The 113,857-nt window shown below is 35.4% G+C and overlaps 4 protein-coding genes across 4 annotated transcripts in view; 2 read left to right on the top strand and 2 right to left on the bottom strand.

Moving 5' to 3' along the window:
- Window positions 1-18,210: 18,210 nt before the first annotated feature.
- On the top strand, window positions 18,211-42,209 carry CAB39 (Calcium-binding protein 39). The gene is made up of 7 exons (XM_051218250.1): window positions 18,211-18,474; window positions 26,737-26,820; window positions 26,856-27,110; window positions 27,149-27,304; window positions 33,196-33,453; window positions 35,375-35,518; window positions 38,546-42,209. Exons 2-7 carry the CDS (start codon window positions 26,755-26,757, stop codon window positions 38,744-38,746), a joined length of 1,080 nt encoding a protein of 359 aa, XP_051074094.1. The 5' UTR covers window positions 18,211-18,474; window positions 26,737-26,754; the 3' UTR covers window positions 38,747-42,209.
- A 10,767-nt stretch (window positions 42,210-52,976) lies between these two features.
- On the bottom strand, window positions 52,977-56,342 carry MS3_00009847 (uncharacterized protein). The gene has a single exon (XM_051218249.1). The coding sequence runs from the start codon at window positions 55,680-55,682 to the stop codon at window positions 55,380-55,382; it is 303 nt and encodes a 100-aa protein (XP_051074093.1). The 5' UTR covers window positions 55,683-56,342; the 3' UTR covers window positions 52,977-55,379.
- Window positions 56,343-70,601: 14,259 nt separating this feature from the next.
- Window positions 70,602-99,881, top strand: ARRB1_4 (Beta-arrestin-1). Its single transcript, XM_051218248.1, has 13 exons — window positions 70,602-70,799; window positions 70,839-70,869; window positions 70,902-70,962; window positions 73,355-73,683; window positions 77,317-77,376; window positions 79,005-79,072; window positions 82,801-82,936; window positions 87,645-87,729; window positions 89,859-89,931; window positions 92,375-92,521; window positions 93,920-94,009; window positions 95,723-96,055; window positions 97,750-99,881. The coding sequence occupies exons 1-13, from the start codon at window positions 70,747-70,749 to the stop codon at window positions 97,946-97,948; spliced, it is 1,665 nt and encodes a 554-aa protein (XP_051074092.1). The 5' UTR covers window positions 70,602-70,746; the 3' UTR covers window positions 97,949-99,881.
- A 12,577-nt stretch (window positions 99,882-112,458) lies between these two features.
- The window catches only part of MS3_00009845 (uncharacterized protein), a gene marked incomplete at its 5' end in the record, with an annotated part of 16,757 nt that continues 15,358 nt past the window's right edge, over window positions 112,459-113,857 (bottom strand). Inside the window, one exon of the mRNA XM_012945281.2 lies at window positions 112,459-113,072. Coding sequence (XP_012800735.2) covers window positions 112,773-113,072 — 300 coding nt within the window. The 3' untranslated portion in view covers window positions 112,459-112,772. The remainder of the gene's footprint in view (window positions 113,073-113,857) is intronic.

The following is a 113,857-nucleotide window of genomic DNA, read 5'->3' as shown; positions in this document are numbered from 1 at the left end:
GTTGTAGGTTATCAGAAGGTCAGCTCTAAAACGCTTGTACTCTAATGGGTAAGGTTTCAGGGGTTGAAGGCGCTCCTCATAGGGCTTGACTTCGAGTCCCCAACTAACATCGCGGCTCGCCGTTGGGTGCGTTCCAGTGTGTCCTTATCATTTTGGAGTGAGGACGGAAATATTGTGCTTCTGTACTCTAAATGGTGATAAATAAAACTGCTGACGATTTTGTGGAACGTTCTTCCGTCGGACTGACCGAAAATGCTCTTCAAGGTCACCGGTGCAAGTTATCCTCGGAAGGCATTTTTGTCGCAGTTATCGTAAGACTTCAGATCTAAGAGCACCAACACTCCGAGATCTTTTTCAACTTGAGGTACCTCCATTTGGGAGTCACCTAAGTTTATTCGTAGTCTGTAAGATATCTCAGATGGATTACTTTACACTTCGAAGTGTCGAAGGTAAGTCCGTTATCGTCTGCCCAACTTTGAAGTCGAGTCAGTTCTTCTTTAAATGCAAGTTTATCCTCTTCGTTGCAATATTCTCTCCAAACGTCCGCATCAACAGTGAAAAGTTATAAATCCGACGACACCTATATTCTGTAACCTAAGAAAAGAAGAGGTCCAAGTACTGAACCCTGGGAGACTCCAATAGAACATTACATAGCCTGAGGGAAAGTGAAATTAATACTGACCTTTAAATTTCGACTTCTTAGGTGTGAAGTGAACCAATGAATTAAAGGTGTTTTGATACCTGATCATTTGGGCTTATTGATATGACATATATGGTTGACCCCATCAAAAGCTTGCGACCAAGGATGGTTGTCGATCTGTCCACCATGGTCAGAAAGTTGGTTATACAAGAACGACTTTTTGTGAGACCGTACTGTTGTGGTGAAAAGAAGTTTGTGGATAGTAATTAGTCGTGTAGACCGCCGCATATCAGGAACTCCATCATTTCTGAGGATTTGGAGAGTAATGCTACCGATAGGTAGCTTGAAAGTTCGCCACATCGACCTCTTTTGAAAACTGGTGTGACGTGAGCCGGCTTCCAGTTTTTCGGTAATGTGGCTAGGATTAGAGAATGTGAGATCACCACGCTAAGCAGTGTAGCCAATAATAAAGAAATAGTGGCATGAGGATAACCAGCTTGTGTATAATGACGTGATCGCTTTTGCATTGTTAAAATGGTTTTCGGATGTGATTTAAATAAGTCTAATAATAGAATAAATATTCAGTCTTCAAATTGACGGTAATATTCACAACGGCTAAACTACAGTTTATGAATTTTTGGAATTAAGGATACCGAGTCATGAATTTTGGTGCAAACTCCATTCATTCATGTAGCTAAATGGTATTTCGGCATCATTTCCGATATCAGTTAGTGCTGAAAACCTTTACTTTTATTCCTAACACCAAGTTCTAACATTAAATCGTAATCTAGATTAATCATACCAATTTATAAAACTTATTTGACCATAGCAAATGGATATGTCGTCTTAAAGTCACTTCAGTATTTCTCAAATGTCGTCCACAGATTGTTGCCTCGTCACAAACTTTATGTGATTCTCCATAATAAGTTACTCATTTGGGCTGATATCTTACAAGGTCCGTTTATAATAGGAACATTGAAACAAGATATACTGTTTGAGAATATGATTTATAATGACATGTATATTTGGTCATATTTACCATCACAAAACAAGGAACATATCTTTCATTTCCCTGTGACGCTCTAGATGTAATCAGACTCATGTGAAATATCTATTGTTTATATGTATTAATTGTTAAGGGTTATGAATAATTAACAAACCGAAACACACGCTACTTTCGGTTTTAAAATAAATTTTATGATTATGTATAGGAGATACGTCTCTTAAAATAAAACTAACACTTAACAACAACACACTTCCCAGACTGGCACCAGTACATTACTCACACAGTCTTAATTTCTCTGAACACATCTCAGCCAAAGCATATAAAATGCGGAAATTGCTTGACTTCATTCTCCGTAATTTCTGTCAAAATGAATCTAAAATCGTTCTTTATAAAGTTCATGTAAGACCTATCATTGAATAATGCAAGTTCTTATTTTCCAACCTACGCCTTTCTGATATAGTAAAGGTGGAAGGAATACAACGAGACTTCACCCGCAAAATGCTTAGACCTGAATCGGTCGTTGACAACAGTGCCCGATGCCAAATCTTAGGAATAGAACCCCTTTGGAAAAGAAGGGTTAGGTCTAATTTGATTCTCTACCTCAAACTACTCAAAAACCTAACTTATTCAACATGTAATATAGTTCTTGCCCGAGATTCACATGAATACGAACTTCGAAACAAAGTATCTACGGTCTAAGTTGAGAAATACATATCAAAAACCTGGGCAAACTTCATCCTCATCAAGCATGCAATAATATTTAACAGTTTTCCCTCCGAAATACGCATGGAAAATGAATTGCATACGTTTGTAAAACTGCTTGATCAAGCCTTCACTTGCACTGATCTAGCACGTACGAACACATCTGCGCCCCACTCGGACATCATAGGCTCTCTAGATGTCTAGACCAAAATGGACATCAAGTTCAGTTTGCCTTATTTTTCCTACTTTGCAGTTATATTAGTTACTTTTTCCACCCTACTGTTGGGATATTCAGAAAAATATCCCAAAAATTATTCTGTCAAGTCTAATGCTATCCTTAGACTTGGGATGGTATCATTTTCCTATTGGTCAATACTTATTTCACGTGTCGTTTCCCTACTGGTTAATATTTATTTCACGTGTCATTTTCCTGTTGGCCAAATATTGTACAAGTGTTATTTTCTATTTTATGGTACGTTGTGGTCTGCTTGATTGGTATATAAACAGAGTATGTTTGAAATATAATGATTCATATTGCAGAGGCTGAGATTTGTGTTCTGGACTCAACTGGCTGGGCTAGACAGGGAAGCGAGACCAATCATGAATTAGGTTGTTCTCATGTGTTTTACGCGTCTTTAGTCCGATCGATAATTCGCTACCATCCAATCTGCAGTCACAAGTTATAACACCTAATTCTTCACTTGAAGTAGACAGGTAACTCACTGGACCTATCGATACTGTTCAACTGAACTCGGTCGCCAAGACACCCTCACTACCACCCTAAAATGTCAAGAGGACCGCACAATCGACTACCTACTACCACTGGTCTTGCATCTATGGAGCCTGTTACCCATCAACTGGTTATGACAACACAAAATAACATCAGCACCAAGTCAATGTGAGTTTTTTTCCCATTTATTCTTCATTAGCTTTTTAGTCTTCTGTACACTATGTTGACTAGCAATTAATATTATTTCTCCACTCGTCACCTCATCTACAACTCATATAATTCTATACTTTTCCGCCTGCTTTAATAAACAACTATCCCACATTACACCCTTCTTAATGCTTATACTCTGACTGACAAACTATACTTTATACTATAGTCAATTAAAGCACTACATCAATGCCTTACCCACAGTTCATAACTTGTAAATTCCTGATAAGCTTGTGAAAAGGTACTTATAGAAATAGTGTTTTCCAACAGGATGTGAAACACAGAAGATTGTGTGAGATATGACATATATCCAAAAAAAGCTTAAATGAACCTAACATCACAAGCAAGCATTGATGGTTAGGGCGATGACTTCAATCCATCCGTGCTTGTGGGGCAGAACATCTTGTATGTATCAGGCTCTTTATGATTGAGAATAAGTCAATCAATCTGTGATATAGATTGTCTTCCTACGCTCACCACTCAGACTCACGTTTCCAATATTATGCTGGATTAGCTATTCCACTAAGACAACCTATAACTTGCTAACTCGAACTTTTACGCTGGGATTGTGTGGCTGGCATCGGATGGACGAAAGAAAGAAAGAAAAACTTAGACAATAAAAGATATAGTTATAAGTATTCTTAACACTTCACATTCTATATACACACTCCCTTCTAATAAGCCGCTTTCCTTGTACCAACCTTGACTTCACTTCCTTCATGTGAGCTTACTCCAACTTGTTAAACATCACAACTCAATATTCTTTATTACTACACTCTCTTATATGGAGCCTCTGACTTCATTTCAGTTTAACAAGAGATAATATGAATTTAATCTAATTTATTATACCTCTGTCTGTTCTACTACAAAATGTTAAGCAATGTTTGGCGTTCATATCCAAGTGCCTCGCTGCTCTTCTGTTTCTCTTTTTCTTTCTTCAGAATCTTGCTCTGAGGGCACAGCTATGGAACTTCTGACGTCTGGAACAAACATGACGTACGCGTTTCCTCAAGGTCATAGTTTACAGCAAGCGCTCTACGAGTCCATTTTATAACAACTATAAACTTAATAAGTTGGGAAGCATTTTGTGAGCCAACAAATGTTGTAATTTGTAGATCATGCCTGTAAAAATCGTGTGTACCTGGTTATGAAGAAATATATTGTCATTATTATTCACTTTTCTGTTTTATTTCCCACGGTCGGTGATTAAGGAATAAAATAGTGTTATAACATCCTCATATGCCGCTCTACACCACATGGGACTCTTGACCTGGATTATAGTCTACTAATGCTCTCGGGTTTGTATGTTGCTTCGCGTTGTGGATGACAACTATATAGTGGAAAACTCGTTAATCGAATAAACTTCATTTGTGGTGGTTATCCTAGAAAGAGTTCTCGAATAACATTTCTTACATAAACGTTGTCAGTATTTTTTCATTGAGCATACTACATTGTTTGGTGCGTCACTTTATCATCGTTATCTAATCCGTATACAGCCATTTTAGTTTACAGTGATAATATCCGTTTACGATTGGTATTGTCCGCTTCGCCCACAGTTTTCTTGACTAAGTCCTTTTATGAGTCCATTGCAGATTTTTGATAATAAGACTAACGTGTGAAAAGAGTAGGCACCTCTTATAGTACCCAGTTTTCATCGGAAAACTGAAGAACTAGAAATCATACAAATCATTTCCAAGGCTGTTTGCATTAAAAAATATTTTAGCAGATGCTCCAGAGCTTACTCAGAAACCCCACGTTTGGTATATTACTTATCGCCCAGTATAAAATGTCACTGGGCCCTAGCCAAATCATACAACGGTCGGGTCACTGAGTGTCGAACAGTTCACCGATCCTCTTCCAGGTTAAGGGCAACCAACTAGTGGCAATTAATCGCACACTATTGGCTAGTTCATGCAGCGGTTATCTCATCCTGTTCCTTGTACCTACTCTTAGTAATATATTTATGTGATGGCGTCGTTTGTGTTGTACGATCATCGGAGCAGCCACAGTGCCTGCCAACGATGAAAAAGTAATCCACGTTAGGGACTAACATTGAGGTGTGACTCCGACATTAGATGGTTGTTCACACCATCCCCGTGTAACTACAGTAGGCCTCCAATTAGTCGACACAGAGGATCTACATTAGTCATCTACACTGGTGAGCAAGACTTCGAATGACGCCACCTACCACTATAATCATTTTTATCGCATTATATGTTTATTCTTCATTTTTATCGTCGTCTATGTTAATCGATTACTGTGAACATTCGTTGCTTCATATCAATGTTGATCGATATTTAAACTTAATTAATTGATTCAATCGATAAAACTAACCAATCAACTACAACTACAATCGGTTATCGTGGTTCTTCAACAAGCATTAGCAGAAGGCAAATGCTCCTATGTATTGTCTGTTAAAATATCAACCATTCGTAAGCGCAACCACAAGGCAACCCGAATGCACATATGTCCATGATTTATACTCTTGTATAAGCAAAATAAGATTAACTGTCGATTGTACAGTCATCTTTCTGCTTGATCACTATCAATTATCTTCCGTCAGAAACTACCCACCGAAATGCTCTACTTACCTGACCACTGCCTGCTTAATTTGCTATTGCTGGGTTCCATGGTCAAACAGAATATACTAATATCAGAAACTTACGGTGAGTCTGAACTACAAATTCCGTGCGATCGTAGATTTCACAATTCATTGATCACTGGGTGGTGACCAATGTCATGCTTGTCTAGTCCTTATTAGTGCAGATCGAATGCTATCGATCATGTTGCAATGTGGCCACCAGTCTAGGTGACCCGACACTGCGGGCACTATGTATTGAGATTTAGATGGTGGTTGGAGGTAGACAACAGGAAACCCTGGACCCGGGTTTCGTGCTACTTGGCACTCGTCAGCAAGGTGTACCTGTAATCTTGAGGGAACTGGTGCTCCCTGGCGGATTCGATCTCGTGTCACCCAGCTTCACAGTCAGAGACGTTACCACTGAGCTATCCGAGCCGTGACTAACCTCCTAGACTGGTGGCCACATTGCAACATGATCGATAGCATTCGATCTGCACTAATAAGGACTAGACAAGCATGACATTGGTCACCACCCAGTGATCAATGAATTGTGATTACATCTCAGTCCTACAGGAGGTTAGTCACGGCTCGGATAGCTCAGTGGTAACGTCTCTGACTGTGAAGCTGGGTGACACGAGATCGAATCCGCCAGGGAGCACCAGTTCCCTCAAGATTACAGGTACACCTTGCTGACGAGTGCCAAGTAGCACGAAACCCGGGTCCAGGGTTTCCTGTTGACTACCTCCAACCACCATCTAGATCGTAGATTTCGTTTAAATTATTCGTCAAGCAATGCTACGCATTATTTTGGACATATACAAATTTAGTTAACAGCGCTGTAATAAACCGAGAATTAAATCAAAAATACCCTGTATATAATCAAACCTCGAACTACTGTCTACTTCGAATGTCCATTACTTGGAAGCGATCGCAACCCAAACGAGTTTATGATTGTATAAGGTTATTTTGTTCTATGTTTATGATGCCTAATAACATTTCCTAGTTAACTTAACACAGAAAAGTCATATATCTTATTATTCCAGACAAGCTTCAGTCGAAATCATGCGTATTTATGCCTCGTAAGTCAACCAATCGAGGTTAAACGTTTTGAATGTATACAAGTGATCTCAGTCTAAGTATTAGCTAGATACGTCGTCGTGCTACTGTATGTAATGTGTTTTTAATACTATGTAAGCTTTCTGCATAAGTTTTTTACAAAACGACTGAGTTTCTGCAGCTTCCAAACTTTGGTTACACAGATGGTTACGCTTTATTAATGTTTACCATATGCTTTGCATTTAATGTCAGCTCACATAGTAAACCATGACTTGAATTCCTCATTGCATATAAATTATCTTCTTTCTGTTTTCGAGTTTTGAAAAGATCTGACCGATCTCTGGAATTATCCACGAACCCTACCGAAATATCCGTATATTTTTGTAATTACTCATTCTACTGTTATAAAAATAATGCCCAAATCGATGTTCAGCACAACTGTCAGTACACATAAGAAAAATGTTATTTCGATGTGACGTTATGACGGATCCAAACTATTGCAACTTTTTAACTTTGACGTCCTGCTTTCTTTATTTTACGACATATTGCTTCCTTGTGGCTGTTACCTAATAGATGATTTTGATACATCAATCAGCTTTACAAATACTTGACGATTTAAAACCTTTCCAGTTCACTTGGTAGTCTGACACTATCATTTATGTGAATCATCAGTTCACGCAGTCGAGTGAATCTCCTGCAAATTGAAAACGTCACCATCACCTCAATCCCAACACTGACAGCGTTGTTCACCGGTATCATTTATATGAGTACAAGATGAAACTTGGTTTCGTATGTTCTCTTCGATATTTTTCGGTTCACTTACTGAACTTATAAACAGCAGCCGTCCTTTATCATCCTTTAGGAACAAGTTTATCATGTCACTTTCATCCTCCATCGAAAGTCTACAGCACTTACTGATTGTAACAGTAATCGTCAGATTCTCAAACCCTGACCGCAAAGTTATCAATAACTTAGTACGACAAAATCACTTATTTTCACAGATGTACTTTTGTACTTTCAGTTAATCTGACAAACATAGATATAACTACAGTTTGACACCCACGAACAGAAGCTTTCAACAAAATTGTCTGACTTTATAGTTTAAGTCAGTGGCAGTAAAAACATTATCATCGATTGATAATATAATTATCGTGCTACAACAGTAGTATCGTTACACTTGTAGCAAAATTAACATTGTCTATCCGAGGAACTCAATCACTCGTCAGAACTATTTATCTCAGTATGATCTGACAGAACTTTGGAACCTTAAATCGTTCTTTCTTATTTTTTGGTAGCCGTTTTACATTCAGTCAACGTTCCAGTAATTTTTATTACTCACTATGTGCCGACCAGTTGCTACCGAGTGATTTGTCCTACGGCCCAGCAATACCCGGTGCATTTTTTATGATCATTTTGCACCCTCTGCCGCGCGATTGCAGTATCCTTCATATAAAGATATTGCAGGCTTTTGATCGTAAGAACTAAAAGTCGTTTTGATAAATCAGAGGTGTCGGGTAAGACATAGAAAACAGTTGCATGTCCTATTTGAGTGTCTGCGACTATGTACCGTGGTGTAGCTGAAAAATAAACGGAAAGAGAAAAAGACATGTAGCAGAGTAGAACGTACTTATGACTGCTTGAAGTGAGCCATTTATGATGTAAAATTTAAGGTATGATCGCTTAAATTTAGTTCCTTTTGTCAAATCGACTGTTACACAAGTGCATCCAGTTAATTCAAAGAAAAAACCAAGTAGTAGGGAGACTAATACCTACAAGGTTATGTGAATGGGGGAAACTGAAAAGAGAAGGAACAGCCCACATTTGTTCTTCGGAAGTCTTAAAAAGCATACTGCTGAATGTCACGTAGGACAAGTCACTATAGACAATGATGTGACTTCCATATTAGACTTTCTAGATTAGGTAATCATATTATGGCAAGTCTAAAATTTAAGATTAGGTCTATTACGCTAGCGGAGTAGGTAGGCGCTTGATTGTTGACCTAGACATTAATCTGACATTGATCAGCCCAACTAGAGAAATGCAGCTTTTTGTTAATTCTCATACTATCCTCAGCTTTAGTGAGTGGTTTCTACTCATGTTAACTCATTATTCTGTTAATATGTTGATTAGTGCTCACATATATGGTTCTACTGTAATATTGATTACTATTGAGAGAAAGCTTAACAACTGGATCGATACCAAAAACTGATCAACTTGATTTAGGATAAGCTATACAGTTTCACTGATACTCTTTAGCAGTATTCGGTGGAATAGGTTTGCTGTGACATCAACCAACGTAAATACACATAGGTTAGCAATCAATGTGAGCAACAACAGAATAAATGTCTGGATCCAATTCTTTGTCATATTTCTTCATTAAACATTTTACCCTAATTTGAACTATAGACTATCCCTTAGTGTCTTTTATTTCAGACACTACCTGTCTAATTTCCAATTTCCGGTTGCAGTGTGTTTTAGTAGTGCTTTTATATGAGTCCTATGTTTCACACCTTATTTAAATACACCATCACATCTAGTACCATTTCGCAAGCCAGTAAGATAGTTATAGATTCTGTGTTAATGGTTTACTATCTACTGTATCACACAGCTATGAAGTTAATTATTAGTGAATATTGCAGGATAATTTTGTATTTTAGAGATGACAGCGATAGATGAGTAACCAAACATCATGAAGCAGAACAGTTAAGGATTGTCAGTTAGGTGGATAAGAAAATACGTAAGAAAAAACAGTTGAACGATGATAAATTGGAAACATCAAAATTGTTAAATTGACTGATGACGACCTAGAAGGGACTCATAGTAGTAAGGAGTAGTGAGGTTTTTACGATTAACTGTAGTTAAGCGCCATCCATACTTTTAGTGAGCCATATGTCTACTTAAAATATATGGCTTCGTAGTAGAAAATAAATACTTCTTGTCAGAATATCTATGACCAGTTGATTAGCACTGACAGATGTTCGCTGAAGATTCTAATTTCGCAATGTTTGAAGTTTGTTTGACATAGTTATGTTGGTCTTTGGTCTGATACTAACTAGAACGTTAAGAGAGCCCGTACCCGTTAAGTGTTTGGTTGGGAATAATGGTAAGAAAAATGTCGACACAAGAAGATTATCAAGACGTCATGGAGAGGAATTTGTATGAATCTCATTCCTCTCAGTATTGTTATTCTGTCGGATAGACTTGACTTGTTATTCAAAGATACGTCCTGGCAAGTCCTCATAGCCAACAGTATGATATCTAAATAAGATCATGCAGATTAAGTGGTCACATCGTGACGAGTCAGCCGTACTGGATCTAGTCCATCATGTGAATCAAAAGCTTCCGGGATAAAAGGGAAATAGGGTGACCGGATTATTGCGATTCGTAGCTAAATTAGGTAGCTGGAATAACTTTGACAGTAAAGTCCTCGTTGAGTCGCGGAATGATACGTGATTGCATTTAGCCCAAAGGTATGTATGGGGCACAGAGGAGCTCATGTGGACAGGCTTGGAAGATAGATTCGAATGAAACCGTATGAATTATCAGATTCACATAATTTTCAATGCAAGATTTGTTGGTAAATATAAACTGAAACTCGATGCTTTGTACACACAAATCCCCTACAGGAAACTTAAGTACTTGTGTAGTAGTGTTGTTTCTTGACCGCACGATCGTTTAAGCCAAACATTTGATAAGTGAGAAGATTTACATTCAACACATAACACTTGGAGAATATAAAGATTAGTGAGCGCGTGGCCACTTTATTTGTATGGCACGGCTTCGCTATTCAGGCGCCGCCATTTAAGTAATTTCGTTTTTCCCATAATAAATATATATTGCTCTATACGCAGCCCAAAAAATGTTCTTCAGAAGCCTTGAAGAGCATATTACTGAATGTCACGGTTGGACGATTCGGTATAAACAATGATATGACTTTCACGTTAGGCCTCTTAGATTGAATAATCACATTATGGCAAGTCTAAAATTTTAGATTAGGTCTGCTATACTAGTAACATAGGTATATGCATTTATACCGACTAAGACCATTATCCTGCACTCATATTTTATGCTGCTAATTTACTAACGTTCATCCGTTCTTATACTTGTATTAGGGTGATCATTCAGGGTATTGGACTGCTCTATTACTCTTGTGAGAAACTACATATTCAAGTTCAGCACGTTACATTATGTCTTCGACTTGTAGAAAGCTTCTACCAGCGTATTTGTATTTATAGACTGAAATCGAAATAATAAGCTAGTTTTTTGGCTGTTATTTGTCTCAATCCATTCTGTGGTGAGTTATAATGGTGTGGTTGCTTAAATTATTCATGGCTTTTCTGAAGTCATATGGTCTTAAAACTTTCGTGCATAGCACACCCAGAATGATGACTAGACCCGTTTATTTCTTCAGTGGAGTCTAAACTAAAGTTAAACCACCCATCTATATTTAAAAGAGGGTAGAACAACCAGAACTCCGCCCGTAGCTCTTCTAGAGTTACTGCCGGTCCCAAGCCCGGGTAAAGGAGTGAGGTTGGGCATTGGGTTAGCGACCCCATTCCGTAGAAAAATAACTCGCCAAAAAAAATGCTAACCAGGAAAAAAGAATGTTCTTGTGTTATAACTCATAACAAAATTTCAACTTGTTTTAATACACATTGTAAAAAGTGTATTATTATAACTTACATCATCTAATTTATATTATAAATATTATAAAACGCTAACCAGAAAAAATTATTCAAACAATTTAAACTCTGCCCTGAAAGTTAGAAGGTCTTCATTTAGAAGAATTATGACGCCTCATGGTGAAAGCCGAGTTCCTTCGGAAGCCACGAGGCCGATGTCCTTTCTAACAACGAGAGCAACAATTTTTGTAGGTAAATGGAACGTCCGAACAATGTGGGAGACCGGGAAGACCAGTCAAATAGCAACGGAAATGAGGAGATACAACTTGGCAGTACTGGGAATCAGCGAAACCCATTGGACCCAAGCTGGACAACAAAGGCTAAATACGAGAGAGATGCTAATATACACCAGTCATGAATAGGAAAATGCTCCACACACTCAGGGAGTTGCTCTTATGCTGTCCAAAGTAGCATGAAATGCACTTGTGGGATGGGAATCTCACGGATCCACAATCATCAAAACATCATTAAAAGCAAAGAAGGAGGGGATCACAATGACTATTGTTCAATGTTATGCACCCACCAATGGTAGCAACGACGACATTAAAGATCAATTCTACGAGCGGCTGCAGTCAATCCTAGAGAAGTGCCCAAGAAACGACCTCACCATTCTAAAGGGAGATCTAAATGTCAAAGTCGGTATAGACAACACCGGATATGAAGATATCATGGGACGACATGGACGAACTGGGAGAGAGAAACGAAAATGGGGAAAGATTTGCAAATCTGTGTGCATTCAACAAATTGGTCATAGGGGGCACAATATTTCCACACAAGTGTATACACAAGGCTACATGGATCCCACCAGATCACACTACAGAGAACCAGATAGATCATATTTGCATCAACAAAAAATTCCGAAGGACAATCGAAGATGTGAGAACCAGGAGAGGAGCTGATATAGATTCAGATCACCATCTAGTTGTAGCCAATTTTAAACTGAGTCTAAAGAAAACTTGACAACTGGACAAACAACACTACAAAGGTTCAATACAGCCTTCCTTCGAGATACTGACAAACTCAATGAATTCAAGATAGCTCTCAACAACAGGTTCCAAACCTTACAAGATCTACTGAAAGAAGAAGATACTACTATGGAGGACAACTGGAAAGGTATCAAAAAAGCATTAACTTCGACGTGTCAAGAGGTTCTGGGTCTAAAGAAACACCATCATAAGGAATGGATCTCTATAGAAACATTGGACAAGATCAAAGAAAGGAAGAACGAGAATACAGCAATTAATAACAACCGAACACGAGCAGAGAAAGTCCAAGCACAAGCTGAATACATAGGAGCAAACATGCAAGTGAAGAGGAGCATTAGAGCCGACAGGAAGAAATACGTGAAAGAACTAGCAACGACGGTGGGAAAAGCTGCAAGGGAAGGAAATACGAACCAACTTTACGATGCAAAGAAGAAACTAGCAGGGAAATACAGTAAACCAGAGAGACTGGTCAAGGACAAAGAAGGCAAGCCAATCACTGAAATTCAACAACAGCGGAACAGATGGGTAGAGTATTTGGAGAAACTCCTGAATAGGCCGGCTCAAACGAATCCACCGGACATCGAAGCAGCGCACACAGATCTTCACATGGATGTCAATCCACCAACGACGGAAGAAATCAGAATGGTCATCAGACAAATCAAGAACGGGAATGCAGCAGGACCCGACAATATACCAGCTGAAGCACTGAAGTCAGACATCGAAGTAACTGCAAGCATGCATCACCTTCTATTCAAAAAGATTTGGGAAGAGGAACAAGTGCCGATGGACTGGAAAGAAGGACATCCCATCAACATTTCAAAGAAAGGAGATCTGAGCAAATGTGAAAACTAAAGAGGCTTCATACTACTGCCAGTACCAGGGAAGGTCTTTAACAGAGTTTTGCTGAACTGGATGAAAAATGCGGTAGATGCTCAACTTCGAGATCAACAAGCTGGATTCGTAAGGACCGGTTATTCACAGACCGAATTGCAACACTACGGATCATCGCCAAACAATCAGTTGAATGAAACTCGTCACTATACACCAACTTCATTGACTATGAGAAGGCGTTTGACAGTGTAGATAGGAGAATGTTACGGAAACTTCTTCGACACCATGGAGTTTCTGAGAAGATTGTCAACGTTATCTGGAACTCATACGACGGACTACAGTGCAAGGTCATGCATGGAGGACAGATGACAGACGCATTCCAAGTAAGGAACGGAGTCAGACAAGGATGTTTACTCTCTCCCTTCCTCTTTCTTCTGGTGGTCGACTGGATCATGAGGACCTCGACATCTGAAAGAAAACACGGAATACATTGGACAGCTCAGAATCAATTAGACGATTCGGACTTCGCAAATGACCTAGCCCTTTTATCGCATACACACGAACCGATGCAGATACAGACAGCCAGTGTAGCAGCAGTCTCTGCATCAGTAGGCCTCAGCATACACAAGGAGAAAACCAAGTCCCTCAAATACAACACGGAGAACAGCAATCTAACCACTCTTGATGGCGAAACTCTGGAAGATGTAGAATCCTTCACATAACTGGGAAGCATCATCGATGAACAAGGAGGTTCAGATGCAGACGTAAATGCAACGATTGGCAAAGCAAGGGTCGCATTCCTTCAGTTGAAGAACATATGGAACTCAAAACGACTGTCAACCAATATCAAAGTCAGAATCTCCGACGCGAATGTCAAGGCAGTTCTACTGGACGGAGCTGAAAGTTGGAGAACTACAACAACCATCATCAAGAAGGTACAAGTATTTATGAATGGTTGTCTACGCAAGATAATCAACATCCATTGGCCGGATACCATCAGCAACAGCCCTTTATGGGAGAGAACAAACCAGCTTCCAGCTGAAGAGGAGATCAGGAAAAGACGATGGGAGTGGATAGGACATACATCACGCAAATTGTCAAACCGCATCACGAGACAAGCCCTAACTTGGAATCCTGAAGGGAAGCGGAAAAGAGGAAGGCCAAAGAACACATTACATCAGGAAATAAAAGCAGATGTGAAAAAGATGACTAACAACTGGAAGGAGCTGGAAAGGATGCTCGTTCAGAAGGAGCAACAGGCGTAAGTAAGTAAGTAAGTAAGTAAGAACAACCAGTTTATTTGTTGAGGAGTGACATGATATTCACCGTTTGAGCAGAATAACGGTTTCCTCATCTGAATGCTGAAATTATTTCTCACGTTGAAGCTGGTTAAAATTAGCCAAGTTCCCAAACATTTATTTGTCATTCGTTAAAAGGGTTTATAGGTAATGGTATATCTACATGATATAAAAAAGTACACAACTCTGAACTCTTATCCCTGCACCTTCTAATTACATTTCATCGAATGAATCTTTCTACAATCAACCTACTATTGATGGATACGAAATTACGCTAAACGAAGAGACCGTTGCCAATATAAATCCCACACAACTAGTCAATTGGTTAGTGTTCGACTTTGACGTAGATAAGACAGCAAGGGTCTTCCAAACTTCATTGCCCATCTCTGGTCTCAGAACAGTATTCTGCGTCACAATAAGTGAAATGTACTATTATTTTGTCGCCTACAGTTAAATTTGCATGTTAAAATATTTCTACATAACCTCAATTGTTAACCAAGAAGGTATCGTTCATATAAAATACTCATTTATCTCCCGATTCATGTGTCGAACTCAAAATTCCGAGAATCGTGGTCAGAGTGTAGTCGATATGTAATAACAGTCTGAATCTAATAATTTATCATACTTCTGTATGTCCCACTACAATATGTTAAGCATTGTTTAGCGTTCATATCCAAGTGCCTTGTTGTTTCTCCGTTTCTCTCTTTTTTTTCAGAACCTTGCTCTTAGGGCACAGCTATAGAGCTTCTGACGTCTTGAAAAAACTCGACGTACGCGTATTCTCAAGGTCATAGTTCACATCAAACACTCGACAAGTCTACTTTGTAATAACTACAAACCTAAAAAGTTGCATTGCATAAATACTTAGCACGACCAGAATTCTAACACAATTATGCCGAGTTCGAATTTGTTTTGTAAGGTGAACGCGATGCCACTTTAGAAAAATATTTTTAAAGACTGTACTCAGTGTCATACGAAAGCGCAGACCTAATCACTAACGCTCCAAGACATTTGAACGAATGTACTGTTATTCACTTTTGTTGGTTTCATATATTTAACGACCCCACTTGAGAAGCATACTATGAGACAACAAATATTGCAATTTGCAGATCATACCTGTACCAGTGGCGTGTATTTGTCCTGGCAGAAATATACTATTGTTATTATTACTTGTCTGAAGGCGATCTAAGAGAGAAGATGAGAGGTTTATTGTCATTCAAGTGAATTTTCGGCCTTCCATGGTGTTAAAGGTAGGGTACAGTACAATACATGACTAGAAGTTCTCTGCTGAATGTGCTGTCTAAATTCATTGACTTGCAACTGTCTTAAGAATAATCCCAGAGGTTGCTAGTCGTTACTGACCCATTTTTGTAAAATTCCTGTGATTTTCGAGTCGGATGCGTCTGCTGCAATACTAATGGGTGCTTTGGTGTCATGGTGTGCTAGCATAGTTGCTTTTGTGATAGCTCACTTAGCTGTGGAGAATGCTTTTTTCGCAATGCCATCCGAACTGATGATTTTTGAATTTTCACGAAGTTGGTTTGTAAGACGTCTTTTGAGAGACGCCAAATTTGATATGAATCACCTATGAAAACTTATCAGGCCGTCGAACGTGAGTGACTCACTGGCTATGGTCGGTTCTGAGTGATATAGAATGGTCGCCACTTTGTTTTTCAGAGAGCGAATGCCTCGAGTGTCAATAGTGTTTCCCAGAAAGTTCAGAGGGTCAGTTCTGATCTTATATTTCTGAATGTTTACAGTAATGCAGTGCCTTCGCAGTCGTTCGACAACAAGGTTAGTATGCTGGAGATAAGACTTTCTGTCTGGACTTTCAATAATTCAGTCATTTACATACGCTTGCACGAATTTCAGACTTCCAAATACATCATCGATGAATCTATGAAAAGTTCGTGCGGCATTTCCTAAACTGTCAGGTCTGGACGGAAATTCGCGGATTGCGAAAGGAGTGATGACAGCCCTTTTACGAACGTCGTTTACGGCCATGGGAATTTAATTGGATGGTCATAACCTACAACCAGAAAGTGGAGCTCCACAAATAGATAATTTGGTATTTTCGTCTACTAACTTCAGTTTACTTGTGATGATGAGCAGGCTATAATGGTGTGCCGGGCCTACACGAATGGTTGACGCTAAAATGTCTGAGACCACGGCGATCTAGTGAATAGATTCAAGTAAACCTACGTTAAGTTAAACATACACGTTAATTTAAGTGTCAACCGGATTCTCGTTTACCGCCTGTAAGTCGAAGACCGGACTTTCGTCATCACATAATTGATGCATGGTAGATAGCTGTTAATGCTTACCTAGGGGAAGTTTCTTGAAAGGTTTTTCGTGATGGAAGGTTTGAGGTTGGGGAAACCGCAGAATTTCTAGCAGTTTCGAGAAGACTTACAATACTTATTTTAGCACAAACATCAGTCAGGATTATCTGCCTCTGGTAATCCAGAGAGAGATTATTTTAGTGATGGGCTTCTTCGAGTAGTTTGTGAGCCTCTGCGATTATGATGAATATTAAAATAACGAATTAGAGTTTGACAGAGGTGTGTAACATCATTTACTGTCGTTCGAGGCTATTATTTGACAGAAAAAACTTCGGTGCTCTGGGTTCTTGTAATCTCTGGAATCCAGTCGACAGATGCAGCCAGTCCCTTTACGGAGTTAATTTGAAGTGAGACAAGAACAGTCTGCACTTGTTGAGGGAGCTTAGACAAGAAGAGTTGTCTGGGCAGGTCCTCGTCAAGGGTCCGCTGGTCAATGACCTCTCGCATTCGTAATAACACTTCTGTTACTGGGCCGTGTAGCAACTCGATGTTGTGGAAAAGCTGATCTGACTTTTGTTGGTTGGTTAGGTCAAAACGATTAAGGATAGTCTTCTTTAGAGTATTGCAAGATTCGGAAACATCACACTAGGTGTGACTTACATGGTAAAATCGCTCTGTGGTGTCTTCAGTACTGCGAAAAATTGTGCAGGCGCGTATGTCAAACCGTGTTTTTGGAAGTCAGCTTCTGCATAACAGAACTAGGCTTCGATATTATTGGGCTAGAATAGCAAGAGTTGGAAGCTGGTAGGCGAAAGAGTTCTAATCTTATATAGTTTGGGTATCTGTTCCTTTATAATGAATATAAAATATACAAATGTGCGAGAAAATCCGAAAATGAAAAAAGCGATATCACTGTATGTAAAAGTAAAAGTTAAAGGAATCAAATACGACGTCACAAGCTATGTAGCAGGCCACGCCGGGCTTACCATTAAAGATGACATAAGTTCGACAGTGCCTTTACACGTAAAGATGCCACAAGTATCCACTACACACGTAATAATTTATAATTGAAGGATTCTAACCCAGTCCAATAAGAATCTAGAAACTAAGGAGTGTGCTCAGCAAAACAAATTTGGTCGGAACCAAGATCGAGGGCATATGAAAATATCTATATTGGGGATCTATTTACTACTACACTATCCTTATCACTGAAGTCTAAAAATAAAGCAGACTAGCCCAAGGAGATAGAACAAAGAGTACATAATAAGTTTCAGTTGCTAGGAGAGTGTATGGGTTCTTAGAATATCTCACACAGACATCACCTTCATACCTTATCAAAAATTTTGTTTGGAACGTTTAAGATGTGAGCTTATAATGAGCAGGTCATAAGGGCGGGATTATCTGGCTGAGGGAGGCTGGGCACATCCTCGTGTTTCCTATCTCCAACTTCCAGAGTTTTGAGTTTCTTTGCAAGTAAGACTCACCTTTAAATAAATTTACAAATTAGGCACAGAAAGTTGATTCTTTCAGTTCATGCTTAGTTATACTTGGTTTTGAAATATAATAACGCTAGTATTTCGTTCTGCATTATTTCAGAAGTTTAACGTCCAAATCTTTTGCTAAAAATTCTGAGATAGTAATTTATTACGGAAAAATCAGAATCCTGGAACAGACTCGGTTTTTTTTGTTTGCTCATTATTCCTGACTAAAGTCTCTGGTCTGTAACATGTGTAATATAATTACAACATTCGAATCGTTGACACGTATTTTCGGATTGAATTTTCCCGTTGCAGTGCGTAAAGACATCCAATATATAGTCCCATGTACCAAAAGGAATCCACTCCGTCTTATATTTGAGTAACGATGGGTTTAACAACTCGTCTCCCCCCACCGGGTTCTAGTATAATGTCTGGATATGATGAGTACCTAACGAGTCTGGGAATTACTCCGACCACTTATTTACAAGTTTGCTAGTGTTGCTGATACTTAAATGTACCCACGGATTATTTTATAGTGTCGCAGAGGTTGGTTCACTTAGTTCATTTATATAAATGGACATCCTGTAGCTAGTAAGGTTACGGTGATCTGGCGAAGTTGTCTTTGCAGATGTGCTTCATATATTTGTCTTAAAATGTTTCCCCAGCCACGTGAATAACTCAGTCCCTGTTAAATGAACTATTCGTTTCAGGTTACAGTGAACTTAACGCTTTGCTCCACGTATTTAGTTGCTTTGGATCTTTCTGTATTGCCCAGCTAGTCGATTAATCTGTGCATCAGGCTGTTAACTAAGTTATTTAGCCTGCCATAAATTCTGTATGTTCTTTGTTTATAGTTTTGCTCAGCCCCGTCTTCGTTTTCATAACAAAAATTTTACGTTCTCACTTGTCCCTTTTGCATAAGTAATAATAACATTTATTGCCGTCCTTCTACACAATTTTGGTGTCAACCAGCCTGTTTTCATGTCATATGTTCAGTTCGCAATGTTTCTCTTTCGGACTACACTCGACTTCGTGGTGAAATCCACTGTATCAATCATGTTTACAGAATGAAGTTATGAAAACAGACTAACCACTTCCAAATATTGCTGTTTTACTATTTTCATTTATCACGCAGAGGTGGCTTACTGGCCAAGGCGTTTGAATGTTACGTCCCGGGTTCCAACCCTACTTCGCGTGCTTCGATTTAGGCGGTTGAGTAGTATCTTTAGCACTTACTATGGCTCATACTTAGATACTTAGTGAATGAGCTAATTTACTCTATACTCCATTTCAAATAATACATTTTGTACAACTCTTGTTGAATTTGAAGCGTTTTTATCACTACTTTTTGTGGTTCGCTGTTCTTTTAGTCTTATGCTAAAACGTCCATCCTTATTGTTTTTTTTTTCACGTAATTTTCACACCACTTTAGTGTAAAACGTAGCGATAAAATACTTCTTTAAAACCAGATCATGTATTTATTTATTTATTTATTATTATTATTTGAACACATGAATATTGGTACAAGAGAGCGCCAATATATATGCGCCACACAAAACAATGAGAATTCGAAGAGAAAAAAAGGTATGGAGCGTAAAAAAAGAACAATAACGAAGAGATTGGTGTAAGGTAGTGTGGTAGTAATGAGGGAACGGAAAGGTACAATCAGAAGAAATCTTTCAGATAAGGGAGACACAACCACTTTTTATGAAGAAAGTAAAAGAAGGTTACAACAGGATCGCCACTGGCTTCTATTCTGAGCCATATCTGATAACGTCTCTAGCCACTGTGTAGCACCATCTCTCGGACCCCAACCAGGGAGTCGTGAAGGACCAACAGAAGCCAGTCCTTTGCAGCTTTCTTTCATGCCACGACACCATGTCATGCACTGACCACCTCTCCGCTTCTTCCAACCAGTCTCACAGTCGGCAAATAATGCACGACGTGGAATTCTCTGGGACGACATTCAGAGAACATGTCCAAGCCACCGAAGTCGGTGTTTCAGGATGGTGACACCAATTGAATTATCATCTCTGTGCCCTAACACACGATGCCAAACCTCTGCATTACTGACATGGTGTTGCCACTCAATGTCAGCAATCCTTCGGAGACAGCGATGATCGAACACCGAGAGTCGTCCAACACCCTCAACTCGGAGAGGCCAGGTTTCACAAACATAGAGCGAAACTGCTCTCACTGACGCGTTGTAGATCCAACCTTTTACAGCCAGACTAGCATCACGAAGGCGCCAAAGGTGGCCCAGATTGGCATAAGCCGCTCTGGTTTTCACTATACGTGCATTGATCTCATCACTCACACCCCCACCAGCACTTATGCAGCTACCCAGATACACGAACTTCTCGACTACGTCTATCTGCTCACCATCCAGGGTGAGTACAGGATTGGAATCCTGCCAGTCTTGTAGAAGTACTTTGCACTTCGAAGGTGCAAAGCACATACCATACCTACGGACACTGATTGCCAACTGATTAAGTGCGGATTGCATGGCTTGGGCATTATCGCACAGTAAGACAATATCGTCCGCATACTCAAGGTCGAGAAGTCTTTCTCCAGGCAACAGATCCACACCACCATTACTTACATTCATCAGAGCTGTTTCCAGGATGTCATCGATGGAAAAGTTGAAGAGGAATGGTGAGATTGGGCAACCCTGCCAAACCCCACTGCTCGAATGGAACAATGGAGAGAGGTGGTTGTATGCCCTCACTCTGCCTGAGGTGCTTGTGTATAGGGCTTTTAGGATGTTAATAAACTTCTCAGGCACACTCTTCTTCAATAGACAATCCCAGAGAACAGTCCTGTCCAACGAATCGAAGGCATCCCTGATGTCAAGAAACACTACGATTGTTGGCCTTTGATAAGTATGGCGGTGCTCTAACATTTGGCGGAGGGTGAATATATGATCAATACATCCTCGACCAGAACGAAACCCAGCCTGCTCCTCGCGAGTCAATCTTTCTCAGGTTTTGAACAACCTACGAAGTATGACGGAAGCCAATAGCTTGGACGCAATCGGAAGTAGACTTATCCCCTGATAGTTGTTACAGGAACGACGTGAACTCTTTTTAAAGATAGGGACAACTATCGACTCATTCCATGACGTTGGTACACTCTCTAGTTCCCAAACCTTTGTAAACAACGTCGTCAATTCCTTAGTCAAAAAGTCACCACCATCTCTAAAAAGAGCCGGAGGTAAGTAATCTGGGCCAGTTGATTTGTAACGCTTCAAGAGTTGGAGTTCCTTGCGGACTTCCTCCTCGTTTGTTGGATCAGTCGTCACCGGCCATGGAGGGCAGGACAGTCTGACCGATGTTGCCGGGGCAGCAGGCCAGTTGAACTGCCCTTCGAAAAATTCTGCCCACCGTCCAAGACGTCGATGGATGTTAGTGATTGGCATCCCATCATCCTCGCAGATTGTTTCACTCACATCAGACTTCTTGCTTCCAGTGGCTCGGATGAGCTGGAAGAGCTTCCGGTAGTTACCAGATGCAGCTGCTGCTTCCAGCTCATTAGCACGCTTCGACCACCAGGCTTCTCGGTCCTTACGCAAGCTTTGCCCAATTTCATTACGTAACAACCTTCGTTTATGGTCAAACTCGCGGTCACACGGAGTAGACCGACGGGCTTCAATGAGTTGTAAGGAACCTGAAGAAACCCAGTGTTTATAAGCGGGACGTTTCGCGAACCCACAACTGACTGTACCCGCCATTTTCATGGCGTCATGCAATTGCAACCAATGCTCATTAATACTTTTCGGTGGAGTGGTAGCTAGCCTAAAGGCTAGCTTGGTTCGATACTTACTAGCAACAGAAGTTGCAACCAGCTTGCTAATATCAATCCGTTGATGGTGGTCACTTCGTTGTCCACTGAAAAGTAAGGCAAGATTGGCGCAGATCAAGGCATGGTCAGAGTCCAGATAGGTACTCCAAAAGGAGCGGCAGTCTTGTACACAACCACGCCAGCGGTAGCTGATTGCGATGTGAACAATCTGAGTCCAGGCTTGGGATGCAGAGGGAGGACGCCAGGTGGCACATCGGCGATGACCGTGCCGAAAGTTAGTGCTAGCCAGAAACACGTTGTGGTCTGTGCAAAGTTGCAGTAGACGGTCCTCGTTATCTATTCTGCGACCAACGAGTCCCCTTCGGCCACCTAAACGACTCTCTTCTGTGCCTAGACGCCCGACCTGAGCATTCAAGTCTCCGGCTAGTACTACAATATCTGTCGAACGCACTTTCTGGAGAAGAACAGATAACTGGTGGTAAAACTCATCCTTGATTGCATCCGGGCTGCAATCTGTCAGGGCATAGGCTGAGATGACGAAAAGACATCGTTTCTCACGCCGATTTCTTCTCACTTTGATGGAACTTTCTAATCTAACAGCACATAACCGACTGTTAATGGGGATTCAGTCGATTAGTGCTGCCTCAGATCTAGCGCTTAGTGCGACACCAATGCCAGCAAGACCAGACGAAGATGCCACAGGGTCCCCGAATAAGCGCACGTAAAACAAACTTTTCGAAGCGACAGATGGAGATCGAATTTGTAGTACTTCGCCAGAGTCTTGAATACGGGTCTCGGATAGACAACAGACATCGATATGAAGACTTTCCAAAGACATAGCCAGCCCTATCTGTTGTCCAACCTGCATAAGTGTGCGAACGTTGAAGGCAGCCAGTTTGAATGGCGCACGTGGTTTCAGAAAAACTGCTTCAGTACTCATATTCGGTGGTAACATACAATTTCCAACCGGACAGTGACTCGAGAACGTTTAGATACAGTCGAATTTCCACCAAAGACGAGCCGCTGTATAAGTATAAAAGAGGGTGAGTAATGTGGAAAATAATAATAATGACAATAATAGTAATAATAATAATAGTATTAATAATGACAATAATTGTAATGATAATTTGAATCAATTGATTGTTTTTCGAAGCGAGAAAAGTAGTTTCCATAGACACAGAGAGTTCATCATTTGTCCATCCTTATTGTTTTTTTCACGTAATTTTCACACCACTTTAGTGTAAAACGTAGCGATAAAATACTTCTTTAAAACCAGATCATGTATTTTTTTATTTATTGAGATCATGAACCGATTGATGTTAGACCACCACCTTTGGAAACCTGGAAGCACTGGACGGCCGCTTCGTTCTATTGTGGGACTCCTTATCAGTGCGCATCCACGATCCCGCTCGCGGGATTCGAACCCAGGGCCTTTGGTCTCGCGCGCGAACGCTTAACCAACTGGACCACTGGCCGGCATCCAATGGTGATAGTGTTGGATTAACCCCAATTGACCTGGTACGGTCGAGGAAGAGGAGAGTCAGCTTCTCCCGTCAAAATGCTTTCACATGGCCACGCATACGCATCCACTCCCGCGGAAGCCCTACCCATTTCCTCTCACCGGGGTGTTGTTAACGAAACTAATGAGGGGCAAAGAGTGAACGTCCAGCTGTTCAATCGGGTCGATAAACATGGAGGATCCGCCCGGGGGAGTTGAAGGACCCTAATTCTAAACCAGTGGTGCACATGGACTCCAGGATCCTAAGGGAACTAATGGTGTATAAAGTTATTTTTGGTCACCTGCTACCATGAGACTGAATCTCCAAACATTTATTATTTATCTAGACACGAGCATTGGTACAAGAAGGCACCAAATACATATGCAACACACAAATCAATCGATTTGTTTAAGGACTGGAATACTACCCGGGCGCCCAAACCGGAGCATGATCTAACGTTGCTTCACCGCCTTGTGGATTAGACTTCTAAGTCAAAGGCTCAGGGAGTGGTTCTCTAAGAAAGCTACCTGCTTCGGTCTGGGCGCCCGGGTAGTATTCCAGTCCTTACACAAATCGATTAATTTGTGTGGCGCATATATATTTGGTGCCTCGTACCAACGTTTATGTGTTTAAATAAATAAATAAATTTTCTGATAAGTTAGAACTTATGTTTTAAGTGTTGAGGGTCAGTTTCTTAAAATTTCTGTACGTCCTCTTGTCTAATTAAAGTTTTTCTTGAAACACTGGTGACAACTGATGACGCATACATGCTAAAGTTTACCACCCTCTTGGCAGTAGTGACCAAGTGTGCAGGTTGATGTGCTCGGTCCAAACTCGTGTTTTCTTTCTGGGGGGGTGTTGAGTTACTCTGCTCCTCATACCAAAATAGATGGATCAAATTCAAAACATCCTTTTTTGGTTAGACACGCACGTTATAGTCTACTCACTATCGCAGCAAAATAGTAGTTATAAGCACTCATCTAGAGTTCAATAGGTATATGGGTTTTGACTATAAATGCTCAAACTCACCCCCAGTGTTTTAGGAACATGGTGATAAGCGAAAGTTTATTTTAGATAGACATGTATACATACTAATCATGAGTACCTTAGGGACAGAAGCGAAGTACCCTAATAAAGCAGCGACAGTGGATAACAATGTACTTGTGGTGTTATCAAGGATACTAGGAGTTAAAGTTCAATAGTTTGTTCGACGGTCTGATTTAAAGATGAGTTATTTGTCCGCTCTCAAACTAGGATAGTAAAAAGAGAAGTGGAACGCTTTCCAATCGAACTCATATGAATCCAAGCACTAAAAATTTTCGTGGATACTAGTCCAAAATTATTGGTTATTTCGACTGAGATATTGGTTCGGGTTTATCAGCCATTATAATTTTAACTGACTAGTTTCAACCAAAGTGTTACACTACAGTGTATGTAAGATCGTCAACATCATAGAATTCTTACGACGGAATACACTGCGAAGTCGTTCATGAAAGGCAGCTCACGTGCTTGGCATTCTAGATAAACAGGTAGGATCTGATGCAAATGTGAAGGCACGGATTGGCAAAGTAAGGTTATCATTCCTACTACTGAAGAACATCTGAAACTTAAAACAACTGTCTGCAAGCCAATATCAGAATTTTCAGTGGGAACGTCAAGACAGTTCTGTTGTACAGGGCTGGTTTTCGTTCTGGTTGAAGATATATTGATCATATATTCACCTCCAGCCTAATGTCAAAACACCTTACTCATCGCAGATCTATGGGCGTTGTGTTTTTTGATATCAAGACACTTCAGTTTTTGGGACAGGACTTCTCTGAAATTTTCTGTTGAAGGGTGGTGTTATTGAGAAGTTTATTAACATCTTGAAGGCCCTGTGTACAAGCACCTTGAGCAGGGTGAGGGCATGGAACCACCTCTCTACATTGTTCTCTTTCGAGCAGGAAAGCTAGACAGAGTTGCCTCCTAAACTTTACCATCGTTGAAATTCTTGAAAAAACGGAAGTAGATAATGGTGGTATGGGTCTATCACCTGGAGAAACTTTCAAATCTTGAGCATACGAGTGATATCGTCTTACTATTCGATGATACTCAAGCTGTACAATCTCCACCTTTTGAGTTTTTAATCAGCATCCGTAGGTTTTGGTGTGTACTTTACATTAAAGTGCAAAGCACTTTTACAAAACTGGGAGGAGCCTGTGTTTGCTCCTACTCTTAGTGCGCAGCCACCAAAGATAGTCGGAAAGTTCGTATATCCAGGTAGTTGTGTGGAAGTTCTGGTGGTTACGTGCCTAGTAGGATCAGCCTTTATACAGTTAAGGCCAGAGCAACTTATACCAATCTGAACAATCTTTGTCGTCGTTATGCTGTTTATAGGTCGGGTCGACGGCGAGTCAGCGAGAGCAGTTCTCTATCTGATTATGAAATATTCTGAGTAAACCTGATTTTGAAACACAAGCATGCCTAATGACTTTTAATCCAAGACGTATTCCTTGATCTTTGGTTTAGTAAATTATGTGCGAGCGTTTTTGATCGCACGTCAACTAAACACCTCACCATGGTAAAGGGTGCATATTTGCATACCTATTCTAAATTTCCAGTCATGTGTAATTCTTCACTTTTCAATTTATTCGATCCTCTTGAACTAAATTTTGTATGTTTGGTTTTCCAGTGCGAATGACGTTCTTACTCAAACCCACTTACTTTTTATATTGTGATTGTCAAAGTTTCAATAACTTTAAGAGATAACTTAATACTAGGTTTTTTGTTGTCTATAAGCGCAAATGTTATTATTAAAAGCTCATGTTCATAACTCGTTTCTGTTTCGGATACTGTCTGAGAACTTTGATATATTTATCCTCATGTGTGTACCTCAACACATCATCGTGATTTCAATATTGTCAGTTGGGATTAGGAATAAAATTAATGATTACTTGTTATCCGTGTTTGATTTTTAGTCACCAACATTTCAAAGTATGCCTCTATTTGGTAAGCCAAAAAGCCCTCGTGAATTAATCCAAACTGTTAATGAGAACATAATCGTAAGTCTAAGCGTATTGTTTACTATTTTTTTAAGATTTTAAGTAACTGTGCCAAAACCGACAAAGAGCGGAAAAAAGCTGTTGAAGATATAGCAAGGGCTTTGACTGCTCTTCGGGAGCTGCTGACGGATAAGTCAGATACTCGATTGACTGGCAAAGAACGAGATTCAGAATTATCGAACTCTGAACGAGCACGAATTAATGAAATCATAACAGATGTAACTCATGAAATCATCAACCTCAATCTTTTGCCACTTCTCGTAAACAATTTGGATGCCATCGAGTTTGAGGTATATGCTTTTTTGTTAGGCATGTTTCATTTATTTAGAGTTCTAAACATATCGTTGATCTTTTCGGCCATATTATGAGGCGACAGGTCGGATCTTATAATCCTGCAGCTCAATATCTTCTGGCTAACTCTCAAATTCTAATATCTATTCTCCAAGGATACTCCAAACCTGACACTGCTATACACTATGGTGCAGTAAGTCTCATAGCTAGATTCTTAAAATGCTGATTTACAAATTATATCTATTCCCAACAAAGTTTTTATGAAATCATATTTCACTTCTGAAGCTTTCAGGTTTAATTGAGTAGTCTAGTGTTGTACTGGTATCAATACGCTTGTTAGAACGATTTACACAGTACTACAGATGTAGGAAAAATCTGAGAAATATCAGTTCTGCATTATTCTATGATTGTTGATTTCCTATCACGTAATGGTTCAACCATGGTATCTACAGTTTAAGAGTTTTGGGAATTTATTAGAAATCATCAGTCAGTCAGTAACAACGTAGGACTTCGTACGTACGAACATCAGTTCGAGTTGCCATACCACATTAGCACAGAGATGCAGTTGTCGATTCAAATACCGCAGTGGTAGAGGTAGTAAGAGTATAAGCAGTAATCGGGAAGATTAGGGTTTGGAGATGTTATTTAAAGAGTATAATCCAGTGAAATAAATTTGGGAAGAGAAAAAAGAGACAAGGAGGAATCAGGAGATTAGAATTTGAGAGAACACAAAGAGTGTATGCACCTGGGCCATTACAAACGATTTTGAGCCATGTCATTCAGGGTCTCTAACCATCGGTTGCTATCATCTCGCAGTCCTCAACCAGTAGTCTACACCTACCAACATGACTCAGTCCACTTGTTAGTGACTTCATGGACTTGTGCCATGTTTTGGTCTGGCCGCCCCTAGCTTTCTTCCAACCTACTCCTATACCACTGAACATCGCACGTCGAGGCAGTCGGTGGTTGGGGATACGTAGCACGTGTCCCAGCCATCTCAACTGATGAACTTTCACCACTTCATCAATCGATTTGCCATCCTTGCCTAGTACCCGTTTCCTAACAACTGCGTTACTTACTCGATGGTCCCATGATATACGAGCAATGTTTCGAAGACACCTATGATCAAATACTAGTAGCCTACGGATATCCTCTACTCTTACCGGCCATGTTTCACTGCCATAAAGTAGGACGGAACGAACTGCTGCGCAGTAAACACGTCCTTTGGTTGATAGACGGATATTTCGCCTACGCCATAAATGACGCAAGTTGGCAAAAGCTAGTTGAGCTTTCTGTATCCGTGCTGAGATTTCGTCACACACCAGACCACAAGGGCTGATGAGACTTCCAAGATAAGTGAAGCGGTCGACACACTCAACTACTTCACTCCCTATCACTAGTTCGGGTGTCGATGTAACCCAATCCTGAAGCAACATTTTGCATTTCGAGGGAGAGAATCGCATCCCGAACATGCTTGCACTGTTGCTTAGAGTGGTCAGAAGACTCTGCATTTTGCCAGCGTCTTCACCAAATAAAACTATGTCATCTGCATATTCCAAGTCAACAAGTGAATCTCCTGGTAGAAGTTCAACCCCTGGAAATTTAGATGAGGAGAGTGTTATCTCTAAAAGTACGTCGACCACAAAGTTGAACAAGAATGGGGAGAGTGGACAGCCCTGACGAACACCACTTGAGGTAATCAATTCTGATGATAGTTCGCCATAAGCTCTCACTCTACCAGTTGTGTTCGAGTAGAGAGCCTTTATAAGGTTAATGTACTTCTTTGGTACTCCTTTCAGTGACAAACACTGCCATAGAACCTCACGATCAACAGAGTCGAATGCCGCCTTAAGGTCGAGAAATACTACCATTGTGGGGCGTCTGAATGTGTGTCTGTGTTCTAGAACCTGACGTAGTGTAAATATCTGGTCTATACAACCACGTCCAGGTCGAAAACCAGCCTGATTTTCTCTAGTCTGCTCTTCACGAGCTTTAGTTAGGCGTCGAAGTATTATTGAAGCTAATATTTTAGACACTATATTTGTCAAACTGATTCCTCTGTGATTGTCACAAGAGGACTTTTGTCCTTTCTTATAGACTGGCACAATCAGTGATTAAGACCAGTCAGATGGGATTACGTCCAGTTCCCAAATTCTACCTAAGACCTCGGTTAATCTCATTGCTAATACTGGACCACCATCCTTAAAAATCTCAGGAGTGAACCTGTCAGGGCCTGTTGCTCTCCCTCGTTTCAGATTTCCTATGGCTTTTTCAACTTCGTAAAGGGACGGAGGACCTACATTAACTTGCCATTCAGGTTGACTAGAGATCGTGGGAAGCCGAAGTGTGGCTGAAGGCCAGTTGAACTGATCCCTAAAGTGCTCTGCCCATCGATCCAATCTCCTGGATTGAGAATGAATAATATGTCCATCATTCTCTGAGATTGTTTCGCTAACAATCGGTTTCCTAATACCGGTTTCCTTAACAAGTCTGAACAATTGTCTGCTATTACCTATTGCCGCTGCCTTTTCCATCTCTCTTGCTTTCGCTACCCACCGCTGTTCGCGATCAGTGCGTAGGCTTCTTGTCAGTTTGCGCTTAAGCTAACTCCGCTCTTCGTTATGTTCAGATCCAGATGGAATGAGTTTTCGAGCATCTATCAGTGCGATAGATGCTACTGAGATCCAGTGTTGCTCCCTAACCTTGTGGTTTACCGTACTGGCAGATATCACTGCTGTTTCTGGGTGCTGTTAAAGGTCTTGGGTGCTACTGCTGTTTCTACAGCTTTTCGGATATCATTCCATGCTGCCTCGGGGTGGGCATCACCTTCATGGCTGCCTAACTGTTTTCCTAGTTGTTCCTGAAATATACTCTTAGTTTGACTATCATTAAACAGGACCCTAAGAGGTTTCCTTGCAGCGTCTTTCTTACGTCCAGTAAGACGTAGGCAAATACGCGCTCGTACTAGAGCATGATCTGAATCTAAGCATGTGTTCCAGAATGAGCGACAGTCTTCTATCGAGCCTCTCCATCGGTGGCCGATAGCGATGTGATCTATTTGGGTCCAACGTTGGGACGAATTAGGGGTCGCCATGTTAAAAGATGTTTTTCCTTATGCTTAAAGTTAGTATTTGCAAGGAACAGGCGGTTATCTGAGCATAGCTGCAACAGACGGTCGTCATTATCTGTTCTTTGAGCCACAACACCATAAGATCCACCGAGGTGTCTTTCCCTTTCGCTTAGTTTACCTACTTGAGCATTAAAGTCACCAGCCACTATTACTACATCCGAGCGCCTAGCTTTTCGGAGAAGGTCGGAAAGCTTTCTGTAAAACTCATCTTTTACATCATCTGAGCTGCAGTCAGTAGGAGAATAGGCAGAGACGACGAAGAGGCAACGACGAGTGTCCCTATCTTTCCGGATCCTTACTGTTCCGTTCAGTCGGACAGCGCACAAACGACTGTCTACTGGGATCCAGTCTAAGAGAGCTATTTCTGCCCTAAGACTCAATGCTATACCTACGCCGGAGAGTCCACGAGAAGCAGCATCTGGGCTACCAGATACACGAAGTGTGAATCGAGTTGGTTCTTTATTTTGACATGGTGAGGTCAAATGAATGACGCTACTCGGATCCTGTATGCGCGTTTCAGAGACGCAGCACACATCGATGGCACGAGATTCTAAAGTCCTAGCTAAGGAAGCCTGTTGTCTTATTTGGCACAGTGTTCGTACGTTTAAAGCTCCTACATGTAGTTTAGAGCGTGGTTTCAGGAGACCAGGAATAACGTTCCGCCTACTCGAATCGTTTGCCCTAGCGGTGCGATGTGAAAAAAGGACGTGAGTATTAGTCGGGGAGATAAGAGTTGTATTAAGAGGTGTAGGAAGGATTTGTATGTGACCAACTTGGTCTCGTGTGCTGTTACGGGTAGAAATCATAATGTGGATTAATATCATTAACCCTTAAAAACTAAAAATATACTGGATTATCCGTGCTTGTTTGAAATGTTTGAATTCTACTAAAGCAAAATAGTTTAACTTCTCATCACTCTCTAAGCAGATGGTGAGTTAATAGACAGATATAATTCAGCAACCGGAATTCCATTTTACATTGCTGGTACTAGTGATACTACATAGCTTTCTGACTTTCGGTAAATGATACAAAGTCCTTTTCTTAGATCTCGTTTAGAGCTGATCCATTGCCTCTTGAGTAGTGTAATGCATTAGTGTAATACACTCCGATTTAAACTTGTCATAAGTCCATACTCCGACGCATCTACAAAGACTGACAGTCAGGTACTATCAAAAGTACCAATTCGTATATTAAATGGTACTCAGCTCAATACACAGATCTGCATATGTTCACGGAGCTGCATATCTTGGTAGATGCATCTAACTTCCTCATTGATCTGCATTAGCAGGTAACGACTCTGTTACGCGAAAGTAAACACTGCCATCCAACAGACGGAAAAACGTTAACCGCTGATTCACTGAAGTAAACGAAAATATAAATGGGTTTAAGTTTATATCGAAACACGAGCGAAAATTACCACGTGAAAGGAAAAAGTAAAATTGATGATAATAACACCATCGGAGAGTTAAAAGTTCGAAAATAATGTCCAAAAACAAGCGGAGTTGAGCGATGGGACGTAAAGATTTAAAATCCGTAGAATTTAGTGCAAGATACCGAATGTATATTCCAGTCCAATAGTAATCAATTTGGAGCTATGTTACCTAAATTGACAATTTATACTACAAAACAGGCTCACTACCGTATATATTGAAGCTGTCGTAGTAATCAGATGATGTCTGACAATATATTTCTAATTAATGAAATTCGAGGTATGACTTGTGATAAATACATGTTGGTCCAAGTTGCTACATCTTATGACACAGGTAGAGGTAATTAACAAAATGAGAAGCAAGGGGAGAGAAACAATACCGATTTCACTGGAGTTCTAAACACGAAAAATGTAGTTTTGAGGAAATTAGTATCATCAAATGGAGAAAAATTGGCGTGTTACTTAAGTTAATACTAAGTAAAGATAAAAAACAAATACAACTTCTGTAATCGGACCGTATAAAAAAGAACATATTTTGTGTATATTTGAGGATTTTTGTAGCTAACTAGACTCCTAAAGACAAAGCGAATTCTATTTTCTAAAAATCGTAGATTTTGTAAGTATCATTACCAAGGTTTGATTTGATAATTTCGAATAAATTGAGCATTGGGTAGATTGTTACAAATATATTATTTATTTATAAATCGTAGATTGTTCACTTTAGTAAAATTTATCTTTTCTCAGGTGTACCTAGAAAATATTGTGTGAAATTCTTTGGAGAAGAACTGCGAAATTTGTTGTTGACAGTAGTCTATCATATGCACCTTTGTTGTAGTATGCTAAGAATGAGCAGAAACATGAATAATATGTATTCAACACTTTTAGTTATGCTAAGGATAGAGGCGTCGTAGATTCCTGCAACATGGCGTAATAAAGAAGCTTCTCTATTTTTCCACCCATTTCCTGCGTCTGATGAATGATACGTGATATAGAATCATCTGGGAAGACATGTTTGAAACGCTAATAAGCCTTAGGCACAAGTTAGCCATGCGCATCAGTGTTATGATAAAATCTGTGAAAAAGTATTGAGGCATTATATTAGTGTTGACGCTTACCTGATTTAATAAGTACAAGTTGATGTACTTTGAGGTTAAAACACATTGTTTGTAGGTTAGTGATACTTATAAGTCGCTCAAAATGGGTAGGTGATGCTGGCTAGAGCCTACGACAGGGAAGTTGAAGGCGATTAAATGAAATATTCGTCATTTCTCTTAATTTTATCTCTACATCGACATTATATATATATATATATATATATATATATATATATATATATATATATATATATATATATATATATATATATATATATATATATATATATATAGACAGTATTGAAAATACTCATGTATATACAAAATAGAGTTTTAGAAATATTTAGTATCCGTTTGATGTTTTAGTTTCATGATAAGTTATGTGTTTATACTTCATGTATAATTCCTCTATTTTTTTGCTTTGTAACTAGATGCTTCGGGATGCATGTCGACATGAATCTTTAGCCAAAGTTGTTCTTCGTTCACCAGAATTTTATCAGTTATTTGAACATGTACAAGGCACAGCATTTGATGTGAGCTCAGATGCTTTTGCTACATTGAAAGATTTGCTTACTCGTCATAAGGCTGTTGTAGCAGATTTTCTATCAGCTAACTATGATGTATTTTTTGACCATTATATGCATATGATTTTATCAGATAATTACGTCACAAAAAGGCAAGCATTAAAGGTTAGTTCTCTCTATTCAGTATAAATTATTGCTGTATTTTCCCTTTATCCTCCTTGTTTGCTTTGTTGATCTTCCCCTTTGTTTTATTAATAAATGTGGCCATTCGAGACTGAAGTCTTTTGTGCCAAATTAAATGTTGTCTACCCAATGCTCAATTTATTCGAAATTATCAAATCAAACCTATAAACGTTGTCTTGTTCAGTTAATTATATTTAGGAAAAATTCATGTCCTTAGGGTACTTTTGCGATATATAGAATAGATGAAATATGGTTAGCAGTGGAATCCAGGACTCACGTTCCGTCCCATTTAGGACTCGTCAGCTGGATATACATGCACTCAAAGTTGATGTTCACCCGGGACTGGAACCCTGCACCTTCTGCATTAAACGCCAATATGTTATCCACTTAGCTATTGAGTTCAACTATTCACTCACTTGTGCAATGGGTATGAGTTTTAATTCAATTTGAAATGGTTTGTATTATTCCGTTGATATTTTGAATGAAATTTGATCAGTCATGTTTGGCATATGTGCATTCTCTGCAAACTGTCTTAATATATCCATTATGAATTGAAGCTAGTTATTCTTTCATCACTTCACTTCATTAGAATTGACCCGAGACGAAAAAAAATGTGTGGAAATATGATATATTTCAAAAATACTGGAACGAAAAGAGCTTCATAATAAACTTACGACAGCTTCTCAATCTGGTCTTTATTACTAATTGGTTGGAAATAAGCTAATGAGTTAACACACCTAAATTTAATCAACAAGTTATCCCATTTCTATTCTGCTGATAATAATTAAATGTCCTAAACATTGTTTTCTATATTTAAGTTCTTATAATTCCATTTTATTAATTTGTCCAAGTCATTGGTATAGAAGAGTTCCATTCTACTGTATACTTTTTTAAATGTTGTCTTTGAAACTCTGAGGTTCAATTCAGTGTGAATAAATTTTCTGAGAAGTCAACATGTTTGAATGAAGACTTGGGGTGTTTTAACATTAGTGATGTATAACTTGAAAGTTTAAATCGACATGCCGAAACTATCCTGTCAGCTTGTTTTATTTAAAGTAATTTTAGTAATTGTATAGTAGATGCTACTCACAAGTAGTATGTAGCGGAACATGGAGTCAAAGTTGCAACAGTCATCAGACGACGATATCAGTGCAGCGAATGCACGGCATAGTCAGAACACCTCGGGACCAGACGAGAAGACAGTTTTGAATACAGATTGCACCGAACGATGCAAATGGATGATAGAAGGTTATGTAAATTTATTACGTAAATACTAACTTCTCACAATAAATATAGATTCATTCTGCTTATTGCCTTCTTTTACAATTTTAGCTTAATTTTTATTGCAAAATATTGGCCATATTTTATACGTAGCTTCTCTCTCGTCACTTTTAATTGTAAATGTGTAATGCTTGGCTGAATCAAATACACTCGTTAAGTCATGAAATCATAATTTTAATATGGTGAAAAGATCTCATTTGGATTATCTCATTCACAGAACTTTTCTTTCTCATCCTGATATATATTTACAAAGATCATTATCTATGCTAACGACAGTCAGTCGAAAAGAGAAATGAAAATAAATCAGTAAACTTATAAAATATGAAATTCCTGTTTAGAAGTCCAATCAAAAACTGACTAATAATGTTTTCGAAACCAGATAAAGAATACGATATGAGAAAATTTGATTAATTTCCTCAAAATATGCTCCCATTTACATTTTTGATTCACACCCTTTTAACAACATTAATATCGTCTTTCAATTTCCTGAAACTAATTATTTCGAAAGTCCATATACAAGCCATAACTCACAGAAAAATAACTATTCCTTTTCTATTTGAAATTTTATGTTCATATTTAATTGTGAAACTCTATTTCCGTTTTTTAATGATCTTATTCCCAGTTGTTAGGAGAGCTTTTACTTGATCGGCATAACATCTCAATAATGACCAAATATATTGCAGATCCGGAAAACCTCAAAGTCATTATGAATATGTTGAAAAGTAAAGAAAAGCAAATTGCTTTTGAGGCGTTTCATTGTTTTAAGGTTAGTTTGACTTGCAAAAATATATAAAGTATTTGTTTTTCATAAATTTATTGTAGGTCGACAGGTATTTTTTCGTTAATTAATTCACTTACAACTCTATGGACTTATTAATAGATATCATATAAGTAAATGAATATTTATGCAAAATAGCTTGAGTGATTGCTCTTTCAGCCTAACATAACTTACGAATTGTTCGTAACTCACTTTCTTGCTAAAATGGTAAGTTTGTGATAAACAAGTAATATAGCATAAGTTTGAAGATCTCAAGGTATCATTGGTGGAAACAGCATATTATAAAAGCTGTTTAACTGTATGAAGTGTGACAAATATGCATTGATGAACGAAGTCAGCGTTTTATATATTTTAGTTCGTGTGCGGCTTGAAAATCATATCAGCTTATTGATTACAGCTTTGTAGGTATCCTGTAGGTATTCTGTTTCGAGCAAATGTTTCGATTTATCTTAATATTCTAATTTCTGCTTGCATAACTCGTGTTGAAACCCGAGACAAAAGAGTCTTTCGATTTTTTGACAGTGTTTTCATGGGTAACTCATGAGCTCCCATGTCTTAACAAAGTTCATTGATACTGTCATCAGATGTACTAATCTCAAATATTAATTATTCTATTGCGTTGTTACATTCTTTTTAACCTCTGGCAATCAACAAAACTCACAGTAGATAAGGTTTATATTCAATATGATCAGTTAGGTGGATTTTCCAATTGGCTTAATAGTCTACTGTGGGAAGTAAATGAAATATTTTAGATAGTATTTTATGACTTCTGACAATCCTTTGGTGTTGTAAATATGTCACCGATGAGTTTACATTTGCACTAAATTTTGGTCCTGAATTTCCTACGGCTGGAGTCCGACGATTAAGCACTGACTACCGTAAGTCGTTTTATTGAGTAGTTTTGCCTAGTAGCCATGTCGGTCAATAAACATCGATTACTACCTATAATGAGAGAAAACTAGACGATATACTGGTATCTATTTAGTAAGATGCTAGTTTATTTGAACAAGCGAATAATTTTACATCGGATCATAATTAAGTTGATGTGTCTACTTTAAGAGCAATAGTTTATCGATGATATCAGTAGATTAATCTGTTATTGATTCATTATTTAAACCAACAGTAATTATCACGGTGAATAATTTTATGTGGATGCAGAATTTATTTCTCTGTGTTATCGCTTTTCTTGTCTAAATGTAGACTTTTTCCAAGTTGACTTCCACCTTTCAGTCTACGATGGAATAATGATGTGTATTGTTAAATTGGTTTATTATGGTGTGATATTATTTTAAAAATCATCCTTCTTGAATCTTCAATGTTTATCAAGATTTCACATATTCCTCTTTTTTTTGGTTCTCCTGAAAAGTACATCTACACATGAGTGGATAGTTGAATTGCATGTCACTTGTGTTTGTAATATAAAATCTTTTATTATTCGATTGTATGTCTTCATGTGAATTAACAAAACGTATGTACGTGCATGTTCAAGTTTACATATTCAATAGCTTAAAGTGTAATAATTGGTTTTGTTTTTCTAAAACCCTGCTTATTACACCTAATGAAGATCAATAATAAAATAATGATATATTTTTAAGTAGAGATCAGAATTTCTTACGTTTTCCAGCTTAGTTTAAATTTCCTCTTCAAGAGAGGAAATAAATAAATAAACGATGATGATGATAATAATAATATTTATTATTAGCTTTATTCAATATTATGTTTTTTGGTACAGTATAGAATTCTCAACATAAAATATTTGAACATGTTTCCGTTTCTTACTTCTTGGTCGATCTTGACGATAAATATTTGGTGATCGCCAGTTAGAAGTTAGCAGTCCAATGAGTAGATATCTAAGTAATGTACATTCTTTAAGCTGCATATCGCCAGCAACCACGATATCTCCGGTTGGGCCTTTTGTAACTTGTACATCGAGAGGTTGTACAATTTTCATAAACGCTCTTGAATAGGTTATGCGATTAATAGCCATAATGATGTATTAAAACAATAACTTGTTTAAATATCTAAATGTCAGGAACAAGTAGCCCAGATGTTCAAGCAGGCCGCTATTGATAATATCCGAATTACATTGAGATGAGTTTATTTAGTAAAGAAGAACAAGATAGAACATTAAGCTCAAGGAAAATCAAAATAAGTTTGATTATGTCATTCACGTCGTTTTTGGTTAAGGTAGTTTTTTATGTGACATCACCGTATGTATGATGATGGGTGGGAAAAATATAAACAATCCAAGTTGGATGGGTGGTACAGCTTTCCTTTCCATTGAGAGCAAAGGGATTTAGGATTTTATGGAACGCCTCAACTACTGGTCTGTCATGATAATTGAAGAAACCTTTCTCAATTATTTTTTATTTTTAATATTGATTTGGTGATTATTGAATATAGTATGTACTGGTATTCTTATTGGACTTGTAGATTTCCATGTTTTACGGGATTATCAGAGGGTCTTTTTATATAACTTGGGTGTTCCTTGACATTAGTCGAAATTTCACGAAACGATTCCTTAATGTAGAACTCATCACGCTCGACACAAACTAATCTGTAGACATAATTGTGTATACATCTAGAACAGAGAAATTTTTCTAAAGATTATTTAACAGAAAACTAATTCAACAGAAATTCACAGATTCATGTTCCAAGTAATGAGAAACATTTCTTTGGTTTATAATTTACCACATTGTAGAATCTTTTCCCTTAAAACACTACAAATTATTTTTTAATTACACATTTTTCCGTGCCTTCCCTGTTGATCGCAACGTTTTTTCCTTTTGCCTAATACCATTTTCATTCATTCATTGTAACAAGTTGATAAAAAAGTGCTTTAAAAACAGTCTAAGCACCAATATTGACAGCTATTGTCAAAAAGCTTACTGATTAATAATGTATGGTATAATTGACTTCATCAATTAGGTGAAAATAATGATATTGTCGGATTATCATAACTGAGCTTTTATTTCTATACTTCCATTGGCTAATTTCTAGTTTTTATCTTTATAGGTGTTTGTTGCAAATCCAAACAAGCCACCAGCTGTTCATATGATTCTATTTCGTAATCAGGAAAAATTGCTATCCTTTCTGACAGATTTTCAAACTGAACGTACAGATGATGGTCAATTCAATGATGAGAAACAGTACTTGATCAAACAGATTAGAGAATTAAAACCAGTGCCTATTTCGTCTAATCCAAATCCCACATAATTGAGCTCAATTGCACGTTCTACCTAATAGAAATTTTTGGTCTTGTTCTTGTCATTATTTAATGTGTCAGATTTGTATAAAATATGGTCTATGCCGTACATTCTTCAATTATAATATGTAGTCAGTACTCGATTTTAGATCCTCTAACACGTTTTGTGTAATAATTGATAAATATTCTGTCAGTAATTGTCTTTATGTTGCAAAGACTTAAATATTTTTGAGAAAACTGTATTATTTACCATAAGCAATTTTCATGTATTATCTCATACTAAAAGAAGAGTAATTTTTAATGCCTCTGTTTGTTGATAATCTTCTTGTTGTATACTACACTTATTATACTTGTTACCATCATACATTGTTAATCCGAGTTATGTAACCTTATTGGCTATAAATAATTTTACAACTCTTTCCTCATACAATTCTCTCTTTTTTGCATACAAACTTTTTCGTTATTTCACTCAATCGAATAATTTGTTTTAGTTCAGTTAGATTTATGCGAAATATTTTTTATCCGTTTATCTTGATGGAACAAATTAGCTGTATTTTACAACCTTTTTGTACAACACTCAAATTTTGTAGAATATAGCATTGAATGTGTATATATACTTCTTTAGACGTCCACCTGTCTTTCCATGATAATTCTGTGTAGTTAAGTCCTGCATATTGATTCAGCCTGTTGATTTCTCCCGTTTTGTTTTCCTTCTTTCCTGCTAGATTTTTTGCATATTAAGGACTGTTAGTCGCGGAAGTGTCAGAGAAATTGGATTTCTTTTTTCGTAGTCTATGTAGAGTATTTTTGTTGAACTAATAAATTTTTTTGATGTAAACATCATTATTTACTTACTATTTAACTTTTTTTTGATAGTATGTAGTAATAATGGAGTAATTGGATTCTGTTCTCTTTCTCCCAAACTGTTTCTTCCTCCAATACATATTTCTTTACATTAAAGTACATTCAATAATTCTGAATTTCTATTTTCCTACCTATGATTTTCTTTTTACTGTTAATATTATGATTGTAGCAATTGTAGATGCGTATAATTCTTGTTGAGAATCCTCGCCTGGTCTTTTGTTATTATTATTCATAATTCTACTTTACTCTTGTGCACATATTTAGTAATGGGAACGTATAGATTGAATAATTGGTGTTCTACTATGTTAGCTTATTTCTTATTATTATACCCTACATCCTCTTACAATTTAAACCAAGCAGATTAGTTAATCAATGTTAATTTATCGAACAGTGTGATTAACAGTGAATTTAATCTTGGAATGTCTCCATATTTTAATTGTTCAGTTTTATATAGTTTAGGTTGTGCATTGCTTTCTAAAGGCCTTAACTTTATAAGAGTTTTGGTCATTTTTAGCACAACTGATTACTTTGCATCCTAAATAACGTATTAAATTAAATTTTGGAGATTAGGATAAAATTATGGTATTGAGAACCTATGTGAATTGCAACTGCGTATTGGCGCAGCTGCTATATTCATTCACAACTTTTGTGAAAGCGATATAAATAATTCGAAATAGTTAAGAGTATAAGCAAACAAACGTTTTTAAAGTTCAATATTGACTAATTAGCTGTATGTAGTTGAGCTGTAAACTGAAAAAGGTAATATGACGCTAGGTCACTTGTTATCTACCTTAACTGACTATTTACAATGTATTATATTATAGAAATTCATGCAACCAATGCTACCTTAACTACTGGTCTCACTTTTGATTAAAGCAAAACAGTAATACCATGAATTTCTTTTTGTCATGGTCTAATTGCAACACAATCTACCAAGCTATTAAGGTGTAAATAACTGACTGAAAATCTCTATTCATAATTTTAACGGTGAAAAAATACATCTTCAAGGATTCAAACTATTCGGATACATACTGTGTCATTTCAGTCATTACTTTCTCACTTTAATGACTAAAAAATGAAGTTAATAGACATCTATTTCTGAGAGGAAATTTTAGAAAACACTTATTTGGCTGAGCGATACAGCATCAAAGGATTTAGTAATAAATTTCACCATGTGTGATATTGCTCAACCATGTAGCACAATATAGAAACATGACCACCGGATTCACATCCTTTAAAAAGTTTCGTCACCTCATGAATCAGCTTTTACCGCATTCCGTTTGGTTTTACAGATTGTCTATGACCGGATCCACACACTAGCCCTAGTGACTACATTTGCCTTTTTCATTGTGAACTGATATTTATGATTAGAGTAGACTGGTGATTTCGACTGTTTGACCAATATTTAAAGTGCTTTTTATGAATTAGTACGTTTATTTGTTCTTTTGTGTATTTGTCTGGTAAGTTATTTCACTGCTTTTCATGTGTTTGTATTTCTTCTGAGAGCACAAGAAATTAGGTATTCAAATTACACTAATATTTTTGCTCCATAAACTTGTAAACCCTTACAAATAACTTAGATCTTAAAAACCATACTTGACATTTTATCGTGTAAAACTTCAGTTTCGTTTATGGTTAAGGAGTTATTTAATTATTAAGACATGTTAGTAGTTAGCCTTTTTTATTTATATATTTTTATGTTTTGGAGATGCGGATCATTTTCATTGTTCATTCAGTAATTAATTTGCATTTAGGGGTTAATATAATCAGTAAATAGATACATAAACGAGATTTAATTCCTAAGATCACATGAAAGCAATTCGTCATACTTCATTGAACTCATACTTCATAGGCCGTATGTTTATTCATGATATAAATAAACTCTTTTGGCTTCATAGTTCTATCTTCATTACATATTCCTCCTACAGATCTTATTCACTAGTTTTTGATTTGTTAACACCGTCGTTTATTAGTGGGCGATATATTTTATGCTAATAATCATTTCAACCTTATTGCCAGTGTATTTTGAAAAACAAACAAATGAGCTGTATTTAATAGTTTGTGAACAAGTTACGTGAAATTAATTTCTATCCGTCAGGTGTTCAGAATATATCACAATACTGTACTTGTGTACTTAAAAGTATTTCAAACCATTGATAATAGGTGATCTGATTTAATTATTCAATTATACTTGGGTTTGACCGTTGCATATATTTATAATTGGGTTGATAATTGTCGTAAGCTCACCGAGATTGCTTCTTGATGGTTAATTAACTATTGCAGCTCACTTCCTGTGTGTACATTTATATATCTAGCTTCTAGATGCACCTAGTGTGTGTCAGCAGGGCTAGTTGTGCTGCCCCATTGTCCAAAGGAAAATAGACGGGATTGAGATTCTCAACAACAAACCAATGGTTGAAGGTCGGATGCCGGACTAGGTCAGGAGTCCGCTTTATGATTTATTTCACACCTTGAAATCGCTGACTGTAAGGTGAACATTGTTGACAGAATTTTAGAGGTGACAAATGTTAACAGTGCAAATGCTTGTTGAAAAATTAAAGGAATATAAAATGGGTCAATCATTGATATGTTTTGTAATCTATAAAGAGAATCATTAATTCCTGTTTTATTCAGTATTAATGATATACCGAAGAATATCACTTTTCTAACGTGTATCTCGAAACATTCATCATGGGTTAAATTATTACTCATTAAAGATTGACAAGTTTTTGAGTTTTCCGACCACGACCACACGATCCTGTTTAAATTACTGAGTTTAATCAGCTGGTCGCAGCCATCTTATTTTAATGTTTCTGTCAACGTTTACGGGCGCCTTTTTTTAAGTCACGGGGCGTTTAAATTACCAAAAGCTTGTAATTGTACGGAAGTTTTATCAGTTGCCAATCATCCAACGTTTTCATATTCGACGAAGCTTCTATGAGGCTGAGTGTAGCCTTCACGAAAAGGGACGTACTGACAACAGCACATAGTAAAGGATAACAGTGTTCCGAATTCAAACTAAATAAATATCTGGTCCGCACGTCTACGGTCAGTTCTAAAGGCTACCTGTTTTCTTATGGGTTTACTGTTCTTGAGGTTAAGCAAAGGGTTGTGAGATTATAGAAATCAAGATTTTATAAGTTGTTAGTCCATCTAGTTCATTACTATCATAAGAGAATGTATCTTGCTTTCATAAGGATCCGACTAGCTACTTAAATTAGCCGAATAGATTTGTATTCAGCCCCTAAACGGCAACTAGTTTTTGTTAGCGTGACTATTAATTCGAGATCATCGAAATTTATTCAGTAGTGTTCAAAGCTCATTGGCATGAGTTTTCAAGCATCTGTTGGTTTGATAAAAGTTGCTAGAATCCACTAGCATTTCTTAGATTACTTTATTATAAAAGTTATGTGACTTAATGATAGAAATCCAGATAAGTATGCCAATGAACCAGACATTCATTTGATTATGTTCTAATTTCAGTGTAATTTATCTGTTAGAACCTAAAACGAACAGATCTACAACTGATTTATTTTAGCAATTCCCCTCTTCACTATTGTTCCAAACAATTTTTTTGACAAATCAACAGTGTTATTTGACCATGAATAAAGTAGTTTAAAGTGTAGCATGAATCAGGAAACATATATTAGTTTATGATGCCGTTGCTTTGTAAAGGGATCAGGATTGTATGAATGTATTTTATTTGCGCACGAAAGATAACAAAACTGTGTGGTCCTTTCCACTTTAAACAATTAAGTTTATGAAATATCTCATCAAATAACGGATCATTTACTAAATCTATCTAGGGTTTATATTTTGAAATCCACTTACTATTCGAAATAACTAGAGAACAAATGCAGTTTTATTGAGATGATGAACCGGTCAGTGTTAGATCAACAAGTAAAACCTGAAAACATTGGACTGCATCCTAGTATGGGACTCCTCAGCGATGCGTAGCTAGACATCAACACCACTGAATGCCGGCTCAGTGGTCTGGCGGTTAAACGTTCTCGCGAGACCAATGGTCCTGGGTTCGAGCCCGACGTGCGAAATTGAGGGTATACATTACTGGAGAGTCCTACATTAGGACGAAATGGCCGTACGGTTTTGTGTAGTGATGGTTATTTTCTTAAAGATTGGCTTCATAACTCTACGCTTACTGGCTAGTGAAATATATGATTTGGACATACAATTTAGTCTTTTGTCAGTCAATCATTGCCCATAAAGTTTCCTGATTGATAGTCTCGTCTACTGATTTTTCTCATAATAGATGTTCTTAATGCACTGATATAAGGACACGACGTCTTGTTTCTGTCCACCTGTTCAGGTTGTTATCTTGAAATGCTTAACCGTGTTCATATTATTCTTGTTTTAGTTTCTATCAAGCTGAAATGAAGTGATACCGTTATACAGTCAGCAGTTGAGTAGAGCTTAACATGATGATATTTCTTTGTGATTATCGTTGACATTTAATCTACATTGACTAGGCTTCGGATTTTTATAGTATTCTAGCTCCTAAATATTTTAACTTGGAATTGATTCAACCATAGCCACTGGTTTTAAGGCGAAGAGATCCTTCACCTAAAATTCTATATTTACAGGAGATATTATTTCTAATCTTTGAACCAAGTAAATTGTACAACATTGGTTTAACTTGTGTCAACTGCCTAAACAAAGCTTAATTTTGCATACTTGATTATTATGAGAATATTTCTCAAATTAAAACAAGTTACCCTAAGAGAACAGTTTAACAATGAAGCTTTCATTTGTTGTTTCATTCAGTCTATTTAAATAAAAGTACATATTTTTTGTTATATTCCTTTGTGAGTCATTTCTTCGGAAAAATGGCTTACATGAAATCATGAAACGTCAGAAATACAATTTTTCTACTCATTGGGATATAACAAAAAAGATATTTATTATTAACCTTCTACCCAATGCTCAATTTAGTTGAACCTATAAAGTTCAATCGTGGCATTGATACTTACAAACTTAGTTTATTTAAATTTTTATGCCACTGAGCTGTTGTATGTTTATATGTATATTGATAAGATGGTCAAAAATACAACCTCATTGTCTGTTTCGTAACCTCAGTATTACTTAACTTTTTATCATCATGAATATAGATTACAATTATCAATTGTTGTCAATTATGTGTGTGTACTTTACCAAAGAAAATTATTTTTGAACTGTCTTTTCCCATATTAGTAATAAATTTATTACATTAATTAATGATCAATTGTGTTAGAAGACACATTCACCATCGGTTTCGAAAAAAAAATGTTGACTAATTCTTTTATTTAACCAAGTCTATCGATAACATGTTCAAGTGAATGTATGGAATAATCAACAGAATTAAAAAAAAGAACGATTTAGAAAATATATGATAATGATGTTCAATACAGAAACATCTCTTGCTAAAACGATCCATGGAATTTATCTTGTATACTGCTGATGTAATGGAATGAAAAAGAAAAAGAATTACGTTGTTTACTTATTGTGATTTTTGTTCAGCATTACTTCCGTTTTTTAGTTCAATATGATAATTATTCAATGTAATATTTGTTTTATTTTTAGTGTTTTATTTTATTCGGTATAACATTAATTTATTTCAGTGTCATGTTTATTCAAGATAAGATATTCTTGTATTAAATTAACGTTAACTATGCTCAGCATGATATGTATCATATTGGTTTGTTATAACTCTGGGTATTTTTCAAATATGTGGTGTCATTCTAATTAATAATCAGTATGGGTGTACCATCAATATATAACTGAGTGTATTTTCGATCACGGTCGTCGTGGTGTTTTTGAGGTGAATAAATTTTCACTTGTACCAGTTTTTTAAGTTTTTACTTCACTTTGTGGGAATTGTAGTGGTTCCTCGTTTTTCAAGTAAACGTAATAAGCGATGTGGGTATAACATCACACACCAGTAATTTCTTCATTTTTGTCTAACCTGATGTACATTAACATGTCAAGTTTAATAGTTTTCAATCACGTATACTTTTAGTTTGGTCATAAACTTCATTAACGGATGAAGAGATCTGGATTAGTGATTGGCAACCAACCTATGCAGTTCAATCAAATGCAACAAACATATTCCTTTGTTAGATTATGCCACATGGGAAAAATATTGATGTCTTCCAAGCTTTGTAAAAATGATGTAAAGCATCTAACGTACCGTCTTCATCGTTCCAAGCAAGCGGTAGTGTTAAGTTGGGTTTTCAATTTCGTCATCGATAATATTCTCGAAACAGCTCTTAAATAAGTATATGCTGATGCCCTAGGTATCCTGTCTTCAATATATTGATGATATTGCCTTGCTATACGACAACATACACAATAAGTTGGGTTTAGTGTTCGAGTGGTATAACGAGTATTTTACATAACCGAACTCCTGTGTTTCTCTGGAACTGTTGGTAGCTTGTGTATGCGCACATCCTTCATGATAAGCTGCAGAAAACGTCAAGAAAGTAATATATTTGAGTAGCTGTATCAATACTAGTAATTTTATAGATAAGATCAATATACGTTTATACTGAATTTGGTTTTCTCAGGCTCTGTCAGCACAAATCGATTCGTAAAATAGTCATGTGTACAACTCACTTGTAGAAACAGTTCCATACTCTGTTTGTGAAACCCGGCTCTTTTAGCCAGTATATTCTCTCATTCAGTGTTCAGTTATTGTTGTCTCTGAAGAATTGTCTGAATATGGTGACAAAACTGAATAAGTAATGGTCAAATCCGGGGAAGTATGTTCAGGAAATACGAATTTGATTGTTCTATAAATGCTGCCATCTTGATTTATCGACTCGGTGGTGCATTTGTCTGAATGGCTTTAGCATCGCCATACGACATGGCCGAGTAGGATATGTGTGTTTTGTGAATCCACAGTGTTGTCAAATTTTTCTAGTCGTCAGTACGTTAATCGACCAGACATTTAGTTCGGAAAACAACAAAATCTGAATGGACCATTCTTATTTCACGTATGTTCAATATTAATCACCTTCAGTGTTAGCCTGCATTGTAACGTCGGTTTGCGTATGCTGAAATGCCTAAAAGTTTCAACTTTTCTATTTCGGTGGGAATGTTTTAAATTCCTTGGAATTTAGTAATCAACAAACAACAGTGTATGTAAAATTTTGCATACTACTGAATATAGTCTGTTTGCTCCTGAAGGTGATTAGTAGCAGCAGAATTCTCCAAACTGATTATATCCATAAATTAATCACTATTAGAAGATGGTAACAATTTCAACTGCAGTCAAAATGACACTAATCTTACTAATGTTCAGTGTATTTATGTATGAATGGTAAGTAAAGGTTTACATTTATACCATATATATCATAGTGATACTCAGTATTTATCGGTAATTAATTACAACATGTATGTGAGCTGATTCTATTAACATGTTTGAGTATGATGTCCTTTAATCAATTCTTTCGAATTATTTGGGAAATTTTGAAATGTTTACAAGTTGTCAGTATAGAGCTGTGGAAGTCGTTAGATTTCATTGAAATCACGAACCATTTTAAGTTAAACTGTAGTGTCGGTTACAATGTGAAGCCCATATAACTTATTCTAGCTTCTGGACAGGCTAATTCATCCATTCTTCTTAGGTCACGTTTTGACCTTGTTAATTATTCACTTATCAACCCCGATTGTTTTTATCTGAGCGTATATGTGTGTGCACTTATTATCCTATTTATCACATGTCTGCAACTTATTTTTATCTAGCTATAAATATTGATTCATGCTTGATCAAATGGAAACTTTCTCTAGAGCCCGTATGGAGGAGGGTTGTGCGTGGGGTTAGCGACCCCGTCCCGTAGAAAACTAACTCGTTAAAGAAGACTAACCAGAAAATATAATTTAAACCATTTAAATGGACAACACTGGATATGAAGACATCATGGAACGACATGGACTAGGAGAAAGGAGCGTAAATGGTGAGAGATTTGCAAACCTATGTGCCTTCACTAAACTGGTCATAGGCGGCACTATATTCCCACACAAACGCATACACAAAACCACATGGACTTTACCGGATCACACTACATAGAACCAAATCGACCACATCTGCATCAACAAAAAGTTCAGGAGGACAATGGATGATGTGAGCACTAAGAGAGGAGCTGATCAGGCCTCAGATCATCACATGTTGGTCGCCAAGATGAAACTTGAACTCAAGAAGCACTGGACAACGGGGTGGACAATATCACAAATGTTTAATATAGCCCTTTCTTCAGGATACTGACAGACTCAGAGAATTCAAGATAGCCCTCATCAATAGGTTAGAGGCCTTTCACGATCTACTCAATGAAGAGGGGACTACCATGGAAAAAAACCTGAAAAGGGGACAAGGAGGCAATCACTTCAACATGGCCTAACATTGTGGGCCGACAAGAGGCACTATCACAAGAAATGAGTCACTGTTGATACACTGGATAAGATTGAATAAAGGAGGAACAAGAAGGCAGCAATCAATATCAGACGAACAAGAGCAGAGAAAGCCAAGGCACAAGCTGAATACACAGAAGTAAATAAGCAAGTGAAGAGGAGCATCAGAACCGACAAACGTAAATACGTGGAGGATCTAGCAATGATATAGGAAAAGGCTGCTAGAGAAGGAAACATGAGAAACGTGTATGATACAACAAAGAAACTCGCTGGAAATTATCGTAAGCCAGAACGACCAGTGAAAAGCAAGGAAGGTGAAGTAATCACCAACACTGAAGACCAGCGAAACAGGTGGGTAAAGCACTTCAAGGAACTCTTGAATCGACCAGCCTTACTGAACCCAAGGACCTTCCAATAGATGTTGGCTTACTAACAATTCAAGTGATCAGCATGGCCATCAGACGAATCAAGAGAGGCAAAGCAGCGGGGTCAGACAACATTCCAGCAGAGGCACTGAAAGCAGATATATCAGTAACTGAAAAGGCACTCCACATACTCTTCAGCAAGATTCGGGATGAGGAACAAGTACCAACAGACTGGGAAGAAGGACACCTGATCAAGATACCAAAGAAGTGCAATAACTACAGGGACATCACTCTTCTCTCAATACCAGTAAAAGTATTGAACAGGGTATTGTTAAACAGGATGAAGGACTCCGTAGACGCCCAACTTCGATACCAACAGGCAGGATTCCGTAAGGATAGATCATGTACAGACCAAATTGCAACACCACGGATCATTGTAGAACAATCAATTGAATGGAATTCATCGCTCTACAGTAGATCTCAACATACACAAAGGGAAAAGCAAGATTCTCCGATACAACACAGCATGCAACAATCGAATCACACTTGACGGAGATTTGGAAGATGTAAAAAACTTTACTTATTTGGGCAGCATCATTGATGAACACGGTGGGTCTGATGCAGATGTGAAGGCGTGGATCAGCAAATCAGGAGCATCATATTTACAACTGAAGATCATCTGGAACTCAGAACAACTGTCAACCAACACCAAGGTCAGGATTTTCAATACAAATGTCAAGACAGTTCTGCTGTATGGGGCGGAAACCCGGAGAACTACGAAAGTCATCATCCAGAAGATAAAAGTGTTTATTAACAGTTGTCTATGCAAAATACTTCGGATCCGTTGGCCAGACACTATCAGCAACAATCTACTGTGGGAGAGAACAAACCAGATTCCAGTGGAGGAAGAAATCAGGAAGAAGCGCTAGAAGTGGATAGGACACACATCGAAGAAAGCACCGAACTGCGTCACAAGGCAAGTCCTCACATGGATTCCTCAAGGCCAAAGCTAAAGAGGAAGACCAAAGAACACATTACGCCGATAAATGGAGACAGACATGGGAGAAGTGAACAAAAAGTGGATAGAAGTGGAAAGGAAGACGGTGGACAGAGTGGGTTGGAGAATGCTGGTCGGCGGATTATACTCCACTGGGAGTAGCAGGTGTGAGTAAGTACGTTGATTAAATGGAGTTGGCTCACTCACCTTCTCGACCGCACGTAATTTGGGTCTGCTCTCTCCTATTCGCTTCATTTTTCTCATTTCCTGTTCAGATCAGTGAGTGTACAAAATATACGTATTCAAAAATCCATTCTCGTATTCGACTTATTTAATTCCGTTATTCACCAACGCGATTTGAGTCGATGATTATATACGAGGATAACCGACAGGTGTATTTCGATGACAATCAGCATGCAATCCAATTGGAGTCAGATTTCGGGCCACTGAAGTTGTGAGCCCGTCTTCGAATTGAACGCACCCTGCAAATCTGCACAGACGGTAAACATCTCGAACTCTACGTGTTCGGTAAAGGAACTAAGTGGCCGACCTAATGGACATGCAACTCAAATGACTCAATCTTTAATGTAACTCATTCATCGAAGCCAGTGAAGCAGTGAAGTGAACATGCTGAAATCGTATTATCTTGACGATACTTTGTCCTTATGTCAACTCTGCTCATTGCTTCATCCAGCGGATTGTTCTATTATGATTCAAATAATTATTATAGTCCCATTATCACATTAATGTCACATTATCACCTAACGTGTAATTGTTTTTTTGTTCGTGCTGACACTAAATTATGAGATTTATACAATCATATCACTCACTGAACAAATTATAATTTTATAAATACTCCACTTTGTGACATTCGAAACTCACTGGACTGTTTTTATTGTTCAAAAACGTAAAATGTTCCTGCTTTAAGTTGGTCCCATTTTTTTCCATGTCATTTTTGGCCTATTATTATACTCATACACTTAGTTGAGGTCATTTTTATGTTATCATACCACACATTTTTCGTTTCAATATTACCTTCTATTATGTTTCTGGATGCCTCTAACTCTCTACTGGGTGATTATTAGCGATTACGTTTATCTTATCTATTCGCCCACATATATAACTGCATGCTGCATCATTCATTACCCAAAAATATTATTCGGTTACCGCAATTAATATTCTGTTCCCATCACACTATATACCAGAACATAGAGTTTAGATCTAGTTTCTCAGAGATACACTCTTGTTCGTCAGATCCGAATCAATCTCACTTGTCTTCATCAGTAATATGTATTGGTATTTTCATCATGACTTAGTAAGGTTTTGTAACAAATGAGGTCGAGCACATCTCCTACAGGCTACAAAAACCACTCTAGACTTCACGACCAAAAAGGAATACGACTCCGCTTATCTCGTCTACCAGTCACTATCCTGATCCTCTGGTCATTCTACCAATACATATTTATCGATAACTCGGTGCATCTGTCATAACGCAAACGACAACGTACACTGATTTCGCATTTTATGATTACTATCGATTGCAGTACAGTAGGGAGTATCACCCGTTGATGCAGTTACCAATTCACGATTTGATTATTCTTATCCTACGAACGGGAACTCTATGTATGTAAATTCGAATTCACTCGTAGCTAATCGACGCTATTTACTCTACTGTGGTTCATCAAAACATTTTCATATTTCACTGTTCTTTATCTCTATATTCTGTCGGCATCACAAATCGATTTCTGTCATATTCTACGCTACTTATTTTCACGATTTATTTCGTTGTCATATCCATAAACGATTTATTACTGTTTTCACAATATTTCGAATCGCTCACACGAACACGTTATTTTATCATCCAGACAGTCACAACATAAATGGATGTTAAATTTTTGTAAGATTACCAATTTGCTCATAATCACATGCTGACATTTCCATTTTTGTCCACATCTTTACGATATTCATGTATTCTTTTACATATTACATGTTCGTATAATACACTCACTCATCACGTGACACAGTACTTTATCAGGTATAGTACAATTTTTTCCCTAACCTTTAGACTATTGAGCGGACGTCTAATGCTATACAAGTCGAACTTCAAGTAATCCATGAAACTGCATGACTATCGGTTGTCCGGTTGGCAATTTACAGGTTGATTGTTCGATCCTGTCTTGAATCAATGTTATTTATTGGTTTTGATAAGCCTGAATGACAAAATTTTATTTTACTCCACTGTTCTATTATTTTTGTTATTACACTGTCATTACTACTGTAATTAAATCACACAGGTAATACCTACAACATTGTAAATGTTATGATTTTATTTTGTGACCTCTGTAGCAATCAATACATTTTTGGTAGTGTAGGATTAAAGAAGAAACTGGATGTCAATTGTATCATGTTTCAACATAAATGATAAAGATTACATTGTTTTTCAAATAATAGTTCTATATTCAATGTACAAATTAAATATACTAAAATTATTTACTTATTCTGATTTAATAGTGTTCACAAGGACTATATGGTTGATACCTCGTCCATCTCATATAAAACGTGGAAATGGACAACATAATGTAGTTACGATATACTAATAACTTCCGACTAGTTAGTTCTAACAGATATATATATATATATATATATGTATATATATATATATATATATATATATCGCATTCTGACTTTAATTTTTGTATGGTAAGAAATTTAAAGTAATTAGGAATGTAGCAAATTCAAGTGAAACGATACTTAGTTTTATTACGTTAAAAACTGATTGCTGTATTCTTTTGGGGAATCTCAAAATATTCCTCCTCAAGGCCTCTACAGTTTCTACAATTGATTGATCAGTGGGTGGTGATAAACGTGTGTCAGATCCTTCTTAGTGCAGATCGAATTCTATCGACCAAATTGCAGTGTGGTCTCTAGTCTAAGTGACCCGATAACACGTGTGATATGTTGAGATGAGGTGGTAGTTGGAGGTAATCGACGGGAAACCCTGGATCTATGCTTCGTCCTATCTGGGACTCATCAGCGAGGTGTACCTGTAATCTTGAGGGAAGTGATGTAAATACATCTCGGTTCTACAGGAGGTAAGTCGCAGACCGAATAGCTCAGTGTTGATGTCTCTGACTGTGAAGCTGAGTGACATGGGGTCGAACCCATCGGGGATCATCACTTCCTTCAAGATTACAGGTATATCTTGTCGACGAGTCAAAAATAGCACGAGACCTAGGTTCAGGGTTTTTTGTCGACTACCTCCAACCACCATCTTAAATTTCTAGAGATCCAGAAAACGTTTTATCTAATTAGCTTTAAGTAGAATCTTCGCATGGGTAACCCAAAATTAGTTATTTAGCTACAAATGAAAACTTTATACGTATAAATGTTTTAGGGCTTAAGCAGCATTATTAGTTAGGTCTAGAACAATTTCTATAGCTCAGTGTCTGTTGTACAAGCTCATACATAAACTCTCAGTTACATAAAGCACTATAACTACTAAACGACTTAAGTTTATTATCATGAAAAAGTTGTATTTTCTAAATAATATTTTGGAAATAATTTAGAGTGGCGTGAAAATCATATCAGCTTATTGATTACAGCTTTGTAGGTATCCTGTAGGTATTCTGTTTCGAGCAAATGTTTCGATTTATCTTAATATTCTAATTTCTGCTTGCATAACTCGTGTTGAAACCCGAGACAAAAGAGTCTTTCGATTTTTTGACAGTGTTTTCATGGGTAACTCATGAGCTCCCATGTCTTAACAAAGTTCATTGATACTGTCATCAGATGTACTAATCTCAAATATTAATTATTCTATTGCGTTGTTACATTCTTTTTAACCTCTGGCAATCAACAAAACTCACAGTAGATAAGGTTTATATTCAATATGATCAGTTAGGTGGATTTTCCAATTGGCTTAATAGTCTACTGTGGGAAGTAAATGAAATATTTTAGATAGTATTTTATGACTTCTGACAATCCTTTGGTGTTGTAAATATGTCACCGATGAGTTTACATTTGCACTAAATTTTGGTCCTGAATTTCCTACGGCTGGAGTCCGACGATTAAGCACTGACTACCGTAAGTCGTTTTATTGAGTAGTTTTGCCTAGTAGCCATGTCGGTCAATAAACATCGATTACTACCTATAATGAGAGAAAACTAGACGATATACTGGTATCTATTTAGTAAGATGCTAGTTTATTTGAACAAGCGAATAATTTTACATCGGATCATAATTAAGTTGATGTGTCTACTTTAAGAGCAATAGTTTATCGATGATATCAGTAGATTAATCTGTTATTGATTCATTATTTAAACCAACAGTAATTATCACGGTGAATAATTTTATGTGGATGCAGAATTTATTTCTCTGTGTTATCGCTTTTCTTGTCTAAATGTAGACTTTTTCCAAGTTGACTTCCACCTTTCAGTCTACGATGGAATAATGATGTGTATTGTTAAATTGGTTTATTATGGTGTGATATTATTTTAAAAATCATCCTTCTTGAATCTTCAATGTTTATCAAGATTTCACATATTCCTCTTTTTTTTGGTTCTCCTGAAAAGTACATCTACACATGAGTGGATAGTTGAATTGCATGTCACTTGTGTTTGTAATATAAAATCTTTTATTATTCGATTGTATGTCTTCATGTGAATTAACAAAACGTATGTACGTGCATGTTCAAGTTTACATATTCAATAGCTTAAAGTGTAATAATTGGTTTTGTTTTTCTAAAACCCTGCTTATTACACCTAATGAAGATCAATAATAAAATAATGATATATTTTTAAGTAGAGATCAGAATTTCTTACGTTTTCCAGCTTAGTTTAAATTTCCTCTTCAAGAGAGGAAATAAATAAATAAACGATGATGATGATAATAATAATATTTATTATTAGCTTTATTCAATATTATGTTTTTTGGTACAGTATAGAATTCTCAACATAAAATATTTGAACATGTTTCCGTTTCTTACTTCTTGGTCGATCCACATAATTCTTGTACTTCATTGTATAGTAGTTTTCTGGTTTCATTTCCTCTAGTTTAAAACATTTGAATTTTATGGTATTTCTTTTCGTAATTCTATATAATTTTCATGTATTTTATCAATTTCATTACTAGTCAATGTATTATTTGTTTGTAGATATCATTACCAAGGTTTGACTTGATAATTTCGAATAAATTGAGCATTGGATAAATTTCTTATAAATAAATACATATATTTGTAATATCCCGATGGGTAGAAAAATTAGATTTTCTGACGTTTCGTGACTTAGTATTAGCCCCTTCTTCAGAAAATTAATAAATAATCAAATCAAAATTAATCTATGTTTTAATATATTACAAATATATTATTTATTTGACTTGGTTTTGTATTATTCCTTGATTTAATATATTAATTGCTTTATTCTTAAATTCGTATTTTTTTACTTTTTGATATCTATTATTTACTTCTTTAGATAGTTGTCTATTGTTAAAATTAAGTTTTTCATATTCTTGTGTTAACTCCGCCTGTAACTCTTCTAGAGTTACTGTCGATCCCATACTCGGATAAAGGAGAAGGGTTAGGCATGTGGTTAGCGACATCACACCGTAGGAAACTAACTCGCTAAAAAAACGCTAACCAGAAAAAAATAATCTTCTTGTGTTATAATTCATAACGAAATTTCAACTTGTTTTAATACACATTGTAAAAAGTGTATTATTATAACTTATATCATTTAATTTATATTATTGATTTTCTTTATGAATTTTAACCTTTTTCTAATTTTCTAATTATGATTTTATAAAACAATATTTAATTTGATTTATTTTATATTCTAAATTTTTTCTTTTTAAAAATTGACTATAATACCTTTATAATGATGTACATTTTAGCAGGATACAGTTTTAAGGATTTCCATTTATGATTTAATAGGATCAATTCATTTTGTATTATATCAATTTATAAATTATAAATTTTATTTTTTGTCTCAATGAAATTTGTAATATTTTAATTAATTTTGATTATTTACCATAATTGATTCCATTTAATGTTTGTGAATTTCTTTTTAATTGTTTCATAGATTTTAATAGTTTATATATAAATTCATTCATAATTGTTTGTCTAATTTGTAAAATTTTTAATTGATTCATATTAATAATTTTGGACAATTCATTAATATCAATCTGTTCTATATTAATTGATTTATTTGATTGTTTCATAGATGTATCAACACTTTGTAATTGGAATAGTTTTGTTCTACTTAATGTATACCCTGGTGGTGGTCTATACAATTGGATGTCTTTTAATTTTGTGTCTGTATCCATTGGTGTTGTTTTTATAGGTAAGAATAATAAATATTTCGAGTGTATGACTTTATTCTATTTCTTTGTTGTAAATATGTAGATATATATAATTACACTGTTTAACTAACTAGCGTTATTGATTAGTGAAGTTTTAAATTATCAAACTGTAATCGATCAATATACAATGACCTATGATTTAATGAATACATTATTATCTATAACGATCTATAAACACATTGTGAATAATCAATACCATATATATATATATATATTGAAGGAATTCAATTCCTGAAAAAACCGTATAAAGTCATGGTAATCTGGACAAAAATATGCGTTCTAACACAGTTATAACACTGTACAAAAATTAATCGTTGCAGTTCGGAAGGTTTGAAAACAGAAAATGATATGTGTATAACTATTCTTAAGTGCATCAGGTTGTATATATTTAGTAACCTGTTTCAAGATTTTTTTATATTGTCCTGATTATAAGCTGTCTTTTGATTTATCAATTGTTTGGATGTCTTTTACCATCCATATAATACACTGAATTAATCATAAATCTGTATATCTATTTTATGTCATGTATTTACCTGTTGAGATTTATTTATTATGTGTTTTTATTTATAACTTACTAAATCATATGAGTTATGATTGTAAATAATAAAGTTTTACTTACAGCCAATCATCGAGCTTTTCATTATGTTAATTAGAGGCTCGAGGACCGTTCATATGAACAATTAATGGACAGAGTTTGTGAAAACAATGCTAGTAACATAAGGAAAAACAATATACTATGATGTGAAGAATAATAACAGTGTGGTCTAACATTGGATATTTGAGAGAATGTAATATTCTACTAGGAAAGGTAAAAGAAATCCAATCAAACTAACTAGAAGGATCGAATTACGTATCTTCTGACTTCATTGTTAGAAATGAACCAAACAAATGAATGAAAACGATATAATACTTTTGAGTAGTTCTTCGTTTCCATCTTAAGAAGAAATATTGCTGATTGCAAAGAAGCTTATTTAAACAATGAGGAGTTGAAGACAAGTGAGTAGTTGCAGCAAATAAATGTGATGGAAAATTTACTGTTGAATTATATCAGAACTCCTTAAGATTATGCACTGACCACTGGTTTTGAGTACAATCATTAAAAAAAAAATTTCATAGGAAATTACAATTTGTTAAATCAATCAGTTTGAAAGTAAGACAACAACTCGTTGATAACATTGATTGACAATAGTGTTATGTTGAAGGCTTACTAGTTTAGATAGTGAATTATTCAGTATCACATTTTCTATGAAACCTAAACTTATTTTCACTGGTTGAAATCATGAGTCAATTGAAGCTAGACCACCATGGAAAACCTGGAAGCACTGGACGGCCGTTTCGCCATAGTATGGGACTCCTCAGCAGTGCGCATCCACGATCCTGTTAAGGAATTTTACAGAACGAAGATTTTCATTAATTCTGAAAAGTTTTGTCAAACATTAATCAAAATTGGCTTCATAATATCAAACTATTTCAAGATTATTTATAAGAACATTCATGTCAATTTCAATAAATAGTTTCAAAATAATTCTGCATCAAGTTTATAAAAAAACACTGAAAAGGTTATTGTAAAGAATCTTTTGAATTTTGTGCCATCATAAACTTAAATGATTTCATATATTTTAAATCATGAGAATAAACATTCATTGTTTATTCATCTATAACTGTTTATTACTGTCTAATATCATGAGTTTAGCAAATTTAAACAAAGTCGCATTAGGGAAACAAAAGACAGAATGTTATTTTCCCATCAATCTTGATATCATGTTTATTTTTTTTGAAAAATAAAAAGGAACACCATTAGAAAGTTAATTATTACAATAAAAGGAAAAGACATCATATATCAACGTAAACTTAGAACATGTGGATATAAGTATGGTTGAGTAAATACATACATACATACATACATACATACATACATACATACATACATACATACATACATACATACATACATACATACATACATACATACATACATACATACATACATACATACATACATACATACATACATACACAGATGTTTAACAGAATATCATTCTCTCAATTAACATCTAATTATTTTATTAAAATCGATCAATCATCATAGTGATTAATTTTGTTTTATTGTAAACTATATAAATAATTTATAAATACGAATAGTTACTAAGGGAAAAATGGAAGTACACAAATTTAATTATTAAAAATCAATCTATTTAGTTTTATTGATGTCAAATGGTTTAAAATTCACACAAAATTACATAATTTAAAGTTTAGTTAGTTGATGTTTAAAATGTAGTATAGTTGTAAAGTAGAGCATAGATAAATGATTTATGCATTATTTGCGGTCTAGAATAAGAAAGATTGAAAGATACTTCTAATATAATAGATGACCTAAAGCAAAAACACCGGATGATAAATAGTACATAACAACACTTCATTGGAGACAAAATGCAAGTAAGGGTAGAGGAAGTGTTAATTTTGGAGACAAAATGCAAGTAAGGGTAGAGGAAGTGTTAATTTTAAGAGATGTCTCAAGAAAAGACATATTACAGTATATTTACCACTTTTCATAGTGTAGTAACCAAGGGAAATAAGTTTGAAACATGTAGCATTCTTATAATATGAGGGTCACGATCATGCTAAAATTACTATTAAGGCAATGAGAATAGGTCATAGTAATATAAATTTCAGTCAACTCCATTCATGTAGAAAAAAACAAGTTGAAATAGTGTTTATGGCACTAAAGAAGACCCTCTTTATGAACATTCCGTTTAAAAGAGATAATAAGGCGGAAACTCTGAGAACCAAACTTTGAAGTTCTTTAGGAAAAATTTTATATTCAACTGAACTTCGTATTCCCTTCTCTAACCGATCTGTGGTTCATAATTGTGTAAAGGACGAGCTCCCACTGGCCAAATCAATATGCATCTGTCAGTTTAATTACTCGCGTGGAGAAGGTTATACTGGTTGCTCAAAGTGAGTTCTTTCAAAGAGCATCTCCGTAAATTACCTTACCTGGTTGGCTAATGGACTACAGAAATCATTCGAAAGCTTATTCCCGGAACACCTGGTTAATTCTGATTACTTTGATCCCTTCGAAACCATTCATTAAGTCAGGAAAGTCAGTTAGAAAGGAATACATGGATATTTCATTATTTATAAATAGAAGATTTCACTAAAACGAAGAGATTATAATGAGCTGAGGTTATAACTTAGTATTTAAGTTCAAGTTTAGTTAATGCAATTGCATACAATCTAAATGTGATGATTGGAGATTGAAGTATCAATAATGATGAAAGATGTCACACGTTATTTGTTCCTACAACAGTAATAGTGAATACTACCTGTGTTAAAAAAAGTTCTTGATTGTTATGCAAATCAGGTTTGGAATTTTCAGTTGTTTTTCGTTTTCATTTTACATTGCGTAAATTAACTATCAACTTTCATTTGTGAAACAAATTTGAACTTAGTCACAATCAGTTCATGTCAACATGGGGAGTAATTAGAAACAGCAAATGAAAATTCGTCTTTTATTATATTAGATGGTTAAATCAAGAAACTTTCAATGCGTGAAATGCACCTTAAAAAAAGCCATAACATCACAATGGTATAATTATTTATTCACAGTATGAAATATTGAAAGAAAGATTTGGAGTTGTGCCTTCTAAATGATTGAATTTTCTGAAACTTGTTCTTTTTCTACATATTACTATTTTTTTATTAACTTGATTCTTAAGCGGAAAACAATTTAGTCAGAAAATCATAATTTTCATTTTGAGTTTTATTTCATCCAGGAGATTTACCCCTAGGCATTTCCAACCATTCAATAGACTTGTATACTACTGTTAGAATCTGAGAATATTTTGATGTTTCAGAGGTGATTTTTCGTTGAATTCTACTAATATTTATTTAGTGGTTAAGATAAAATTCAGAAAGTATGTTCCATACTATTTTATGCTGATCATTTAAATATTTTAAATCTTCATGTGTATCAATGTCCAGACGAGACTTGAAAAAAGGACTATCTTTTAAACTTCTGAGGATTATTTTTAGTATGTTTGATTCTCATCAGCATTGCCAACAACTCGTCAATCTCTTACAAATTTATGTAATAAGCTATGAATTACGCTCGTTATGTGATTGCTACTGATTATATCATATTCGTAAGAGAGTAGTAAGTAAGATATAGCTGATGATCATAGCCTTGTCGAGATAAAAGTTAGGTATAAACTTTCTACAATTATTTTTTTCTAATCTAATTAATCTGTAATCAATTCGATTTGTTTTTCGCAACCCAAATTGAAGATTATTTTATTACAACTAATATTCTGTGTCAACATATGAATTTTCTTCTTTAAAATACTTATTACCAATATTATGTCAGATTTCAGGGTTCGTGTTTAGCAAGTTTGACTTTTAATGTAACGTATTAGTGGAAACGTATATTCTAATTTTCTTAAACAAAGGTTAGTAATATTTTTATGGTCTCTGTGACAATTGTTGCTATATCTATGATCTGTCTATTCCCTTTTAACTAATCCCTTAACTTAAATACACTTTTCTATCAGATCATCAAATAAGGTACTTTAAAGAATAACATTTAACTTAATTGAGATTTAAACGTGTCAGAAAGTCATGAGTTCTGTAAACAAAAAGAACAAAGCATATTTCAAATGACATGTGAATCTTAGTTATTAATGTAAGCTTTATTTGGTATTTTCTTAAGTGATTTGGTCATATTCTTAAAATGTTTCTACCTTTAAACTGTTGTATTATAGATTTATTATTATTTTTCGTAGATATAGTAGGTAAAAATACAAGGAAATGAAATTAAAGAGAATACAACAAGTCGTGAAGTTAATATGAACAAATATATTTGCATAGAATGAATATTAAGAACGATGCAGAATTGTTCGCAAGGATAAGTAAAAACAAAAACCACAATCGAAAAGTACGGGATTTATTAGTGTTCACCACTAAATTTATGAGTATGAATTAAAAAATAAGTTATGCTTTTAAACTCATGTATTTTTTTTCAATTTGATCCCTTTAATAAATAACAACATCAGTTTTAAAAAACTCAAGTTCCGTAGGATTTGTTATAAACATAGAAAACGAAGTGATCCGTATGTAAGCTAGGAGTGAGTTGAGTTGAGTACGGTATCACTGAACGTATGGACTAACCATTATAAGTCACTTTTTATAAAGATTTGTCATACATCATGTGTAATATGTGTAAGAATTTGTCAATAAAATCTCTTCAGAGAAAAACTTAAAGGAGATATGACATATTTGGGACATGTTGTGGTTGACGTTCAACATTTTGTTGTGTCTTTATTTTGTGTACTCCCTGAAATCTAGCTTGGTTTTCAAAGCATACACATTTTATTTGTATCCTTGTTGTTTTAATTATTACTGGCTTCTTTATTTCGATTAAGTGTTGCTTCACCTCTTTTCCTATCCTTTTCATCTCTGCTAGTTATGCGAAAGGGGTTGTGTTGAAATTTTGTAATCGACTCTTGGTTGTACACAGTGTGACTAAAGGTAGGTCAATGGTGTCTTGGTCACTAAGCAAAAGGAAGTAATTTCAAACACCAGTAATTTATCGTCTGATCAAGCTTATTGATTCCTCGAAACTTTGAGAAAAAGCCGTCGTAATTCGATAAGTTCCCTAATTAATGCTAAATTACATCAAGTTAACTCCGCCTGTAGCTCTTCTAGAGTTACTGCCGGTCCCAAGCCCGGATAAAGGAGAAGGGTTAGGCATGTGGTTAGCGACATCACACCGTAGGAAACTAACTCGCTAAAAAAACGCTAGCCAGAAAAAATTATTCAAACAATTTAAACTCTGCCCTGAGAGTTAGAAGGTCTTCATTTAGAAGAATTATGACGCCTCATGGTGAAAGCCGAATTCCTTCGGAAGCCACGAGGCCGATGCCCTTTCTAACAACGAGAGCAACAATTTTTATAGGTACATGAAACGTCCGAACAATGTGGGAGACCGGGAAGACTAGTCAAATAGCAACGGAAATGAGGAGATACAACTTGGCAGTACTGGGAATCAGCGAAACCCATTGGACCCAAGCTGGACAACAAAGGCTAAATACGAGAGAGATGCTAATATACACCAGTCATGAATAGGAAAATGCTCCACACACTCAGGGAGTTGCTCTTATGCTGTCCAAAGTAGCATGAAATGCACTTGTGGGATGGGAATCTCACGGATCCACAATCATCAAAACATCATTAAAAGCAAAGAAGGAGGGGATCACAATGACTATTGTTCAATGTTATGCACCCACCAATGGTAGCAACGACGACATTAAAGATCAATTCTACGAGCGGCTGCAGTCAATCCTAGAGAAGTGCCCAAGAAACGACCTCACCATTCTAAAGGGAGATCTAAATGTCAAAGTCGGTATAGACAACACCGGATATGAAGATATCATGGGACGACATGGACGAACTGGGAGAGAGAAACGAAAATGGGGAAAGATTTGCAAATCTGTGTGCATTCAACAAATTGGTCATAGGGGGCACAATATTTCCACACAAGTGTATACACAAGGCTACATGGATCCCACCGGATCACACTACAGAGAACCAGATAGATCATATTTGCATCAACAAAAAATTCCGAAGGACAATCGAAGATGTGAGAACCAGGAGAGGAGCTGATATAGATTCAGATCACCATCTAGTTGTAGCCAATTTTAAACTGAGGCTGAAGAAAACTTGACAACTGGACAAACAACACTACAAAGGTTCAATACAGCCTTCCTTCGAGATGCCAACAAAATCAACGAATTCAAGATAGCTCTCAACAACAGGTTCCAAACCTTACAAGATCTACTGAAGGAAGAAGAAACTACTATGGAGGACAACTGGAAAGGTATCAAAGAAGCATTAACTTCGACGTGTCAAGAGGTTCTGGGTCTAAAGAAACACCATCATAAGGAATGGATCTCTATAGAAACATTGGACAAGATCAAAGAAAGGAAGAACGAGAATACAGCAATTAATAACAACCGAACACGAGCAGAGAAAGTCCAAGCACAAGCTGAATACATAGGAGCAAACATGCAAGTGAAGAGGAGCATTAGAGCCGACAGGAAGAAATACGTGAAAGAACTAGCAACGACGGTGGGAAAAGCTGCAAGGGAAGGAAATACGAACCAACTTTACGATGCAAAGAAGAAACTAGCAGGGAAATACAGTAAACCAGAGAGACTGGTCAAGGACAAAGAAGGCAAGCCAATCACTGAAATTCAACAACAGCGGAACAGATGGGTAGAGTATTTGGAGAAACTCCTGAATAGGCCGGCTCAAACGAATCCACCGGACATCGAAGCAGCGCACACAGATCTTCACATGGATGTCAATCCACCAACGACGGAAGAAATCAGAATGGTCATCAGACAAATCAAGAACGGGAATGCAGCAGGACCCGACAATATACCAGCTGAAGCACTGAAGTCAGACATCGAAGTAACTGCAAGCATGCATCACCTTCTATTCAAAAAGATTTGGGAAGAGGAACAAGTGCCGATGGACTGGAAAGAAGGACATCCCATCAACATTTCAAAGAAAGGAGATCTGAGCAAATGTGAAAACTAAAGAGGCTTCATACTACTGCCAGTACCAGGGAAGGTCTTTAACAGAGTTTTGCTGAACTGGATGAAAAATGCGGTAGATGCTCAACTTCGAGATCAACAAGCTGGATTCGTAAGGATCGGTTATTCACAGACCGAATTGCAACACTACGGATCATCGCCAAACAATCAGTTGAATGAAACTCGTCACTATACACCAACTTCATTGACTATGAGAAGGCGTTTGACAGTGTAGATAGGAGAATGTTACGGAAACTTCTTCGACACCATGGAGTTTCTGAGAAGATTGTCAACGTTATCTGGAACTCATACGACGGACTACAGTGCAAGGTCATGCATGGAGGACAGCTGACAGACGCATTCCAAGTAAGGAACGGAGTCAGACAAGGGTGTCTACTCTCTCTCTCTTCCTCTTTCTTCTGGTGGTCGACTGGACTATGAAGAACCCGACATGAGGGAAAACACGGAATACAATGGACAGCTCAGAATCAATTAGACGATTCGGACTTCGCAAATGACCTAGCCCTTTTATCGCATACACACGAACCGATGCAGATACAGACAGCCAGTGTAGCAGCAGTCTCTGCATCAGTAGGCTTCAGCATACACAAGGAGAAAACCAAGTCCCTCAAATACAACACGGAGAACAGCAATCTAACCACTCTTGATGGCGAAACTCTGGAAGATGTAGAATCCTTCACATAACTGGGAAGCATCATCGATGAATAAGGAGGATCCGTTGTAGATGTAAAGGCGAGGGTCGGCAAAGCAAGGGCCGCATTCCTTCAGTTGAAGAACATATGGAACTCAAAACGACTGTCAACCAATATCAAAGTCAGAATCTCCGACGCGAATGTCAAGGCAGTTCTACTGGACGGAGCTGAAAGTTGGAGAGCTACAACAACCACAATCAAGAAGGTACAAGTATTTATGAATGGTTGTCTACGCAAGATACTCAACATCCATTGGCCGGATACCATCAGCAACAGCCTTCTGTGGGAGGGAACAAACCAGCTTCCAGCTGAAGAGGAGATCAGGAAAAGACGATGGGAGTGGATAGGACATACATTACGCAAATTGTCAAACCGCATCACGAGACAAGCCCTAACTTGGAATTCTGAAGGGAAGCGGAAAAGGGGAAGGCCGAAGAACACATTACATCGGGAAATAAAAGCAGATGTGAAAAAGATGACAAACCACTGGGAGGAGCTGGAAGGGATTGCCCAGGACAGCGTTGGATGGAGAATGCTGGTGAGTGGCCTATGCTCGTTCAGGAGGAGTAACAGGCGTAAGTAAGTAAGTAAGTAAGTTACATCAAGTTGATTGCATGAATTTTGATTAACCGTATTAAAATATCACAATGATAATTTTCATGAGACTTACACTTAACCTATAATTTGTCTAACATGGTTGATGGATAACTAAGTGTCACTTGTAAGTTGTTAGACGTTATTTATTAGATGTTGGTTTTCCATAATCATCGATGTTCTGTTTTTCTGCCCAAAGATTCTAAAGGTTTTTGTTGTGAAAGTTTTAGTTGAAACAGGGACTGAAGGAGCTGACAAATGCTTGGGTTACCTCGATAGTTAACAAAGTTTTATAATCCAGTGAACAGTTTATTAAAATGCAGAGGGTTATATTACTAAGAGTTCCTTTAATTTGGACCTTCCGACTGATATCTCTTCCGTCATATGTACGTCCTGTGCAGATTGCCACTAGGTCAAAGCACTTTTATTCAGAGATGAACTGTGGGTAGCTGTGAAATCGTTGATATGCGTTTCGTTTGAAGTGAGCAGTACTGGATTTGAGTCTTGGAGTGAGCATAATTCTAGAATGCGGGTACGTCCTGCTGGTGAGTTGTAAATAAGACGAAAAGCGCGTTGTGGATTCCACAACCAGTCGTCATTCATCTCTGCATAGAAGTTCTTTTTAATTGCTCTGTTTTCCTCAAATTACTTAGAATAGATCGGATGTATTTTAGTTTGGCTGAAGTTACTGTATGAGGAACACTATCATTTTTATGCGTGGAAACTTCGCATTTGTCACTTTTATTTTTGAATTGGATCAAAATAAGCATGTGTGAATGAAATTCCATGGAACTTCATGCTGGCTATTTTTGTTGTTTGGTTATTTTACGTCATTGTATCTGGTATCAGTATTCACTAGGTTAACCAGTGACGAGCAATTGTAGAACAACCATTAAATTGGCGCTTTTTTATCGTAGGGGTATGTTTCTAGTATATGCTTCTCACTCTCACCCAACAATCCTTATACTATCACATCATAATAGGATCTCATATCATTAACTATGCTTAAGTTTATGGCCACGTCTGCAACTAGTTCGAAGGATTCGGTAATACTTTAAATTTCATTTCAACAAAGAATATGAAGGCCAAACAAAGGTTGTAGAGATGGCTAATGTTCTTTTTGTTTGGCACTGTTTAGATATTCTAGCTAACTCTACCTTGCAGAAAGAGACAAGTCAATTCGTTTACCAGTTAAATTCCCATCTTCAGTGATTGGAAATGGATTGGTCTGAAACGAGAAATACCAGCAAACTTCGTTCTGTTTCATAAGTTGTTAGGTATTATATGTGTCAGTCATATTCAATCTAATGATTGTACCTGTTGCGTAGCTTCGTGTATTCATGAGAGGTGACCAATAGAATTCGCTGACCTATCAATAACAGAACATACATTTGTAGATGTATTTAGAGGTTTATTTGATCATCCGCAACCACTTTGTTGCTAACGCACATTCAATATTCTCAAGGAAGGCAGTTTAAATTTTGCAGATTTCTTCAGTTGAATGTCTAGAGAAAGGTAAACAGTAGTACTAGCCTATACTTAACGATAGACTTACCGGTACTCTATAAAGTTCATTGTTTATTAGTTCTTTAACGAAAAGCTGAGACTAACGCCTTCCAGCTGTTAAGCCGTACAATAACCGGTGAGATTGTCCATATCATTAGCGGGTTACTTCTAGCGATGCCTCTCAGCATGTTGCGCTCGAATGGCTTTGGTCAGAACACGTCACTCGAATTATGTGTCGGGATGCATTAAGTTAACATTAACGATAATAGTAAGCATATGCTAAAATAATTCTCCAAAAATGCAAACTAGTGTTAAGACGTCTGTGATCCAAAAGACAAAACAGTCAATCTACTAGGCGCTCCTGTGCACCTGACAGAAATATGAGTTGATTAATCACAGTAAATATCCCTTGGCTCTTTCGTTACACATGACGCTCGTTTAGACCAGATTCATCTTGACTTAGTAGGACTCTGACCAGGCTCAAACGAATATTTTTATCTCCCAACATGTGTGGATCATTTCACACGATGGCCAGAAGAAGTACCTATTAAACATATTACGACGAAAACGGTGGTCTACGCTTTCGTCCATTGATAGGCAGAAAACTTCGGCTACCCTAAAACTATTACTACAAACCGTGAACCCTAGTAATAATCTGCAGTTTTCATGTCTATTTCTACTCTAATAGGAATCACACAATGCAGAAAAACCGCCTATCATCAACAAGCTAATGTGTTGATAGGAATATTTTACTCTAAGATTCAAGCGTATCATGACGACCTGGATCTTTTCCACTTATGTGACTCAATATTTGTAATTGAGTGAATTTGAAGTTGAGTACTATGCAATAAATCTCGTTTGTCGCAAGACATTTCTACTTACAGGAGAATTAGTAGATCATTCATCGTATTCAATGAATTTGGGTCTAAACTTTTACGCAATTGGGCTTATAAACGCTATAACTTCAAGGAAACCTGTTTTCACGCAACCACAATTGACTGATATTTTGATAGAACTTGCCTTACGAAATAGTACACTGGTTTTCGTGCAAGGAACCCTTTAATTTCCTTCATAGCCCACATAAATATTGCATCATAGACAAGAACGGAACTAACTCTGACATCAGCCATGACCTTCTCAAAGCCACGTACTCAAAAGAAAATCCCGTTTGCGTTGGTTTTCTCCTGTAAAATCGGAAGACACTAGCCTCCATTTACGATGCCCTTCTCGATAACCAATAATTACGACGGAACAGAAAACAACTCACTCTGAAGGCTAGTGGGGTTTACTGAACACTTAAAAGACCACTACACGTAGGACATTATCAAACTTTCTGTGTAGTTTTTTGCGTCCTACAATTATTTGGTCGTATTTTTTAAAAAAATTAACTTATCGAACACAATGATATCATTTTATCTTTCTTATGTGCTAACACATGTATGTATCTTACACGTCTTTTAAAGATCTAAAAACATTTTTGTGTGAAACATTTTCACGTTATCACATGATATATATTCATATAAGTGCTGGGGTTCTCGCATGCCTTATATCTTCAAGAGCGTAATAATATATTTCGTCACACACTTAGACTTTCATTTTTTTTCCAGGATGACTAAGGAAAAATGATGAGGAATACAATGGATAGAAATTTCCATCGTACATTTTTAATTGTTATATTGTATCACATGGCTCCTTATATTGGGGAAAGAGAACTAAATGCTTCTGGACTTAACAAGCTACCAGTCGAGACCTCACCAACGGATCGCTCGTTAAGTTTAATCTTCTGACCGACCATGTCTTAAGGCCACCACGGCTGCACTAGGGTGAGAATGACCTGTAGCGTTGAATAAATCCCCCCAAGAAGATGGTTGCATGTGTCTTCAACATTGATACTGACCTCATTAATTCTACTAGGTACATCCTAGCTGTAGGCATTCGGTCACGCATCTGCACCTGATCGCGAGTTGGTACGCCAAGCTACGCATTCCTTGCAACAAGTACGCGGCTTAGATAAAACAAATTTCATCGCATTGACAACTCCCAAATATATAATCGAACTCATTCAGCTCTGATTTCTGGTTTGACTGGTCTAGCATCTCACAGATTGAAATCATGAGTCAATTGAAGCTAGACCACCATTGAAAACCTGGAAGCACTGGACAGCCGTTTCGTCCTAGTATGGGACTCCTCAGTAGTGCGCATCCACGATCCGCACCCCGCGAGATCCGAACCCAAGACCTATCAGTCTCGCGCCAGGCGCTTAACCAACTAGACCACTGAGCCGGCATCCAGTGGTGTCAATGTCTAACTTCAACCGATCCACGGAGTTGCGCCACCGTACACCATTGTCTTCAGTGAGTTGATATCTCACAACAGACCTGGTTGACCTCCACTGGTAACGGCTTCTCACTAGAACTCCTGGAGTATCTGGTTTAGCATCTTCCAATCACAAGGGTGTTTCGCACCAAAGCGTTGTAAAACATCAACTATCTGAGGCATCTTTAATCATGAACAGCCATATTGCATTAATCTCACTAGCGCCAATTTCATAGACCAATTAAACCATGAGCCTGAAAGTGCGAAACACCTATTAAAAATTAGTGCCACTTGAGAATCTGTGAAATTTCGAACTCACATACGGGTTAGTATTAAGAAAACCAATATCCGTGAGCGCAGAAACGTTACCGGGATGTGACAACGCCCGACCTACAATCCCGAAACAATGTACGAAAGCCTATTCATGCTATCACAAGATTCACTACAACTCCTAAGAGAATAGAAGCAGGCCATTCTCCAATCTTTAGTGGGGAAGATAGAAGTGACCTAGCCTTTTGCAGACCAGTTGCATCGCTCCGAATCCTGTCGAAGGTAATGGGGACAATTAGATAAAAACAATAACCCTCACAAATCCCGACATGTGTGCAGGAAAGTCAGGTAATGTGAGTCTAATACACTCATAACATGGGAAGTCTAGACGGCCTTCTGGGACCATAAGAAACTGACTCGTGCACTATTCCTCAATTTCTCAAAAACCTTAGACATAGCACCACCTGTACTCCTCATAGCGAAGGTTGAAAAGATGGTTTAACCAGATCACTCTTATCCTGGCTTCAAAACTACCCGGAGAATAGCATGTTTGTTACTAAGATAAATAGAGTGGAGGTAGAGTAGAAAGTCTCATTATCTGAACTATGAAGACGATGAAAAGATTTGGAGGTCCATGAAAAGCAAAAAGAACTCAGGTTTCAAAAGGTCCTCACAATAATAGAGGAATGGACAGTAAACAATTAGTTAAAACTTAGTTTTTCGAAACATCATGTCATGAACATCACCCGTTATTTTACACAAAGCGCCTACATCCTAAATAGAAATCCGCTCCTCACCGTCTCCTCAGAGTGTGGTCTCGGTTTTTTAACTACGGGGAGCTTAGACTGCAGCTCAAACTATATGGAAGATGAAGTCAAGGTTAGCAAAACTTTCCACCGAATTCAGAGACAATTTGTGCAATCCACCCACGTTTGTTCCTTAAACGGTTTGAAAAGTATGCTAGGCTCTACCTAGAAGCCAACAATATCATCGTACCTCCTCTTCATAGGAGATGGATAACCATGCGTGTAGAAGGCCTAAAACATAAATCCTTCGAGGACAGACTCTAACTCCTGAGACTGTTCTTGTTGAACTTCAGGAGACTAAAAGGAGATCTAGTAATGGTGTAAAACATATTGAGCACATCGAACCACAAATACATTACCAGAACACTATCATCAAGCTCCTCGAGGCAACCCTCGAAAGATTGCGAATCAAAGAGAGAACACTCTGATACGCTCTAAATTTTTCTCATTATCGGTTGTCACAATTGAAATGCTCTTCCAACCAAAGTAGCCACATCCCTATCAGTCAATAGTCTCAAGAAAAAACTGGACAAATGCATACTGATTCATGCTTTACCGTATCCCTCTTAGACCAACTGTGTCTGGTGGGTATTTGATAAATTACCCCAATTACGACTACCACACAACCAGTAACTACGTCCTATCTCTCTCATTGTCATCTTCGTTTTACGTCTTATCCTTTCAATTCTCTCTTCATACACATCAACTTGGTGAATTGTTGATTTATACGTGAGATAATTATCTTCGCTTAGCAATCGAATCAACACTTTGTTATTTTTACATAATAACTAAACAACCTCTTACCTGATAACATGATAACTGACGGCATCTGAGAACTACACTCCCTTGAGATAAACTCACTCACTCAACTTCAAGGCATATGAACCCACAAATAACTACCACATAATAGAATTGATGCAGTTGAGTGCTTAGACTACTACCCAACACATGGGGCCGCTCCAAAACAACAGTAAGCAAATGCGAAGAAGCCAATCTATCAATTCAAGCTTGTGGTAAAGATATTGTAGATGTCAGTTTCATAGTTTTAGTATTCCATTTTATTAGGTTTTACAATCACCGGTACTTTAGAAAATTGTGGTACCGGGTGCTTAAGTTATGAAAACTGTCGGACATTGTAGATAATTATCTAATTTATTTTTGAAATACTGCTTGGTTTATCAATGTCGCTTATGCACTGGCTTACTAAGTATCGTATTGAGTCGAACTAATGGATAATGACGTTTTAAAAATGAATTCAGAAGTCCACAAACCCGGAACCAGGTAAAATTAAATCACTTTCAGTTTATTTTTGTGAAGTAGAATATTTAAAAAGTCTACACCAAATGGAAAGGTAAATCTTCTTCTCCAATTTTTATTGATTAGTTGACAATCTACCTAGGGAAAAGAGACTTTATGGACCATTTAACTCACGTGGATCCCATAGGTAAGTCGTATAGAGTTTTCTTTTAAGGAGAAAAGCAGCTGCATTTTGTCTCTTATAGCTTAAGGCGTATGTGCGTAGCAATGCGTTTAAGTATACGTATGCATTTGTCTTTGTAATGAACTACCGTATCGTAGTTGATTTCCTTGCGCTTGTATAGTGGTTTTAGAAAGCGCTTTTGTACAAGTCAACCGTTATTGCTTGGTTAGGTCAACAGACTCTAGAAGCAGTGTTCAGTTGGTCTTTTGTGGTATAGGTTTTGAGTTTGCTTTATGTCTTTGTGGTAGTACATGTACGTTTTACTATTGGAACTTACAATTACATAACCCTGTTTGGTGTTCTGTTCCACTTAGTCGAACAAATCACTACACGACGAGAATATACACTCCTTGTTTCAACAGTAAATCAGTTCAAAATCATAGCTGTGGAAAAAATTAAGATTTAGAGGGTTACAGTAGTACTAAAAACACAATTTGAAGAAATTCAAAGCATAAGTACATATGCTCCTTGTACATGTATTTTTAGCTTTGGTCGTAGCCTATACTCTTTGTATCGGTTTCAACTAGAGTTGGAATCTTCTACAGAACTCACTTTAACACCGATATTTTATTGTCATTAACAAAACTCAGTTTACATGCCTAATACACTTCTTAAGCCTAGTTCAACCACCATAGCGCTCCGAGCTAGGTGGCTGTTTAGCCATAAAACATACATATATTGGAAAAGTCACCTCGTCTGAACCTCACGCAACCGATGTCAACGATCTTTTTGTTACCGTATTGAGATTTCTTCAGCTACCAAACCACCTGTATTGATAAGTTTTCTAGAAGTGCATGGAAAGTAACATTGGTTCAAACTATTCCTGATGCAGATGTCTGCGTTAGTCTGTGTTTCAAAGTGTGCTGAAAATATATTTAGGTTTTCGGTGCAAATCCGATTTCTCAGATTTTAACAATTTTTTCTGTACTAACGACTTAGTTTCCCTGGTAGGATGTTGCTTCACTTTATATATTTTGAAATCTTCATATGGGTTACATAAAATGGCCACTACTTTAGCTTGTAGTCGTTCTTAGAGGTGTTTATAAGATATAGTTAGCATTTCAAAATTTACTACTGTAGTCTTTGAGTATTTAAATGTTAACCAAAGATGATGTGAAAACTTACATACTTGTAGTTTACTTGCACTTTAAAATTGTCATGGGATATCTTCGCGACTGTGAAGGACAGGGTATCCTTCATAGCTCCTTACACGTTCTTAGGGCTGATTTTGAGGATAGCCCATATATTTGTGCTGAAATTGGTTCACATTGAAGTTTTTCATGGCTCACTGTTGTTAAATTCCGATAAATTGAGATATTGACTACTTAAAGCAAGGCATCCATCACCATTTGATTACTAGTCAGTTCAGCTTTTGGTAGGCAGTTTGTAAGTGTTGTTTGATGTGTTGAGTTTGATTTCGCCAATACTTGCCAACTGTCTTCTGGTTTGGATTTTTTACCTAGCTGGTTATATTCATATAGTAACAAAACAGAGGTAGACATTTTTAGACCGAGATTTCTAGTTCACAGATTATAAAACCCAAGTATAGTTGCTAATCATTTCATTGTGTCATTTGAACTTATGAGCCTTTAAAGATAACTGCATTCATGAGTTCATCGATAATGAGCTTCGGTTTTTTAAAGTATATACATACTAATTTTCATTCCTAAAATTTTTGGGAGCAAAGCTCATATTTCTGTGGTCTTAACAGAATCTAACCTCATGATTTCACCATTATGTGGATTTTTAATAAGCTATTGGTATAAGTTTCTTGTAAATATGTTTAGTATACTGAAATTCAGTACTTATAATTTTTCTAACCACGTATATGCGTTTTTATTTGTTATTAACATTTTCCTTAACCTTTTTATCTTTCCAGGAAGATTGTTTTCTCGAGTCATTCTTTAGTTCATACTGGTTTCTTTTGTTGCTTCATTGTTCTGTATATAGTGTTATAGTTTACTTTTGTTCAAATTGTAAAACGTCGCGCATCTTAATCGGTTTGACGTAAAAAGTAAAATTAGGACACCAAATAAAGTTTTTGCAAGGATTATCAGGCTTTTCAGGTATTCCACACAAAGCGTATCTTGTTTGTTTCACATGACTGTGTTTTTAGTTAACTTCTGGGTTCGCTTTTCGCTTTATTACACAAAAAATATTTCCCTTTCGTGTTATTGTTTCACACTTAATAAAATATCTGTAGTGTTCAATTTGCAGATTATTTATTGCTGTGAAAATTTTGTCACTTGGTTCTATATATTATAAAATATAAAGCTAGGTTCAGACATATTTACAACTTTTAACTTCATGTTTGTTTTGAATTTTTTCACGTTATTTTGATTCTCATTTTTAATAGAGGGTGTTGTATTAGTGGATCCGGACTATGTCAAACATAGAAAGGTATTTGTACATCTTTTGGGTGCGTTCTGGTATGGCCGGGATGAAGTCGATTTGCTTGGACTGAACTACCATAAAGATCTTTGTCTGATGACTAAACAAGTGTATCCACCATTTGGCTCCAAGGTATTGAAGTCTCATATACCAGTTCTTTTGTCTGAAAATGGAAACGCTACTGAGCTGTCATCAAATTTACTAAACAAGTTCACTGAACCTCCGGGACGCACTCGATTACAGGAACGTCTAATTCGAAAACTTGGTTCAAATGCTTTTCCTTTTTACTTCCAGGTAATTTAACCAAAACCACATTTGGGTACTTTTAGCTGATGTTAGTTGCATGCTCGGAAACTCATTCCACCTGGCTCTGAACATAATGAAGAGCGGAGTCAGCTTAAGCGCAAGCTGACAAGAAGCCTACGCAATGATCGCGAACAGTGGTGGGTGGCGAAAGCAAGAGAGATGGAAAAGGCAGCGGCAATAGGTAATAGCAGACAATTGTTCAGACTCGTTAAGGAAACCGGAATTAGGAACCCGACCGTTAGCGAAACAATCTCAGAGAATGATGGACATATTATTCATTCTCAATCCAGGAGATTGGATCGATGGGCAGAGCACTTTAGGGATCAGTTCAACTGGCCTTCAGCCACACTTCGGCTTCCCACAATCTCTAGTCAACCTGAATGGCAAGTTAATGTAGGTCCTCCGTCCCTTTACGAAGTTGAAAAAGCCATAGGAAATCTGAAACGAGGGAGAGCAGCAGGCCCTGACAGGTTCACTCCTGAGATTTTTAAGGATGGTGGTCCAGTATTAGCAATGAGATTAACCGAGGTCTTAGGTAGAATTTGGGAACTGGACGTAATCCCATCTGACTGGTCTTAATCACTGATTGTGCCAGTCTATAAGAAAGGACAAAAGTCCTCTTGTGACAATCACAGAGGAATCAGTTTGACAAATATAGTGTCTAAAATATTAGCTTCAATAATACTTCGACGCCTAACTAAAGCTCGTGAAGAGCAGACTAGAGAAAATCAGGCTGGTTTTCGACCTGGACGTGGTTGTATAGACCAGATATTTACACTACGTCAGGTTCTAGAACACAGACACACATTCAGACGCCCCACAATGGTAGTATTTCTCGACCTTAAGGCGGCATTCGACTCTGTTGATCGTGAGGTTCTATGGCAGTGTTTGTCACTGAAAGGAGTACCAAAGAAGTACATTAACCTTATAAAGGCTCTCTACTCGAACACAACTGGTAGAGTGAGAGCTTATGGCGAACTATCATCAGAATTGATTACCTCAAGTGGTGTTCGTCAGGGCTGTCCACTCTCCCCATTCTTGTTCAACTTTGTGGTCGACGTACTTTTAGAGATAACACTCTCCTCATCTAAATTTCCAGGGGTTGAACTTCTACCAGGAGATTCACTTGTTGACTTGGAATATGCAGATGACATAGTTTTATTTGGTGAAGACGCTGGCAAAATGCAGAGTCTTCTGACCACTCTAAGCAACAGTGCAAGCATGTTCGGGATGCGATTCTCTCCCTCGAAATGCAAAATGTTGCTTCAGGATTGGGTTACATCGACACCCGAACTAGTGATAGGGAGTGAAGTAGTTGAGTGTGTCGACCGCTTCACTTATCTTGGAAGTCTCATCAGCCCTTGTGGTCTGGTGTGTGACGAAATCTCAGCACGGATACAGAAAGCTCAACTAGCTTTTGCCAACTTGCGTCATTTATGGCGTAGGCGAAATATCCGTCTATCAACCAAAGGACGTGTTTACTGCGCAGCAGTTCGTTCCGTCCTACTTTATGGCAGTGAAACATGGCCGGTAAGAGTAGAGGATATCCGTAGGCTACTAGTATTTGATCATAGGTGTCTTCGAAACATTGCTCGTATATCATGGGACCATCGAGTAAGTAACGCAGTTGTTAGGAAACGGGTACTAGGTAAGGATGGCAAATCAATTGATGAAGTAGTGAAACTTCATCAGTTGAGATGGCTGGGACACGTGTTACGTATGCCCAACGACCGACTGCCTCGACGTGCTATGTTCAGTGGTATAGGAGTAGGTTGGAAGAAAGCTAGGGGCGGCCAGACCAAAACATGGCACAAGTCCATGAAGTCACTGATAAGTGGACTGAGTCATGTTGGTAGGTGTAGACTACGTGGTTGGGGACCGCGAGATGATAGCAACCGATGGTTAGAGACCCTGATTGACATGTCTCAAAATCGTTTGTAATGGCCCAGGTGCATACACTCTTTGTGTTCTCTCAAATTCTAATCTCCTGATTCCTCCTTGTCTCTTTTTTCTCTTCCCAAATTTATTTCACTGGATTATACTCTTTAAATAACATCTCCAAACCCTAATCTTCCCGATTACTGCTTATACTCTTATCACGTCTACCACTATGGGATTTGAATCGACAACTGTATCTCTGTGCTAATGTGGTGTGGCAACTCGAACTGATGTACGTACGTACGAAGTTCTACGTTGTTACTGACTGACTGACTGACTGCATGTATTAAAAAACTCATAGAGTCAAGTGTTTTTGTCTTTTAAGGAAAATACGTCACAGTTATCTTCCTAGTGTTGGTAAGTAATTGTTATCTTAATGGTCTTTTATTAGTTAACTAAGTTTCATAAGTTCGAATTGCTTTATAATAGTTGAAGTGCTTATAGACAGGGTTTATTTAGTCTCAGTTTTAAGTTTTAGCTATTGGTTTCACATTTTTGTCCTCATTCGACCGACTAGTATGTTGACCTCAATGTTATACTGTTGGCTTTCATAAAGCCTTGAATGGTTCCTAAATCTAACGAGTCTGACAACTTCCAGACCGTGTAATGCAGAGTGACTATATGCTTATTATTTGTTAACAACTAACGGAAAGCCACATACATGGGTTTATTACTCCTGAGAAGTTGTCAATCATCTAGTTGTGTCAGAGACCTTTTTCAAGTCACTTGAATTTTCGTGCTGTTTTGTTTTTCACAGTTTTAGATGCGTTAACTGGTCACTAAAGAGCACTTAATGTCTCAATGTGACATCCGAACCTTTCATTTCATCAAAGCATCCAAGAAGCTCTTCCGTAGTAGGATGGTGAACTAAATAGCACCAGTGTACTATATCTTAGGTAGGATGTAATTCTTTTGTAGACATATTCGCTTCACTACTGGACAGTAATTTACTTTCTGATTGTGTCTCATTTCGTGCAAATTACACAACACCGAGCAATTTCATTTGGAAAACTTTTACTTTCCTTTTATCATTGATATATGTGCTACTTGTTAATTTATCCCTTACCGAATTTTCAGATACCTGGTTTATATTTTATTCTCTTTCACAATCGTTTCTAGTGGTTAATAAACTGGGATTCACTGGTTTAAGTATCCAAGAATGAAGTAATTAGTAGAACTATTTACTTTCTGTAACTTAGTTTGTGTGCTCAGGTGCTTTATTAATCCTTTTAGTAGATCTTATTTAACTTAATCCATCTTTGTGTACCTAAGATTTAAGACATCTTGTGCGAATCTATAGGCTAGAAATGACTAATCATGACATTCTTGATGAAGATCCAAGGTCTTGACAATTACATTTTCTGTTTCTTAGTAAGAATAATACCATTTTGTTCCTCCGTTGATATTTTTGGTAATTTGTTATCAACAAAAATATTGCGGGTTATCACTGTGGTAAACTATATATTCGTGATTTTACAGTTTTGAGAATAAATTCTGTGAAAATAGGACTCTTCCTCCAACTTAAATGTCGTGTTCCATTAGATATGTTTCATAATATTAATTAAGTTCACCGATACCCTACTCACGTCGATCTATGAAGGAGCATTTTCGGGTCGATAACTATGTTATTGATCTTGGTGCTTTAAATTAATGTTTATATCTTTAAATGTTTTGATCCTGTAGCTTCCGGCTTATTCACCTGCCTCTGTGTCCATACTTTTGAACCCGTCTGATCGTGGAAAAGTAATTTTGAGTCTTTTGATTTTCTGTAGGATTTATTTTGTTTATGATTATTTTAGAATAAGAAATTAGACCACGTATACATTCGAAAAATATTTGATCTTTATATTTTTGGCCACGCACATAAAGTTTCGATTTTTTCTGAAAGAATAGAAACCAGAAGACTTGGTCGTTGAATGTCACTAAATGGTGTAATATGTATAGTTTCACTGACTAGGATAGTTGAGGTTACATGTGACTTGTGAATCAAACTACTTTTTAATATAAGAATAGTTAATACCGCCTAGTTTACAGGTTTATTCAAGACAGTTTTTGTGGCACAGTTACTCTTATGATACAGTAATAAATAGATATGCACTATTAATACCTAATTTAGGATTACTTGCACGTTTCAATATAAATTCTGTAAATCCATAAATTTTATAAATCGAATAATCTGATGATCCTTGAAAACGTTCGTGACGTATACTTTCTGTAGATTGGCTTTAGTATTTCATACAACTAACTTAATATGATTGTGATCGGATAAACGTGTTCACTCTTAATAGATTGATCTTCTGATGATAAGATTGTGAGATACAAAAAAGTCTAAAAAATCAACATAACTACAAATGTACTCAGTTGTTTCAAGATTTATTTTCCAACCATTTGACTTCAGATTCAGATCACATGCTATGCACTTTAGTTTGAAACGACATGTACCTCTAGTCTTCACATGAAAAATGTGGCTGCCTAGTATGAAAATTTATGCTTGATTACTGAGTTACATCAATATTTTATTGCTTGTTATTCTATGATCTTTTTCAGAATTGTAGTTCCTTTTACTATTTAAATTTCACTTATATATCGTTTTGTCCCGTTTCGTAAATAAGTAAATGAGGCTAATGCTCCATATAAGTTTTTGAACTGTATATCTGTATCTATGTGGTTAGCCTTAAAACATCGGACCTTCAGTGGGAATGGATCAGTGGAATTTAAAGTTAACTTATATCACGAAATAACTTCAACCATCAAAACCAGCGAGCAATGGACGGTAGTTTTTGAATTCTAGTAGTGATCGCCTGTGACCTCACTAAGAACCGAACTAAAGACCATCAGGCTACATGCAGAATTCAATGCTCTGCATTTCTGATTTCATCTAGTTCTGAATACTGCTCGATCATTCAACATCATTGGTGTTATTTTTCACTCTTACTTTGGTTGAACTCCACTGACCAAAAGTATCACTTCAACTTCGGTAATTCCTCATAAGTTCAGTTGCCAGTGAGCTTGTGATTGTTACTATCATAGTTTTTCGAAAATTGTTCTATTCTTTGGTGTTTTGGCAAGTTATAAAGTCATTTGACGTTCTCATGAAAATAGTACGAAGTTAAAATGGTATTTACTTCTCTACACATCGCTTATATTGAAAATTTATCGAAGCCAGAGATCCGTTGGTTGTGTTATTTTCTTGCAGTTAATAAAAAGTTAGACAGATAGACACATAAGTCATATACAATTTAGTAGTGTATCTTTTCAAAATGGTTAGCATCATTCCTTCAGTATAAAGCTTAACTATACTATCCTAACAATCTCATTAATAAAGTAAATATGCTTTATAAAATCTACCTATATTCTCAATATTCCTACAGCGTTGTCGAGTTGAATATGAATTAAAGGTGTATGTAGCTGATGATCAGGATGATAAGCCACAAAAAAGGTAAATAAATTATTGTATATATATATATATATATATATATATATATATATATATATATATATATTCAGTTGTCTAGTGAAAGTAACCAATATGTATATACGTGTTAGGATCATGTTATTTTTACAAGACTCAAGAAGGTGTATTATATTTTGATATTTTTTTTCTGGAAGTAATCACTCATATGTATATTCTCTTTTTCGTAAATTCACTACATGTAGGGAAGTTGTCATGATACTAATTGTTTCCTATTTTTTTTGTGAAAAGTAACTAAAATGTTATAAAGTAACAGTATGCTTAAATTTTATATACATCAAGTGACATGTGGTTTGTGGTCGACGTATTGATCCATGGCTTAATCTTGTATAAGAATCTAGTTAAGGTAAGAGTAAAGTAGTATTTATCTCATTGATCAGATCATGATAATCCTATGAAATGTGTCACTTGTTGATTAGTCTGGGAGTGTAAGATTCATTAGATGTTAGTAATCAGCGGTTGGAGAAGCAGGATAAAATAGTGAAAAAGCTTCACTGCATATAAGATCTTAAACATTTATTTACTGAGTTCTTTTTTTACACATTTAGTCATCACCATATAGTTCTATTTATTATTTTGTCTATTATTAACTTTTTGTTCCGATTTCCTTGAGAGATGTGGCAAATTAAAGTGATAAATCCATTGTGAGTCACAGAGTCTTTGTTCCGTTCTCAGATTAGGAGAACTCGTAATCTCTTCAAACACAGGAGAGTTAATATGTATAATACTTGAATATCGGTTTAAATGTTACGATAATTTTAACATACAAACCGTCAGATTAGAATTATCCTGTCACCGTTATTGACTGAATTTTGATCAATCTTGGTTAGTATATGTACATCCTGTACATTACCTATATCCAGGCAACGCACATAGATTGTATATATGCCAAACAAGACATTAAAGTCTGGTCAATAATGTCAGCAACAGAATAATTCAAACCTATTCTAATAATGATGTAAATTTAATCTTAGTGTCATAGAGATTTTATTCTTCATGTTACATATTTATTTTTATGCTAAGAGCCACCTATTCTTACGTATTGCAGTTTGAAAAGCTTTTTGTATGTCTGTAACTTCCTTCTAATCAGACTTCTTTCTATTCACAAAATCGGCTGCATGTATTTTTCTGATTTCGTTTATTGATTATGATTATTTTTATTTCCTAAAGGTAGGGAAAAAGTTATTTGATAAATTTTACCCAAATTTTAAGTTGTTTTTCTTGTGAGTACACTTTAATCAATCACTTTGAGATGTACACATCCATGCATCTTGTTTGATTTTCAACTAAAGTCTTCTTTCTGTCGAGTCAAAATAGAACATGGCCTGATTGTGTATCAGTTCAGGTCATTACACTTCAAATCAGCACATCAAGATAAGTAAGTTGGCTGAGTAGGATACAAAGAAGAGGGAGGAAATAAGAAATAAATTGCAAACCTAAAAATAAGAAATATTGTTCAAATAGGTGAACAAAATTGAGCATTCAAAGATATGTCACAATATTATGATTCGAAATTAAAAGGAGTATGGAGGATCAACAAATATATACCACTAATTGAATAGATTTTGATTTGTATCTATTAAGGTTTCCAGTCATAGAATGCTACATTTTCCGGTCATCTCTGGTGATAAAGGTTTAAAGCCTTAATAAACAACTATTTTGCTGTAAATCTAGTCAAGTGTTCAATAAGGATGAAACAGAATAATTTCAGTTTGTAAATGACGGCAGTATATTCCTTTTATTGTCATTGGTCTATAATGTTTTCCTAAAATGTGCATTACTTTACATTCGCTTAATAATGCTAGCAAACTTAAGTAGTGAAGCATCTGGAGCTATAGTATATTAATTCAAGTTGATTTACTTTAAAACAATATAATCAATGAAACCAGGGAATGGCCTGAAGTAAGCAAATGAATTTATTGGAAAACAGTGCCTGATTATGAATTACTAACATGGTTTGTTAAGGTTGGATTTAATTCCATACTGCTACTGATATTATATTTTCAAGGTGGTTACAGTTAGATTCGTACTTCATGTGAGCAGTGATGAGAGGGCATTAATTAAGTTTAAACCTTATTTATTTGCTTATGTACTATACAGTTTGCTTAACTGTTGATAATTAAACACATCTCTTGATGCAATATAAATACTGTACAGGGATATTAGGTACCAATTGATAGTTTTGTATTTGGGTTGAGACTTCTCAACCAGTTCTTTCATAAATTACAGAAATTTATGTAACCGTTTAGACTACGTAGTAAATTAAAGCCGACTGGACCATTAATGCCTAATTATTAAAAAGTTTCCACAGCCTAAAAGCCGAAGTCATCAGTGATCTAGTGCACTCAATCTCACTCGCTAATTGTTGCAGTCAAAAATCCTTTTACAGTAATCGTAATTTGACCAGCGTTTTTCCTCAAATCCTGTAATGCAAAGTTACATGATATCTAGTTTCTCGTAAGTGGTGAGCTTTGTAGAAGTATAAATAGATAAGAGAAAGTTTATAGATGACTAGTTCAATAATTTGTTTGTTAAATCACTGGTTGAGAAAGTTGTGCAAATTTGCATCGAGTAGGTAGGTCACTTTAATCCAAAGCAGTAAAACATTCATGCGGTGTATTTAAGTCTCTATCGGTTAGTTTGTTCACTCTTCATTTGTAGTTTTGTTTAATTCCACCCATAACAATGCTTTGTTTGATGTTTTCACCATCAGATAATTTGTAAATAGTTTTTGTGCAGTTTCAGAAGATTTATCTTATGTGGAACTGTTGACTCATTCCAGTCTCAACAGTATATAATAAGTAAGCTTAAATATGAAATCTATAGTCACTTCGCATTTAACAGCCATTAATTAGGTTACATTAGATTAGTTTAGCTAGTTAGGTCAATTACTTCACGCAGTGATCTCCTAAATAAAGGGATATTGATAAATGAGATTTTCTGTGTTTTTGTTTGTTCATTTCGTCTAGATTAATTGGGTACTGCAAAAATGTGTGGTAAACAGTTTAATTATATTGTCTTTTTTTATGTAATATTGAGATAGGTCATTCTTTCATTTGTTTGTCTGACTATATCCTTTTATTTTACGTTTATTCACATGATTGGTTAAGAAGAGCAAAAGATCTAGGTTGTCTCGACAAGAAATGAATATGTAGTAATTTGAATTTTTTTTACTGATAATGATTAGCTTAGGCATAAAAAATGTTAAGGTAATTGTAGACAAGAAAATTAAGTTAGAAGTGATCTACATGTACAGATGGAAACTGATTTACATGTAGAGCATTAGCTCACTGATTAAAGGACTCTGCCAGTTTATAACTTGTTCAAAACTCGTCCCACTTGTTTCCGTCTTGAACTCTAGCTATTAATAATGCCCGTCACAGAACAATTATATGTTTAAGTGTCTAATAAGTAAGCTGATATTCGTGTACTGAATTTACATTAACACTTTCAAACAGTTGACTAAACAATAGAACTTAACCTTTTTTAGATATTATGTTTGCGGTTCACATAAGTAATGTCGTACAAGTAATTTGCTGTAACCAATAATCAAGCTTATTCCACGTCACTGAATTCAATTTTCGTTCCTGCTTATCACATTTATCGAGTTGTAACTCAATTTATTTCTCGCTGATACATCTTTTCTTTTGTATAGTTGATCGTTTAATTCCCATTTTGTGTTTATTGTGGTTTAGGAATTCCGTGCGTATGGCCGTTCGTAAATTGACATATGCACCTAATGAACCAGGTCAACAACCGTCAGCTGAATTATCACGAGATTTTCTTATGAGCGTAGGTAGTCTTCGAGTAGAGGCTACTTTAGATAAAAACGTAAGGGTTTTCGATTTCATTTATAACGTTATTGTTATTTTACTGATTTCATTTTTGCTGAGTTTCCTTAGTTTTACCTATTCACTTCTACATTTGGTTTGTCGAAAATTAATCTGCTCTCTTGAGATTTCACTAGTGACTTGAACTAGGCAGATAAAAGTCTTCTAAATGCTTTCAGTATGATTGTAAAATATTAAGTATTTGTCTGGCTCTTTATAACTCGATATATGTCTCAAGGATCGTCTGGGTTAATATCTAGTTTGGTTGTAGATAGTGAAGTTCTTGATTTTGTCAACCAACTTACTTATCTTGCGAGTTTTATCACATTTTTCGAGTTAGTGGTTGACGAGTATTCGTAACGGACGTAAAACTTTCTCCTAGTTTTTACTAAATCCATGTGTGCTCCATAGTAATTGTGTGTTTGCTTATCAAGTAATGTACAGTACTAATTAGTTTGCTCTTTAGTACAGAATGACAGTGAAGTATAACCTTTGGAAATAAAGGACATGACTATGCTAGTAGTACCTGATCACAGATGTCTTTGATGAACTGTCCACATTCTGTAAATGCTACATGGTAATTCAATTGATGTGTCTGAGAGGCCTCATTGACCAAGGTGTTTGGGGATGTGTAACACCCATCTCAGACACCGCACTGATCACTAGCATTGAAATGGGTCAGATAATGACCAAGAGGGACCTGGTAAAAAAGCATAGGACCAGTCCATAAAATTATTTAGTGTTATTCTGAGTCGTTTTGTTTGCACCAACTGTCAGTCTAATGGTCTGCTAGATAATCGTTAACCATAGTATTGTTGTTATGAACTCTAAGTTAGTAACATAGTTGGATTAATGTTTTATCTCCCTTTAAATCTTAAACATGATATTTTTCCATACCTTTCATTCCATAATCTTATTTGTTTTTTCTAAACGCTTCATGTATTTTGACTCTTACTACCGTCGTTGTTGTTATTTTGTCATGCTTAATGTTTATTTTGTTACCCCTCTTAGTAATCGGCACTACACTTTTTTCTTGGTAACTTGTTAAAGTTATAGGCTGTTGATCTAGGGTCCGTAATTCAGACTTAGGTCCATCTGGAGCTTGTGTAACTAGACGTTATTGTTAATTTACACATGAATGTTGTAGTTCATAACTTGGTGCATACTTAAACTAGATTATTTCATAACTGTACATACAAGTTGATTCTTATATACAGTAGTGTCAGTTTTCAAACAGCGAACTTTCTGTTTACATTTCCTATTTTCATACATGCAACCGTGTGAATTTATATCATTGCACAAATAATGTATTTTTGATACTGAGAATCCGGATTTCCTTATCTAATTCATTGGTAACTAAATTTCTATTTCCTGATAATTTGTCATTATTCTGCTTTTAGATGTGATCATATAACGCCTCTTATTACAGTCGTTTATATCATTTTCACACCAGATCACTTTCATCTAATTAAGTTTATGGTTCATGTTAAATATGCTTAGTGTAAATTGCTGATATTTAACAAATTATCCCTATTATTGATAGGAATCGATTTTCTAAATTTCTATTATTTTATCAACTTGTTTCCTGTTTATGTAGTTTTCTTAATTATATTCGGTTCTTTAATTTATCAATTTGTTTAGTAATGTTAGTATAATTACTTTTTTTAAAAGTTCCTTTACATAGAATCTGTTAAAATGGCAGTCATTACTACTGCCTGGGGGGGGGCGGGTAGCAAATAAACGAACAAAATTAGGATAATGATGATTATAATATGATTAAAAAAGATAAGTAGATAAGATTAGTTTGCTGTATTTAATTTGAAGTTATAGCATATAAAATCTCCAACCAATTGAAAATTTCTTATACTTAATGAATCATTCATTTCTTATTCGATAGTCACTGGCCAGTTAGTAAATGTTTTTCTCATGCATACATCATAAACTAATTTACTTTTAGATGATTATATATCGTAATTCTTTTTCATTTAATTTCCCATTATACTATGCTGTAACTTATTTTGACAAGCATTCTTGTTATGTAGTTAATACAGGTACATTTATTTCATCTTTTATATGCTAAGTAATGCAATAGTTGTCAATATTAGTGAATATTTTTGATAATGAATGATAACAAGTTTTGAATCAAAGTTCAAGGCATTATGTCATCTTCTGGTAATCATCTAACATAAACTGTTGTGGAATTACGTTAGTGTGGTTTAGTTGGATAGGTCATTTTCACCTACAGGTTTTGGTTGAGATCAAAAATCAGAGAATCGGTTTGTTATTAATTTACAAAGTGATTTTCATGCTAAGTTTAGCAAAGTTTTTCTCTGTATATAATTCTTCTGATTAGTCAGTAATCATCAAATTATACGTGTGTTTACAAATGTGTCTTACAATTCCAAGTAAGTTATGTACTCACTTGCATATAGACTAATATGAAAATTTCATTATACTTGGTTGATTGGTCGATCTATAATCTTTTTATCATTAAACTTCTTAAATGATGAGTATGTGTAAGAGATGTATATTGTTTAGTTTTTCTCACTATTATCTAACTGTTAACATTCAACTCTCTCTCTTGATAAATGATTATACTGGAAGATAAAATATACAATATTTAGCTGTCCAACCAAGCTGGAATTTACACATTCGCTTTAGTATATACACGTTTTGTTTTCGTTGTGTATATCCGAATTGTCAGCTTCCAAAACAATGTTCTTTAATTTGAACGATAATCTTGTTAAACAATTGGATCTATTTATTCTAGGTATTACTTGAAAACTCAGTGTAATCGATTTACACCAGAATAAATGTCCATTACTAGTATCAGTATTTGTTCCGTTCAAATTAAATCTATCAAACATTAAGTTCATTTTAAGCAAACATGAATAGTGGCTAGCAGTGGGATCCAGGACTCGTGTTTCGTCTTATGCGGGAATCGTCAGCTGGAAGTACCTGCATCCCAGAGTTGATGTTCACTCCGGGGCTAGAACCCAGTGCCGTCCGCCTCAAAAACCATTATGTTATCCACTTAGCTACTGAGCCCTGATAACCATTAGATTGTGCAATGGAGTGAAGTGTAAACTCATTTCGTACTGTTCGTTTGGATCTTAAGATTGATGTTCAGGACTACAATTGATCAGTTTCCACTGCTAGCCACCATCCATCCTTGCTTATAATTCTTGTAATATCGAGGCAACCCACACAAGATGCACATATGTCAACAAGAGACTGATTAATTACAGTCCTAAAAATCAATGGGAATTGAGTTGAATTGAGTTCATTAATTGTATGTAGTCAGTAATTGGATTTACTGCCAATGTACGTTACACTGCCTCAAGCATCTCCACAATTGTCTAGCTCTAAACATGTTTTCATACCATGTTTCGCTTCTGCTTACTGGACATAACAAAATTGCGTGCACAATTTTTATATTACGTTTACAAGAAAGTGTTGATTGAAGTATAAAATAATCTAGATATCAGCTATACGACTGTAATAAATGTGAAGAAATTAGCGAACCGCGCTTATTAAACCTGCAGAAAGATAAGATTGAACTAATGGGTATATGGAGTGAGTAGAAGTAAAAAATTATCGTCATGAATTGCATAACCTCACCTGGAAATAATTCAATGAATCAAATATATAGAATTAATAGTGTTCGGGAAAGAAGAGCGGTAAGAAAAGATTTTCAGATGGATTTTAATATTGTGTGTATGAAGTAAAATCTTTTATGAATGTGAGTAATGGAAATTTTGTCTGAAATTTCGGGTATCTACTTCTTCAAATGAAAATAATCATTGCAGAGAAAATTTTTTGCTTAGGTAGGTTGTGTTAAATCTTATAATCTGAATGATTCAAGTATGTTGTTCTAAACTGTAGTATAATGACCTATATTTATTAAGTTAGAGATTTCTAATTAAACTATTTAGGTCGAAGCATACAATACCACCGAAAACATGAGTAGTTCCAAACCATCAACATACTATCTTTTTTATTGACTTGTAAACAACAACATCATGTTTACTCTGAGAAATGACCAGTGATTGTACCTCTGAACAGGTGTTTGTTTTCTGTTCTTAGCTTCAATAACATAGTAATACGAAAATGAATCTTACTGTCTGTTCTGATGTATGTGTTGTGATACGTATCTGAGACAAGAATTTGTCTACTTTTGATTGTCTCAATGTGCTGTTTGTTTAGCATAAGTCAACTATCTTGGGGGGGATAGGTAGTTTCCAGTTTAAATCTTAGTCAATCTCAAAAATCTCATAACAGTTATTGGAAGATACACCCTGTTTCACGTCCATTTCCTTATTCTTATCTTCGTCTACTTAATGACGAATCTTCACAGATAACGATTATCATATAGACCTTTCTTTAGTTTATTTAATTGTGCGTCTGGTTACAATTTATTGTGTTCATGTTTAAGCGACATTTTAACTGAAGTTGTTATACTTAAATCAGCGTATGTAGATATTCTCAATCCAGGTAATTCAATGTTACTCATTCTTTTCTTTCTGGTTTTTCCAACTTGTGTTAACCGATTTCATTCACAAATTAGTCTGTTTGTTCTTTTTTTCCTTATGTTAATCGGTTGATAAAGTTTACTTCTTTTCTCACTTCATTTCTTCAGAGTTTATCAACAGAGTATATCATTCTGTCCATCTATAATTTTACTGTTATTATTTATTCATTGTATTTAGAAATATTTCCATGGAGAGAAAATTTTTGTCAATTTACTTGTGGATAATAATTCAAATAAAACAATTAAACGTGTTAAACTGTCAGGTTAGTAAATTTTGATAATAGTACTATTACTACGAATAATAATGATTAATATATTTGCAATATCTCAATGAGTAGAAAATTTAATTTTTCTACTCAATTGTGAATACATCTCAGTTCTACAGGAGATCGGTCGCGGCCCGGATAACCCAATGGTAACGTCTCTGACTGTGAAGCTGGGTGACATGGGATCGAATCCGTCAGGGATCACCAGTTCCTTCAAGATTACAGGTACACCTCGCAGATGAGTGCCAAAGTGCACGAAACCTGGGTCCAGGGTTTCCTATTGACTACCTCCAACCACCATTCCATATTATTTATTTATAACAATCTACCCAGTGCTCAATTTATTCGAAATTATCAAGTCAAACCTTAGTAATGTTACCTACGAATAATAATGGTAAATATTGTCAACATTTTACGTAATTAGTCTATAAAATTATTCGTGTAAACCTGTCGCTTTTTTATTGTTTTCGAATCAACTGTGCTTTTCTTCCTTAAATCAAGGATTCTGTTATTTCGATCAGTCTATGTTTGTAATTTACAACAATTGATTTCTTTTTGTATAATAAGGACATGTTTTTTCGTTAGTTTGTTGTACTTAATTAACTCAAATAGTATCTTTTATTTTCATTCTCAGTTGATTATTACTATTTCTATATAAATATATTCAGTTTTTTCGTCTACATTCACTCTATTAAATATATTACTGTTTTGCAAACATGTTATCTATGATTACTTATATTATAAATTCAGTATTAACACCATAGTGCATGATAATTTCTCATTATTCAAACAGTATTTAAGTTAGATAATTTACACACTAAGTTTACATGATTAATTCGAATTTGAACTGCTCAGTAGTTCATTCTTTTTAAAGAAGATTATCTTTCCAAGTTGTTGTCAAACTTCACTTATATAATATCACTCACTACAGTGTGATTGTATATCGACTAACTAAAGTTTTTAGAGTGCATTTGGAAGTGTTATGTTGTCAGATAATATTTTTCAAACTTTGTTTACAGATATGTTGGTTACCTTTGTAGATAGGAAGATTGGGAAATAGTAATTACGACAACAACTATGACAGTAGATTTAGACTTCCATTTGTGTAGTAATATCTCTTCATTAGGCTGATTCTGAAGTTTTTAACACTTATCTATTTAATATCTAACTTATTTTTATCCAAATAATATGTTGATAAAATGCCATTTATTCTGTGAATAATTTGATAACCTTCTTACTCTAGTCAGATAATTTCTCTATATTTACGAAAAGATAACATGTGATTTCTCATTTCATACGTGGATTGTAATATATCATATCCTAAATTTATATATTTATGTTTATTATCTTACTTTTTAAATCAAAAATTCTCACTTTGGTCTTTCTTCTAAGTTCATTGGTTGAAAAGATGAGTAGTTGAAATTGAGTATGATTAAAAGTAGTTCAGAATCAAGTTTCTACCAATCAACCATTCTTAAAACTTACATAACGTTTCGGTATATGAATTCATTGTCTACCCAGTCGGATCGTGTTTTTATGTTCCAGGCTTGTAAGTTGGCATCTGAGGAGTATGACTGTAATTTTTAATGATTACAGACATTAAATGACATGTTCGGTTTCAACTGTTTTTACTCTTTATCTACTTTTAAATTTTAATCTCAACATCATCTCGTACTTTTCATTTTTAATTCATTTTAAACTGTATTTCTCATTTCGCTTCCTGTTACGTTTGATATTATTTTCCTTCCTCCACGTATCATCTTGTGACTTTCTTCACTCATTGTGTTGGTTTGAATTGTGATAACTTACACCAGTCCATGTTCTTACCAGATCCAATATTGTTTATGATAGTTTAATTTGTTGACTGCCGTATAAATTGTTCGGCATAAATAATCAAATTTTACAATGACTAGTCTACTAATTACAAAACATGACAGTAGTAATAGCAGTAGAAATATTTGCGAAAGCTAATCCAAAAGGAATTTTGTTATTATTTATTAAAATCTATCTATTTAATACACTAGATCTTTAAATATAGTCTGTTGCCATTTTTCGAGAATGCATACACATGTTTGGAACACAAAATAAATAAGTGTTTTTCTTCTCCCTCATTTTTTTCTTCACAGTTCGACAGTATACTCAAGTTTATGTGCAAAGCCCTATTCACTTCAAATGTTCGGTTGACGAGATTCAGTCGGAGTAAGTAGTTTGTCTGATTGGCTTGCTTTCTACCCATACATTGTAACATGAGTTATTTTAACTTATCGCAGTATTTAAGGTTTTGTATATTTTTTAAAATATTTTGTTGCTGAATGTCTGCATACTTTAATTTGCTTTTTATATGTGTATATATTTATTCTGAACGTCAGTGATTATTTAACATTCCACGTTCAAAGACAGTTTATTTTCTGTTTTCTTGTAATTGATGTTTTCACTCTGTTCGCTATCAGTTTTTATACTTTTCTCGACATACTTGAGTTTCGATTATGGTCTTATTGTTTTGCACAATTTACTTGTTGTGTTCCGTTCTTGTGAATGTTATCAAAATTTGTAGTCATTCAGATGTAAGCGTCTATGTATAATTACACTTTGTTGAAGGAATTCTTTACTTTACATTCTTAGTAAAAGATAGACAGCAAATAATCTATGAAATAACTACTTCATAAGTATGTTTAGCTTCATATTTATATGACTAGTTTCAAAAGGATGGTTGCTTTATTTCACAATCTCCCTTTGAGCTTTCCAGTTTTTAATCTTTAGTTATATTTCTAGCTAAATATGATTTTTGAGATAAATCGTCAACCTATTTGACTAATGTATTTCATTGCCAACATGCCTATTTTTTACTAATTTAACCTTAACGGTTATTCCAATTATTGGCGAAATAATCGTGATTCAGACGAATATTTTGTTTTTAATCGTCATGTTTTACAGCCGTAGAGTAATACAGTGTCAATAAACTTGCTAATTGGCAAGTAGCTTAGCATCAAATTTCATGTTTCCTTTAGTAATCTTTATACCTCTTTGTATAAATTCAATTTATTATTGATCTTTGTGAGAATGTTATTCTCGACATTGGTTTTGAGGACATTAGATCTTAACAAAATGAACAAAGACGTGAATGGTATCTCATCTATCTGTCGATGTAGTTCATTACTGAACTGTACTTTTGAAGTACATCGAACAATCAATTTCTTAATTACTCAGTAAGAATTTTGAGATCCGTTTTGTTTGTATTCGTATAATTATATGTAAACAATAGTCTCTTTTAATTGCTAGCTTGTTAACAGTGAATATATAAAGATATATACCAAGATTAACAATCTGAAAACGATCATTAATCCGTTGACTTTAAGCAGACAGGTATGTCGATGATATGTTCAAATAATTAATCGACACTGAAACTGCTTAAACATTTAATCAGTCTATTCACTTTCATTTATATCATATAGGAAATCATTTCTAACTTTATGACGTATTTTAATTTCGGCCAGCTCAACATCCAATATTTCTTTGAATGGAAGTAGTTGTTTGCGTAATTTGATGATCACCAAAATTTAACATATACAACTATTGATAGGTTTATAGGCAAAAGTCAAGCATACATATTCATTCCAATAATAAATGTTGATTAGAAATAAAGATAACAGTATATTTAGTTACAATAAATGATGAATTTATAGATTGAATAAAAAGATAGTCAAAGAAATGAATGAAACAATTACGTAACTGTCCATTGCGTCATAAAACTTATAACTATTGTTTTATTCATCAAACGAAAAACAACTATTTCTTGTGGCGTTTTTATTTGAATTGAACACAAGGGTTTCAAATTGTTTACTGTAATTACTTTTTAACTTCTGTGAGATTTTTTAAAATGTTATCCAATAAATTAGATTCATAGATAGTTTTATTTACTTACCTAACATTGACATTTTTCCTATAAATCCGAAAAAATTGAAGCGCTAAATTAATATTTATCTAGTTATTTTCTAGTCATTATTTGAGGTACTTATTTCAGAATGATAGCTCAGTGACCCAAAACATTCCCGTGTAGAGATTTGAGTTAAACAATTTGTTATTTCTTCTCTGCTTGAATCGACGCACCTGGAACAGAATTTTTTGAACTTACAACTGAGAATTATTAGTAGCTTTTAACAGAGACGGTTTGAATTATTGTTAACTACACCAATCTATATTTTGTAAGCGAGTCTAATTCTATTGTAATCTTTAGAACATAGTAATTTTGTTCGTTTATTTTACTGGGGTAAATGTTTACCTAAAATTCGTTGCCAGTTATTAAGTTTTGCTTCTTCAACCTGAATCGCTGCTGGAGTTTTATCGGTTGGTAAGTTTATTGTAATTAATGCAAAATAAATCTAAAATATTGTATTGTTCAATCGATAGTTATTATTCACTGACCGTATAAATTGACTGCAGCATTTTTAAGCATCTAATTGAACAAACGAGTTTTTTGAAGGATCAGAGTATACGTGTTGCATGATCAGCTACAACGCTAATTTTGAAGTTAGACTAATTAATTAACTCTTGTACAAAGAAAACTGACGTTTCATATGTTTGTTTAACTCTCTCATACTTTTTTTCTCATTACTACTTTTTTGTGTTTGGGAATGTTGTTTAGAGAACGCTTTCCTATTCTACCTAGTCAAACTGGCTGGTGCAAAGTTTATCGACTGTGTCCAACGTTAGCCTATAATCGAGATAAAACTGGTGTTGCAATGGATGGGGACTTAAAACAAGAAGATACTAATCTAGCATCTTCCACAATGTAAATTTAATTGATTTTTTGAAAACTCTTTAATCACTCCTTTCAATTTTATGAAGAAAATTTTATTTAATCTTAGAAAATGTATTACAGATTTGTTGTAGAAAAGTATTGAATATATCTCAGCTGCTAATGCGGTTAAATAAATTTATCATCTGCAAAAATTAGTTATGCATCATATTTGTTCGTATATCAAATAGTGTTCGAATATGGACAAGATTGCTAGTGTCACCAATGGCATCAATAACAGAAAGAATATTATTATGGAAAGCGTAATTGTTTCGTAGCTTAAACTTCTATGACCTTTGTTTCTAGCTTTGTTGACCCATAAGATTCTTTTCTTTAAATGTTATTTTTCCTCAAAGTGATTTGCTATTTTTGGACTATATAGTTAATCTGCTTGATGTGGATTTCAACTTATGGGGATACAAAAACTTCAGAATGACATATTTTCAATGCGTAATTGATGTAAATCATATGTTTACGGCTGTATCTTTGACATAAAAGGTTGTTCAACCTGATCTCCGATGAAGCAAATTATTCTTTGAGGTTTCATTGATTTCATTTCTTAATTAATATAGTTCTAATTTTCAGTTATTAACTGTAGTTTAAATTCCACCTCTTGACTAAATAGTATGTTCCTCCGAATTTCGTAGTTTTTATAAATAAGCATGAAAGAAATTTTAAGTCACCGTCGTACCAATAATTCTGTACTGTTGACATTTTGTTTCAGTAATATTTCTTATTACACCAACGTATCTTAATGGAATCACAAGATATAGATTGTCAGATTCTTAAATGTTTTCAGAAAACCAGCAGTAGTGATTATAAACTGAAATCGTCAGTTGAACAATTTCAAAATTACAGACTCCACTGAATAAAATTCATGAAGAATTCTTTTTTATCCGATAACCCGTGGAAAAAATGATATGATTTCAGGTATTGTGATTGCCTATCTGTGCTCAGGATGCAATTAGTATTTCTTAACCTCAGTAATAAATGTTTCTGTTGAGCTCAATTTTTTCTAACGCTTTAATTTGGGCGTCTATGTATGAGTAATAAAATCATACAGCATGTTATTTAAAAACATTTTTTATTTTAGTAAAAACATGAAACAATGAGTTTCAAACTGGAATTCAATTTTTAAACATGATCAATTTATCCGTGATAGCTTGGTATTTGTTTAAAGTATTCAGATAGCAAAGATATCTTATTAATTCATTTCAGTTAATTGCAAAATTTACTCAGCATCTTAAAAGTCTCGTTGTTATTTACTTCAATTTTTTTTACCACACTACTGTTTGTTATTTACACATGGTACTATATTGTAGCAATTCGCTTGAACCTTTTTTATATGTTACTAACAAAGTCTCATTTTTGTCTACTACCTTTTATTATCAGTACACCTCTTAATTCAACTAATCGAGAATTAGTTGGAATTATTGTACAGTACAAAGTGAAAATACGATTAGTCCTTGGATTTGGCATCAGGTGAGTGTATTCCCGCGTAATAATCTATTTGTTTTTATTCTGCAAAATTTTAACTTTCGAGTTGTGTGAACTAGCCTTGTTTAAATTAATTCAGTTTGTCAACTATTTAGGTAGTTTAAACACCTAATCAATCAGCTTTATTATCCAATTTAATTGCAATCTATCCTTTTTCGGACTGGAATGTTGTTGGTGCTGTGAGCCCTTCATCTGATATCGATGTTTCCCTTTTCTCCTTATTTGAAGTGGTCACATTAATTTGGTGGTGGTATCATTAACACAGTTATATCTATACACTCATTGGGCTTTCTTTTAAAAAATATTCAATAAATCGGAATACAGCATTTTGTAGTTTTTATATTATGTTTAATCAATTTGGTGAGTGATTGTTCATTTCTGATTTTTCTAACTTCACGTGTTATAAATTGTTTTATAACTACCCTTCATAGAAAGCTTTCAAATCTTTAAACCATTACTCTTTTTATACACAAGAGTTTCTTTCATTTTTTCTAGTGTACTTTACTGATTATGAATACAAAATACTTTACAATCGATTTAAGGATTTTTTCAATTACATCTTTTTTTACTTTACATTTTTAAAATTCAGTTGTAAAATCTCATACTTCTCATAAGAATGTACTTTTAAATTAACTTTTATCTTGATAGTTCAAGTTACTACTGTTTATATGTATATATCCATGGTGTTTGGACTTGTGAAAGTACATTTAAGTGTGCATTTCATGAATCACTTTCATTTTTTAAAAATTTACTTGATACTTTTCTTACAGTTTATTAACAACTTCTTGAAGAATTACATACTGATATTTTTCTTAGTATATTTCTCAACTTATATTCCATCAGTTTATCTGTTTAGAATAATAATAAGTTGGTTAATTCAATCATTTTAAACCTCTAGAATATGTGATCTGAATAGTACTACTTATTGGGCTGTTGATTTTCTCAATACTGTTTCGACAACTTCATGTCACTGTATTGCTTACAATCTAGTTAATTTATCTGTTTTAATAGTCACAATCAGGAAATAATTATTACATCGATATTCATAACAGATTTTATTAACTCGGGAGTGATTAGTGAAAGAAATACTGCCTGGAGCTTTTCTAGGGTTACTCTCAATTCCAAGTCCAGATAAACGAACAGTTTCCGTACTGGCGTTAGCAACCCCACTCCGTAGAAGGAAACGTTGCTAAAATAAAACGTTAGTCAGAATTCCTGTCAGGTTAACATCCCCATTTTCAGTGTCCAATAAAAGTACATTATCTAACATTTTCGACCTGTTTTCCTTTTATTTCGTGAGTAAGTGGTGCACATAAGATGATGGTTTTCACTGAGGATTTCATTCCAATCATCTAAACCTATCTAGTTATATCTTCTGTGAACACGACACCGTAACACATCTGAATCTGTCGTATGTTGAAAGCAAGTAAAGTGAAAGTTAGAGCTTGAAAGGAAATCGTCAGTGTAAATTATGGTTTTACGCACAGCACTCATACACTAAATGAACGGAGAAATGGCTGGAATTACTTGATAATGCACACAATAAACATTGAAAAACGAGTGCGTTACAAAGTCATGCGCTCGTACCGAGTTCTCTGAATTCTAATACGTTTGCTCTAAGTGTACTATAAAACCTCTATATTTAGGTTCCGGTCACTTAGCTTAAACTAATATCATGTTTGTTTTATGTTTCTCCAGTGATGTTTGTTTGGAGCTGCCATTCATTTTAACACATCCAAATCCAGATTCCTCTAACACGAATGGCGATAGACAAGATGATGAACTTATTTCATCAATCACAAGTGAACCATCATTAATTGAAAAAACACCAAATAAAGGAAATTCACTAAATTCGGGAAATGCTAAAGTCAATCCAGGTACATCGGAAATCAGACAATCAAATGCTCTTATGAATATAACTCCATTAAGTTTACAAAATACTACTGTTCCACAAATTAATCCAATTTCCCTGAATTCTCAACAAAATAATTCCAACGATCCTAAATATTGTGATGCAAATCGTCGTATGAAGTGAGTTTTTAGTAATTAATTCTTTTCATTTTTTTCATCCTAACACACGAGTTGACAGTAGTCATATGTGATATTGCAGGGTTTTTCATATGTGTGCATTACTAGGTTAATTAGGATTCCGTTACTCTATTCCTCCATTATTGTTATGATTAGAACAAAAAAAGTAATGATTTTAGTTCATTTTCATTCTTGGAGCTCATTAGTCTAATTGATTAAGCCATCATTCACCTAAACTACAAATTTTTCCCATGATCTAAGAAGGTAGTCGTTAATATCATGTCTCTTGGGGCTATTACAACGTATTTATCATACCTTATTTAACTTACGACCTTGGTTTAAAGTTGTGAAAAGTATCCTAATACTAGTTGTTATTAATGTATTTTTTAAGTCTAGCTTACGCAATCATGCGTTGAGTAAAGAGATCTAGGTTGTTTAAGTTAGTGAGTTGCTTTATAAACTGACTTGATAAATATTAAAAATTTTCATTTATTTGATAGTAATATTGTTCAGTGAGTACGTGTTTCGTTTTATTGGTTTTATCTATTGTGGTTGTAATTTAGTAAAAGAAATAAAACTTTATCCGTTAATAAGTTACATACATAAACGATGCTAACATTGTAATACACTATTTGCTCCATTAGTTGCATAGTGTCAGACAGATTCTATATTGAATAGCGTTAATTTATTTCACATATATTTCTGGTATTTTAACCTTTTTTTGTACCCAGTGCTTGTTTACAAGTTATACATCAAAAAACTACTGGACATTAGAATAAGTGGTTTGTGGGGATTTGTACAGTTTTAGAAATTTAGTACTACAGATTGTTTAAACACCAGTTGGAACCATATATGGCTGTGTCGTTTGAGTTTGGAACTCTTTCCAGTTCCCCACAGTTCCTAATAATTTTCTCAGTTATTATGTTATTTACAACACAGTGGATCAGCATTTAAAGTACTCAACTTCCATCCATAATTAGACACAGTTATGAACCCTTTGACATTTGTTTTATTTTAAGCAGAAGATCAGCGCAACTAATCTTCAAATAAAGTGTTATGGAAGGCCGAATACATAAAACTTTACTTGTTAAATGAGTTTTTTATTTTATTTACATACATAAACATTGGTACACGAAGGCACCAAATATATATGCACCACACTTCATCAATCGATTCATACGAGGGATGGAATACTACCCGGACGCCCAGACCGAAGCAGGTGGTTTTCTTAGAGGGACACTTTCAGAGCCTTTGACCTAGAGATCTAATCCGCAAGGCAGTGGAGCAACGTTAGGAGATGCAATTTCATGGTAGACGGTGACTAACAATGGGTTGATACGCCATTCGTTTCCTCATGTAGAAGATCGGTTTTTAACTAGAGTTTTCCAACTCCCCTAGCTGGATCCTCCATGTCCACCGACCCGGTTTAGGGGCCGAAAACTCTCTTTTCATCCTCTCGATTTCCTAAACAACACTTCCACTCGCGGGACGCATTGGGTAGGACTTCCCTGATATATGCGTGGACATATTAGAGCATTGCGAATGGGAGAGCTGACTACCTACCCTCGACCGTACCAGGGCATTTGAGGGTCTAAGGAGTTATATTACATCGTATTATTACAGTAATAGAAAGTTACTTTAATAATCCAGCTTACATTTATTAGTCTGGTGTTCATTCGTTATTTTTTTTTCTATAGTGATTCAACCCAGTCACCACAATTTGTAAACAAAGCCGTTTGTTCCTATTCACCACCTGTATGGGATCGTAATTTTCATTTACTTTTCTCCGGTTTGCGACCATCAGCTCGACGCCCATCTACTGTTGGCACACAGTCTACCTTAAGTGAAGATGATTTATTATTTGAAGATTTTGCTCGCTTTCGTCTACAATCTTAATCTATTCAATCGATATATTATGATATTCTTCAATGAAGATACTTTAATTTCTATATTATATTACATTCACCTACCTATCTTACTGTTGGTCTAATTTATTTCGCAATCTTTTGTCATCATTTCTACCTCTCATTGTTTACTTTTTATTGGTTTTTATTATTTAATATTCCCTTTGTAGATTTTTATTTTATTTTAAATTGACATTTGTGTTTTACTAAGTGCACATTACTTATTTGTTTATTTGGATACGTCTTCATCTTTGTTCCTTTCCCCTATTCGTTCTTTTGTTCCATAGTTCACGACTGGAATAGCACATACAATGTGAATTAAATTTTAAATTGCCTATTAAGCAGTTAGATTATACTGATTTTGTTTGTCTCCATAAAATCGTTTTTCTTTTTTCATATATAAAACAATTAAACAAAATGATAACATTGATATTCGTACTTCTGCACCAAAAGATTATCATCATGAATTATATTTATTCTTCTTATATTATTCAATATTATTAGTACTAATATTGTTATCATTATTTTTACGCTTATGTTACTTAGAGCTATTTTTTACTTATCTGCCGTAAAAGTTTCAATTACCTCAAATAATTTTTAGCATGTAGGTTCTTATTCTCTTTTTTTCATGTATATATATATGTGTAGCTTTTTATGTAGTCTACTATCCGTGTAGCAATACATGTATCGGTGTATGTTTAGTATATACACGTGAAACAGTTTCACTTCCTTGATTACAAAGTAATAAAGCCATTAAAACTCTGCCTTTTTCTACTGATAAGCAATAATGAGAGATTTTTGTGAAGTGATATCATTGTAATTTAATATAAACCTTAAATACTCATACTAATGTTTGGTTTCGTTTGTGTACGAAATGATTTATCATCTTGAGAGGAGATTGCATTGTTTCATTCACATATGAAAACGATATTTCTCATTTTCGTCAATATTTATGTAACATGGAATGGAATTGTCTATGAATGGTCGACAAGATAATAGTCAATAATTTTAAACATCAGCATCAGCAATTCGTTACAATAAATGGTTATTAATTTCGTTTCTTGTTTCTTTTGTCATACTTTCATGTATTTACATTTGATAATCTTTATATTTTACTCTTACTGTTTAGGTGTTTATTGAACTTAATTTTATTTAATTGTCTCCATATGTGCTTGTAAAATAACTGTGTATGTTCAAAGTAAACTATTGTAATCCTGTGTATGTCTTACGTATATCTCGGTTGATCAACAAAAAAAAACATCTAGTTTTTTTAATGTATGTTTTCTAATTCTTTGTTTTACACTATTGGTTTTTTCTGAAAAGAGAAAACTTTTATCATGACCTTATATGTTATCATATATTTTGAATGTACTCTCTATTTCGTATTAAGATATTGAATGTAATTAATTTAAGATAATGTAAATTAAATGATCAATTGATCATTTTATTTTGGTGGAATATTCTTTTCTTTTTGTTCTCTCTTTCTTTCTACTATGATCATCAGCAGTGCATTTAATTCTTGGAGTTTTTTCTAATTACTTTCATTCATGTTGTATTTATAAAAGTTGTGTTGTTTACTTTCTACACGATACTAACATTTGCATATCGTGGATATAAATAAATATAAGCAAATAAGAAAATTAAACAACATGAAGGTGTTCTTAAATCAACCTCTTTATTGTTTGTTTATGTTGCATTTTCTCTTATTTCTCATTTTGTTTATACTTTTTTTTTCTATCTTGTTATATAATTGTTCTGTTATATTGTTCATCTCTCTTTTTTTATATTTTTATTGCAACATGCATATATTAATTAACCTTAAATGAAATAGACGCACAATTTCTGTTAAATTTATTTCTAGGGAATATATTTATATATAAGTTTAAAGTAAATTATTATGATTCACTAATAAATTTTTGTTTAAAGTTGATTGGCTTTGTAATTTAATAAAACTGATTAGAATAACGCTAGCTATTGAAAGTGATTAGAAATAAATGGGTTATGTGACTTGATTTATTTAATTTTATTGATGTATATAAACTTAAACAAAACCCATTCTGATGATAAGTTACTTACCAGTGACCATTCTTGGATGAAGCATTTATATCTCATATAATGTTTTTATTTTAGAAGTGGGTAGTAAACAGTATCACGACTGGTTTTGGTTATTAATTGTCTTCTGTCGATCAAGGTTGCACTGTCATCAACTAAGATGATGGCTAAATGATGGAAAGCGAATTTTTCGATGCTAGATGGTGTGAGGCAATTGCCAGTATTACTTTGACTTGGATCTTCATGAAATTCTTAACAGAACAGGGTCGTCTCTCCTTTGGGGGTTAAGAAGCTATACAAACGCAAATCGTTTGTACATCATTGACAGCTAAGTGATTGAAAATCGGACTAATTTAAGCTTGTCATACTATTTGACAGTAATAAAGAAAGAAACGGATCTTTGCTATAAATAAAAAAGCACTAAATGTTTTCACAATCTTCATAATATTCACCATGTTACAAACTTGACAAATTGTATTTACACCAGACTGAATTTCCTGGATTCAATACTTGATGGTATCATAGATGCATAATGTTGAGCGGTTTCATACTAAGACAAAAAGCTATCCACTAATTCCTAGTTTTAAGTGGTCGTTTAACTACAATCAATCTTTTTTGATTCTTCTGTTTTTTTCAAAAACAAAGTTAACAATTGACTTTCTAAAAATAAATGATAAAGATGAGATGAGAAAAATATATCCGAAAAGGATTCTTTCAGTTGGAGAAATTCCTCTCACTTATATAAAGAATGTTACAGCACTGCCGCAATTTACTTCTATTCTGAGCCATGTCTGGTAACGTTTCTAGCCACTGTTGCGTCATCTCTGTAACACCAACCGAGGGGTCGTGAAGGTCCAACAAAAGCCAGTTCTGTACTGCTTTCTTTCATACCAAGGCACAATCTCTTGCGCTGACCATCTCCGCTTTTTCCAATCAGTCCCAGCATCGAAAAATAATACACGATATGGAATTCGATGGGACGACATTTGTAATACATGCCGAAGCCTGTGTTTCAAGATGGTGAATCGAGTTGTCGCCGTGGCAGAACACACATCGCTGAACCTATGCATTACCAATATGGTGTTACCACTGGCTATCAGCAATCCTTCGGAGAAGACGATGATCAAGCACAGAGTCGTCTAACATCTTGAACTTGGAGAGGCCAGGTTTCACAAACATAGAGCAAGGCTGCTCTCACCGACGCGTTCTAGGTGAGAACTTGCACAGTCAGACTAACATCACGAAGGCGCCAAACATCACCCAGATTGGCATTAACCGCCCTGGCTTTCATTATACATGAATCGATATCATCGCTTACGTCACCAAAAGCACTTGTGAAGCTACCCAGATACACGAATTTCTCGACCACTTTTATCTGCTCACTACCCAGGGTGAGTGCAGACTAAAGGTTTTATCAGTCTTTGCACTTCAAAGGTGCAAATCACATTCCATACCTACGGACACTGATTGCCTACTGACTAGGTATAGATTTAATGGTTTGGGTATTATCACACAGTAAAACAATATCATTCGCATACTCAAGGTCGAAAAGGCCTTCTCCAGGTTACAGAGTAGAATGGACTGGATTTTTTTTATTCACATCAGTTCTTTTAAATTGAATAATCACATAGTAGTGACCAATAACATATTCTTATAGTCCTCTATCACTAATCGAATCCTATCGATCAGTTTGCAAAGTGGCTACTGTTATCGTTGATTACTGAATAGAAATTCACACTATAAATGTTTATTAAACGTGTCTTACAATTTCACTCTTTATTACCTAGTTTTTTCTGGAAATTTTTGTCGAAATTCGCCACATAATATACTCGGTTTAAATGTGTTCATTTCTTGTCCTAAAGTGATGTTATATTCTATTATAAATGTTAAATTGGATAGAGTTTGTTTTACTTTTTTCAGTTTGTTCATTCAGTATCTTGATTACTAGAGAGAAAAAAGTTTGTTTTCTTTCTGAGAATGTTGTTGACTGACAATCATAATTCATAAAATAAATAGAAATTCTATTGACAATTACGATTATTGTTATGAGTATGAAATAGATTATTAGAATGAAAATATTTATTTATTTACTTATTTATTAAATGATTCGCGTTTTTGTGTTCTATGTTGAATAATTCTTTATAAAGCTGTAATAATCACAGATATTCACCTTTAATCATTAATATTTTATAAAATTTCATTATTTGTCTTTTGATAAGAAAATCAATATAGAGTTGGTATACATCTACTTCTATCGATTAGCTCACATTAGACAATTTTTTTTCGATTAGGTTCAATGATTAAAATATACATCAGGTAAGAACTTAGGTATCACCAGATATAGTAATGTATATTGATAACAATTTACATTCATAATAAATAACTAACAAAAAAACATTGTCCTGAGGCTATTCTTTATAAGATTATCTGCTATTTCATGTTTTATGTAAGGATTAATAGAATTTATTTAGGTGGCTATCTGGGATTTTTGTACAATAATAATGATTTTCAAAAACTGACATCAGCCTTCAAGTTATCAGAAAATAGAGATTGTTGAACAATTGTTCTAATAGCAGACAGTAGGTCATGTAGGTAACCATGTCGAATATGTCACAGTTACCAACATATCAAATGTGTTTGTACTGCATTGCGAAGTAACTACATATGCATGTATATCTCATTGGATTCTGATTGCTGTGAAGGATTCTCACTGTGCACAAGATCACATCATGGATTTATAGATGTTTACTGTTGAAGTATTTCGAATTACAACAAAACGGGTATCTTTGTTTATAAATTACAATAATATAATGTAACAACTTTTTGATGTCTATGATAAAGATTCTCAATTCTTACGTTTTTTACTAGTCTTAGTGTACAAACTATTCAAACGGATTAATGAGTCTATTTATTGTTGTTAGATGAGTCATTACGTTATATTATGCTAATGCTTCAATGATTAAGATTCTAATTTATTAACATGTAAATATCATTCCTTTGAAGAAACTGACAAATTATTTGCGAATTTAGTTGTAACCACTCAGTCAGTCATCTACAGCGTAGGACCAAGCACATATGTGCTTCGGTTCAAGGTGCTATACCTCATTAGCACAACAAGATGAACACCAAATTCATAGAAGTAGTTACTTCAGTGGTAGATAAGAAATACATTCCATTTAAGGATATGATACAACGAGAAAGAATTAATTTGTAGAAAGTGAAGTATGAAATGATTTTAATCTCGCGGTTTACGGGAAGGTAAAGAGTATATACACCGACGCCATTGTGATCGATTCTGAGCCATGTCACACAGAGTCTCCAAACATTGGTTACGATAGTCACGCGGACCCCAAACAAGTATTCTGTATCTGCCAACATGGCTCAGACTAGACGTTAGGGACTTCAAGCACTGATGCCACGTCCTGGTTTGGCAGCCCCTAACCCTCTACCAGCCATCCCCAACACTAGTCGACATTGTGCGTCGGGGTAATCTGTGGTTGGCCACGCGTAATATGTGGCCCACTCGTCTCATTCAATGAAAATTCACAACCTCATCGACTGACTTACTATCATCCTCCAGTATCCTGCGTCTAACCTCACTACTACTTACCTGGTGATTCCAGCAGATGCGAGGAATATTTCTGAGGCATCTATGGTCAAATACTAGTAGCTTACGAGTAACTTCTAATGTTAACGGCCACGTTTCGCAGCCGTAAAGTAGGATAGAACTAACTGCTGCGCAGTATACTCGTCCATTACTTAATTGATAGACGGATATCTCGCTTTCGTCATAGGTGACGTAAGTTGGCAAAAGCCAAACGAGATTATCGAATCCGTGCAGAGATGTTGTCAGACACCAACAAATTAGGGCTGATCAGACTTCCAAGACAAGTGGAGTTGTCAACGCGTTCGACTATTTTGCTCTCTATCCTTAGTTCAGGTGTTGAAGCAGACCAGTCCTGAAGCAACAACTTGCATTTAGAGGGGGAGAAACGCATCCCAAACATTCTGGCATTGTTGTTCAGTACTATCAGAAGACTGCATTTTATCAGCATCTTCACCAATCAGGACAATGTTATCTGCGTATTCTAAGTGGATAAGTGGACCTCCTGGTAGGAGATCGATGCCCGAAAATTCACTTGACTAGAACATTGTCTATGATGAATTTAAACAGAAATGGAGAAGGTGGACAGCCTTGAGGGACACCACTTGAGGTTGCAAAAACAGATGACAGTTCGCCATAAGCTGTCACTCGATTATATTGTTCGAGTAAAGAACCCCAGCCACTAATTTCTTATATGATTTAATAAGATTGTGTTCATGTGGTTTACTATAGAAACTAACTTGTAACGAAATGAGTTCACCGGGTTAACATATAGTTTGAAATGGTTAATCAAACATACTTTACATTAAGTAGAATCTCATCAGCAAAATTTATTTAGAATTGAAAAGACTACTTAATTATGTGAAAACGTTTAAAATCATGTGAATTGCAGTTACATTGCTTTAGCTTATTGTATTTATTTACTCGGATTATGTTCTTATGAACGAAATGCTCAGTTCACTTGAGTCTTTTTAAAATAATATCCGACTGTTGGTCAGAATAACGTTCTACTGACTAGGCAATAAATAGTTTGTTTGAAGCTATATTTAAAGTGTAATTCATAAATTGAATGTTTATCAGATATCTCTTACAATGTAACTGTAAAATCTATATTTGCACTTCACACTGGGTGTTATCTAACAATTAACTCGAAATGTAAAACATCTTATTGGGTTATCTGTCTAAATGTCATCAACGATTAATTAATCGTATTGATCGCACTATTTTGTTTATCTACCTTAGTACGAATAAAAATATGATCATAGCATTTAGCTATCAGACAGGTCAATGCAGTTCAAATGGTTATTTTTCACATAATATGAATATGTGTTATATAAATTGGATTACAAACTGTTAGGAATTCAATAATAAATTAGAGTATTTACAAAACAAGTCAGCAAATAAATAATCAAATCTTTTTAAATATAGAATGAAACTAAATACCTTAACAGTAAAGAAAAGTTTATATTAAAATATAAATCAGTCTGTACATTATTCATAATAGTGGACATCAGACAAAAGATTAAGAGAAAGGGATAAGTGAGATGAAATGCCAATTGTGTTATGCAAACACTACGTTTTGTATGAAAAATAGTCTGCTTGTATAATTAAAGGTTAATAGTATAGATCCTTCCTCTCACGACAACTATGAAGATAGTAATGTTATTCTAAACAATCTGAATATGATTAAGTAATATTACCTTAAAATTACTAAAGTTTCATTCATTCATAAATAATTTTGAGATTATGAACGGATTTAAATTATAGAACTGGCTGAATAGCTGTTTCGCTCTAGTACAGTACTCTTCAGTAGTGCTCATCCACGATCCAGTAACACAAATTGAACCCATGACCTTGGATTTTGCGCGTAGACAATCTTAGTTCAATGTTATACAAGTTTGTCTCTGATTACTCACCATATTGTGTTACCATCTTCCTCTGTCGTCGATGAATACCTTCACCACACCTGAAATGATTGCCTTATGACTAATTGTATCCCGAAAAAAAGTTATATTGATGGCAATGTATTTCCTGTACTATATGGCTCGATCATATAGTTCTTACTGGTATACATGCCAACATAATTTATACAGCATAAATCATGTCTCATAGGATACTGCCCAATATTCAGTTCATATTGGTTTGTTGGTATTTTCTGATTTGATTAAACTACAGTCAACAGATAAAATAATATAGTTTCGTTCATTTTTTGCTATCAATGTTTACATAATTAGTGAGTATTAATTGTTATCATTGCTTTTTAAACTTCAAATAACTGTATTGAAACCCGATATCAGTAATGATAAGTCTTCTAATTGAACGCTATGTTCGGTTTCCTAAGCTCTTCTAGTAAGCCGCAGGCTAAATCTACATAGCAACTTGAACACGAGAGAAAAGGTGCGAAATATGAGAGAAACACTATACTCCGAAGGTTCGTTTATGTACAGAAAATCTAGGGTATTCATAATATTTTAGTTGGCCTTGGGCTTCCGGAAATTTCTGGGACGCTACTAAACGTAATAGCAGTATAGGTAAACATATTATCTGAAACGCGACATATGACTTGTCACTGTCTAGATGTTTCCCGCAAAACGTCCATTGAATGCTGATTAGATAAGATGTTTCTCAGCGTTTTAAGAGCCGTTTTGGCTTCTTTCTGAGGAGTTTTCAGGATCTCCCCAACAGTTAGACTTTAGATCTGAAAAATTCATAATATCAATAATTCATGTCTGTTGAAATCACAAAACTGTTCTGTTAGTCCAGTAAAACTAGTTATATCACCGAAATATTTGCCTTAAACAACTGATTGCCAGTAAAAATATCATCCACTGAAATTACGACAGATAATTTTATGTATACTTTACAAGTCAAACACAATATGACCTCATTTGAAAAGCATACTTTTGCAGTTATTCACAATTGATTAATCTTAATGATTTTGTAATGTTTTTGTGTTTCAATTCGAAACTATATTTGACAGCGTTACATGACCAATGAGTTAACAATCCCATCATTAGAATATTTGGTTGTTTTGTTTTAATGATGTAAAGCTTCTAATGATAAGATTCACAATGTATGACCTTTATTTGTTATCCATTTGAAGATATGACCCACATAATTACATTTAAAATTAACTATGAAGAATCAATTCATCACTATCTAATAGTGTTAAGATGATGTATATCACATTCGATTTATCTAGAATTAATTTATCATAAATAAAAACACGCAACATCCAACTCAAGTTATAAATTTTAAACTGTACAATCCATCACAGAGGTCCTAAGGTTTAGAATACAATCCTTGGCGGGGTTTTTGATGTTCACTACTCAATAACTTCAGTTCTTAAGAGTAGACGATGTATTTATCAAAAAGGAAAACAATGTTAATCAATAAAATCGATTAGTTCATAGTTTATATATATATATATCGTTAAGGCATGGTCAAGACGTTCAGCCATGGGTTTTCGCGCACATGTTACATATTTTCGAGGATTTTGGGATGACGTTATTTATCAGCTATTAACAGCATCTCTTTTCGTCACACGTCAATTTTCGTAATGTTTGTGCTTGTTACATAGCTTTTATTTCAGTTTATTAGTAGTTCGATGTATTTGTTGCTTACAAACTGGGTGAATGTTTAGTCAACCTAGTGTGATTATTTGTAACAATGAAAACTCAGGCAAGTGAAATTCACCATTTAAAAAGTTAAAAATAGGTCGTAATCACAGTTTTACGCAAAAATGAGCTCTAAGACTTTCTATATTTGATTCACCTGCCTAATTATGATAGTGATGAACATGGACATTAGTAGTTGTTTATAAAATGTAGGTTGAAGAAATTAGTCGTTAAACTATTTATGAATGTTATATAACTTGGTAATATACAGATATAAACAGTTCTATCCATCATAAGTATAATCATTTTCGAATGAACTGACATATTATTATGTAACAGAACGGTGGACAGATTTGAAAGGATCTGATGTTTTTCTCTTGCCTATGATTAATGTAATGAAATAATGAAAAATTTAATTCTAGCGATAATTTTGAATCAATATCGTTACGTATTACTTATAACAAAATATAAAACAATAAACAATTCAATTTCAAAATAATTAATCATTATCTAAAGGAATCTGTTTTTAAATATGATCTAAAGTTTGTATCTCATTAATAGGTTCACTTTAAGGAAATTTTTTATGTAACTAAAACATTAGAGAAGCATTTTTTTTATAAAATACCCCTCAGTTACAGTGTTGTTTTTTTCTTTGAACATTTACATTCAATACAATTGTTAATCCAGTAAAATAGAATAGAATTTTTTCTTTAAAAATTGCCTGAAAAAAATTTATATTATTGTTTAAAGCAATTAGTCCCTTTGATAAATTTCGATAATGCAATGAGAAGACGATGTTTATCAGAATTATGCGATATATTTGCTCAATACCTTTCGAACAACTGACTCATGATCTCAGTCATTAAATTACTATAATATCTACAAAACCCCTTCTGGAATTAATCAACATATGCTCATTAGTGACTGGCTTCAAGAGGTATATCCTGGAGTTCTAGTGAGAAACAGCGTTCAGTGGAGTTTAACCGAGTCTGTTAGGAGGTAGTAACTCACTGGAGACAATGGTAGGAGTGTGGCTCAGATATGTAAATTAGTTGAAGTTAGACATTAACACCACTGGATGCCGACTCAGTGGTCTAGTGGTTAAGCGTTCGCGCCGCGAGGCGGACTCGTGGATGCACACCACTGTGAAGTGTCATACTAGGACGAAACGGCCGTTCAGTGCTTTCAGGTTTTCCATGGTGGTCTAGCATCAAATGGCTCATGAATTCAACTACTGAAATTAATAAAATCTTCACAAACTCCCTTCTGATAAAAATTTATTGATTAGGAGGAAATTGTTTTACTTTGATTATACAAAAAATTTTAAAAAATAATATTGTAAGAAAATCAAATTTATGCTACAATAAAAGTTTTTTTTAAAATAAAATATTTAATGTTACCAGGCAAATCATTTGTATTTCTTATCGTCTAAGCTAAAAAAAATAATAGTTCGTTCGTTATTGTGTCTTATTTTGAAATAAAATCTCAAATTTGGCGTCAGAAAAATAAAATTAGCTGATTTACTTTATATTTTGAAAGTTTCATTTTGATGTTAAAAGAAATTAGAAAAAAATGTTTATTAGTTTAATGCAAATTTAATGAATCTTTACAATCAATATTTCGAGAAGGTATAAATACTTAATTAATGTTTATTAATTGTCAATCTTTAACCTCGCCTGGAGCCCCTCTGAGGCTACTGCCGGTCCCAACCCCGGATAAAGAAGAAGGGTTGGGCATGGGGTTGACGATCTCATCCCGTAGAAAACTAACTCGCTAAAAAACGCTAACCAGAAAAAATTATTCAAACCACTTAAACTCTGCCCTGGGAGTCAGAAGGTCTTCATTTAGATGATTTTTGACGCCTCACGATGTAAGCCGAGTTCTTTCGGAAGCCACGAGGCAGATTCCTCTTCTGACGACCAGAGCAACCATTTATTTAGGTACATGGAACACTCGTACAATGTGGGAGACCGAGAGAGTCTTCCAAATTGGGGCAGAAATGAGGAGTTACAACCTGGAGGTGCTTGGGATCAGTGAAACACATTGGACGCAAGTTGGACAACAACGACTAGCTTCAATGGAGCTTCTGTTATACTCCGGCCATGAAGAAAAAAATGCCCCACATACACAAGGAGTTGCATTGATGCTGTCCAAACAAGCACAAAATGCACTTATAGTCTGGGAATCTCATGGACCAAGGATCTCAAAGCCTCCTTCAAAACAAAGAAAGAGGGCATTTCAATGAACATCATCCAATGCTATGCGCCTACCAACGACTACAATGAAGACGTTAAAGATCAATTCTACGATAGGCTACAGTCAATCGTTGAGAAGTGCTCAACAAAGGACTTGACCGTTCTGATGGGAGACCTAAATGCCAAGGTTGTAATGAACAACACCGCATATGAAGACATCATGGAACGACATGGACTGACTGGGAGAAAGGAACGGAAATGGTGAGAGATTTCCATACCCATGTGCCTTCAATAAACCGGTTATAGGAGGCACTATATTTTCACATAAACGCGTACACAAAACCACATGGACTTTACCGGATCACACTACACAGAACCGAATCGCCCATGTCTGCATCAATAAAAACGTTCAGAAGGACTATAGAGAAGGTGAGCACTAAGAGGGGAGCTGAATACACAGAAGTAAACAAGCAAGTGAAGAGGAGCATCAGAACTGACAAACATAAATACGTGGAAGATCTAGCAATGATGGCGGAAAAAGCTGCTAGAGAAGGAAACATGAGACAATTGTACGACATAACAAAGAAACTCGCTGGAAATTATCGTAAGCCAGAACGACCAGTGAAAAGCAAGGAAGGTGAAGTAATCACCAACACTGAAGACCAGCGAAACAGGTGGGTAAAGCACTTCAAGGAACTCTTGAATCGACCAGCCTTACTGAACCCACCCAACCTCGGAGCAGAACACAAGGACCTTCCAATAGATATTGGCCTACCAACAATTGAATGGATCAGCATGGCCACCAGACAAATCAAGAGAGGCAAAGCAGTAGAACCAGACATTATTCCGGCAGAGGCACTGAAAGTCGGTGTAGCAGTAACTGCAAGGATAATCCATATTCTCTTCAATAAGATTCGGGATGAGGAACAAGTGTCAACAGACTGGAAAGGACACCTCATCAAGATACCAAAGAAGTGCAATAACTACAGGGACATCACTCTTCTCTCAATACCAGTAAAAGTATTGAACAGGGTATTGTTAAACAGGATGAAGGACTCCGTAGACGCCCAACTTCGATACCAACAGGCAGGATTCCGTAAGGATAGATCATGTACAGACCAAATTGCAACACCACGGATCATTGTAGAACAATCAATTGAATGGAATTCATCGCTCTACAGTAGATCTCAACATACACAAAGGGAAAAGCAAGATTCTCCGATACAACACAGCATGCAACAATCGAATCACACTTGACGGAGATTTGGAAGATGTAAAAACTTTACTTATTTGGGCAGCATCATTGATGAACACGGTGGGTCTGATGCAGATGTGAAGGCGTGGATCAGCAAATCAGGAGCATCATATTTACAACTGAAGATCATCTGGAACTCAGAACAACTGTCAACCAACACCAAGGTCAGGATTTTCAATACAAATGTCAAGACAGTTCTGCTGTATGGGGCGGAAACCCGGAGAACTACGAAAGTCATCATCCAGAAGATAAAAGTGTTTATTAACAGTTGTCTATGCAAAATACTTCGGATCCGTTGGCCAGACACTATCAGCAACAATCTACTGTGGGAGAGAACAAACCAGATTCCAGTGGAGGAAGAAATCAGGAAGAAGCGCTAGAAGTGGATAGGACACACATCGAAGAAAGCACCGAACTGCGTCACAAGGCAAGTCCTCACATGGATTCCTCAAGGCCAAAGCTAAAGAGGAAGACCAAAGAACACATTACGCCGATAAATGGAGACAGACATGGGAGAAGTGAACAAAAAGTGGATAGAAGTGGAAAGGAAGACGGTGGACAGAGTGGGTTGGAGAATGCTGGTCGGCGGATTATACTCCACTGGGAGTAACAAGCGTAAGTAAATAATTTTCAATCTTTAAACTCTATTCTTAATATACTATGAAAGAATAGAGAAGGGAAGTGATGATATATTATGTTCACAATAAATTAAAACTATTCACGTTTTAATTATAATGTCATCGATTATCCCGTGAATCCAAACATTTTGATAATGAGACGAAATTTTGACCATCCTATCGACAATATATTAGTTTGATTTAGTTTCACAGAGCATTTATACTCTAGTGTTTTTTTAAATAATGAGCTTTAAAACGAACCATTTGTTCATTTATACCAAGCGGCAGAATTAATAGTTGGTAATAATTTTTGAAAAAATAACATTGTTCGTTGGCTTTTACTGTTAATATAAATGTAGTTAACGGATTGGAGTGAATAAGTAGGGAAGTATGAAATGCATGTATATTCTCTACCTAATACACATCTGTTAACTTATCTTCAGTAGTGAAATGAGTTCTGTTTTAAATTAGAAATTCATATAGTGGAATGGTTTTGAATGGGCTACAATGTCTCAATAAAAGAAATCCATGCATTGAAATTATATTTCACTCGTAAATTGTCTTCCCGCCAAATAATAGTAGAGTTGATCACTAATACAGGTTGTTATCTTTAGAGAAAGTATATATTCTAGAAAGGTAATATGGATGCAATCCGTTAGAGAAAATTTAGTTCATTTCGTGTTAACCATTATGATGTTCGAAATTCTCATTCAATTTATTAACTTTATATTGTGTATCTCACTCATATAACCCAAGCCTTTCATTTAATGCTCAAGCAGGTCTATCCTATGGAAAAATTTTATGATAAATTAATTAAGAAATTTCTGAACCATTCGCGAACGTATAACATTTTTATTAATCAAACTCTTTTCCAAAGACGGATGATAGTTAGCAGTGGAATCCAGGACACGCGTTCCGTCCTATTTGGGACTCTTCAGCTGGATGTAACTGCATGCCAGAGTTGATGTCCACTCCGGGACTCGAACCCAGTATCGTTCACCTCAAACGTCATCATGTTATCCACTTAGCTACTGAGTCCTGATGACCACTAACTTGTACAATGGGAGACTAATCAGTCCTAAACATCAATGGGAAGATTCAAACAAAAATAACAAAATGAACAAACTCTTTTCCTTTCGTGGTTTCGCAACGTTTATTTGCATTTGCGATAGTTTCACTTGACATTTAACATTTATTTTTGCAAAGTCATTCAAAAAGTTGTTATTATTCATGTAAATTAAACAACAGTTAAGGTGAAAAATTGTTTCATAACACTTGTTACAATGTCTATAATGTGAAAATTTATATTTTTAAGTAAACAAACGTAGATCTAATAAGAATCATGAAAGTTTCATAACATCGTGGTTCAATGATGTAATAGTGTTGTAAAATTGTGCAGTAGACAAAAAATTGCTGGGGTTATTTTCTTTAAACGAGATGTAAACTATTGTTTAGGGACTAGCTGAAGTCCAAATTTCACTTTTCTACTTCTTCATATGTTTCTATTAAATGTTTAACGCTTGGTAAGTGAATATCTGCTCGTTGTCTTGCACTGTGTACACTGTTTGTAGTTGTTCCATCTGAAACAGAAGTATCATTGTTTTGAAGACTGAGATCATCTGTTGAATTTAAACATGAACAAAAATTTCGTTCGATATGTTTTCGTCGATATTCACGCGCTGATCTAATTCGATTAGGTCGCCTTTCACTTAAAAGGAAAGGTTTTGGTGGGGTATCAATGGACTGAATATTTAATAATTCTTTAATATCTTTAATCTATAAAATCGTGAATAATTAAAACAATTAATCAAACGTTAAAAATACTTGAGAGCATTTTCAACTTTTATAAACTTTCATAATAACATTAATTAACCAACTTTAACGAAGAATTAGTATCTAAGGTATTTTCAAAGAGATGAAATAATTCTTCCAAATAAGATTATGTAAAAATAAAGTTTTTAAAGGTATATTTTATCATTCAAACGAAAATACTAGCAAGTTACTTATCAACACCAATATCTCTCATTAATCTTAAAAGCAAACACATGAAAATGTTGTCTTTTTTTATGATAACCATATGTCGGTAAACTTTTACCCTAGAGGAAGGGGTCTATAACATCCTTCACTTCTTAGCATCAAGCTTAATCAATAAAATTAACTATCACCCACCTTGTGGAGGGTTTTATTGAAGGTAGGTTTATTTATTGCTTAAAATAGCTCAGGATAGATAAACTAAGTGTTATTACGCCGTCAATGTTGAAACGACATGATAGTTTTAACACTAGGTTTATCTTGATGTTAATTTTATCCTGAAAATGGTTTAGTAAGAATTCGATCCTTTGCCTTTGTTCAGGAAACACTGTCAACTGCCTTATAACTGATGTATCAAATAATTGGCACTCTTTTGTTGTATAAGATAGGAATTTCATTATTATGATTTTGACGTTATGAGCGCGAAACATCACTTGATCAATCTCGCGATAAGTCATCACAAAAATATTATGAAAACTAAGAGCAATAATTAGTATCAGTGTTTATATTTTGATAATGGGCTCTAACAC

This window comes from Schistosoma haematobium, chromosome 1 (genome assembly GCF_000699445.3).
Source record: "Schistosoma haematobium chromosome 1, whole genome shotgun sequence".
NCBI lineage: Eukaryota > Metazoa > Platyhelminthes > Trematoda > Strigeidida > Schistosomatidae > Schistosoma > Schistosoma haematobium.
This window is presented reverse-complemented; position numbering and strand designations above follow the sequence as displayed.

What these genes read in the sequence shown, in the direction of transcription:
- CAB39 (XM_051218250.1), top strand. Translation starts at nt 26,755, where the DNA reads ATGCCTCTATTTGGTAAGCCAAAAAGCCCTCGTGAATTAATCCAAACT. An exon ending in CTGTTAATGAGAACATAATC is followed by an intron (nt 26,821 to 26,855) that starts GTAAGTCTAAGC and finishes TATTTTTTTAAG; the next exon opens with ATTTTAAGTAACTGTGCCAA. An exon ending in CTGCTATACACTATGGTGCA is followed by an intron (nt 27,305 to 33,195) that starts GTAAGTCTCATA and finishes CTTTGTAACTAG; the next exon opens with ATGCTTCGGGATGCATGTCG.
- MS3_00009847 (XM_051218249.1), bottom strand. Translation starts at nt 55,682, where the DNA reads ATGGATACAGACACAAAATTAAAAGACATCCAATTGTATAGACCACCA.
- ARRB1_4 (XM_051218248.1), top strand. Translation starts at nt 70,747, where the DNA reads ATGGATAATGACGTTTTAAAAATGAATTCAGAAGTCCACAAACCCGGA. An exon ending in GTCCACAAACCCGGAACCAG is followed by an intron (nt 70,800 to 70,838) that starts GTAAAATTAAAT and finishes TTTGTGAAGTAG; the next exon opens with AATATTTAAAAAGTCTACAC. An exon ending in CTTTTCCTTTTTACTTCCAG is followed by an intron (nt 73,684 to 77,316) that starts GTAATTTAACCA and finishes TTGATCCTGTAG; the next exon opens with CTTCCGGCTTATTCACCTGC.